General features: G+C 43.9%; 5 protein-coding genes across 13 annotated transcripts in view; 4 read left to right on the forward strand and 1 right to left on the reverse strand.

Annotated features, from left to right (window-relative positions):
• Positions 1–2385: 2385 nt before the first annotated feature.
• On the reverse strand, positions 2386–32293 carry si:ch211-183d21.3 (serine/threonine-protein kinase SBK1). Of its 2 annotated transcripts, XM_036946484.1 has the most exons (5): positions 31787–32293; positions 31503–31640; positions 6386–6633; positions 5552–5754; positions 2386–5114 (listed from the first exon to the last, which is right to left on the reverse strand). In XM_036946484.1, the coding sequence occupies exons 2-5, from the start codon at positions 31538–31540 to the stop codon at positions 4272–4274; spliced, it is 1332 nt and encodes a 443-aa protein (XP_036802379.1). In that variant the 5' UTR covers positions 31541–31640; positions 31787–32293; the 3' UTR covers positions 2386–4271. The 2 variants fall into 2 exon arrangements, with proteins under 2 accessions (XP_036802379.1, XP_021420861.2); XM_021565186.2 differs by having other exon boundaries at positions 31503–32291.
• A 5181-nt stretch (positions 32294–37474) lies between these two features.
• Positions 37475–43938, forward strand: LOC110491616 (retinol dehydrogenase 13). 2 transcript variants are annotated; one of them, XM_036946485.1, is made up of 8 exons: positions 37475–37681; positions 37921–38039; positions 40347–40502; positions 40666–40770; positions 40924–41136; positions 41295–41396; positions 41584–41594; positions 41637–43938. In XM_036946485.1, exons 1-8 carry the CDS (start codon positions 37584–37586, stop codon positions 41913–41915), a joined length of 1083 nt encoding a protein of 360 aa, XP_036802380.1. In that variant the 5' UTR covers positions 37475–37583; the 3' UTR covers positions 41916–43938. The 2 variants fall into 2 exon arrangements, with proteins under 2 accessions (XP_036802380.1, XP_021420862.1); XM_021565187.2 differs by having other exon boundaries at positions 37479–37681; positions 41584–43938.
• Positions 43939–44905: 967 nt separating this feature from the next.
• Positions 44906–50064, forward strand: decr2 (2,4-dienoyl CoA reductase 2, peroxisomal). Of its 5 annotated transcripts, none has more exons than XM_021565188.2 (10): positions 44906–45123; positions 45732–45852; positions 46035–46103; positions 46512–46563; positions 46671–46806; positions 47552–47676; positions 47867–47960; positions 48163–48267; positions 48985–49173; positions 49581–50064. In XM_021565188.2, the coding sequence occupies exons 2-10, from the start codon at positions 45755–45757 to the stop codon at positions 49613–49615; spliced, it is 903 nt and encodes a 300-aa protein (XP_021420863.2). In that variant the 5' UTR covers positions 44906–45123; positions 45732–45754; the 3' UTR covers positions 49616–50064. The 5 variants fall into 5 exon arrangements, with proteins under 5 accessions (XP_021420863.2, XP_021420864.2, XP_036802382.1 ...); XM_021565189.2 differs by having other exon boundaries at positions 45736–45852; XM_036946487.1 differs by lacking the exon at positions 44906–45123 and adding an exon at positions 45253–45406.
• Positions 50065–51696: 1632 nt separating this feature from the next.
• rab11fip3 (RAB11 family interacting protein 3 (class II)) lies at positions 51697–95701 on the forward strand. 3 transcript variants are annotated; one of them, XM_021565192.2, is made up of 13 exons: positions 51697–55083; positions 67581–67674; positions 70309–70385; positions 76056–76228; positions 81823–82026; positions 85399–85536; positions 86718–86753; positions 86963–87056; positions 87739–87983; positions 89493–89574; positions 89865–90002; positions 90332–90628; positions 91510–95701. In XM_021565192.2, exons 1-13 carry the CDS (start codon positions 53410–53412, stop codon positions 91621–91623), a joined length of 3366 nt encoding a protein of 1121 aa, XP_021420867.2. In that variant the 5' UTR covers positions 51697–53409; the 3' UTR covers positions 91624–95701. The 3 variants fall into 3 exon arrangements, with proteins under 3 accessions (XP_021420867.2, XP_021420868.2, XP_021420869.1); XM_021565193.2 differs by lacking the exon at positions 85399–85536; XM_021565194.2 differs by lacking the exons at positions 51697–55083; positions 67581–67674; positions 70309–70385 and adding an exon at positions 73004–73377.
• Positions 95702–119048: 23347 nt separating this feature from the next.
• ift140 (intraflagellar transport 140 homolog (Chlamydomonas)) overlaps positions 119049–144179 on the forward strand; it is a 55244-nt gene continuing 30113 nt past the window's right edge. Inside the window, exons 1-18 of the mRNA XM_021565195.2 lie at positions 119049–119234; positions 119779–119944; positions 120226–120447; positions 123869–123990; positions 124993–125135; positions 128106–128281; positions 129593–129684; positions 130038–130144; positions 130468–130607; positions 130927–131130; positions 132158–132230; positions 132412–132503; positions 132969–133096; positions 133367–133484; positions 133669–133790; positions 133936–134059; positions 135862–135993; positions 137569–137813. Coding sequence (XP_021420870.2) covers positions 119798–119944; positions 120226–120447; positions 123869–123990; positions 124993–125135; positions 128106–128281; positions 129593–129684; positions 130038–130144; positions 130468–130607; positions 130927–131130; positions 132158–132230; positions 132412–132503; positions 132969–133096; positions 133367–133484; positions 133669–133790; positions 133936–134059; positions 135862–135993; positions 137569–137813 — 2387 coding nt within the window. The 5' untranslated portion in view covers positions 119049–119234; positions 119779–119797. The remainder of the gene's footprint in view (positions 119235–119778; positions 119945–120225; positions 120448–123868; positions 123991–124992; positions 125136–128105; positions 128282–129592; positions 129685–130037; positions 130145–130467; positions 130608–130926; positions 131131–132157; positions 132231–132411; positions 132504–132968; positions 133097–133366; positions 133485–133668; positions 133791–133935; positions 134060–135861; positions 135994–137568; positions 137814–144179) is intronic.

Here is a 144179-nt window from a genome sequence, read left to right on the forward strand (position 1 = left end):
GGAACATTTCAAGAACTTTTAAAGTTTTTTCAAGTGCAGTGCAAAAACCATCTAGCGCTATGATGAAACTGTCTCTCACGAGGACCGCCAGAGGAAAGGAAGAACCAGAGCTACCTCTGCTGTAAAGGATAATTTCATTACCAGCCTCAGAAATTGCAGCACAGATAAATGCTTCACAGAGTTCAAGTAACAGACACATCTCAACATCAACTGTTCAGAGGAGACTGCGTGAATCAGGCTTTCATGGTCAAATTGCTGCAAAGAAACCACTACTAAAAGGACACCAATAAGAAGAAGAGACTTCCTTGGGCCAAGAAACACGAGCAATGCACATCAGACCGGTGGAAATTTGTTCTTTGGTCTGATGAGTCCAAATTTGAGATTTTTAGTTCCAACCGCCATGTCTTTGTGAGAGTATGTGAACGGATGATCGCCGCATGTGTGGTTCCCACAGTGAAGCATGAGGAGGTGTGATGGTGTGGGGGTGCTTTGCTGGTGACACTGTCTGTGATTTATTTAGAATTCAAGGCACACTTAACCAGCATGGCTACCACAGCATTCTGCAGTGATACGCCATCCCATCTGGCTTGCACTTCGTGGGACTATCATTTGTTTTTCAAAAGGACAATGACCCAACACACCTCCAGGCTGTGTAAGGGCTATTTGACCAAGAAGGAGAGTGATGGAGTGCTGCATCAGATTACCTGGCCTCTACTATCACCCAACCTCAACCCAATTGAGCTGGTTTGGGATGAGTTGGACCGAAGAGTGAAGGAAAAGCAGCCAACAAGTGCTCAGCATATGTTGGAACTCCTTTAAGACTGTTGGAAAAGCATTCCAGGTGAAGCTGGTTGAGAGAATTCCAAGAGTGTGCAAAGCTGTCATCAAGGCAAAGGGTGGCTACTTTGAAGAATCTAAACACTTTTTCAAATGTAACACTTTTTTGGTTACTACATGATTCCATATGTGTTATTTCATAGTTTTGATGTCTTCACTACATAGTTTTGATGTCTTCACTAATAGTATAAATAAAGAAAAACCCTTGAAAGAGCAGGTGTGGCTAGCAGGGTGGTGTTGTTATTCATACTAGGGAGGTGTTGTTGCAGAACAACCAGACAAGTCAAATATGTTTGATGTTTTGGGAGTGGACAGGAGCTGAGAAACTAACCAGAAAAACACTGACTGTCACTATAGCAACAGGGATGATGGTCTGTCATCATTGAAAGGAAGGGAAGGGAAGGGTGAGACTCACTAACAAACAAACACATACAGACACAAACACACACCTGTAAGACATGACAGTAGCGGCAGCTTAGCAGATAAATAGAGACGAACGCTCGATAAAGCAGCATACAGAGTGTTTTTTAGATGCTTATCTAGCACATGTGGATGTGTGAAACTTACACGGAACCCAAACCGGCTGCGTGCGTGCGTGCTCCATCCTCCACCCCCCCCCCCCCCCCCCCCCCCCCCACACCAGACTTGCAGCGCTATCTGCGTAACAAATAGAACTGACTTCTATTTTAGCCCTTGGCAACGCAGATGCTTGTTGGCGCGCGCGAGCAATGTTTGAATAATATAGATTTCAAAATGTATTTTGCAACACTTGTGCACGTGAACGCGAGCGGTGTAGTCAGGGTATTACTCCTCAGCCTGTAGTGTCCCCACTTGCGCCAGCAAATAGCTAGCTTTTTGCGTGGCGCCGACGGGTAAGACGCTCCAGGAGAGCGGTCACGTGTGCAGAGGTCCTGGGTTTCAGGAGGAAGTTGTACTCACTAAGCAAGCAGCGTGACATCCTTTGCCCTTATGTAACTAATTTTCTTTTTTTTCCTGTGAGATGAGACTCTCGCCATGCAACGGCCTCTATTGATCATCAGCCCACAGCATGCCAAAGGGGAGAGAGAGATCATTCCACCAGACAACACAACATGGCTCAGAGACTCATTCGCAGGAGAAAGACAGGCAGATGAGAGGGAGGAATGAGCGAGTGAGAGAGAAAGGAGAAAAAGGTGAAGGACAGAGAGTGGGAAAATTGGCTGGCTTGGGGTTTGAGGAGCCTGGAGTGAACATGGGATCTTTGAACACTTGTGTTGGAATTGCTTTGGTAATGTTATGCAGTATGTATGTGTGCAGTAATACAGAAAAGCAGTAATTCAGTGAAGTACTTGATTGAATTGAGTTGTGAGTAAGGCGAAGGGGACTATTGATGGTCAAGATGTGCTCAGGTCATGATGGGGTCACGGTGTTCAGAATGTGCTCGGGGAGAGACATTACCAGTGTTAAACAGTACTATTCCAATGGGCCCTGGTCCGATCCCTCCCACACTCTAAAGGCTGCTACTGTCCACCAAATATCGTCCCGGGTTTCTGCACCATGATTCACCACTACAGAGCATTATCTTTTTATAGCTTTCCTATACTGTACATACTTTGCCATATTCCTTTGCTACATACAGTGCATTGCTCTAAAAAGAACATAAAATCCTGTATCCCCTCCCAGTAGTAAAACTAAATTAGTAAAGCTACATGGTTGAACTACCTGACGCTAATACAGTGTACCACTTCACATATGAAATATTTACAGTATAAAGTCTATTTTTCCTCTTAACATTTCTCCCCCATTACAAAGAGCGTGTGATTTAGTTGTTCAAACACACACATATGCACCCATATACATACACACCCACAGTCCCACACACACACAAATAGCGGGTATAAAATAAGCAATCGCTGGACTCTATTCTATAACAGCTTCCAAGCATTTGAATGTCAATATAATAAATCATTTATTTTCACACCTGAAGATACCTGTGCCTGTATGAACCAATGAGCACACTGTTACTGTATGAAATGTGTCCTTTTAAACTGTTTGTCTACCAGAGGAAATCACTTGTAACCCTAATAAGGAAGTCATTGTGAGACAGGAAGTGACCCGCTAAGATGTCCTGAGATAATGGGGGAATCTCATTTGGATTTGCTCAACTCCTGTGTCCTCTCTCCTGCGTCCTCCCTCTCTCGCTTACTATATATGAAACAATATTAGGAAAATTATGTTTACAAGGGTGGAATCATATGTTATATATCCATGGGTGGAATCCCCAAAATAAATGTTTGAAGTGATAAAAAATGAATTTAGATAGTTGTGCAAGACATTTTATAGATACAAGGATAAGTAGCATGTCGTTTTTAAATGTTTGCATGCTTTTCACCTTCAAGAAAACAACAGCTGATTCAAAGGGGCAGGTATTAAAATACTTTGGCGCTTGCCACCACGAGGATACTCCTGTGCTTCCTCTGCAGAAGTAGGTAATCGAGGAGGTGAGCAGGCTCCTTCGTTCGCCTACTAACGAATTGACACTCTCCTCCACCACTCGAACACTTATCGGTTTTCGGATCATGGAGAGAGGACGGAGGAGTCGAGGAGAGGACGAACTTTTACCCAAATTAGAATCTCCCAATGTCTGACAGCAAGGTCCTATCTCAGTTCAGACAGTCTAGATGAGCAATGTCCTGTCGTCATAGTAACTGCTCCATTAGAGAGTCACTTTCACATATTTTCTTCTTTTGAAAAACGATCCTTCTCCCCTATTGTCCATAGCCATTTTCACATTTTATGTTCATAAATGTTCATAAAATCTGTGAGATCCCATTGGTTCAGCGATATGTCAGCTAGAAGATCAGTTTTCCCTATTGGATTACTGGCCCTCAGATCAGCTAGTTTTCTAAAGAAAGTCACCTGACCAGCTAACGTTTTGGCCTCCCCAGGTTAAATGTATTCATTGAGAGACAGAAGTGGAGGAAGAAAGAAAAAACATTGAGAAAGGAGGGAGAAAGGAGAGAATAGATGTGACATCAGAGCATTGCGTGTTTTTACCAAACTCCTTGTTTAGAAACGGCTAGCGTTGTTTCTTTCGTTAGCATCATTAGCAGTCTTACTGTGTGGGCTCAGAAGCAAAATGGCTGAACAGCAGAACGAGTTGCTGTGAGAAACGGTGACAGTCAGTGGACTCTTGAATGTTGCTTCTCCAACTCTTAGGTCACAAATCAAAATGACAAACGCATGCTCTAGTGATGACTCGTCCTATAGTACGCTGTTGTGAGTGATGATACCAATTTCTGTGGCACAGTCAGGATTTTGACATTGGGGTTCTTCTCAGCAGCGTTGTAATGCGTCATCCTTTCACTCCAGTCTCAATGGCAGTCTCTATTACTTTGCACAGCTTCCGATCGCTGTGGCAACAGCCACAAACACTGCTGCTCATCCCCTCATTCTCAGACACAGATCTCTATGGCAGTAGCCATCACCATCTGGCTCTTGGTCTTCTCCCGGCCCGGAGAAGAGTGGTGCTGGCCAGGAGACTCCTCCAGAGGGGAATGGGTGTCAGAGAGGACACTCCTCTTCAGGGGCGCTGGGCGCAGGAGTGAGGTCGTCCCAGGGGGGGTGGAGGGCTCTGGGTGTCTGTGGGAGCGTGATGAGGAGGAAGACGAAGAGGAGTTGGAGGTACAGCTTGCGGAGCATACGCCAGACGAACTGGACCTCTCGCCTCTCTTGGCCCGGCAGGAGGCGCGGCGTCGGAGCTCGCTGACCAGTTCGTACTTGACAAAGCAGAAGACGTCCTTCACGCCGCAGCGCTTCTCTGGCTCGGCGGCGAGCAGCCGCTGGAACATGCGTAGGGCGTCATCAGTGAAGCGGCGCCACTGGGACGGGTAGGCCACCGTGGGGCACCCTGCTCGCTGCCAGCGGCGGAATTCCTCGTAGAAGGCATCGGCGGGCAGCGCTGCCTCCCAAGGGAAGTTACCCGTCAGCATGCAGAAGACGAGCACACCGAAGGCCCACACGTCTAGACTGGTGGTCACCAGGAAGCCTTCGGCACGACTGGCACAGCACACCTCTGGCGCCGTGTACGGGATGGTGCCGCTCACACGCTTCACGCGACAGCCCACGCGCCGTGTCATGCCGAAGTCAGCCAGCTTGATGCGTCTGCACTCACGGTCGAAGAGGAGCACGTTCTCGGGCTTGACGTCACGGTGCACCAGATTCTTGCTGTGCATGAAGTCCAGAGCCAGACCCAGCTGCTGCATACAGCGCTTCACCATCTCCTCCGGAAGACCAACCTACAGGGAGGAGGATAGGAAAGGAGGAAGGAGGGAAGAAAAAGAAAGGGGTGAACAGATTTGTTTTAGTGTACAGTGGAGGGGAGGAAAACCAAGTGCAATAAATTAAATGAGATAGAAACAGAATAGAGGTGTAGAGGGAGTAAAGTGGGACCAAATAGGTTTTGTTAAGCATTATATTTGCACTCATATTTAACAACCTAGAGTAAGAACCTTTGAGTCAAAGGTAGCCCTCCACTGAAAAGCACTGGAATGGAAGCCTTACGGTACACACTAAAAGGAGCATGCAGCTCAAATCTGAGTAGGGACTTAGACAAGGCGCCAATCCCAGAAGGGCTTGTTAAAACCACATTGCTTTGAAACACTGTACTTGATTGGCTAAGGTGGGGGAGAACAGGGATTGGTGGGCAGATGATAAGCATGATCCAGTACAGTACCTGGGGGGGAATGATGTCGAACAGGTCTCCCGCGGGGGCATACTCCTGTCCGAAGACGTAGCTATCCTCAGTCTCGAAGAGTACATCCAGGACTTTGATGATGAAGGGGCTGCAGCTCAGTGTGCCCGTCAGGCTGTACTCCCTCAGGAAGCTCTTCAGCTTCGTCTTGCTCTTTGTCACAAACTTCAGAGCCATTTTGGTGCCTGATATGTTCACACAGAGAAGAACAGAATGAATGAATGAATGAATGAATACTTTAATGTCCCATGGGAAAAGTTGTTTGGCAACACTTCAGAAGACAGACAGACTGTATCAAAATACTGTACAGTATCAGAGCGATATTTTAGAGTCAAGGCAAACGTATAAACTAAACTGACATTTATTAAGTGAACTTAACTAAATATGCCTGTGCAATCTGATTCTGTGTATCTGAAACCTCCTCCACTCCCCTCTCTGTACCAGCTGCCTCTGTGCTCTGAAACACACCCTCAGCTGTTGACTAAGCACACAGCTGTGCAATCAGAGCATCTTAGAAAGCTCCCACTGCACTTTTACCCAGTCTAGTGCCCTCTTCACCTTAATGGCATGTAACCTTTTAATGAACTCTCAACCTAAAGAGCCTTTTCACCCTGAAGTCTTACACTATTGTGACCTTTGACCTCACAAACACCCTGTCACTGTAGTGCCCCGTTTAATTGAACTCTTGATTTAGCCTACATTCTATTGCACCATCTGGCTCTCTGGTTCTGTTGTGGTATGACCTTGTAAACTCTATTGAAACCTTTGCTCCCAACAAAGTCCCTTCACCACACCCATGCATGCCCTCTGACTCACCCTGTGTGCGGTGTGCCACCAGGTCCACCTTGCCGTAGGTGCCCTTGCCCAGCTTGCGAATGTGCTCGTAGTGTTTGGCCACATCTGCAGCCGACAGGGAGGTTATGGCCAGAGCCTGCATGTCCTCCACAGGCACACCGCCACCACCGCAGTAGCCCACCTTGGAGGTGGGAGAGCCCCTGCCGCTGCCCACCTGGCCCGGCCCCGACGGAGACAGAGACAGGCTCGCCTTGACGCTGTGGGGCACACTGGGGACAGAAGAGAACACACAAACATAACATTATGTAACATTATGTCATGTCTGAGACAGTAAAGACTAGGAGAGTTTAATGCTAAATACAGCAAGCTTATTGGCGATCAAACACACACACGTGACAACTTTGACTTAGTGTGTGTGTATGTGTGTGTGTGTGTGTGTGTGTGTGTGTGTGTGTGTGTGTGTGTGTGTGTGTGTGTGTGTGTGTGTGTGTGTGTATGCGTGTTTGCCTATGTGCAAGTGAATGAATGACTACACTGAGGTGAGAGCTATGATCCCTTATTGATGTCACATGTTAAATCCACTTGAATCAGTGTAGATGAAGGGGAGGAGACATGGATTGAGACATGGATTGTGTATGTGTGCTATTCAGAGTGTGAATGAGTAAGACAAATTATTTAAGTGCCTTTGAACAGGGTATGCTAGTAGGTGCCAGACGCACCTGTTTGAGTCTGTCAAGAACTGCAACGCTGCTGGGTTTTTCACGCTCAACAGATTTCCGTGTGTATCAAGAAAGGTCCACCACCCAAACGACATACAGCCAACTTGATACTGTAGGAAACATTGGAGTCAACATGGGGCAGCATCCCTGTGGATGCTTTCGACACCTTGCAAAATCCAAATTGAGGCTGTTCTGAGGACAAAAGGGGTGCAACTCAATATTGGGAAGGTGTTCCTAATGTTTTGTCCACTCAGTGCACAACCGACAGGTTTGAGTACATCTTCATTTGCATACAATTAATGCAGTGGCAGGGGAGTAGAAGGGGATTGGGTTGTGTGCCTGGTAATGGAGGCTGGTGGGAGGAGCTATAGGAAGACAGGCTCTGTGTAATGGCTGAAATGGAATTCATAGAATGGAATCAAACATGGTTTCTATATGTTTGATGTGTTTGATACTGTTCCATTGATTCCATTCCAGCCATTACAATGAGCCCGTCCTCCTATAGCTCCTCCCACCAGCCTCCTTTGGTGCCTGGTAAACATATTTGACATAGAGTCCCTCTGGGAAGTTAGCCATGTGTCTTAGACTGGGTTTAAGGGTCGCCGATCTTCTAGGAACTCATGCAGACAATATTGACCTTGACAGTACACGAGTTGGATGTAGGGATAGACACAGAAATGGTAAAGACAGTGGTGGATATAATATAATGATAATAATATAATCCAGATTATATTCAAGTGCCTTTTCCAATAGAAATGCATTTCCATACAATCGATAGCGTGAAGGAAGAAAAAGGGATTACTTTAGTTGTGCCCAGTAAATATATCTGGCTTGTAGTGGCTCTGGGCTAGCTGTTGGAATGTTGGTTGTCGTCTCCAGTTGCTGAACCCTGAAAAATGTGTCACCGAGATGTTTGGTAGGACTTTGCAATAGGGCGGACTGACCATTGGAGGACATTGTGGTCGTATAATGCATCAACACTTCATTACACTCTTTGACACAATAGATAAGCTTATTCGGAATGCAAGGCTGACCTAAAAAACTAACAAATGTATACATCTCTACCATTGTCATTATGTGTGACTGTTTGTACGTGCTGTGTGTTTACTTGTACTGTACACACAGATAGGGTTATTGATAAGGCAAGGCTGATCTCACATGGAGATGTCGTCTATTGTGCATGAGTATCAACACACACACAAACCTCAACAGTGTGTACTTCACACAGAGATGGACCATTGGGCCTCCCGGGTGGCGCAGTGGTTAAGGGCGCTGTACTGCAGCGCCAGCTGTGCCATCAGAGACTCTGGGTTCGCGCCCAGGCTCTGTCGTAACCGGCCGCGACCGGAAGGTGGCCTACCCCGGCCTCCCCTAACCCAGACGATGCTGGGCCAATTGTGCGCCGCCCTATGGGACTCCCGATCACAGCCGATTGTGATACAGTCAAGGATCAAACCAGGGTCTGACGCCTCTCAGGAGCCATGCTGGGACTAAACAAGGCCAAATGATAAAAGTGCGCCTCGCTAAGTATCTTCCATAAGAAGATACTAATTTATCAGTCACGATTAGAGAGATATATAGACATACTGTAAGTCGCAGCATGTCTTCTGCCTAGGAGTGAAAACTGTACAGTGCAGTGTATATCTATGTTGCTCATTTGTTGATATAAAAAAAACTGCTTTGAACAAGTTTGGTTCAATTGCCCAAATAGCCTTTGAAAGTTAGAAACAGATTGACTAGACCGGATCCCCGCTCCTGATCCATCAATCATAATGAATGTTTGTTCTCCTTCAGCTCTAGCATGCTAGTTGCAGCCACCTAGGGCTCCACGGGGAACATCAAGTCTAATCGCATTACTCAGCCTCTACTAAGACAAAAACATCCCGAACCAAAGACGCTGCTCATTTCCTTTGCAGAGCATGATTAAGAGGCCCAGAATGTGATGAGGGGAAGAGATGCATCAGCTGCAGTTCTAAATGAGAACCAGGAAATGGGAACCTGCAAAGTGCTTTGTGAGTGTGTTGATGGAGGGTTATGTGTGAGTCTGGGTTTGGATGAATGTGTGTGTGCATAAGTGTGTGACCGAGCTACGTTTGCATGTGTATAGGTTTTTGTGTGAGCGTCTGTCTATGTGTGTCTGTGCACTCATTTGCGTATGTGTGTGTGCCCCCGTACACACAGTCCGGCAGTGACACTATAAAAGATCTGTAAAAGTGTTTTCTATCTCTCCCAGAGAGCAGCTGCGGCGCTGCATGAGGGAGGCAGAGCGTCTCCACCGGGTCTCTTTCCTCACGACTCAGCGTAAATGTTAAGGCCACATGCCATACTGTGCTCCCATACTGCTCTCTGATCCCACTCTGTCTTCGGCAGCTATAAAAGAGTGGCACCGTGGATATATACGGATTTCACTGGTGTGAGATCCTTATGTCCCTTGCTTTATTGAGCCAGTGTAGATCATTAAAATAACTGAATAGAGTCTGCACACTCAAATGATCCATACACACATGTACATTTGAAGTCGGAAGTCTACATACACCTTAGCCAAATACAAATACAAAAACTCAGTTTTCCACAATTTCTGACATTTAATCCAAGTAACAATTCCTCTGTCTTTGGTCAGCTAGGATCACCAATTTATTTTAAGAATGTGAAATGTCAGAATAATACGAGAGAGAATGATTTATTTCAGCTTTAATTTCTTTCATCACATTCCCAGTGGGTCAGAAGTTTACATACACTCAATTAGTATTTGGTAGCATTGCCTTTAAATGGTTTGACTTGGGTATCCTTCCACAAGCTTTCCACAATAAGTTGGGTGAATTTTGGTTCATTCCTCCTGACAGAGCTGGTGTAACTGAGTCAAGTTTCAGATCTGCCCACAAATTTTTGATAGGATGGAGGTCAGGGCTTTGTGATGGCCACTCCAATACCTTGACTTTGTTGTCCTTAAGCCATTTTGCCACAACTTTGAAAGTATGCTTGGGGTTATTGTCCATTTGGAAGACCCATTTGCGACCAAGCGTTAACTTCCTGACTGATGTCTTGAGATGTTGCTTCAATATCCACATAATTTTACTCGCTTGTTGCCATCTATTTGGTGAAGTGCGCCAGTCCCTCCTGCAGCAAAGCACCCCCACAACATGATGCTGCCACCCCCATGCTTCACGATTAGGATGGTGTTTTTCGGCTTGCAAGCCTCCCCCCTTTTCCTCCAAACATAACGATGGTCATTATGGCCAAACAGTTCTATTTTTGTTTCATCAGACCAGAGGACATTTCTCCAAAGTGTACGATCTTTGTGCCCATGTGCAGTTGCAAACTGTAGTCTGGCTTTTTTATTGCGGTTTTGGAGCAGTGGCTTCTTCCTTGCTGAGCGGCCTTATAGGTTATGTCGATATATGACTCGTTTTACTGTGGATATAGATACTTTTGTGCCTGTTTCCTCCAGCATCTTCACAAGGTCCTTTGCTGTTGTTCTGGGATTGATTTGCACTTTTCGCACCAAAGTACATTCATCTCTAGGAGACAGAACGCATCTCCTTCCTGAGCGGTATGACGGCTGCGTGGTCCCATGGTGTTTATACTTGCGTACTATTGTTCGTACAGATGAACGTAGTACCTTCAGGCATTTGGAAATTGCTCCCAAGGATTAACCAGACTTTTTTTTTATTTTTATTTTCCCATGATGTCAAGCAAAGAGGCACTGAGTTTGAAGGTAGACCTTGAAATACATCCACAGGTACACCTCCAATTGACTCAAAATATGTCAATTAGCCTATCAGAAGCTTCTAAAGCCATGACATTTTCTGGAATTTTCCAAGCTGTTTAAAGGCACAGTCAACTTAGTGTACGTAAACTTCTGACCCACTGGAAATGTGATACAGTGAATTATAAGTGAAATAATCTGTCTGTGAACAATTGTTTAAAAAATGACTTGTGTCATGCGCAAAGTAGATGTCCTAACCGACTTGCCAAAACTATAGTTTGTTAACAAGAAATTTGTGGAGTGGTTTTATTATTTTATTTATCTGTTATAAACTTGAAAAACAAGTTTTAAATGACTCCAACCTCATTGTATGTAAATTTCCGACTTCAACTGTATCGACTACGATCAAAACACTTAAATAAAGGTATGTTAGTTAAATAATACAGTATGACTGCCATTAAAATGGGTGAGCGGATTGCAGTGAGAGATCTATTCCAGTTTATCATTCCCAATTCATGTCATTCTTAGCACCTCGCAAGCCCTTAATTTGCTGCTCGCAGTGATTTTCCTATTTTCCATTCATAGTACATAACAATGGTACAATTTCAATTCAATGTGTTTAATGCAGGCCTGAATCACTTCATTGAATATATCTATTGTTCCCTGGACGGCAGACAGATGGCGGTATAGCACAGCTGTTGAACAGTAAGGCCGAACTGGAACGTTTGCCAAAATAAAACGCAACTGCTCAGCTACAGGGACCGACACATATCAGTTTGCTACTAGCTAATTTTGCAGTCTGGCGACATGGATCGATTTATTGTAAAAAAGAAAACAAGTAAATCTATTGACAATGAAAATGAGGGGGAAGAGCTGGAAAACAACATGACAGCTATGAACGAACAACCACCGGAGAACCAGGAAAATGAGGAAGATGGCGGCAGGTAGCTAACGTAGCTAACATAGCTAATGTGGCTTCGATGGCTAAGAGAAGGAAATCGACCGAAAGTTCCAAGAGAAATGGACAGACAAGTATTTTTTTTAACTGCATGATGGGACCAGCTCACTTTGTCTTATTTTCCAGAAGGCAGTCAATAGTTTTAAACGAGCAAATGTAGAGTGACATTTCCAGTCACATCATGCCCACTTTGACAAAACATATCCGCCACAAAGCAACATCAGAAACAACAAAATAGCGCAGCTCAAAGGACAGCGACAAATGATGGACAGATCTAGCACTGTTGCAGAGATTGCTTGGATATTCGCGAGAAACAAGGCCTTCACAGACGCAGAGATTGTCAAAGAATGTTTTTTTGGCCTCAGCCCTAAATATTGCATGCTGATTTCACAAACAATGAAGCTATTTTAAAGTAAATTAAGGGACTGCAACTCTCAGACTCGGCAATAACAAGACGGATAGAAGACATTGACGAGGACATCGGTAAGCAACTGATTACTGACATGTCCGTGGCGCTGTGTTTTAGTATTGCGCTTGACGAAGGCACTGATGTAAGTGACATTGCCCAATTATGGGGTTTGGGTCCGATTCCCTCATGTAGAGGTCATTCAGAGAGGAACTTCTATGCCTCTTTAGGGACAAAAATGAGGAGAGGGTATTCTGAAAGTCCTTGTTACATTGTTTGCTGATAATATTGACTGGTCCAATCTGGCATCTGTGTGCGCTTACGGTGCCCCAAACATGCGAGGAAAGGAGAAAGGACTCATAGGCCTGATGAGAAAGATTGAGGATATTCCCGAATTTGTTACGTTTCACTGTATCATTCATCAGGAAACACTCAAAGACTGTGACTTACAGAATGTGATGCAGCAAGTCGTGTGCGTGGGTGAACATTATTATTGCGAGGGCACTAAATCACCGGCAATTCCGCGAGTTGCCGGAGGAATACCAGACAGAATACGAAGACTTGATAATTCACAACGAGGAGAGATGGCTGTCTCGTGGCAGAGTTTTTGGAAAGATTTCTCTCCTCCTTTAAATCTGCGAATTTGTTGCAAGCAAGGGGAGAGACGAGCCAGAGCTGGATGATCCACAGTGGATACTGAAGCTTTCTTTTCTAACTGACATCACCTGCCACCTGAACACGGTGACTCTCCAGCTCCAAGGGAAAGCTAAAACTCCAGGCAAAATGCTGTGTGTGGTCACAGCATTTCAAAATAAAATCACCACACTGTTTGTTTGACAGTTTGTTCATTTCCCAAAGTTGAGCAGTCACCACATCCAACCCAGACATACTGCAACATTTTAGCTATGATGTATTTGTGCATGTGTTGGAAGAGTTGAAGCTGGAGTTTGAGTCAAGATTCAAGAATATCATGGAGTACAAGGAGTTTTTTCAACTTCATTGAGAACCCCTTTCATGTGCCAGTGTCATCTCTGACCCCAGTCATCACCGCCCTCTGTCCTGACCGTGCTGGAATAGAGAGTGAGATAGTGTCATCTCTGACCCCAGTCATCACAGCCCTCTGTCCTGACCGTGCTGGAATAGAGAGTGAGATAGTGGAGCTGCAGGCACATGACACATTGCAAGGTGAACTAAGATCAGGTGTTACCCATCTCTGGAGCCTTGTGTCAGACACAGAGTATCCACTTCTGAAGCAGTGTGTGCACTTATTCATGTGAAGCAACATTTTCAACAATGAACATTGTGAAACAAAAACAGAGAAACAGACTGACCAATGCACACATGGATTGCCTCACAAGGATAACAACAACAGACTATACATTTAGAATGAATTCAGTCAAGGAGCAGAAGGGACATTTTCGCTCATCCAACTACTGAGGTAACCCTTAATATGGGTCTTATACATGTGATGTAGCCTATTTGATGTGTGTACAGTGGGGAGAACAAGTATTTGATACACTGTTGGTATGTTTTCCTACTTACAAAGCATGTAGAGGTCTGTAATTTTTATCATAGGTACACTTCAACTGTGAGAGACAGAATCTATAACAAAAATCCAGAAAATCACATTGTATGATTTTTAAGTAATTAATTTGCATTTTATTGCATGACATAAGTATTTGATCACATACCAACCAGTAAGAATTCCGGCTCTCACAGACCTGTTAGTTTTTCTTTAAGAAGCCCTCCTGTTCTCCACTCATTAACTGTATTAACTGCACCTGTTTGAACTCGTTACCTGTATAAAAGACACCTGTCCACACACTCAATCAAACAGACTCCAACCTCTCCACAATGGCCAAGACCAGAGAGCTGTGTAAGGACATCAGCGATAAATTGTAGACCTGCACAAGGCTGGGATGGGCTACAGGACAATAGGCAAGCAGCTCGATGAGAAGGCAACAACTGTTGGTGCAATTATTAGAAAATGGAAGAAGTTCAAGATGACGGTCAATCACCCTCGGTCTGGGGCTCCATGCAAGATCTCCCTTCGTGGGGCATCAATGATCATGAGGAAGGTGAGGGATCAGCCCAGAAGTACACGGCAGGACCTGGTCAATGACCTGAAGAGAGCTGGGCCCACAGTCTCAAAGAAAACCATTAGTAACACACTACGCCATCATGGATTAAAATCCTGAAGCGTACGCAAGGTCCCCCTGCTCAAGCCAGCGCATGTCCAGGCCCGTCTGAAGTTTGCCAATGACCATCTGGATGATCCAGAGGAGGAATGGGAGAAGGTCATGTGGTCTGACAAGACGAAAATAGAGCTTTTTGGTCTAAACTCCATTCGCCGTGTTTGGAGGAAGAAGAAGGATGAGTACAACCCCAAGAAAACCATCCCAACCGTGAAGCATGGAAGTGGAAACATCATTCTTTAGGGATGCTTTTCTGCAAAGGGGACAGGATGACTGTACCGTATTGAGGGAAGGATGGATGGGGCCATGTATCGTGAGATCTTGGCCAACAACCTCCTTCCCTCAGTAAGAGCATTGAAACACACAGCCAGGGCAACTAAGGAGTGGCTCCGTAAGAAGCATCTCAAGGTCCTGGAGTGGCCTAGCCAGTCTCCAGACCTGAACCCAATAGAAAATCTTTGGAGGGAGCTGAAAGTCCGTATTGCCCAGCGACAGCCCCGAAACCTGAAGGATCTGGAGAAGGTCTGTATGGAGGAGTGGGCCAAAATCCCTGCTGCAGTGTGTGCAAACCTGGTCAAGAACTACAGGAAACGTATGATCTCTGTAATTGCAAACAAAAGTTTCGGTACCAAATATTAAGTTTTGCTTTTCTGATGTATCAAATACTTACAGTGGGGCAAAAAAGTATCTAGCCAGCCACCAATTGTGCAAGTTCTCCCACTTAAAAAGATGAGAGGCCTGTAATTTTCATCATAGGTACACTTCAACTATGACAGACAAAATGAGAAAGAAAAAATCCAGAAAATCACATTGTAGGATTTTTTATGAATTTATTTGCAAATTAGGGTGGGAAATAAGTATTTGGTCACCTACAAACAAGCAAGATTTCTGGCTCTCACAGACCTGTAACTTATTCTTTAAGAGGCTCCTCTGTCCTCCACTCGTTACCTGTATTAATGGCACCTGTTTGAACTTGTTATCAGTATAAAAGACACCTGTCCCCAACCTCAAACAGTCACACTCCAAACTCCACTATGGCCAAGACCAAAGAGCTGTCAAAGGACACCAGAAACAAAATTGTAGACCTGCACCAGGCTGGGAAGACTGAATCTGCAATAGGTAAGCAGCTTGGTTTGAAGAAATCAACTGTGGGAGCAATTATTAGGAAATGGAAGACATACAAGACCACTGATAATCTCCCTCTATCTGGGGCTCCACGCAAGATCTCACCCCGTGGGGTCAAAATGATCACAAGAACGGTGAGCAAAAATCCCAGAACCACACAGGGGGACCTAGTGAATGACCTGCAGAGAGCTGGGACCAAAGTAACAAAGCCTACCATCAGTAACACACTACGCCGCCAGGGACTCAAAACCTGCAGTGCCAGACGTGTCCCCCTGCTTAAGCCAGTACATGTCCAGGCCCATCTGAAGTTTGCTAGAGAGTATTTGGATGATCCAGAAGAAGATTGGGAGAATGTCATGTGGTCAGATGAAACCAAAATATAACTTTTTGGTAAAAACTCAACTTGTCGTGTTGGGAGGACAAAGAATGCTGAGTTGCATCCAAAGAACACCATACCTACTGTGAAGCATGGGGGTGGAAACATCATGCTTTGGGGCTGTTTTTCTGCAAAGGGACCAGGACAACTGATCCGTGTAAAGGAAAGAATGAATGGGGCCATGTATCGTGAGATTTTGAGTGAAAACTTCCTTCCATCAGCAAGGGCATTGAAGATGAAACGTGGCTGGGTCTTTCAGCATGACAATGACCCCAAACACACCGCCCGGGCAACGAAGGACTGGCTTCGTAAGAAGCATTTCAAGGTCCTGTAGTGGCCTAGCCAGTCTCCAGATCTCAACCCCATAGAAAATCTTTGGAGGGAGTTGAAAGTCCATGTAGCCCAGCAACAGCCCCAAAACATCACTGATCTAGAGGAGATCTGCATGGAGGAATGGGCCAAAATACCAGCAACAGTGTGTGAAAACCTTGTGAAGACTTACAGAAACGTTTGACCTCTGTCATTGCCAACAGAGGGTACATAACAAAGTATTGAGATAAACTTTTGTTATTGACCAAATACTTATTTTCCACCATAATTTGCAAATAAATTCATTAAAAATCCTACAATGTGATTTTCTAGAGAAAAAAATCGCATTTTGTCTGTCATAGTTGAAATGTACCTATGATGAAAATTACAGGCCTCTCTCATCTTTTTAAGTGGGAGAACTTGCACAATTGGTGGCTGACTAAATACTTTTTTGCCCCACTGTATGTCATGCAATAAAATGCAAATTAATTACTTAAAAATCATACAATGTGACAAATTAAAGATCTGTGCGGCCCTCTGAATGATTATCTCAACCCAAAAGTGGCCCCCTTATAAGAAATAGCGAGTAACACTGTTCTAGACTCTAGAGATCACCACACGCAGCCATTTGGTATTTTCTGCAATGTTTCCTTTGCTGTGAACTGAAAAATGACCTCTAGCAGCAATCAGCGCAGAGGTCGTCTACTTCGCTAACCCTTACAGATAAGACATCCCCTTTAAAGCCCAGAATGCCCTAACAGACAAAAGCATACCATTTAAGGTCCAGAATAGTCCACACTAACAGACAGAAGAAACTGCGTGAACCACACACACACACCAACATTTCTGCTAAATTGCAAAAACTGTATTATTATATTAAAATGGTCTACAGTAACAGCCTGGACCTCCATATGCCCAGACACGAGATGGCTAGTGAAATAGCCAGATGACCTTTACTGAACAAACTCTTGGCTTGAGATGAGAATAGAGATGAACCCTGCGAGACTAATGCAGAATTTTTTTAATTTTTTGTCTCAGTTTGATTGGCTGGGCCACTCAAGGACTTTCACATTCTTGTTCTGATGCCAATCCAGCATTGCTTTGGCTGTATGCTTGGGGGTCATTGTCCTGTTGGAACATAAATATTTTTCCCAGTCTAAGGTCGTTTGGACTCTGAAGCAGGTTCTCATCAAGGATTTCCCTGTATTTGGCATCCATTGTTCCCTCTATCCTTACCAGTCTCCCAGTCCATGCCGCTGAATAATCCCAATAGCATGATGCTGCCACCTCCATGCTTCACAGTAGGGATGGTGTTAGACGGGTGATGAGCTGTGCCTTGTTTTCTCCAGACACAGCGCTTTGCATTCAGGCCAAAATGTTCAATAGTATCATCAGACCACAGAATATTTTGTCTTATCTCAGAGTCTTTCACGTGTCTTTTTGGAAACTCCAGGCGTGCTGTCATGTGCCTTTTTCTCTGGAGTGGCTTCCGTCTGGCCACTCTCCCATAAAGCCCAGATTGGTGGAGTGCTGTAGAGACTGTTATCCTAGCCAATAAACTCTGTGGTTCTGTTAGAGTGGTCATTGGGTTCCAGCTCACTTTGTCTTATTTTCCAGAAGGCAGTCAATAGTTTTAAACGAGCAAATGTAGAGTGACATTTCCAGTCACATCATGCCCACTTTGACAAAACATATCCGCCACAAAGCAACATCAGAAACAACAAAATAGCGCAGCTCAAAGGACAGCGACAAATGATGGACAGATCTAGAACTGTTGCAGAGATTGCTTGGATATTCGCGAGAAACAAGGCCTTCACAGACGCAGAGATTGTCAAAGAATGTTTTTTTGGCCTCAGCCCTAAATATTGCATGCTGATTTCACAAACAATGAAGCTATTTTAAAGTAAATTAAGGGACTGCAACTCTCAGACTCGGCAATAACAAGACGGATAGAAGACATTGACGAGGACATCGGTAAGCAACTGATTACTGACATGTCCGTGGCGCTGTGTTTTAGTATTGCGCTTGACGAAGGCACTGATGTAAGTGACATTGCCCAATTATGGGGTTTGGGTCCGATTCCCTCATGTAGAGGTCATTCAGAGAGGAACTTCTATGCCTCTTTAGGGACAAAAATGAGGAGAGGGTATTCTGAAAGTCCTTGTTACATTGTTTGCTGATAATATTGACTGGTCCAATCTGGCATCTGTGTGCGCTTACGGTGCCCCAAACATGCGAGGAAAGGAGAAAGGACTCATAGGCCTGATGAGAAAGATTGAGGATATTCCCGAATTTGTTACGTTTCACTGTATCATTCATCAGGAAACACTCAAAGACTGTGACTTACAGAATGTGATGCAGCAAGTCGTGTGCGTGGGTGAACATTATTATTGCGAGGGCACTAAATCACCGGCAATTCCGCGAGTTGCCGGAGGAATACCAGACAGAATACGAAGACTTGATAATTCACAACGAGGAGAGATGGCTGTCTCGTGGCAGAGTTTTTGGAAAGATTTCTCTCCTCCTTTAAATCTGCGAATTTGTTGCAAGCAAGGGGAGAGACGAGCCAGAGCTGGATGATCCACAGTGGATACTGAAGCTTTCTTTTCTAACTGACATCACCTGCCACCTGAACACGGTGACTCTCCAGCTCCAAGGGAAAGCTAAAACTCCAGGCAAAATGCTGTGTGTGGTCACAGCATTTCAAAATAAAATCACCACACTGTTTGTTTGACAGTTTGTTCATTTCCCAAAGCTGAGCAGTCACCACATCCAACCCAGACATACTGCAACATTTTAGCTATGATGTATTTGTGCATGTGTTGGAAGAGTTGAAGCTGGAGTTTGAGTCAAGATTCAAGAATATCATGGAGTACAAGGAGTTTTTTCAACTTCATTGAGAACCCCTTTCATGTGCCAGTGTCATCTCTGACCCCAGTCATCACCGCCCTCTGTCCTGACCGTGCTGGAATAGAGAGTGAGATAGTGTCATCTCTGACCCCAGTCATCACAGCCCTCTGTCCTGACCGTGCTGGAATAGAGAGTGAGATAGTGGAGCTGCAGGCACATGACACATTGCAAGGTGAACTAAGATCAGGTGTTACCCATCTCTGGAGCCTTGTGTCAGACACAGAGTATCCACTTCTGAAGCAGTGTGTGCACTTATTCATGTGAAGCAACATTTTCAACAATGAACATTGTGAAACAAAAACAGAGAAACAGACTGACCAATGCACACATGGATTGCCTCACAAGGATAACAACAACAGACTATACATTTAGAATGAATTCAGTCAAGGAGCAGAAGGGACATTTTCGCTCATCCAACTACTGAGGTAACCCTTAATATGGGTCTTATACATGTGATGTAGCCTATTTGATGTGTGTACAGTGGGGAGAACAAGTATTTGATACACTGTTGGTATGTTTTCCTACTTACAAAGCATGTAGAGGTCTGTAATTTTTATCATAGGTACACTTCAACTGTGAGAGACAGAATCTATAACAAAAATCCAGAAAATCACATTGTATGATTTTTAAGTAATTAATTTGCATTTTATTGCATGACATAAGTATTTGATCACATACCAACCAGTAAGAATTCCGGCTCTCACAGACCTGTTAGTTTTTCTTTAAGAAGCCCTCCTGTTCTCCACTCATTAACTGTATTAACTGCACCTGTTTGAACTCGTTACCTGTATAAAAGACACCTGTCCACACACTCAATCAAACAGACTCCAACCTCTCCACAATGGCCAAGACCAGAGAGCTGTGTAAGGACATCAGCGATAAATTGTAGACCTGCACAAGGCTGGGATGGGCTACAGGACAATAGGCAAGCAGCTCGATGAGAAGGCAACAACTGTTGGTGCAATTATTAGAAAATGGAAGAAGTTCAAGATGACGGTCAATCACCCTCGGTCTGGGGCTCCATGCAAGATCTCCCTTCGTGGGGCATCAATGATCATGAGGAAGGTGAGGGATCAGCCCAGAAGTACACGGCAGGACCTGGTCAATGACCTGAAGAGAGCTGGGCCCACAGTCTCAAAGAAAACCATTAGTAACACACTACGCCATCATGGATTAAAATCCTGAAGCGTACGCAAGGTCCCCCTGCTCAAGCCAGCGCATGTCCAGGCCCGTCTGAAGTTTGCCAATGACCATCTGGATGATCCAGAGGAGGAATGGGAGAAGGTCATGTGGTCTGACAAGACGAAAATAGAGCTTTTTGGTCTAAACTCCATTCGCCGTGTTTGGAGGAAGAAGAAGGATGAGTACAACCCCAAGAAAACCATCCCAACCGTGAAGCATGGAAGTGGAAACATCATTCTTTAGGGATGCTTTTCTGCAAAGGGGACAGGATGACTGTACCGTATTGAGGGAAGGATGGATGGGGCCATGTATCGTGAGATCTTGGCCAACAACCTCCTTCCCTCAGTAAGAGCATTGAAACACACAGCCAGGGCAACTAAGGAGTGGCTCCGTAAGAAGCATCTCAAGGTCCTGGAGTGGCCTAGCCAGTCTCCAGACCTGAACCCAATAGAAAATCTTTGGAGGGAGCTGAAAGTCCGTATTGCCCAGCGACAGCCCCGAAACCTGAAGGATCTGGAGAAGGTCTGTATGGAGGAGTGGGCCAAAATCCCTGCTGCAGTGTGTGCAAACCTGGTCAAGAACTACAGGAAACGTATGATCTCTGTAATTGCAAACAAAAGTTTCGGTACCAAATATTAAGTTTTGCTTTTCTGATGTATCAAATACTTACAGTGGGGCAAAAAAGTATCTAGCCAGCCACCAATTGTGCAAGTTCTCCCACTTAAAAAGATGAGAGGCCTGTAATTTTCATCATAGGTACACTTCAACTATGACAGACAAAATGAGAAAGAAAAAATCCAGAAAATCACATTGTAGGATTTTTTATGAATTTATTTGCAAATTAGGGTGGGAAATAAGTATTTGGTCACCTACAAACAAGCAAGATTTCTGGCTCTCACAGACCTGTAACTTATTCTTTAAGAGGCTCCTCTGTCCTCCACTCGTTACCTGTATTAATGGCACCTGTTTGAACTTGTTATCAGTATAAAAGACACCTGTCCCCAACCTCAAACAGTCACACTCCAAACTCCACTATGGCCAAGACCAAAGAGCTGTCAAAGGACACCAGAAACAAAATTGTAGACCTGCACCAGGCTGGGAAGACTGAATCTGCAATAGGTAAGCAGCTTGGTTTGAAGAAATCAACTGTGGGAGCAATTATTAGGAAATGGAAGACATACAAGACCACTGATAATCTCCCTCTATCTGGGGCTCCACGCAAGATCTCACCCCGTGGGGTCAAAATGATCACAAGAACGGTGAGCAAAAATCCCAGAACCACACAGGGGGACCTAGTGAATGACCTGCAGAGAGCTGGGACCAAAGTAACAAAGCCTACCATCAGTAACACACTACGCCGCCAGGGACTCAAAACCTGCAGTGCCAGACGTGTCCCCCTGCTTAAGCCAGTACATGTCCAGGCCCATCTGAAGTTTGCTAGAGAGTATTTGGATGATCCAGAAGAAGATTGGGAGAATGTCATGTGGTCAGATGAAACCAAAATATAACTTTTTGGTAAAAACTCAACTTGTCGTGTTGGGAGGACAAAGAATGCTGAGTTGCATCCAAAGAACACCATACCTACTGTGAAGCATGGGGGTGGAAACATCATGCTTTGGGGCTGTTTTTCTGCAAAGGGACCAGGACAACTGATCCGTGTAAAGGAAAGAATGAATGGGGCCATGTATCGTGAGATTTTGAGTGAAAACTTCCTTCCATCAGCAAGGGCATTGAAGATGAAACGTGGCTGGGTCTTTCAGCATGACAATGACCCCAAACACACCGCCCGGGCAACGAAGGACTGGCTTCGTAAGAAGCATTTCAAGGTCCTGTAGTGGCCTAGCCAGTCTCCAGATCTCAACCCCATAGAAAATCTTTGGAGGGAGTTGAAAGTCCATGTAGCCCAGCAACAGCCCCAAAACATCACTGATCTAGAGGAGATCTGCATGGAGGAATGGGCCAAAATACCAGCAACAGTGTGTGAAAACCTTGTGAAGACTTACAGAAACGTTTGACCTCTGTCATTGCCAACAGAGGGTACATAACAAAGTATTGAGATAAACTTTTGTTATTGACCAAATACTTATTTTCCACCATAATTTGCAAATAAATTCATTAAAAATCCTACAATGTGATTTTCTAGAGAAAAAAATCGCATTTTGTCTGTCATAGTTGAAATGTACCTATGATGAAAATTACAGGCCTCTCTCATCTTTTTAAGTGGGAGAACTTGCACAATTGGTGGCTGACTAAATACTTTTTTGCCCCACTGTATGTCATGCAATAAAATGCAAATTAATTACTTAAAAATCATACAATGTGACAAATTAAAGATCTGTGCGGCCCTCTGAATGATTGTCTCAACCCAAAAGTGGCCCCCTTATAAGAAATAGCGAGTAACACTGTTCTAGACTCTAGAGATCACCACACGCAGCCATTTGGTATTTTCTGCAATGTTTCCTTTGCTGTGAACTGAAAAATGACCTCTAGCAGCAATCAGCGCAGAGGTCGTCTACTTCGCTAACCCTTACAGATAAGACATCCCCTTTAAAGCCCAGAATGCCCTAACAGACAAAAGCATACCATTTAAGGTCCAGAATAGTCCACACTAACAGACAGAAGAAACTGCGTGAACCACACACACACACCAACATTTCTGCTAAATTGCAAAAACTGTATTATTATATTAAAATGGTCTACAGTAACAGCCTGGACCTCCATATGCCCAGACACGAGATGGCTAGTGAAATAGCCAGATGACCTTTACTGAACAAACTCTTGGCTTGAGATGAGAATAGAGATGAACCCTGCGAGACTAATGCAGAATTTTTTTAATTTTTTGTCTCAGTTTGATTGGCTGGGCCACTCAAGGACTTTCACATTCTTGTTCTGATGCGAATCCAGCATTGCTTTGGCTGTATGCTTGGGGGTCATTGTCCTGTTGGAACATAAATATTTTTCCCAGTCTAAGGTCGTTTGGACTCTGAAGCAGGTTCTCATCAAGGATTTCCCTGTATTTGGCATCCATTGTTCCCTCTATCCTTACCAGTCTCCCAGTCCATGCCGCTGAATAATCCCAATAGCATGATGCTGCCACCTCCATGCTTCACAGTAGGGATGGTGTTAGACGGGTGATGAGCTGTGCCTTGTTTTCTCCAGACACAGCGCTTTGCATTCAGGCCAAAATGTTCAATAGTATCATCAGACCACAGAATATTTTGTCTTATCTCAGAGTCTTTCACGTGTCTTTTTGGAAACTCCAGGCGTGCTGTCATGTGCCTTTTTCTCTGGAGTGGCTTCCGTCTGGCCACTCTCCCATAAAGCCCAGATTGGTGGAGTGCTGTAGAGACTGTTATCCTAGCCAATAAACTCTGTGGTTCTGTTAGAGTGGTCATTGGGTTCCTGGTCAACTCTCTGACCAAGGTCCTTCTTGCCCGGTTTCTCAGTTTGGGCGGGCAGCCCAAGGCAGAGTCTGCATAGTTCAATTTTTTTGTTGTTGATATGATGGAGACCACTGTGCTCTTGGAAACTTTGAACACTCTAGAAATGGTTTAATAGCCGTCCCTAGATTTATGCCTCATCCCAATTATATCTTGGAGATCTACGGAGAGTTCCTTGGACTTTATGGGGGTATATTTTCTGCTCTGACATGCACTGTCAACTGTGGGACCTTATATAGACAGGTCATGTCCAAACAATTTAATTTACCACAGGTGGACTCCAATCAAGTTGTAGTGAGTGACATCTCAAGCATGATCAAAGAAATTGGATGCACCTGAGCTTAATTTGTGGTGTCATAGCAAAGAGTCTGAATACTTATGTAAAGAAGGTATTTCTGTTTTTAATTTGTATTAAATGTGCAAACATTTCTAAAAACATGTTTCCACTTTATCATTATACGGTATTGTCTATAGATGGATGATACGTTTTTTTAATCTATTTAACCCATTTTGAATTCAGGCTGTAACAGAACAAAGTGGGGAAGAAGTCCAAGGGTGTGAATTCTTTCTGAAGGTGCTGTATGTCTCCTTTGTTCTTTACTAAACTTAGCGTTGTTTTGTGTAAAGATTGTTTGGTCTTGAATCTATAATTGATCCCTCGTGCCTCATCTCATCCTTTTCCCATATTCACTGAAATGTTCTATCTGTACAATATTGGCCTCGTGTTTGAGTGCCTATTCATCTCCATTCATCTCAACATGAGAACACATCAATAATTAGGCTCTTTTGTCTTTCATATTGGTGTTAAATTAAAGGCCCAGTGCAGTCAAAAATATGATTTTCTGTGTTTTATATATATTTCCACACTATGAGGTTGGAATAATACTGTGCAATTGTGAAAATGGATGATGCCATCTTAGTGTAAGAACTGTTTGAAAAGACCGCCTGAATTTTAGCCTATTTTAACAGTACATTAGTTAATAGAACAATGGGAAAGAGAGTTTCAAACCTCTCTGCCAATAACAGCTAGTTTTTCGTTTTACCCTCCCCACGCAGACCACCCACTGGGCACAGATGTCAGTTCAACGTCTAGTTTTGATTTACATTTGGTTGAGTTGTCAACTAATGTGAATTCAATGTGAAATCAACCAAAAAAATAGGAAATTCCCTTACGTTGATGCGTTTTTGAAAACTCAATCAGTTTTCCACATCATCACCAAAGACATCATGCCCATAGGGGGCACAGGGGCACATGCCCACTCAGATTTGTCCTGTTTAAAAAATATACTTTTATTTGTATTTTTGGTTGTTGTTTCTCTGTAATATTACTTGCCACCTAGCAATTTTATGAAGTTTCCTTTAGGTAGCCCAGATAGGTTCCAAATCTCACAACCTCATAACTAGCTACCAAGAAGCCATTTCAGGCTATCAATCAAGTTAGAGTAGCTGGCTTGTCGAACTATCTTAGCTGGCATGCCTGCTGACAAGGTTGGTAGACTTTAGAAAAGCAATTACTAAATGTAATGAATAGGATTCACATTCCTTTCAATCATTTACAGATTTTGCAAAGATGCAGAGAAACATATTTAGTTTCTAAAAATAAAAATAAACACCAGTCAGGAGGATACAGACAGCTCAAGAGGTATGCTTAGATATGCAGAAAAATACTTGTTTTTTTTTACATGGAATTAAGAATAACGGTTTTGTCTCTAGATAGCAGGAAAAAGCTGTTTCAGATGTTTGAAAAAGAATGCCCCTGGTCATCACAATGAATTTTGGGTTGAAATGACTGGCAACAATGTTGATTCAACCAGTTTTTGTCAAGTGGGCACTCCCAGACAGTCCTAGCAAAATTCTTGCTTGAGAAATTGCTCTTTATTTTTGACCATTTTAATTGAAAACAATCACAGTAAGGTACTTAATTGTTACATAGAAATCATTTGATATTGAGATAAAAACGGCTGCATTGGACCTTTAACATTGCATTTCCATGGGAACCGTTTCCCCTGATAATAGACGCAGCTTGGCAACTTCAAGTGGACATCTCTCTCTTACACTTTAATACTGCAGTAGGGATCTCATCTACACAGTAGCATTCTATACTCTGAGTCTGGCCATTTAATTAAAACTGTATGAATAACGCAATCAGAGTTAATTGTAGCCTGTGAGAAAAAAGTTCTGTGATGAATGTCATGTCATAAGCTTGAGTTGAGGCGAATCAGCCGATATAAAGAATATTTAAAAAAAGCCTTGGTTAGGCCAGGGTTTGACTAGGGTGGGCATTCTATGTTCATTTTCTATGTTGTTTGGCCTGTGATTCTCAATCAGAGGCAGCTGTCTATCGTTGTCTCTGATTGAGAACCATACTTAGGTAGCCTTTTCCCCGCCAGTGTGGTGTGGGTAGTTATTTTCTGTTTAGTGTGTTTTGCACCTGACGGAGCTGTTACGGTTGTTCTTTTGTTACTTGTTGTGTTCAGTTTAATAAATAACATGAACACGTGCTGCGCTTTGGTCCTCCCCTTCTTCCACCAACAGCCGTTACAGAACTACCCACCACCAAAGGACCAAGCAGCATGGTAAGGAGGAGCAGCGCTATCTGGAGAAATGGACATGGGAGGAGATACTGGAAGGCAAGGGACCCTGGGCACAGTCTGGGGAGTATTGCCGTCCACAGGAGGAACTAGAGGCAGCTAAGGCTGAGCGGCAACGCTACGAGGAGTTGGCACGGCTGGCAATGAAGCCCGAGAGGCAGCCCCCCCCAAAAAAACATTTTGGGGGCTACATCTCAGCTCCCCGCATCTGCCGGGCTAGGGTGAGGATCCAGCCAGGACAGATGGTGCCAGCCCTGCTCTCCAGTGAGTCTCCTCGGGCCAGGATATCCTGTGTCGGCGCTGCGCACTGTCTCCCATGTGTCTGCACAGCCCAGTGCGTCCTGCGCCCCACATGTGCCGGGCTAAAATGACCGACCAGCCAGGACGGGTTGTGCAGGCCCATAGTTCGAGACTGCCAGTGTGCCTCCACAGCCCGGTCTATCCTGTGCCTCCTCCAAGGACCAGGCTGTCTCTCCGTCTCCTCACTCCAGAGCCTCCCGCCTGTCCGGCGCTGCCAGAGCCTCCCGCCTGTCCGGCGCTGCCAGAGCCTCCCGCCTGTCCGGCGCTGCCAGAGCCTCCCACCTGTCCGGGGCCCGCTGCGAGGGTCCCCGCTCCAGAGGCGCCACCTAAGTGGGTCAAGCCTAAGGTGGAGCAGGGTCCACGTCCCGCACCAGAGCCTCCGCCATAAAGAGGCGCCTGGACCCTCCCCTTTAGAGTCCACACCTTTTGGGGGGGGGGGGGGGGGGTGTACTGTCACGCCCTGGCCATTGGCTTTTATTCTCTATTTTGGTTAGTCCAGGGTGTGACTAGGGTGGGCTTTCTATGTTCATTTTCTATGTTTTGGATTTCTGTGTTTGGCCGGGTGTGGTTCTCAATCAGAGGCAGCTGTCTATCGTTGTCTCTGATTGAGAACCATACTTAGGTAGCCTTTTCCCATCTGTGTGGTGTGGGTAGTTATTTTCTGTTTAGTGTGTTTTGCACCTGACAGAGCTGTTTCAGTTCTTTTGTTACTGGTTGTGTTTAGTGTTCAGCTTAATAAATAACATGACCATGTACCACGCTGCGCTTTGGTCCTCACCTTCTTCCACCAACAGCCGTTAGACTACTTTAGCTGCTGTGTTAGAGGGGTCAAAAACCTTCAATGAAATGAAACATGGCCGCTCTTTACATTCCATTCTGAGGAATTGGCCTACTGATTCTAAAAAGTGGGGGCGTGGGTGTCTGACACAGCAACTCAATATGGAGAGTTTGTGTTCTTCATAGCTTCTAAAGTCCACCTCCTCAATTCCCTCTTCTCTATTCTTGAGAAATGTAAACAGGAGACTAATGAAAGAAATAATTTGATTGCGTAGTCTGACTCACTTCTCTCTCCCAGGCCCTACAGGACTCTACATTTTGTCTCAGCTGAAAATTCATAATCTCTCACGCGTGGGTAGGTTAGTTTTCTATTACAGCATATTGGATGACCATCATTCATATGACATTGGTAGGTTTAGGCTACTCACATTTGCCATCTACCCATCATGCGGTTTCTACAACCTAGCCTACAAATTAAAGTTCATAATGTAGTTGCACAAGTCGAGAGACAAATAGAGTAATCAAGGTGAGACAGTGACGTGTTCAATACCGTTTTGCACACTCTTGCCTGTATCTAGCTGATCTGAGGGGTAATCAATAGTCCAAATAGTTGCATTCCGTTTTGCAACTAAAACGAGTTTCTATTGGACAAATTCAGGTAGGTTCATCCAAAGTTTTGTTCCGCTTGCTTCGTTTATAAGAAATATTTTGCAACCGACTCGGCAGAATGAATAAACCCCAGATAACCCTCTCACACCTTTCACTTTCATAGGATCCACATACAGCATCACTTTTCTCGTATAATTCTTTCTCACATCTACGCTCTCTCCTCCTCTCAGCTTTTCCCTTCACTTGTGGATTTCAGTGCACAACAACGAAATATAGCTAGCTCTCTCCCTCTGCATCTCCTTAATTTTGAAAGATCAACAATTTTGAGCAAATTAATTTAACTATTGTCCTCTCTCTTTGAGTCAACAACTCGCCATACTGCAGTGCTAGCTAGCTGTAGTTTATGCAGCTTATGCTTCCGGTAATAGAGTAATTCTCTGAACCTTTGATTGGGTGGACAACATTTCAGTTCATGCTGCAAGAGCTTTGATAGGTTGGAGGACATCCTCTGGATGTAGTCATAATTACTGTGTAAGTCTATGGAAGTTGGTGAGAACCAAGAGCCTCCTAGGTTTTGTATTGAAGTTACCTACCCAGAGGAGGACGGAAAATAGCTGTCCTCCGGCTACACCATTGGTCTACCCTAGAGGGTGCTGTTGAGGCTACTGTAGACCTTCATTGCAAAACAGTGTTTTAACCAGTTATTTGGTGACGTGAATATGTTTAGTATAGTTTCAACTTTATATTTAAAAAAATGAAATTCACTGAGTAGGATGGTCCTTCCCTTCCTTCTCTGAGGGGCCTCCACTGTCACACACACACGCACTGTATCACAGTTTGTGAGCACCGAGGACATGCTTGAGAGGAACAACAAAACACTTTATTCAATATAACCTCAATAAACAACTTGTTCAATAGGAGCGCCCTGTGAGTGTTATCTAGCTCCGTGGTCCACCACTCAGTAGTAAATAACTGAATCATCTACCTTAACAGCACGAGTGCCAGTAGAGCCAGGTAGGAGGAGAGCTAGCTACAGTAGCACTCCTCAGTGTTCCTCACACACGCCCATAACATTGGAGACTTCCTGCTGGCCGGTGATTGGACAGACCAGCAGCCGGGGCCACATCCACTCATTTTGACAAATCACCTTCACTCTGCTGATCCGGCTCTCTCTTCTCTGTCCTCCACCCCCCCCCCCCCCCCCCACCCACCCACCCACCCACCCCCACTGAGCCTCTGAGCCGTGCGGGTGCCACTTGACTCCCTCTCTCTTTCTCTCTCTCATGCCCGCCTCAACACCTGCTGCTTCTGCTGAGAGCTGTCAGGGACGGTCAGGGACAGTCAGGCACAGTAAGGCATCACCTCGCCACCACGCCGAGAGGGACTGGACATCACGGACCGCAGCACAGAGCGGTAACCCTACCCGAGGGTAAACACCCAGAGAGCAGTCAACTGTCCACCTATTATTGCTCTATTGTGAGCAGAGCAGCTAGATTCAAAGAAACTAGACCGTGTGCTACTGCTAACTACAATGGATTGAACTATAAGGATGTAGAGCACCATTCAACATGAAATAGCTAGTACACCATTCCACATGAAATGTCTAGTCTACATCATGCAAAAGCAATTATCAAAACAGTAGAGCCACACAAAACCACTCAACAGTCAAAAAGCTGTGCTCAGCCAGCCAATAGGAAAATATACCGTATGCCCCCACACCCTGTATGCACACTACAGTGTAGGAATGTTTCCTGTCATGACTGACACTATAGGATTGAGGACATGAAATGGGAGCGAAACACAGCAGCCTTCCCCAAGGCAGGGAGGATAATTAATCTCTTTGATATGAAATGGATGGGTAACCGTGACTCCACAGCTGTACTGACAACAACTGTAGCAGACTAGAGTCTAGAAGAGTCTACAACAGGCTGGGAGAGACACAGTTTGGCTGTATTATGATGAGGATCTAAAGAGAAACTTGGCCATTGGCTGGAGGGGACCACTGTAACCAGAGAATCAGGCCTTGATGTATTACCATGACGATGGGGGGATCCTACCGCCAAACGCCAACCCTGTGGTGACATCAGGCTGGATTGATTGCTGAGGCTGCTGAGATCACTGAACCAGATGGGCTGAAATCCAATCAAGTCCAATCCTCTCACTTGTTCCTTCCCCTTTCCTCTGGCCTCATTGACTTCGGATGGAATGTCTCCGCTGTAGATGCCGCTGATCTAACATCACGCCTATCCATTCAGTTAAGCACATCAATTTACCTGCCACTGAAGCGTGTCATGATTTACCAGCCCACCAGGTCTGTCGTGTCCAACCTGCCCCCTGTCTACACGCTACACATGACACAGGCTATACAGTAGGTGTACTGCTCAGTGCACTGTGTTAATTGCAAAACAGGGCAGAGTGGTGTGCATACTGTCGACAGTACAGCGTGTTCTATTACATATATGGTACGTGTGTGGTACAGTGTATGGCTACCATAGGCTACCATGAATTATACAGTATGGGATTTAACCATTTTCCAGTATATAGAGTGAAACTGTACTGTGATTTATTCATATAGTACAGTAACGTACTGGCTTCACGAAGTTGTTAATGAACACTTTGCAACGCTGTTAGTGAACAATGGTCCTGTGATTGCCCTGCAAGGTCAAGGAAGTAACGCTGTTTCATCAAGCAATAAATAGTGAATAAAATGAATGTCCAACTCTTCACTGTCATCATGTTTCATTTAGAGTCCATTACACCCCAGAAGGCCTGCTGCTTTTATTGATTTTTGTTCAATACATGCCATTATCAGTGAGATATTTACGCCACTGACCAGAGTGTACATTCGCTTTATGGTGCTTCCGAGTGCCCATTGTGTTACTCTATTAGTGCATAATGGTGCTAAATAACAAATGCAAAGTGCTGGCTGGGAAAGGAAATCCTGCCTGATTTAAAATGTACATGCACTATGGAAATGTGTGGAGGAAAAGTCAATCACATCCACCTAGAGAGAGAAACACACATTCAAGTTCACCTGGAGAATATACTGAATAGCCCGTCTACCTTGAAGGTATGTCTGTGCTCATCAAATCGTTTAATTGTAAAAAAAAAAAAAAAAAGTTTAAAAAAAAGACATAGGTACAATAGAGACAATTTTGAAGATGTCACCTTTTCCTCAAAGAAAACATATTGCATAGGTGAATAGTGAAGGCCTAGTGAATATGGCTCTTAAAATCTGTGAAATATTGATCACAATTTGTTGAATGAATAGTCCACAATCCACTTGCAAATAAATAAAGACCACTGAAAACCTTTAGAGACTAGGCTACACTAAAAATGATGCACATAGCCTAAATCACAATACATAGAAACAAACAAGCAAACACAGACTGACCAATAAACAACGGTTCATTGCGTTTATGATTCAAGTTGCCATTGCATCATATTTCCCCAGGTGTATGCATATGCTAATGAGGTAACTTTCACACGATCTGTGTGATAATGAAGACCGATCAGAGGTTGTAACTTAACTCACCTGCTGGCGACCTGTCTGTCTCCTCCATGGTCCTGCATTTGCGCAGCGCGAGGAGCCCCTGCGCTCTTCAACTGACCGGTTGATTCACCGGGGTTTGGTGGCAATAAACCGACGAGATCTCCTGTTTTTTAAACTATTCTATTTGAAATGAAATGAATCATATTTCAACATCAACGAATGAGTCCATATATGAAAGTTGTATTTTTAAACTGCAGTTGTGTTTTTGTTTCAACTATGCAGGGTTCTCTTGTCTGAAAAATGAATAGCCTATAGTGTGAACTGACTTCAGGTCCGTCTTTGTGTCTTGTTTTCTCCTCTGTGTTGGTAGTAATTCTCTGTTTGGTTCCGTGCGTAAAGGCGCTCTTCTATTTAGGGTTATTCGGTGCCAATGGAGAGTTGACTCCGTTATCTTCTATGGTTTGGCGAATTTCGGTAAGATTGCCCGTTTGCCTCTCGAAAGCGCACATCCACCGTCAACCTGCGAGGCAACTAGAGGCGGGTGTGTGTTTATCTTTCGCTCTTCTTGGGGTCTGCATGACCCAATTCAACACCACACCAAATCCATTCATTTGCAGCATACTTTTCAGCCTGCGTGGAAAATGACCCGACTCTCTATCTGCACCTATTCACCGTTTCTCCATTTGTCCTCTTTGAATCAGAGTGCTATTGTTGCTTTTCGCTCTCCTTTTCATAGCTGTTCCAATCTCTCTGCTGCTTAGCACTACCAGCCAGCTCTTTCATTGTTCCCTCCCGTCTCGTCGTCTCCACCACTCCACCTTCTGGCAGCAGAAGCGCGCTCTCACGTGCACTGGGTCCTAGTGCCTGGGGTTTGTTCCCAATATGTCTTTGACTTACCACACCAATGACTGTTGAGTAATTCAGTAGTTTATGGCCTCAAGTACTGTCAATGAATTTACTGGTTGGTGGTTCCCTGGCCTTGTTTAACAACAGGCAGGCATGCAGGCATCTTTGTCATCCTGAATAAATTGGATTGGTGGAATGGGATTAGAATAACAGGGATAACCTTATCAACCTTAGCGCATAGTCGCCCACTAATCCTTCGTGAGCGTCATCAGAAATCACGGATCAGAAAGGTTGACGAGTAGAGGAGTTGAACGGTTGGGAACTCGTCATCGCCATATCCCCCTCAGGCTGGCCATTTGTTCCACTCAAGACCCACTGCTCCAGAACTAAGACAGCCTAGGCCTACAGGGTGCGGAAGATAAGCTGGTTACACACATAACCAGGACTGGATCAGCCCACGGAAGAGGAAAGAAAAAGGAGCTTCAGCCTCTGTAACAACTACACGGACAGTTTATTAGGTACACCACTCCGTTCACGAAAATGGATCGCTCCTACAGACAGTGACTCGCCTGGCCATGGCTTGCTATATAAAGCAGGTAGACAGGCATTGAGGCATTCAGTTACTGTTCGATTGAACATTAGAAGGGGGAAAAAGAGTGGCCTAAGTAACTTTGATCGTGGTATGATTGTCGGTGCCAGGCTCGCCGGACCCAGTATCTCAGAAACGTCCGCCTTCCTGGGATTTTTTTACGCACGACAGTGTCAAGGTGTTACCGAGAATTTTGCCACAAACATAAAACAACCAGTCAGATGAGGCCCTGTGGGCGAAAACAGTTTGTTGATGACATAGGTCTAAGGAGAATTGGAAAGAATCGTGCAAGCTAACTGGCGGGCCATAAACAGACAAATAACGGCGCAGTACAACAGTGGTGTGCAGAATGGCATCTCGGAATGCACAACTCCTCAGTCATGGATGGGCTAACGCAGTAGATGACCACCCCGGGTTCCACTCCTATCAGCTAAAAACAAGAAGAAGCAGCTCCAGCGATCACCAACACTGGACAATTGAGGAGTGAAAAAACATGGCCTGGAACATGACAGCAAGTTCAGTTAACTTGAGTGGCCTGAGCAGTCCCCAGATCTCAACCCAATAGAGCATCTTTCGGATGAAATGGAACGGGCTGTTCGCAGCATGAATGTGCTGTCGTCCAATCTGCAGCAACTGTGTGATGCCATCGCGTCAGCAAGGACCAAGGTCCCTGGGGAACGATTCTGACACCTTGTAGAATGCCCCAAAGAATCCAGGCTGTTCTGGTGGCAAACTGCTGCTCCAGTTTCAACTGTTCTGCCTTATTATTATTCGACCATGCTGGTCATTTATGAACATTTGAACATCTTGGCCATGTTCTGTTATAATCTCCACCCGGCACAGCCAGAAGAGGACTGGCCACCCCACATAGCCTGGTTCCTCACTAGGTTTCTTCCTAGGTTTTGGCCTTTCTAGGAAGTTTTTCCTAGCCAACGTGCTTCTACACCTGCATTGCTTGCTGTTTGGGGTTTTAGGCTGGGTTTCTGTACAGCACTTTGAGATATCAGCTGATGTACGAAGGGCTATATAAATACATTTGATTTGATTTGACCCGGTACTAGATGGGCGTACCTAATAAAACTGTTCGGTGAGTGTATGTCAGTACTGAGAGTATGTCTGCCTCTACCTATGTCTTGAAACAATATCAGTGACCTCAGAGTATTCTATTGCAGTCTTTTCCTGTTCAAGTAACATGTATTGAAAAGACAGTTATTTGATAAAGTATCATCAGTTCGATGATCTCACCTTTTGAGAGGTTCAAGACTTCGCACACTCTTTGGGAATTGGGCAAGAAGCAGTGAGGCAGAGAGTGAGAACTAGGCTGTCATAAATCATGTTGAAGGTCAAGTACTGTGGACTGACAAAAGGGAGCGGTGTGGGTCAAGTAAGTCCAGGGGGGCTTGAGCCGTGAACAAATAGAGCAACACTACTTGTCTGCTCTCCCCTCTCTCCCTCTCTCTCTCTCACTCTTTCTCTCTCCAGAGAAGTTGCTCTGTATCCTTCCTTCCTTCCTCCATCTCTCTCTCTCCTCTTTTTTCAGACACCAGACCTTCATTGCTCTTGTCCTAGTTTTCACTTTTGTGTGTCACCTCTTCCTCTCATTTACAGGGGTGGCCTCCTTTCTCTCTGTTCTCAAACTTGTTTTCTTGTTCCCCAACGTGAACTATAAAACAGTGGACTGTTTCACTGCACTGTTTTTCTTTCTAAAAGGATATAATAACATCAGTGGCCTGTCATGCTTACATTTGTTCTCTAATTCCTCTGAAAATAAATCAAAGCTTGGCAAAAAATGTCATCATGAAATGTAATCTTCCTAACCTTTATTGTCTCTCTCTATTTCCTATTGCCAGTGCAAGAAGGTCTGTGGATATCCATCCTTACCCCATACATTGTTTGTAATGTCCCAGTGTTATATAACAAGAGGAGAGTGTTCAAGGGGAGGGTGGTCTAGATATGGAGAGCTTAGATGTGTGTTATAAACAGGGGTGCAACTTTGGTTTTAGAAGTGGTGGGGGACATCATTTTTTAAATATATATTTTTATCCAGTCGGATAAACACTCCAAACAGCCTATTCGACCGCCCGGGGGTTTCCGCATGGTCCTAAAACACACCGTTGACTCGTTTTGTATCACATTCCAATGATAAAACTGGGGGGGACGAAAATGCAATTTCAGAATGTGGGGGGGACATTTCCCCCCTGTCCCCTGTGAAAGTTGCGCCCCTGGTTATAAATGTGGCTCAGACACTGAGCTGTTCTGACAGCATAGGAGACTTGTTTACTCCACTGATGTTGGGTCAGCTTGAGAGGACGTGTCTGGGATCATCAGCATCTCTTTAGAGAACATCAATAAGACATGTCCTAATGTACAATGCAGACAGGGGGTCACCCTGTAGCAGAGAGAGAGAGAGAGAGAGAGAGAGAGAGAGAGAGAGAGAGAGCAAGAGAGAGCGAGAGAGAGAGAGAGGGAGAGGGTGAGAGAGAGAGAGAGAGAGAGATCATAATAATGGCGTTAGAGCCATAATAAGGAAAGAATAATAAAAGCCAAAAATGTATTTTGTTTGCACTGGACCAAAGCCCTGTGTGGGTGTGACTGTTAAAGTTTTTTTTAAAGGCACTTACCAGAGAAAGTGTATCACCTACAGTAGAGGTTAGTACAATAACCACCTATTCAAATCAAATGTTATTTGGCACATGCTTCGTAAACAACAGGTGTAGACTAAGAGTGAATGTCTTATTTACGGATCCTTTTCAAATAATGCAGTTAAAGATAAAAAATATAAATAGTGACATGAGGAATAAATACACAGTGAATAACGAAAAACAATAACGAGTAAAAAAATAACATGGCTTTATACAGGGAGTACGAGTACCGAGTTGATGTGCAGGGGTAGGAGGTAATTGAGTTAGTTATGTACATATAGTAGTGCTAAAGTGACTAGGGGACAGGAACGATAATAAACAGCAGCAGCAGTGTGTGGTGAGTATGAAAAGTGTGTGTGTATGAGTGTGCGTGTTTGTGTGGCGTCAGTATGCATTTGTGCGTGTTATATGTGTGTGGGCATATGTAGTGTGTGTGTTTATCACAGGAGGTTGGTGGCACCTTAATTGGTGGAGGACGGGCTCGTGGTACATGCTCGAACAGAATAGGTGGAATGGTGTCAAATACATTAAACACATCGTTTCCATGTGTTTGATGCCATTCCATTTCCTCCATTGCAGCACATTATTATGAACCGTCCTCCCCTCAACAGCCTCCAGCGGTGTGTATGTATGTGTTGGTGTGTCAGTGTAAGTATGTGTGAGTGTGTAGGTGGAGTCCAGTGTGTGTGCATAGAGTCAATGCAAGAGAGTTAATGCAAAAAATGGTCAATACAGGTATTCTGGGTAGCCATTTGATAATTTATTTAGCAGTCTTGTTTAGCGGTCTTATGGCTTGGGGGTAGAAGCTGTTCTGTTGGTTCCAGACTTGGTGCACTGTTACCGCTTGCCGTGCGGTAGCAGAGAGAAAATTATTGGGTGGTTTGCTGGAACCTTTGACAATAGTTTGGGCCTTCCTCTGACACCTCCTGGTATAGAGGTTCTGGATGGCAGGGAGCTTGGCCCCAGTGATGTACTGGGCGGTACTCACCACCCTGTGTAGCACTTGGGGTTGGGTGCCTTGCAGTTGCCGTACCAAGCGGTGATGCAGCCAGTCAAGATGCTCTCAATGGTGCAGCTGTAGAGCTAGTGCTACACTTTCACAAAGACTTAATTGATGGTTGTTCTTAAAAAGCACAAAAAAACTGACATCGATACAAAAAATGAACAGTTGGGAAACATGTACAGACACGGGTTTATAACCCATCACAAGAGTGGGAATATCAAAATGTCACACCGCACTTCAGGCTTCTGCAGGGGTATTCGTCAGTTGGGACACCTACACCAAAGACTTTGATTTAATACCAAGTAAGCCTAGTTCTTCTTAATTTGCTGAATTAGAATGTTAACATCATAGAGATCCTATTAAGTAGTCTAATGACTAATTCTGTGTTAAAAGCTGCAATATGTATATTTTGGACACAAGTGAGTTATAAATCTGTCATTCTCATTGAAAGCAAGTCTAAGAAGAAGTAGATCTGTTCTATATGTGGTATTTTTATACTTCTGGTTCTTAAGTTTCGTTTTTGGCCCTAATAATTGGAGTCATTGTCCACAAGGCAGCACTATGGTCTGTCTAGTTCCTGCCTAGCCTTTCTTTGGATTGGTGGATGCATCTCGGCTGAATTGGGCCTCGCTCTTCCTCTTCCTCTCTAGCTGATGAAGATTATGTCATAGAACAAAATGTATAAGATCTCCTAAGCCTGTGTTGACCACAGACCTTAATTTCGGTGGTTTATCCTACAAAACGCCATTAAATTCCCTATAAGCTTTGTCCAACTGACCATTGTGGAGTTAGTGCCTACAAAAATACGTAATTACTATTTCTCTCCATAGCACTTTCAACATTTTGTCGTACAAGATAGTAACGCAGTAATAATTTTTAAAAAGTATTACACTATAAGTCCCATAATGCTATTGGCGAATGTTTTCGTTGTGATTGGTCAGACGCCTGTGAACTGGTTGACGTGTATTACCGTGCGCCTCTAACCTTGTCCATGAGGATATTATGAAAGTCTCCTGTTTGTTCGCAGTTTTATAACCTGTCTTATGTTATTTGTGTGTGTAAACCTTCGAAAAACGATGAGCAAATATATTCTGCCCGTCTCGGTCTTTGGAACAGTGTTTGGGTCCGCTGTTTTATTGAAGTGAGTCGCCAAAGAAATTCCGTCTCAAAAAGCTAGAAGAATCCTAACAACTATACCTTTTGCCATCCGCTGATGCTTCTGTAGTCTTATGACAAAGCTCCCCAATCCATCAGGGGTTTGATGTAATGAAACTGCCAGTGTCAAAGTTAAAGATATATAATGCACAGTGCTATTTAACATTGCATGTTGTAATGTGTAGCCAAAACCATCTCTTACAGCTTGTGTCATTCTCCCCATAGGAACCATGTTACTGGAGGCCCTTGTCCCAGTAAGGCTAAAATTCCAGGGAAGACCGTGGTCATAACAGGAGCCAACACTGGGATTGGGAAAGAGACAGCCAAAGAACTGGCCAAGAGAGGTACAGAGAATTTGGCTACATCATAGCGACAACTAACCACTTATTTTAAGCAAGGGCTTATTAGTAGGCTACAGAGCACATATTTAGACAATGCAATTATATTCCATTTTGGTCACTGTAAGGGATCTCGTCCTCCTCTTCTGAGGAGGAGTAGCGAGAAGGATCGGAGGATCAATTTGCAGCGTGGTAATTGTTCATGATGTAATATTTAATTAAGCAAACTGAACACTGAAATACAAAAAAACAATAAAGTGAACGAACGAAAACCGAAACAGTCCTGTCTGGCTACATACACAAAGACAGAAAATAAACACCCACGAAACACAGGTGGAAAAAGGCTACCTAAGTATGATTCTCAATCAGAGGCAACTAACGACACCTGCCTCTGATTGAGAACACAGAAACCAACATAGAAAAACACTGCCCACCCCAACTCACGCCCTGACCATACTAAAACAAAGACAAAACAAAGGAACTAAGGTCAGAACGTTACACACTGGCTATTATTATAGTTTTACTATTATTAATGTTTGTCTTTACTATTGTGTGATTGGCTAGTTGTTACAAGTAATTCAAGCAACCATAATTGCTTGAGAAAACAGCCAGAACGACCTTAGTATTAATTATGAGTTACCTACAGTTGAATTCTGAAGTTTACATACACCTTGGCCAAATACATTTAAACTCAGTTTTTCACAATTTCTGACATTTAATCTAAGTGACAATTCCCTGTCTTAGGTCAGTTAGGATCACCACTTTATTTTAAGAATGTGAAATTTCAGAATAATAGTAGTGATTTACTTCAGCTTTTATTTCTTTCATCACATTCCCAGTGGGTCAGAAGTTTACATGCACTCAATTAGTATTTGGTAGCATTGCCTTTAAATTGTTTAACTTGGGTCAAACGTTTTGGGTATCCTTTCACAAGCGTCCCACAATAAGTTGGGTGAGTTTTGGCCCATTCCTCCTGACAGAGATGGTGTAACTGAGTCAGGTTTGTAGGTCTCCTTGCTCGCACACGCTTTTTCAGTTCTGCCCACAAATTGTATATGGGATTGAGGTCAGGGCTTTGTGTTGGCCACTCCAATACTTTGACTTTTTTGTCCTTAAGCCATTTTGCCACAACTTTGGAAGTATGCTTGAGGTCATTGTCCATTTGGAAGACCCATTTGCGACCAAGCTTTAACTTCCTTACTGATGTCTTGAGATGTTGCTTCAATATATCCACATAATTTCCCTACCTCATGATGCCATCTATTTTGTGAAGTGCACCAGTCCCTCCTGCAGCAAAGCACCCCCACAACATGATGCTGCCACCCCCGTGCTTCACAGTTGGGATGCTGTTCTTCGGCTTGCAAGCTTCCCCCTTTTTCCTCCAAACATAACGATGGTCATTATGGCCAAACAGTTATATTTTTGTTTCCTCAGACCAGAGGACATTTCTCCAAAAAGTACGATCTTTGTCCCCATGTGCAGTTGCTACCGTAGTCTGGCTCTTTTATTGCAGTTTTGGAGCAGTTGCTTCTTCCTTGCTGAGCGGCCTTTCAGGTTATGTCGATATATGACTCGTTTTACTGTGGATATAGATACTTTTGTACCCGTTTCCTCCAGCATCTTCACAAGATCCTTTGCTGTTGTTCTGGGATTGATTTGCACTTTTGGCACCAAAGTACGTTCATCTCTAGGAGACAGAACGCGTCTCCTTCCTGAGCGGTATGACGGCTGCGTGGTCCCATGGTGTTTATACTTGCGTACTATTGTTTGTACAGATGAACGTGGTACCTTCAGGCATTTGGAAATTGCTCCCAAGGATGAACCAGACTTGTGGAGGTCTACAATTTTTTTTCTATAGTCTTGGCTGATTTCTTCTAATTTTCCCATGATGTCAAGCAAAGAGGCACTGAGTTTGAAGGTAGGCCTTGAATACATCCACAGGTACACCGCTAATTGACTCAAATTATGTCGATTAGCCTATCAGAAGCTTCTAAAGCATGACATAATTTTCTGGAATTTTCCAAGCTGTTTAAAGGCACAGTCATCTTAGTGTATGTAAACTTCTGACCCACCGGAATTGTGATACAGTGAATTATAAGTGAAATAATCTGTCTGTAAACAATTGTTGGAAAAATGACTTGTCATGCACAAAGTAGATGTCCTAACCGACTTGCTAAAACTATAGTTTGTTGACAAGAAATTTGTGGAGTGGTTGAAAAATGAGTTTTAATGAATCCAACCTAAGTGTATGTAAACTTCTGACTTAAACCGTAGCTACTCTTTCCCATTTTCTATCCTTTTCCATCCAATCAGGTGGTCGAATCATTATGGGGTGCAGGGATATGGAGAAATGTGAGGCGGCTGCCAAAGAGATCCGGGGGCAGACACTGAATCCTCATGTTTACGCACGCCACATAGACCTGGCCTCCATCAAATCCATCCGCCAGTTTGCAGAGAGAGTCAACCAAGGTCAGTTAAAATACGCACTGGAGAGACATCAACTCAAATGAGACCCATTGGAAGTAACGGCCACTTTATGAGTTGAGCTACACCCTATTCTCAGACAATGGTGTGTGTGTGTCTCTCTCTTTCTCTCTGTGTTTCTCTCTGTGTTTTCTTCATGTCATTGCAGAGGAAAAGCATGTGGATGTGCTGATAAACAATGCAGGCGTAATGAGATGTCCAGCAGGGAAGACAGAGGATGGGTTTGACATACAGTTTGGAGTGAACCATTTAGGTATGTTCCTGAATACTCCCAAGTAGTGTGCACTTTCTGCATGGTTTTATTTCGTACTGTTGCTTAACATTGTATTATAAATACATAGCTATAATATAGGAGAACATGGGCATTGTCATATGTTCATGTTACTGTGTTCCTCTGTTTCTTCAGGTCACTTCTTGCTGACCAATCTGCTGCTGGAAAAGCTGAAGGACTCTGCCCCTAGCAGAGTGGTCAACCTGACCTCTCTCGCCCACATCGTCGGGGAGATCGATTTCAACGACCTCAACTGGGACAATAAGAAGTTTGACACCAAACGGGCCTACTGCCAAAGCAAACTCGCCAACGTTCTATTCACAAGAGAACTGGCCCAAAGGCTAGAAGGTAAGTCCAGTAGCTCTGTGTATGTGTGTGTGTGTTCTCTGTGTGGGTGGATAGGTTTGTCCTCTGTTAGGGTAGGTTTGTTATTTTTGTGTTGTTGGGTTTGTATTTTCCATTGATTACAGTATTGATTACTGTGTTGTTAATCTTTGTTGTGACAGGTACTGGGGTCACTGTGAATTGCCTACACCCCGGGGTTGTTGCCACAGAGCTGGGGAGACACACTGGCCTCCACCAATCGCAGTTCTCCAGCTCAGTGCTCAGTGAGTCCGCCGCCTTCTCATTGTCTATTACACTTGGAGATCCACTCACGTGAAAATGTTTGCTAAACCATCATATCAGTTTAGATTAATAGGCTCAGTAGGTCATAGTTCAAGCTCCCAATCTCTCAGGAAAAGTTATTCACAAAAGGCTTCAAATGACCCCTAATGTCTCTGCCTCTCCCTGCAGGTCCGTTCTTCACCCTCCTGGTGAAGGGGCCAGAGCTGGGGGCACAGCCTAGTGTCTATCTGGCCGTGGCCGAGGAGTTGGAGGGGGTTACGGGCTGCTACTACGACGTCATGATAGAGAAGGAGCCAGCACCCAAGGCCCTCGACCAGGAGGTGTCCCGGAGGCTGTGGGAGGCCAGTGCCAGGCTGATGGGGCTGGAGCAGGCAGCATCAGCAGCAGTGCCAGCTTCAAATAGGGCCCAAGAGAAGCCCAGCACAGACCCAGACACAAAGATCATAGCCAAGCACTCACTGTCAGCGCTTGAGCAAACAGGAATGAACCCTGGAGTATGAGCCCTGATATGGAAAGAAGTCACAGTGAACGGTTGACTTTGCATAGGCGCCATTTTCTCTTGACAAGAGCATGTACAATATGAAATCGGAGCTAGCTGGAGATTTCGATTATGGCTCGTGAGACATATACATATGCTACAGACTAATGCTTGATTTCACCTGCTTGTCCAATGTCCATACATCTGGAGATGTTATCGAGGCAATGATACAGGAGTGACTTGTCCAACAGCACAGTGAGTGTTGGCTTACAGTAGGTTCCAGAGGGAGCAGGTTTTCATTCCAACCAATGAATGTCAAGTTATATTTTAATGAATAATTATGGAAACCTTTCATGCCCAGATACTCTGAGACAGAAGGAGATGGAAATCACTGTTATTAAAACAGTTGTAATGTGTTATGAACTGAACACAAAGGCTCAAGTTCATTGCATGTATTGTAATGAGTAAAGTATAATGTTGCCTCATCTGGCCATGACGAGGCTCAAGGGAAATGGTTCCCTTGTCATATTATTTTTTACATTTTTAACATTTATTTAACTAGGCAAGTCGGTTAAGAAAAAATTATTATTTACAGTGACGGCCTTCTCCGGACAACCATGGGTCAATTGAGTGCCGTCCAATGGGACTCCCAATCACAGCTAGATGTGATACAGCCTGGATTCGACCCTGGGACTGTAGTGACGCCTCTTGCACTGAGATGCAGTGCCTTAGACCACTGCGCCACTCGGGAGAAGCAGTTGCTTATCATTGATTATACTATTATTCACTGAGCTGATCTAACAATACTAGAGTGAAAGTCGGAATCAGAAAAGTGGAAACGCAATAATGAGATACCTAGAGTCGTATTATAGATCCCAAATTTAAAAAATATATATATTCTCTGATTTCTCCCACAAGACATGATTAAGATAAGCACATACTGTGGAATCTGGAGCTGTATTTATGCTTTAATCCTGTCATGTTTATTTGGGCTGGTTTATGTATTATTAATCGTTTGTGAGGAAGAGGGTTAGCATTCTACAGGCTTTGCTAGTGTTTTAAAAACTGTAATCTGTCAATTACCACCACCTGGTGGTGAGCTATCAAACTATGAGGGCAACACATTTTGACCACTTATGTAATGAAGAAAATGGAGACCAAAGAAAACATTTCTTAACCCCCCCCCCCCACAGAGCTTCTGCAAGCTTTGACTCTGTCTCACCAAAAATATGTTACTTACATGTCTTGATGTTTTCCTGTAGCTAAATTGTTGCTTTATAACAACACATCACCTCACTAGCTGGAGTCAAAATACTGTTGATAAAACTGTCCAGGCTGGCCTGCATTAATGGATACTGCTGGCATACACACAGCCTAAGTGCTTTGGATATATTAGCCCTGAACTATCTGAGGGATCCATTTCACAGGGCTCTTCCTGTCAATAAAATCCCTAAATTCAGATTGAGAGAAAGACATCCACCATCTGAATGTACTCTGATGAGCATCGATCCCTGGAAACTAATACCGTTCACCAGCCAAATCTGGTGTCAGTTTACCAACAATGACACTCCCTGGTGCCACCCTAAAAAGCTGAGGGTAATAGGAGATCAAGGGTTTTTCCACATCCCTCTGATTTGGAAAAGCAGGTCATGTTTTGTAAAGTGGAATACCAGAAAGACTTTAACATATGGTTGTGAAGGGCCATAAAAGAGACACTGTTATTGCTCTCCCTAAACATGCACAGATACATTTAGATTATAAAAAACAAAATTATATTATTTAATGGCCACCTAGAATATGGTGTTATGGAAACACTTTTGACAATGAAAACATTGACCTTTTTGTTTCTGTATCTTATCTGAAGGTTCTGCAGTGATTTATTCATTCTTGCCTTGAGGTAGAATTTAGAAACATGTCTATCATGTCTGTGAGCCTTGAGGCATTTGTATACTGAACAAAAAATGTAAACGCTACATGTAAAGATTTGATCCTATGTTTCATGACCTGAAATAAAAGATTACAGAAATGTTCCATATGCACAAAAAGCTTGTTTCTCTCAAATTTTGTGCACAAATTTGTTTACATCCCTGTTAGTGAGCATTTCCTTGCCAAGATAATTCATCCACCTGGCAGGTGTGGCATATCAAGAAGCTGATTAAACAGCGTGGTCGTTACAGGTGCACCTTGTGCTGGGGACAATAAAAGGCCACTCTAAAATATGCAGTTTTGTCACACAACACAATGCCACAGATGTCTCAAGTTTTGAGGGAGTGTGCAATTGGCATGCTGACTGCAAGAATGTCCCCCAGAGCTGCCAGAGAATGCAATGTTAATTTCTCTACCATAAACCTCTTCTAACATAGTTTTAGAGAATTTGGCAGTACATCTAACCGGCCTCACAACCGCAGATCAAGTGTAACCACCTCAGCCAAGGACCTCCACATCCGTCTTCACCTGCGGGATCGTCTGACACCAGTCATCCAAATTAAACTGAGGAGTATTTCTGTTTGTGATAAAGCCATATTGTGGAGAAAAACTAACACCCATGGCTGTGTCCCTGTCCAGTCATGGGAAATGTGTTTAGTAGACTTTAATTTTTGCCAAAGTTTTATTTTTTTTATGGTGTTTAGTAGTGCAAGGGCACTTCACAGACTTGCACACGAGCACTTCAGACTGCCCACCCATGGCTGCACCACTGTCCAGTCATGGGAAACTGATAAATTAGAACCTAATGAATTAATTTCAATTGGCTGATTTCCCTATATGAAATGTAACTCAGTAAAATTGTTGAAATTATTGCATGTTGCATATATATATATATATATATATATATATATATATATATATATTGTATAGTTTAAGCGTCTCAACAGAAAAAACAACACTAGATATTCTATCCCAGTATTTTTATGAATAAGCAAAGAACACATTTTCTATCCTCTGCATGTATGACAGCATGAGAATGACGTTTGCGCTCTTGAACAGACCCTCTTGAACTACATATCCCAAAATGCACTTGTCGTTTCACAAAAAAATGGGTTCAAGGTACAGTATTTTCATGACCAGAGAGCAAATTTTCTGTTTGACAATTTAGTGAATTTGTAATCGTCTTGGGTCGCAATTTGTGAAGTTAATCTGCAACAGAGTGCATTTGGTCGTCAAGAGACGTTTGTGAGGCGGTGTCATTACAGAGGAGAAGCTACAACAGGAAAAGCACAAGAACACTGTCGGTGAGTGCAACTTTACCATAGAGAGAACAATGAGCCAGATGTTTTAAAATAGAATAGGATGTAGAAATCTGAAGCATCCGGTTGGCGTTTCCACTCAACACCAAATATGGTGATGAGAGGAAGCCCAGTGGCCGGCAGTGGGAGAAGACGGAGCGAGAAGAATTTTGGACGAGATTCTGCAAATTTCCTCATCGATGAAACGTTTGATCTCAATACAGTTTTCTGTTCCCAAAACTAAAATATGTTACGAACATAGTACTTTTTGCCAAACGTTCAAAAAAAAGTGCGTTGTTTTGTAAGTGCAAGGGCGATTTGAGATTCAGGCTAAGCGTTCCCTAACTGAAATATGCAAATACATGCTAGAACGCGCCAATAGGATCTCGTTAGTTCGTGCTTGTTCTGCCGACTATGATTAATTTTCTACCATTGGAAACGATTGGCTGTGGTCTATCTTTGGGTTATAAAAAAAATCTTTGACTTTACTTTGTCAACTTTAAATTCTTCCATGCATCTTCCGCTGCAGTCTGCAATGCAGCATATGTCCCAGCGATTGCTACATAGCGCAAAGTGTGCCTTAGAAGTGTAATAAATGTATATTTTTGTTCCAGCCAGGCACCTTTGGAACATCAGTATGGCAGAGCCACAGAGGGTGAGAGATTTGCCTGAGGATGTAGACACAGATGACTGCATGACTTCATACACTCACATTTACAGTCCAGATTTACTCAAGTAAGTGCAAATACAACCTTAACGTACCAACTGTACTTGAGCTGTGCATTGTCATTTGGAACAAAAGCAATGGCCAGTAGATTTTATAGGGAAATGTTATTACCTAAATAGGAAAAGATGACATAGGGCACTCTGTATAATACTGGTACTGTACATACTTTTTTAACAATATCTTTTCACAGAGACCAAGTGGCGTTCATAACTGGAGGGGGAACTGGAATTGGACTGCGCATAGCTGAAGTGCTCATGAGGTACTGTACCTGGAGTCTCTTGACGTACTACTCCATGCTCCCTGAGACTGTACTTTAACCCTCTGGTTGGGTTATCACTGCCTATCTTCTTTTACCTATAGAGCATGTTACTCTTCACCTAAGACCTTGTCACGCTTGGCTTCTCAGTACATCACATGATCTCAGCCTTAACCTTGCACTTTTCACTTGACACGTCCCTGCACCCCTCACCCCTCATCTATCACATTCCCTTGGCCTTTACCCTGCCTACACCTGGGACTGCTCACCTTATGCCACTGTGTTCTACCTATAGCTTACTTGTGTCATCCGCAAACCACCATTAGAGGTACTAAAACCTTATGCCGCATGTCATCACACACGGAACACCTTGCACCTCACCCCTAACCTCTCACCTTTCGTCTCTTTCAGGCACGGCTGTGACACAGTGATTGCCAGCAGAAACTTGGAAAAGCTGACAGAGGTCTGCTACCCTTATATCGTGTAGTAGACCAAACAAAAATGATGTTGATTAAATGTTGAATAAATGTTGATTTATCATGCTGATGTCTAGTCTATGTTTTCTTCCAGGCTGCTAAGAAGCTGATGGCAGCAACTGGACGCCGCTGTCTCCCTCTGCCCATTGACGTGCGACAGCCCCAGACCATCTCCGCTGCCGTGGACGAGACGCTGAAAGAGCTGGGCAGGATTGATATCCTCATTAATAGTATGTAGAACACACACGTGTGCACAGAAAGACATGCACATGCACCCATACAATAACATTGTAGGTATGGGGGGGAAATTAAATTGGCTCTGCTGTGAAATTGTGTGCGACATTGATTTTAATGAAGCCATGTTGCGGTGAAAGCAGTGTGATTTTGTTTAAATTATGACATTTTCTCAAGCAATGTCAATCTCTCTTTATCAACTGTTATCATATAGGCCTGTTTCAGATCACAAAGTCATCATCTGTTCTGGCTTTTATCGTTTTTGTTACGTTTATAACTTGATTTGCATTTCACAACATTTCAATCTCAGTCTTTCTTTACATTTGTACATTTTCTTTTTAATACCCAATTTTGAATGGAAACGTGTTAACGTTGGTTGTTTGAAATAGGTATATCTCTCTGGTCACCCCCAAAACCAATTCTTCCTTTGGCCGCCTCTCCTTCCAGTTCTCTGCTGCCAATGACTGGAACAAACTACAAAAGTCTCTGAAACTGGAAACACTTATCTCCCTCACTAGCTTTAAGCAAGCAGACTTTTTTTCTACTGTATTATTGACTGTATGTTTGTTTTACTCTGTGTTGTTGTATATGTCAAACTGCTCTGCTTTATCTTGGCCAGGTCGCAGTTGTAAATGAGAACTTGTTCTCAACTTGCCTACCTGGTTAAATAAAGGTGAAATAAATAAATGAATGTAAATAAAATATGTAAGGAACTGTCTAGCGATCTATTTTATTTTATAGATGCTGCTGGAAACTTCCTGTGCCCTGCAATCTCCCTCTCCTTCAATGCCTTCAAGACAGTCCTGGAGATTGACACCATGGGTACATTTAACACCAGCAAGGTGGTCTATGAGAAGTGGTTCAAGGTACGGTACACTCTCAGTATGCACTGAGATTTTTCAATCAATTTCCTTCAATCTAACTACCTACCTTTTCCCATGACTTGCATGGATATTCCTGTTTGTTTTTCATTGTTGTGCTATTACCTCAGATAGTCATACTTCTGGTAAAATGTATGGATAGATAGACTTGATCATGTCTGATGTTTGTGTTCAGGACCACGGGGGTGCCATTGTAAACATCTCTGCCACCCTCGGCTACAGGGGTCAGGCTCTCCAGGTGCATGCTGGCTCTGCCAAGGCTGCCAACGGTAAGAAACATTACAGTGTTATAACTCTATGATTGTAACTATATTGTTGTGTTTTTATGTGGTTCTATGTATTTGGTAGAAGTAGCTGTAGTCTTTTGGTGAGTCAGCACTATTTCTCAGATATAACAGCAAGCCCACTAACAACTTCCCCTCTCTTTATTCATCCCACTACTCTTTTTCTTTTCACGTCTCTCTCCCTCAGATGCCATGACCAAGCACCTGGCTGTTGAATGGGGACCAAGTGGGGTAAGGGTTAACACCCTGGCACCAGGTCCTATTTCTGGGACAGAGGGCTTCCATAGACTGGGTAAGGATCTGTGGCTGCCTGGCTGTGATTTGATAAACATGTTTGGATTGATTAAGCCGTGAGCCAAACTCACACATGGCCACACATACTTTTTAGTGATAAGTCTTGCCACTCCTCTCTACCTTTTAATGAAGTATGTATTATTATACACTTAAGTAGATCTGGGTAATTCTGTGTTATTTCTATGCTAGTGAGGTCAAAGTTATCAACAGCAGAGCCTTAGGGGCTTCCCGGGTGGCGCAGTGGTCTAGGGCACTGCATCGCTGTGCTACCAGAGACTCTGGGTTCGTGCCCAGGTCAGCCGCGACAATTGGCCTAGCATCGTCCGGGTTAGGGAGGGTTTGGCCGGTAGGGATATCATTGTCTCATCGCGCACCAGCGACTCCTGTGGTGGGCCGGGTGCAGTGTGCGCCAACCAAGGTAGCCAGGTGCACGGTGTTTCCTCCGACACATTGGTGCAGCTGGCTTCTAGGTTGGATGCTCGCTGTGCAGCTTGGTTGGGTTGTGTTTCGGAGGACGCATGACTTTCGACCTTCGTCTCTCCCGAGCCTGTACGGGAGTTGTAGCAATGAGACAAGATATAGTAATTACTAACAATTGGATACCACGATACCATATATAAAAAAAAAAGAGGTAAACTAAATTAAGTCCTCTTCAGTCTCATTTTTCTTTGCCCCAAATACTTGTTCTCACCCTCCCCTCCCCTCTTGTCTTCAGGTGGCAACAGAGCAGACAGCATGGGCGCCTTCTCATCCATTCCGCTGCAGCGGGCAGGCAACAAGACTGAGATGGCCCACAGCGTGCTGTTCCTGGCCAGCCGCGCCTCCTCCTATGTGACGGGCCACATCATGGTGGCTGACGGCGGGAGCTGGCTCACCTCAGCCAATGATGTTTCCATGCTGCTCGGTATAGCTTCCTCTCAGTCTGCTAAACTCTGACACGGCCCCTCTCCCCGTCCCAGGTGTGTAGTACAGGGAAGGAGGTGCAGCTGTAGGTGTAGGGGAAGAGGACGTTGTGAAGTGTGTTGTGGATAAGTAGAGTGCATTTATCTTTAATCTAGAAAAAATATTCTTCTGCACTTTGTGACATCGGCTGATGTCAAATTTGATTGATTGATTGGAGTAAAGTGGCATAGTTATAGGGGTAGTGTTTTGCCCTGAGTTGGGCATAACTGATTGCTTAATTTGTCTGGCTTGTGTTTCATTTTCTTCTGTGGCCTTTCGCCTAAGGATACTTTAGATAGAGAAGCATCAACTTATTATTTGATATGCAGATACTGTCTTCAAATTAAATGGTGTTTATTTTGCTTTCAGGCTATTGGTCAGCTGAACTGAAGAGAGACAAGTAGATGGTGAAGAAGAAGTGGCAGATTTTGAATAATCTGCTAAATATAAATCAATGGATTTGCCATGTATGATCTTTGAGACTGGAAAGCTACCATAGCTGATAGTGGTTAAGTGGACAATAGGAGTTAAACACAAATATTGACTGGAAATGATTGACCTAAAAAGACACATCACAGCCACATGTTGAAAACGGGATAGATTGGCCCAATCATGTTTCAAGCGTTGGATAATGAGTTAATCCACACCATTTAAAAAAAATGTAATTACTATATACAATAACTACTTTGGATTAAGAATCAATATGTTGATGAACGTGATTAGTAAAATCGCCTTCTGTAGTTGTTGAATCATGTAGGCTAGTTGTTGAAATTACATTGTAAAGCACTTACAATTTCCATACACAATGTCCAGAAATGTTCCTAATAAACCTTGACATAATGACATTTAAAAACTCTGCCTCCATTTCAAACATCACAACACTTTTCTAACCTCATCATACATGTACTGAACTTGAGTATTCAAAATGACTCCTCCAAGCAAACACTGAGTTTTCACATAGCATGCCCTACTGTATGACCATATTGTTCTAGATAAATGGCGAATGAAACAGTAACACCAATAGTATAGCCAGAAAGATAATACATTATTAATATGCATTGACTAAAATCTGCCAGAGGGGGGCGCCAACGTACAATGCAGTAGAAATTGGGACCTTTGCTTTGGATTCAATGTGTGTTGTGTTGCTAAAATGTTAAACTTGCCAATATACCCTTTACATTATTCGTTCACCATTATTATGCTAAACAAAGCCAAAGAAAACCAAGAACATTTAATCTATTGCCTACATGAGAAAGGCTGGGTACCACTCACAATCACTGTTGGTGCTAGTTGAAGTCTTTTGGAGAATGTGCATGGCCATGGATGTAAAAATACACTACATTACCAAAGGTATGTGGACACCTGCTCGTGGAACATCTCATTCCAAAATCATGGGAATTAATATGGAGTTGGTCATCCCTTTGCTGCTATAACAGCCTCCACTCTTCTGGGAAGGCTTTCCACTAAACGTTGGAACATTGCTGTGGAGACTTGCTTCCATTCAGAGCTTTAGTGAGGTCGGGCACTGACGTTGGGCGATTAGGCCTGACTCGCAGTCAGTGTTACAATTCATCCCAAAGGTGTTCGATGGGGTTGAGGTCAGGGCTCTGCAGGCCAGTCAAGTTCTTCTACACCAATCTCAAAAAAAAATTCTGTATGGACCTCCCTTTGTGCATGGGGGCATTGTCATTCTGAAACAGGAAAGGGCCTTCCCCAAACTGTTGCCACAATGTTAGAAGCACAGAATTGTCCAGAATGTCATTGTGTGCTTTAGCGTTAAGAGATCCCTTCACTGGAAGTATGGGGCCTAACCCGAACCATGAAAAACAACCCCAGACCATTATCCCTCCTCCTCCAAACTTTAAAGTTGGCACCATACATTGGGGCAGGTAGCATCCACCAAACCCAGATTTGTCAGTCGGACTGTCAGATGGTGAAGCGTGATACTCCAGAGAATGCATTTCCACTGCTCCAGAGTCCAATGGCAGTGAGCTATACACCACTCCAGCCAATGCTTGGCATTGCGCATGGTGATCTTAGGCTTGTGTATGGCTGCTCGGCCATGGAAGTCCATTTCATGAAGCTCCTGATGAACAGTTATTGTACTGACGTTGCTTCTAGAGACAGTTTGGAACTCTTTAGTGAGTGTTGCAACCGAGGACAGACAGATTTTTTACAAGCTAAGTGCTTCAGCACACAGCCGTTGTGTGACAGCTCTTAAGTAAGGCCATTCTACTGCCAATGTTTGGCTATGGAGATTGCATGGCTGAGTGCTCGAGTTCATACACCTGTCAGCAATGGGTATGGCTGAAATAGTTGAATCCACTCACTTTAAGGGTTGTCCACATACTTTTGTATATATAGTATATGAAATAAACAATGGTTAAACAATGCAATTAAAAGCCTACACAGGTATTTTGCATCGTATTTTGGACTGCGGTTCGTTCTGTGCGCGTGCGTGAAACGTCACCGCTGTATGCGGCTGAGGGATGGCAAGGGCCGGGTATTTGCTGCTGATGCTGATGACAGTGTGAACGGCCTCTGCGCTCCTTTATATCGTTATACCTCAGTGCTGTAATCACGGTTTAGAAATGTGGCAACATATTTTGTATGTTTGACACATACAGAAGCATCTTCAGACGGAGAATCATGTCTTTGGAGAGCGTTAGGATGGTAAATACATTTCGGGAGGCCGGGAGAAGCTGAAGAAATTTTAAGCAAGCGGACTGAATTTGTTCCTGACACAGGTGGATGATTGTTGGATTCGAAACGTCTGGATAAAAACACAAAACGCGGATGTAAATGAAAATTATCGTCAGAACGAATAAACTGACTTAAATGGGAAAAGGAAATTAGCTGAAGGTCTTCATATTCAGTCTAATTTTGCTTCAGAATCAAGGGCTGACGAATTGGCTCGTTAGCTAGCTAGTTAACAAGCTAACTAGCTCGAGCTTCCTTCAGGATATTATAGGGATGCTCGGACGCCTTCGCGTTAAATCAATGTTAATATTGCCAAACATGTTATTGTCAGTCTGCAAGCATTGGCATGCTTTACATGGAGTTCAACGTTGCTAGCTAACTAAGTTAGCAAGCTAGCTATTTATTTACTCGAAGGTTGGCGTATTATAATCCATTGTCAAGTTAAAACATCTCGCATTGGCTAAAAGCTAGCGAGCTAGCTGGTTAACCAGTTGACGTTAGCTACAGTCACACTTTGAAACCAAATTGTCGATAACCCAGTGGCAGTGCCACATATTAGTACATGTTAAAAGTAGTTAAACGTTGGTGATATTATTGCATCCTATTTATAGCATGAATTCAATGTTCTGCTTATTTTCAGACTGAATTTTTTTGGCAGTCAGCTGTATTAGCAAGACGATGCTTGACAACAACCGGGGCAACTGACAGCTAAAATTAGTCCGTCCCAATGATGCTGGAGATGGGGACAGTGAATTTATATAGCACGCCGTGTTTATCATTTGCTTCCTTATTCCCTTGATCAGGTTTGACCATTTTCTATCAAACTAAACTGATCAATTCCCTTACTATCACAGGAACTCATCTTTTTGTGTGTTATGTCACTTCATAATGTCTTGTAATATCATAGTCACTGTATGACATTGGCATAGAATTAGAATACTAACTATTAGAATATAGTAATTTAATAGGATCGATATGGACATTAGCATGTTGCCCCAGTAATAGTTTGGTTCTTAGAACATTTCTATTTAGCCTGTGCTATTTTGCTAAGACACATGTCACCAATTAATGTTGCATTCTAAAGTATACATCAAAGTTCATAATTCTATGGAATGAATTAAACATTTTTCTGAAAATGCACATTGGATTAGTTGACAACATTTTTTAAAAAATGCAGGGTTAGTCACTGTAAATGCATGAGTAGTGGATAATTTAAGGCAACATCAACAATTATGGCAAGTAGACAAATCAATGAATATAGGGAATAGACTGGTTATAAGCACTAAGGTGTTTACACAGTGCTGAGATGTCATAAATTCAGAGCCAGTCAGGCAGGTTTTTATTTACCATCATGCAAAATTTGCCTATGGATCTAATCAAGGATATCAACTACCATGTGTAGAATAACAATATTGAAATTGAGAAAGAATTGGATTTTGACTTTAATGTAAGAGGAATTATAAGCTTTCTCAAATTTGCTCAGGAATTATCTATTTAAATGGAACAGACTCTGATATCTAGCCCTCTGGGGCATTCTGAGTGGGATCCAGAAGGCACAAGCTCCCATGGATTCATCCTCTTGGATTCAGACAAAGGAGCCATAATGCCTCAGAGAAAAGGTGGTCAGACAGCTTTGGATTTCCAGAAAGTTGACCAGGATGTATCTCTATGCCTGGAAGAGCTTTTCCAGGAGAACGCCTTAAATTTAGACAGTCTTTTCAGGACCTCCAGTTACTCTGGTGGAGACAAGATTTTGCCATGGGAGGGAGATCAATCTAATCATTCTCAAGATGTTCCCCTGGACAAACCTCTAGAGTTATCGCCTCTTAAAGACAAAATTGAGGAACATAACAATGTAAGTGACAGTCCTCTACCTTGGCTGTTATTCTCCAAAACCACTGATTTGCTCAGGGACAACTCAGTGTGTGAGGAACTAAATTCCCTGCAAGATCCACCTGTGAGTTACACAGACTCTGTTAACAGTCACAAGGAGCTGATAACCCTCAGTGAACCTCCTTCTCCTGTGAAGGTTTCAGATAGGACTCCAGATACCAACACAGAGGCTTCCTCTTTGTTGGTAGATCACCTCTCATCTGAAAACTTCACCTTCTCCCCCAGCCCTGCCCCTTCAGGTGAGGTGAACCCACAGGGTGTCAGTAAGGAGCTTTTACTCCTGTCACTGGATGAGGACAGTGGCTTCCCTCCTCCCTTACAGGGCGGGGAGACTGTGTCACCTGAAACCGGGGACAAAGGTTTATTCCTGGAACCTGTGACTGATCTACCCACAGTCAGTAACAGTACCCCTGAAGGTTTACCTGAGAGCAGCTTCTCACACAACAACATCCATACTGACTGCGCTAGAAAATCTCCAGGGGTTCAGGTGGGATCTGTGCCTTTGCTGGATCTGGAGGTTCCTGACTGTGACAACAGCCTCAGCCTCTGCCCTACTCCTCTTGAGTCACCTACCTGCACGGGTGCATCACCTGCAGAGGATTCAGAGCAGGAACACACTTTGGCTACTTCAATCCTGACTCTATCAGAGCACATAGGTGAGGGGGACTCGTCCGTCCTTCTGAACTCTTCACCATCGATTGAACCCCCGTCGCCAAAGTTCCTCTCCAACAGAGATGCTTCGGTCCTTGGTCAACTGCCCAGTGGCTGCAGCTCCGAGGAGAATGGCCCCCAAGATTTGATGGAAGACAAAATTATCTTTGATTTTACCAAACATGAGGGAGAGGAGGAAATGGCTCTGGATCAGTGCTTGACCTTAGACGTGCTGCCCGATGAGGAAACGTGGGACTTGAAACCACCTGAGGCTATACAGGGTGACAGTGTTCCTGCCTTACAAACTGAACAGCGCGATGGGGAAAGGTTGGCAAACTTGGACCTGTTTGCCGGAACCACGGGTTGTCACAAACGTGATAGTTTTGATTGCCCAGTTCTGGAGTTGAATGGTTTGTCTTCTGACTCTGGATGGACTAGTGAACAAACAGTAGAGACGCTGTCACTCTCTAAAATGGTGGGGTCTGACTCCATGGTCCCCATAGTGAATCAGAGAGAGGAAGACCCATCACCTCTGAAGGCAGTGTTTGACGCTCTGGACCAGGATGGGGATGGATTTGTACGCATTGAGGAGTTTATGGAGTTTGCTGCTGCCTATGGGGCTGACCAGGTGAGATGCATCTCTTTTTAAATTTGTGTCTATGCATTGTTTTTGCTATTCAGTTCGCAGTCAGTGCATGAGGGAGTGTAAGGTCATGGTGAATTGGTCATCTGAAAGGGTTCTGCATGCGTGTTAACCTAGAGATCATAAGCCTCATTCTGTTTAAATGATTTACTATTGATTTTCCGCTTTACTGTAGAGCTTCCTGTAAAATCTTAGTTAATTCCATCAACTGCAATCCATCCCTCAGTGTTTCCTCAAAGGGCGAGAGGCTTTAATTTGTAGGCTATTTTGTAACAGAGACTAGGCAGCCAAGCTAACTGGTAGGCCTCTGTTAATGGCCATTATTACAACTAGTTTCAGATTGAGTAAGAGGAGCCTAGCTTATAAACGTCAGGTAACATGTTCTCACATGGGATAGGCATACACTCTTATTTGTTATTTTCCATGAAGAGGGAACGCACTGGGGGGATTTATGTTACCCCAAAATGCAATAGAACCCAGGAAACCTGAGCACTTGGACTTTGGTGTACGATACTGAAGAACACCGGGCAATGTTTTTATAATTTAAACCCTAAACGTAGCGTTTGCCGGCAGAGGTGCGATATTGAGTCATGTCCTTTTACCGTCCAAACTCATTGTATGCAGCCTGCAATACATTCGTATCCCTCGTAGACCGTACCTAAAACATTCTCTATTGGCTTAGATTTCCTACTTAACTTTATTTAATGGCGAGGAGGCTGGTAAAAAAGGGAAATATGCAAACTTTCCATGTGAATCACCATTTTTCACCACCATGGTGGCTAAATGCCAATCCTGGTTGTGTATCGTGTTCAGCCAATCAAGTTGCAGCAGTCTTTTTTTCACCGTTAACCTAACGCAGCGCTGTATCGCGGAAAACTAAGACTGTTCTCAGGGCGGGTCTGCCGGTTTTGACTAGCAGAAGTGACTTTTCGTAGCAGGTTAGGAGAATTAGGTTAGGGTTAGCTAAAATGCTAAAAATTGTCTCTGGCGTGACTCAAACATATCTAGCAACAACCAGGTCTGCCCTGAGAACAGTCTTGGTTTCCACTAATGCGATGAAACCCTTGGTCTGATAGTTTCAACCGTATTGTCTGAACGCGATACAACACATCCGGGATTAACATTTAGCCACTCTAGCAATGGTGATGGAAATGGTGTTTCATAAGTAAAGTACTTATTTCCCCTGTTTTTTTCCCGCCTTATCGCCATTAAGAAAGGTTAAGGAGGAAATCGAAGCCCATGCAGCCTGAATGGAGAATGTTTTTTTTGTTTTTTTTTGTTGCACAAATTGGTTCACGAGGGATACAACTGTATTGCTGGCTGCATATGCATTTGGACGGTAAAATTACTTGACTCAATATCGCCATCTGCCGGCCGTTGGGCTACCCTAAACACAAACCTTCAGCTTTGCATTTATCAGCAATAACAGTAAAGTAGGCTACAATAGGTCACAAATGGTTTGTGAACACACTATTGAAACATGATCAGACAAAGCTTGAGAGTAATTTCATGCTCTATAGCTTGGGTTTGAAATGAATTATGAGAGGATGAACTCGGGTCACTTATTCCCGTTAAACCCAGAGAATGCTTTTTGGCCAATGGATTTGAGAATAGATTTGGCCAACACTGCCACTCATTCTTAACCTTGTTTTGATTAATATTTTGCCTAATCTCTCATTGGTCAGTGTTCAATAGCTGGGATTTGGCATGAAAATCGTGATAAATCTGAAGGAAAATATACAGGCTGAAATTAATTCTGACAGGACAGGCCTGGTACCTCCTGCTCTCTTATTCTACAAAACAAGCCACGAAGATGGTCAAATCTGCCCATAGGCAACATACCTCACTCCATTGTACTGCATAATCTCATGTGTATTGGCTGGCCTGTATATCATAGCTGGCCTGCCCCAGCTATGACTTTCACCCATTCTCCATCCCAGGCATCTTGCTTTACACCCTGTGGTTTTTCTTCGCTAGGAAGTGAGGCCAATTAAAGAAAAACATTAAAATGCCTTCCACAGCTGTTGGGAGGTGAAAGGTGTAAAATAAATAATTTGATTGGCATCCATCCCTTTTTGTGAAAATAATTGTATGTGGGTATAGGCTAGAGTTTCCCCCTTAGCTTTTTTTCATAGTCCTTTGGTTTTACTCCGAATCCACCCTGCTTTATTTCTCTGTAAGGCCATGGAGTTAATTTTATTATTTGTCTACGAGGACATGGCTGGGCCTAGGTGTTGGATGTGGTTATATGTACACAAACTCAGTACATAAACAATAAAGTTTAAAGGGTGTCAGGTTCATTCCTCTGTTGTCCAACATTCTTGCCTTTTGTGCCAGTCACAAAAGTATGTTTATAACAAGTAGTCCTTACTTCCTGAAAGCACCCAACCTTTCAGTTGCAAATAATGGGCGAAAGGTTGGATGCAAATACCATTGTAACTGGTGACACACACATTCGCAATTTAATTATCTTTTCAATGATTACCATTCCATATAGGCCTACTTCAGCACATTTAGCCTATCTTGCCAATTGTAGGCTAGAACAGAATTTTAGGACTGACCCTGAATGTGGTTGCTGAAAGGAAGATCTTGGAATGTGTGGTGGTGGTGGGGGTTTAGGCAATTAAAGAACTTCCATTATAGCTTTATCCACAATTCTTTCAGAGGAGACATTCTATTTTGTTAACCTCATTTCCCTGATTTGAGATTTTACCATGGCATTTTAAGCACAGATGCACTCTACATTATACAAGTTAGTGCGTAGTGGTTGGTGAACACAAGTCACTCGAGTCAAACCACCATTTAGGCCTAGTCAAAACATTTGACAGTGATTTCTTTGTAACAGGAACAGGATAGATTAGCAGGCTCTATTGCTGGCTGACTAATCGTCTTTTTAAATCCTCTTCCCCCAGTTCATAACACCATTGTCAGCCCTGTTTTTTTTCTGTACACCCCATAGGTATCTCTGGCTCCCCAGACTGAGTGGTTAGTGAGGCTTAAGTAGAATGTTGTATTTCCCCAGAGTCAGAGGGGCTGAAATGTGTAGGGTACCATCACCTCCCTACGACCCTGTTTTCTGAGAGGGAGGGGGGACTGCTTCACTCTGGACCATCACCACAAAGTACCATATCTTGTTTTTTATGGCGTGAGATAAATTAACATGACATTTGGGAAACCCTCCCAGATCGCTGGTGTAGTCTAACTCTGTGTTATTCCATGGTGTTTGGTTTCTGGTGGCCTCTTCCACGAGTAGCTCCATAGTATCCTTGTGGTTTTCCTGACATCCATGTTTATCAAGGATTTGTTTTGGATCGCAAACCAGGTTGTGCAGATTTGATTACCTCAGTGTCTCTCGTTGAGCTGAGGTATTGCATGTCTGGTTTCCATGAGCTGTGGGAAAGCTTGCACCCTTTACAGCTTAGCTTATTCAATTGCTTCTCAGATGTCCGCCTGGCCTATCATGACTAGAGAGAGAAAGATAGGCTTAGACTGGTTTGCGTTCTTCATTAAGGAAAGTAAGCAAGCAGTAGACAGACTTATCTCTAGAATTTGAAGAATGTTATTTAATGACCTTATGAGTGGGTTTTGTATTTGTCGATTCAAGGACAGTTTGGCATAGTCCTAGTTAGTGACACAAATTTTCCACCCAGTAGGATAGACAGACCTATAAAACCCATAGAAGCCCACCTAACTTTCCATTTGGTTTCGGGTGAAAGGACCATGTGACTAGGCCTAGCTATATACAGATCAAACTTAGGCCTAGTTATTCCCTCCTTGCTCGGTGGTAGTACAAGCTTCTGAGTAACTAGGTTGCAGAAATGCAATGGCCTTTCTGGCATCTGCATCACTATTCATGTGAAGGATGCCATTTCACAAACAAAATATACCTATGAAAAATCAATAGAAAGTGGTGTTCAGCATGACAGTGTGGGCAATGGGCATATAAAATTTGTTTACAGCAACTTATTTTATATGGTACATTTAGTCTGTCCTTGTGGATTTTTATTGTGCCTGTAAGCTTCACAAATCATTTTATTTTCCTTGTTGTGGTGGAAGCGCTTGGCAAATCTCTCATGTACCTAAAAACGTTTCACAGGTAGGTCTGAGCAGAGGATAATTCATATCTAACCTAGCTAACTTTACACTGATAGGTCTGCATAGGACATTCCCTGCGTTGATAGTTGCAGATGAGGGAAGCTATTGCATGTACAGTGTGATATCAGATATCTGATATTTGCATGGATGTCCTAATCCGTTAATGGGGCCTCAGAGTTGAATGCAAATCCCATCCCGGAAACATTCCAGGAAGAGGTGTGTATGTGTGTGTGTGACAGTCAGGCAACCGTGTGGATCGGAGGAGAGAAAATGGAACAAGAAGAGTTTGTAGAACATAGCGCTTGCAATGCCGATTCCCATGGGGGACCAGTACGAAAAAAGTATGAATGTATGAACTCACTACTCTGGATAAGAGCGTCTGGTAAATTACTTGAATGTAAATGTATATACTCCATCACGGAATGACCTTTGACAGTGGCTAAGCCCCTATACTGGGGTACTGATGTAAAAAGTATTTCTGTCTGTAATAAAGCACTTTTGTGGGGAAAAAATCATTCTGATTGGCTGGGCATGGCTCCCCAGTGGTTGGGCCTAGGCCCTCTCAGGCCCACCCATGGCTGTGCCCCTGCCCAGTCATGTGAAATCTGTAGATTAGGGACTAATTAATTTATTTCAATATACTGATTTCCTTCTATGAACTGTAACTCAGTAAAGTCTTTGAAATGGATGCATGTTGCGTTTTATATTTTTGTTCAGTGTAGAACAGGATTATCTATTTTGGATGCAGTTTAAATGGAGTTGATAGAGAGAGAGACTGTGAGATTGTGCTCACGTTAGTGATAGGCTGTTTTTAAAACTCTACAGCTGCAATTAAAAAAATTATAATAATCTTTACAATTAAAAAACAAGGTGACCCCCGAAACCAGATGGAGATGGATAAATTAGACATACATTTGTTCTTTGTATTACTGTAGCATAGACTATGCTGCAGCAAATGTAGGCATACCTGTTCCAAGAAAAACCATGAGATGATAGGTCTACATGCATTGTGAGCATCGCTCCATACTGAGATGGGCTGTCTGTCCCCACCCTGAGCGTTGGTGATTCATCATGCAGAGGCCATAGAGAAGCCAGATTTAGACTTTGCATATAATTTAACAGTTCCATTTCACGCCTTGCTGTTCATATAAATAATTTATTATAATTTACTGGTTTCTCGCAGTTATTTATCCCGGGAAAAGGAGTGGTTTTGGGCAGTAAATCTCGGTAACCGGGTTCCCGCCATTCAACCCTAGATCTGAAGGGTTAGACAAGTTAGTGGCAAGGGATAAAATGTAACTGGGCTGAGAAAAGAAGACGGAGAAGACAACGGAGATGAAGGAAGAGCCTGAATGTGATGTGGTGGAGTCAATGAGAATGAGAGGGAAGAGCGGAGCAAATTAAAGAGATGAGACTGCAGGCGGTATGATGTAGCCAGTCTAGCCACCTCAGCCTTTTAGTCTGTCTCACAGTTGTTTTGATTTCCCTGAGGTCTGATGATCAGAAAATGTTACAGTAAATAAGTAACTTATGTGTATTGTACAGGAAGCCCTGTTGCATATCTCACAGCCATAATCCTAACCCTCCGTTATCGCACATTGATCACCCTCAAAATAAGGTCACCCCAGGAGTGAAGACATGGCAGTATCAGGGAATTGGAAGATCACAAATTGGACAAGGTTTTTTTCAACCAACACTCCAGTGGGTTTTGACCTAGTTTCCACACAAAGCTCTTGGCCCTGCATTGTGATAGTGGCAGGCAGCTCTTGTCCATCCACCTCCCTCTCCCCTCTACAGACAACTAGCCAGTCAGCCTCCCCTGTCCTGCTTTTATGTACATTCCCACTAATCCTCAGCGGAATGTCCGAAGCCCTGTCCCAAACCCCCATCCTGTTTCTGTGTGTGTGTTCCATTGTTGTTCACAGAGAGAATATCCCATTAGCTCCATCTCCCTATCCATCTAGGCTATTGCTAGTGAAGTGTCAGGAATAGTTATTCAGCACAGTAATACTCCGTTGAAGACAAGCTGTTGTGAAACCCCCATAGGAATAAGCATCTCACTCCCGGCATGTTACTTCGTCTTACTGCACAACTGTGGCCTGTGTGGAGCACTGATTAGACACAAATAGAGGAAACGCAGAAAAACCACCATCCATCCAGGCTCTCACTGCCATGTAAATGGAAGGACATGCCCGTTTTGGCCCGTGAAGTATTCTGACTAGTGCTTTCCTCAGACTGTCCCCTCAGGGCCGTTCTCTTTGGGCTACTGTACATATGGTGGGGTCTTTCTTTCCTGCCTTTTTTGCTGTCAGGACTACAAAAGCATAGCACTGACAGTAGTGAACCCCCCCACCTACGTGTGCTGGTCTCACCAATTCTCTAACTGGAGGTGTGAAGAGAGGTGTTTCCTGTGCTGTGGTGACCCGGCGCTCCGGTTGTCTGTGGCCTGTTCTGAGGAGGATCGAAAGCTCAAGTGCAGGGAGACACCCACTCACTCTCACCTCTCAAATGTCAATCTCCATCTCATTTACTGCTGTTTATAAACTTCCAACCGCTTTAAACGACCCATCTATTCACCGCCATCCACTTCCTGACCAACCTAATTTATGAAATATTTGCATAGCAGCGAGCACTTGGCTATCAAATTTAACCTGAAATCTTATATCAACATTTCAGTGTTAACCCACCAATAAGGCAAACTAGTCTGATTTTGCCTTTCAAACTTCAGTTGTGTTTAAAGACATGCTCCAGAACTTTGGCAACTAGTAATTATTTTTTTTAAACCTCCCGCTTTGGGCTGGATGTGTCAATGTGTAGTTCGTACATGCATAATCTATGAGCAGAATTACTGTTTTACCTCAATTAGCCTCGAAATCCCTGATTTGAAAGCAACTGTTTACTGGAAGTTGTTCAGTGCCATTTTACCCCACCTGGGCCAGCCCCCTAGCAATTTGAGTTTCAGCCAATGAGTTCAGCCCCTCTTCATTTGAGTTACAGCTAGCAAGATGCACACACAGCAGAGCGTGAGAGCGCAATGACATGGTGCACATATCTGCACGTGGCTCGTGAACGCTACTTTCAGAACTGCTGGCTAAAAAGTATACAAAAGTACTGGAGAATCTCTTTAAAATTCAAGCAGGTAAAGTGAATCGGTCTATCACCATGAGGGCTGTAGTTCTCAGGCTAATTCAAGAGTTTCAGCTGCTACCTCTCTAGGTGTAGCTTATGTTTGCTAAGCAGATTGACTGTTTGGGTGTGTGTAACTGATACAAAAGTGCAGAACAGGAAAGTCTATTCACAAAGTTAAAGCCTCTGTTGAATGGTCATGTTAAGCCCAGTCAGATTTGTACTTGTGGTACTATGTCATCTATTGTCTCGGTTTACTCTCATGTTGATGTTGAAAGTTTTCCCAAGGCTTGTGTTATGCCCACAAACTTCCGTAACCTCACAGCTTATTGTAAATGATACATGTATGTAATGACAGCACAATGAGTATGGGATGTGTAATTGCAACATACTGTATTTGTATCTAAAACATTATAAAAATTGAGTCACAACTAGGAGTGATATTATTTTTCGTGGCCTATTCTTAAAAGAGAACTGCCTCCTAGAACCAATTTCTCTGGTTATAAATGTGGTATCGATATGAGTCAGAAACATTACAAAATGTAAATAGGATCATTTTGGTCATGAAGTCAGTCTGCCTTCACTTGTAGCCTGTGAGAAAGACCCGATCACTTGACAGAGAGCCATGTGAGTGAGAGGTGCTTCAGCACACAGCCAGGAGAAGGTCATTCTAATTATTATATTCAGCCCAAGGGCACAATGGCCACTGGCCACAAAATGCATGGATTTTAGGGGGCATTACAGCCACACAAACGGGATGGAGGTGGAAATTTGAGGCATTATGAAATGCTTGTCAAATTGTGAATGAGAGTGTGTATAGCCTGCGCAAAAAACAAAGCAGAGCTCATGCCTTTCATGCAACTTTTTCAAATCATTATTAGTCTCATCAAAACATATAGCCCAACATTTGTATCACATCTAAAATTACATAACTCTAAATTAAGCGTATATAGGAGGACATGTTTCTATGTTAACCACTCAACACAGAGCGCACTCCCCCAAATCGTTTGGAGAAAATATCCTTTCTATTTTATTCAGCTATGTTCAATTGTATTCTTCATACTATAAAATAATGCCATGAAATTCTAAGCAAATCTTGTTTGATGCATGAGTGGAAGAAGTAGCACAGACCCTCTGCTGGTGCAAAACACTGAACAGTCAATAATGTATGTACAGTGGCAAGAAAAAGTATGTGAACCCTTTGGAATTACCTGGATTTCTGCATAAATTAGTCATAACATTTGATCTAATCTTCATCTTAGTCACAACAATAGACAATTACAGTGTGCTTAAACTAATAACACACAAATTATTGTATTATTCTTGTCTATATTGAATACATAATTTAAACATTCACAGTGTAGGTTGGGAAAAAGTATATGAATCCCTAGGCTAATGACTTTTCCAAAAGCTAATTGGATTCAGGAGTCAGCTAACCTGGAGTCCAATCAATGTGATGAGATTGGAGATGTTGGTTAGAGCTGCCCTGCCCTATAAAAAATACTCACAAAATGTGAGTTTGCTATTCACAAGAAGCATTGCCTGATGTGAACCATGCCTCGAACAAAAGAGATATCAGAAGACCTAAGATTAAGAATTGTTGACTGGAAAGGGTTACAAAAGTATCTCTAAAAGCCTTGATGTTCATAAGTCCATGGTAAGACAAATTGTCTATAAATGGAGAAAGTTCAGCACTGTTGCTACTCTCCCTAGGAGTGGCCGTCCTGCAAAGATGACTGCAAGAGAACAGTGCAGAATGCTCAATGAAGCTAAGAAGAATCCTGGAGTGTCAGCTAAAGACTTACAGAAATCTCTGGAACATGCTAACATCTCTGTTGACCAGTCTAGGATACTTAAAACACTAAACAAGAATGATGTTCATGGGAGGACAAGACGTGAGAAGCCACTGCTGTCCAAAAAAACATTGCTGCACATCTGATGTTTGCAAAAGAACACCTGGATGTTCCACAGCGTTTCTGGCAAAAAAAAGTAATTCTCACCAGAGAAAGTCTCAGAGCAAACGAAACAGCACCCCTCTGTTCATTTAAATAAATAAATTAGGCCCTAATCTATGGATTTCACATGACTGGGAAGAGGCACAGCCATGGGTGGGCCTGGGAGGACAAAGGCCCACCCACTCAGGAGCCAGGCCCAGCCAATCAGAATTAGTTTTCCCCACAAAATGGCTTTATTACAGACACAAATACTCTTCAGTTTCATCAGCTGTCCGGTTGGCTGGTGTCAGATGATCCTGCAGGTGAAGAAGCCAGATGTGGAGGTCCTGGGCTTGTGTGGTTACACATGGTCTGTGGTTGTGCGGCCGGTTGGACGTACCGCCAAATTTTCTAAAACAACATTGGAGGTGGCTTATGGTAGAGAAATTAAATTCTCTGGCAACAGCTCTGTTGGACATTCCTCCAGTCAGCATGCCAATTGCGTGCGCTCCCTCGACTTAAGTGTTGTGTTGTTGCATCCTGTTTGCAATAAGACACTGAAGTAATACTTCAAAAAATGTGGCAAATTAACTTTTTGTCCAGAATACAAAGCATTATGTTACAAAGGTATTAGCAAATCCAACACAACACATCACTGAGTACCAAGTTTCATATTTTCAAGCATGGTGGTGGCTGCATCATGTTATGGATTTCCTCGTCATCGGCAAGGACTAGGGAGTGGTTTTAGGATAAAAATAAATGGAATAAAGCTAAGCAACAGACACTAGGAGACATTCACCTTTCAGCAAGACAATAACCTAAAACTCAAGGCCAAATATACACTGGAGTTGCTTACCAAGACAACATTGAATGTTCCTAAGTGGTCTAGTTACAGTTTTCACTTAAATCTGCTTTAAAACATATGGAAAGCCTTGGCTGTCTAGACAGAGCTTGAAGAATGTTTTTTTAAAGGCAAATATTATACAATCCAGGTTTGCAAAGCTTTTAGACTGCAATCGCTGCCAAAGGTGACTGTATTGACTCAAGGGGTTGAATACTTATCTAATCAAGATACAGTCTATTATTGTTTTATTTTTCATTAAACTTAAAAAAAAAATGTCACAGCAGCAATTGATAAAACAGGACCATGTTTGCAAAACAAGTGTTTCTGAGCTTATGTCAATATTACACAGGTAAGCTAGCGATTACGGAAATCAGGAATGCAGACAGGCTCAATAGACCTTTAATAAACGAGGGACTGTGTGTTATGTTGGGCACCTACTGACCCCAAAAAGATTTTATGATTTTTTTCTTCTCAATGACATGTATTGCTAAATAAAATGTTTGTAAGGAAATACAGTTAGGCACCACATTACAACAAGACAAAACAGCTTGCTGAATCAAGTCTTATGAGTATAAAAGCATAGCTTGTTTTCACATAATAAAAAATGCTTGAAAAGGTAATGGAATGGGATTAGTGTGGTGTGTAAAAGAATCCAATACTTTAACTTGTATGCGGTACAATTCACATTATTGTCGGAGCACCTCCTCTAAGAGTATGAATGAGGCGATTTGAGAAGCATTCACGTTGTTTGAAGTACAATAGCCCAACATCGCTACTGTAGTAGGTCAAAGCTGTGTGCTGGAAAACCTTAGTAGAGCATGGGTAGGGTAGGCATTGTGGTGCTCATGTGAATATCCTTTATTTTTCAGACCAATGCCTTTTTCTCACTTAAAACCATATTTTTGTTTGTTTTTAATAGAAATTTGTGTTGACAGCTGAGCTGACTGAAGACCGGGAATTCAACTCGCAGTTATCATTTCCACTGTAACATGTCTTTAGATGACGTGATAAAACTTCAAGTTGCAAGCTACTCTAGTAGCAAGGTGTTGTCGAATGAGTGTCTCATGAAACACATTCCAGACACTGGTACTTCTTGCTATGTTGATATAATTGGGATTTGACAGATAAATATTGCTATGCTAGCTAGCTGCTCCCAGGTTGGCTAAACATAAGGTCAGCGCGGGCTTTAGCCTACACCTAGAACTGAATCAGCAGATCATCTTGAGATGGCGAGTCAGTCAGTAGGGGAGAAGTCTTCAACATCAACTTCTCTCCTTCTCTATCTTAGCTTACCTCGCTGTCACTGAGTTACTCACTACTGCTTTTGTTTGTTTGTTGTGATTTGAATGGCAAAGACACACCCAAGATACACCCACATTAAGCCACACCCCAAAGACGACTCTCGTTTGGGATTCAGTAATGGCCGCTGAATTTCTTAATGAGCACCGGAAGAAACACATGCGGAATCAGTGAGTGCAGTTCACCTTTTGGAAAACAAAACAACAAAGTGCATTCCATATTCCCCAATTCCATATTTCAGCCCCACAACAATGTTTATGTTGGCTGTTCAGTCTAGTTCTTATGCATTAGGGTGTAAAGAGCACAAACACTAGTCTCCTTGGATACCACCTCTTGTTGCCAGGTTACCTGGGGAATGGATACAGGGACATCACGTAACTGATTGTATCTTGTCATTTGAGTGCCAGGTTAGGTGCACTCTGTCTCGTTGTGTATAGAAATCTTTATTTAAGTTGTAAAATGCAAGTGGTAGCAAGGTTTTGCGTTGTGTGAGAGAGAGTGCATGCGTGTGTGTGTGTGTGTGTGTCTTTTGGTTTAAGTAGGCTTATAGAGACGTGTTGGGCTTGTGTTGAGGGAGGTGAGACACTTGGAGCTCAACCCATAAGCTCACCTTGTCTGAGGACACTGCAGTCCTGTAAAATTGAAGCGCATTCCCATGTACCTTTTATGAAAGAGTTATGAAATCAGAAATATGTCTACGTGTGCAGAAACGTATGATTCTGTGGAGGTCAGAGCACTTTGTTATTGGTTCTCATTGTCTTGTCTTGAAAAGAAACATCATACCGGTTGAAGGAGCCTAACCACAGAAGGCTCAGTGAGACAGTTCAGTCATTTTGCAGATTTTCAATTATGTTTTTGCCGTCCCTGACAAATTTCCATTACGTGACCGAGCTCAATGAAATCAGTCATTTTAGGTTGTCCATTTGTTTTAATGTCCTTAGTGTTCGCAAAGCTACAACCTTTCAATTTGAATGCATTCCCCTGTTCCTTAATTCTATTCGCTAATTTTTACCACGTGTAAGCATTGCCCGTACATCACGTTAATTTGGACAGAGATGAAATGTGATTTATTCACAAAGCACTCGGGGCAACACAGCTGATTTGATTATATGATGATGTTAGCTTTTTGATTGCTGTGTCTAAGTGTGTTTGAAAGGTCCATCATGGCTGTCTCATTATTACAGGTAAAGGATCTGACCAAGTTCCTGGATCCAAGTGGGCTGGGGGTGATCAGCTTCGAGGACTTCCATAGAGGAATCTCGGCCATCAGCAATGGAGGTGAGTCAGAGGATCTTCCTTACAAAGCTGTGATTAACATGACTGCCGTTATAGCTTGGACCTTTATTTGGAAACGCCTTTGAAAGCTCGAAAATGAGGCCTATGCGCTCTCACTGACATGCCAAGAAAATCGGACAAAATGGGGGGTCTTTTGTTAATCAGTTGGTATCGCTATCCACTAGATGGACTCCAATACATCATCATTTGAACTATTTGAAATTGCTATCATTTCATTAAGTCTGCTACTTCTGACAATATGGAGAGCTGTTCAGTTTTAAGATCAGGACCTCCATTGATCAGTACCATATGTCGGTCCTATTAGGCTCTATCTATCCCAGCTTCTTCCTGATGGCAGCGGCCATTGTTCATCTGCTCACATTTAGCTAAGGTGAAAGGTTTCGAGGAGGGGAGAGAAAAAAAACAGTGACCCAATTTCATTCAGACTGCACTCAAATCACATTGTTTTTCTTTCACGGAACATTTTCCTCTTCAGCTCATTTCATGAGTTGAGAAAAAGTGGGAAGGTATACAAAGGCCTAGCCTACTATAAACCTTCCTTTTCTAAACAATGGAAGCAATGTATCATGTGCCTGACTACTGAGTCATCAGGTTTTTCTCATCCACTTCAAGGACGGGTGAGAGATGTGTCCTGAAAAGTATGTGTAGGCCGTAGACTGCTTGTTTACACAATGTCCATTTTTCAGCCCACCCATGAAAATCATAGGTTGCTGCAAACGAAACCAGTGGAATACTAAAAACAAATATTCCACTGCAATCCTGTTATGAGTCACAATATTGCCATTATGGTAAAGAATGTCACCCTGGGGCTATGCGGACATCATCATCATCAACACAGAGACAGTGTTGACATCACACACTAGCTGTGTTAGCGTGCTGCAGAGGTTTGTGTTGATGTCATCGCAACAGTGTTGTTGCCCTGGCTGCCACCACAGCTCTTTGCTTTGATGTTAGTCTGTGTTGGAGTTTTTCCCTGTGCTTTCTGGGTTACAAACGCTCCAGTTACCCGGACCGTTAATAAGTAATATTCTGGAAAGCATGAGACACGAGGCACATGGACTTCTGCTAGGCCAGGTTTCAGCTAGAGAATGAAGGAGGGGGGAGAGGGACTGGGCTGTCCTAATCACCTGAATAATTCAGTGTCTCCTCTCTCTCTCTCTCTCTCTCACCCCCCCCCCCCCCCCCCCCCCCCCCACACACTCGTTTCTGATCGTCTCTCTGTCTTTATTCTCATGTCAGCTCCTTATCCGTTTCATGAGACCTCACAAAGGACAGGAGAAAGAGTCACCCTTAACTTCCCAGGCCTCTCACACTTGGTTGTCAGAATTCCAGTCCATCTGTCTGTATAGCTAACCTAGCTCAGGGCTACAAGTGTTCTGCACTGGTCACCCCCATCTCGTTTCTCTGGAGTCACATCAGAAAACCTGCTATTCCAGCTCCAACTGGAATCCCAGTTCATTTAGAATGTTTACTTATTTTAATTTTAACTTGGTTTTTCCTTGTCATTTCTCTGTCGGTTACTGGCTGGATGTGTTTTTAATAAAGAAAGCCTGTTGGCAGTGGAAATACCTTACCCCCTGTGGTGTCTATGGCATGTCTGGTATAGCTAAGCCTGTGTAGCACAGGGAGACAAGTTGAATAAAGTCTGTCAACTCTTAGAAAATACAATGTCTCTGTCCATTGTGACCCTTTTTGAGTCGGTGCCAAGCGACCGTCTTATACAGAGGGACAGGCAACCCTCTCAAGCGAACCTCCTCCCAGCACAAAATGAGACTTTATGTTCTAGTTAACTGGCCAGTCATTTGTATCAGTCCTGAACAGCAGCGGCTGTTACGTAAGACCGAGGTACAACCTGCATGTGGTCCAGCGACCGCTGCTGTCAAGAGCACTGTTTGTGTTCTTAGCTCAGCAGCAGGGTGTTATTCAGAGCTTTGTTAACTAGATACAGGAGCCTGCCCCAGTGGCTGCTGGGAGTCTGGCCCGACACCCTACTGTCCACTCCCGATTGGTTGGTCTCGGGTTTCACAGCACTTATCTGCAGGTGCTTTCATTGGAGTCTCTAAATCTGAATTTGATAGGGGTCATTTCGTGTTCTTTTTATTGGTTGATTTAGCTGACACACACTTCACACACTCACATTGTGTACACGGCAGCCCTTGAAATGTGACTGTTACATAATGTTGATTGTTACTCCAAGCATAAAGACTGTTTTTCTAAATAGGGCAGTGAAGATATGTACAGTAAAAGAAGCACTGTATTTGACCATAGTACATTTGACTTTTTTCCCAACATTTACTCCCCCCTCCCCCTTCTGTATACTTTCAAGTTTTGCACTTTTAATAAAAAATCTGAAATCCTTTTTTGATTTGCTTCACTTATACAGTGCAGCCTATTATTAGTTCTCTAACGTGCAGTTAAATCTTGAACTCCCAGAGTGGACCTTACAGTATTTCCTCTGTTTACTGCATTACACCTGTGTAGTGGCGCTGTTCTGCCATGTTTTCGTTGGCACATTGGCTCGGTGTTTACCATCGCATTGTGTTGACTTTGCTCTGTATGTGTTTGCTGTGTGTTATTGGCCTGCGTGTGTTGACCTTGTCCTGTCTGTGTCTGCAGGGACAGAGCCCCAGCTCTACGATGTGCACTTCAGCCCAGGGGACGGAGCCGTGGGCTGCTCAGAGGAGTACGATGAGGTGGGTGATGTCATTGGATATCGTCATCGCAGTTCTTGGTTACTACCAGCGATATGACCACTCACACAGACTTAAGTACATCAGGAAAGCAGTGTGACTGACTGCACCACAGTATATGAACCCCCAACATAAAGCAGCATAATATGGGCCAGGGTGGTGAATGAGCAGCCCTGTATAGCATGGTACACCACTGTGACAGTCCATTGTAATTTATTTTGGTCTTGTGTGGTCCGGTTGTGCTGTCCACATTCTCCCTTTGCATACAGCTCCCAGGCTGAAGTCTCTGTGCACTCACACATCCCACAGTATTTTCAGCAAGTGGCCAGAAAAGCTATCATTACCCCACTGGGAATATTCCGCATGCTGAACACTACGGTTTGGCACCCGTCGTATTTTTCTTTTGACTAAATATTGAATGGTTGGAGTCTGGTCGTACTTTACACACGCATGCTGTTATGTTTTTTCAGCTGCGGTGGACATATCTGAAATTCCTGGCTCCTCTTGTGTGTGGACTTGTAAATTCAAAAATGTCCTACTTCATATTCATCCTCACCAGCACCACCCCAACATCAACATGTTGAAAATGGTGGGTTTCTATGTTTGTAGTAAAAAATATATATTTGGAAGGTAAGTGTTTTCCAATGACATCGGTGGGCATTGTGTGATTTTGACCAATTGTGAGTAGGTGTTGCCTACTAATTGGTTGTTGATGTCATTGGAAATACTTATCTTTTTCTATCTTTTTTACTACGAAACATAAACGCGCCATTTTCACATAGGTTGACGTTGGGGTGGTGCTGGTTGATGATGAATATGAAGATTAGACCTTTTCTTTCGACTTTTTTTACATTTATTTCACCTTTATTTAACCAGGTAGGCCAGTTGAGAACATGTTCTCATTTACGACTGCGACCTGGCCAAGATTTAGCAAAGCAGTGCGACAAAAACTACAACACAGAGTTACACATAAACAAACATACAGTCAATAACACAATATAAAAACCTATGTACGGTGTGTGCAAATGTAGAAGAGTAGGGAGGTAAGGCAAAATATTATTCAGTCAGTTTGCTTCCAACACTGTAGTATGTGCACACTGTGTAGTTTCAGCGCCCCCTATTGGTATGGGTAATTAGTGCAGTCTGTCATCTCAGTATAGTATACAGCAGTGGTCTGGCCAGGCAAGCTTTGGCTCTTTGGCTCTAACCTAGCACTTAAACCTTAGCGTTTACTTGACAGGTTGAATCAAGTCCAACACTGTTTTTCAATGGACTTTCATTTGTATTAGCCCTCCAATAATACCTATCTGGTTTGGGTACCTTTTAAATTGACATTTTAGTCCCCTGGGGGAATTGAACCTACAACCCTGGAGTTGCAAGCACCATGCTTTACCAGCTGAGCTACATGGGAGAGGAAAATTACAACTAATAGCCTTTAGTTATTGCACACACCTCCAAAAACACAGTGAAGATAGTTGCAGAAACGGTTTGCTTAAAATCAGTGTTGGGTGTCCTCTCCATGACATTGAATTAAACATTACCTGCTGTATCACTACAGTATACATTTCTAACAAATGTCCTGCCCTAAGAAATAGCGGTAGCTGTATTGGATGGAGTTTGGGGAGAGTTGGTGGTTGGTGCTTTTAATGTCAATGCCACACCTGTGTCCCTGAACTCGTTGTTTTCCCCCTGGGGTCCTGGCAGTAAGGTTCCTCACTCAATGGCCACACTGTTCTAACTAACCCTGTTTGCTCTCAAAACAGGAGAGGTGAGGTAGCTGGGCGGAGGGCCTGCTTGCCTTGAGAAAACCAAACACTCCACCCTCCTCCTCCTACTTTTCCTCTTCCTTGTCCTTCCCGCTCTCAGCTGGCTTGTTTACGTCCCCACAAATACCCAACCAGTGTGTTGTTACCCCTTGTTATTGTGAGAGTATCTCTCCCTGTCAATACTTAGCCATTGTGGCCTAACCTCTTCTTATAAGGAAGAGATGCATTAACACAGCCAATACCAGACCCCTCTCCTCCAATGGCTCGATCTCTGGGTTTACAACGTGCTGGTTTTGCCTCCTTAAAGGTCCAATGCAGCCGTTTATATCTCAGTATCAAATCATTTCTGTGTTAACAATTTAGTACCTGTTTTTAATTCAAATGGTCCAAAAAATAAATAAATGCTTTTTTAGAGACATTTCTCAAGCAAGAATTTTGCTAAGACTGTCTGGGAGTGGTCTGAATGGGTAGGGGGAAAGTAAAAAATAGCTGTTATTGGCAGAGCGGTTTGGAACTCTCTCTCTCATTGTTTTAACTAATTTACGGCCAAAACTCCGTCCCACCAAAACAGGCTGACGTTTCAGACAGTCTTTTCAAACAGCCCTTACTCTCTTTTTCACAGTATCCAACCTCATAGTTTGGAAATATATATATATATATATATATATATAAATAAAACACATGAAAATCAAATGTTTTACTGCACTGGGCCTTTAAGGTAAACAACTAGTCAGTTTATGGCTATGCACATAGAGTTTATATGGCCCTCTTCATCCAATCATACAAGCCTGTAAAGACTGGTAGAACAGGCGGTGGCTTAATGATTCACCCTGTCACATTGGTCCAGGAGCTAGAGACATTGAAGTAGAAAACGTTAAAGGGAACATTGCTCCCTTTCTTTCATATGACATTTTGATCATCAAATTCCATGAGAGGGGTAGTTGGGGTGGTAATGGCAGTACGGGCTGTACCCTTGCCTTCGGACTCTTTCAGTCTCCAGACTCCACCCCTTTTGAGAACCCACTGGAGCTGAACTAGGTGTTGGGCATTCTATGTTTTACACTTTTGCTTTCTGAGATTGAAAAGAAGGAAGCGCTAGGAGGGGAAATTACTGGGGGGTTTCATTACAGGCCAGTCTTCCTGCCCGTGAGCCCCAGGCAGACAGCATGGTTTTGGGCATGGTGGACAGCCTTCTGGGCCCGGTTCCTCCTGGAACTCAACACAGACAGGTATGGGAGGGTCTCCCATGATGGCTCTCTTGCTCTGGACTCATTGAGACTCACCTGGCAGGCTCTTGTTATAGCTAAATGTCTTATGAAGTTCTATTGAGTGTCTATTTGAACATTTTGATGTGTTTTTGTGCTTTGAGCTTTAGGAAGTGAAATCTCTGTGTTAGTCCATGTTGACTCAAGGTGTTGACACAGTAGGCTTTGCTTGGCACGGACATCTGAAACCTGACAGGTTGGATCTGAAATGTGTTTATGCCGCATCAGTTGTTTGGACGCGGCTCTAATTGGCTTTTCACTGCCATTGGCAACAGTTGAATTGCGACTACGCTCTCCTATGAGAATACTGTTTCTTTGTTTGTTTTCTTTGATGAACCGTCTATGATTGGTGATGTGAATTTTTTTAGCAGACTTATCTCAAGATTTACACATTTTGGCCTATACAATCTACGACGATCATAATTAATCTGTTCTGCTTGGTTTCATGATATACGTAACAGCTTGTTAATCATTACCATCGTTTGTTTCTTTCCATATCTGCTCAGGATGCGTCACAGATAAACATCTTTCCTCTGGAGTCATAATTGATATCAATGAATGCTGTCAGCAAAATTATAGCTCGGAAAAAAGTAGGCCGTAAGAGTCAACCGTATCCAGTACAGCCTCTAGTCATCGGCTCTGAACTGGGTGTTTTTAATGTTGATTTGCTTATACAGTCCACCCACACATTAGCTACTGTATGTACAGTGCATTCGAAAAGAATTCAGACCCCTTGACTTTTTCCACATTTTGTTAGGTTTCAACCTTATTCAAAAAGGGATTCAATTGTTTTTGTTCCTCATCAATCTACACACAATGTCCCATAATGACAAATCAAAAGCAGGTTTTTAGAATTTTGGGCACATTTATTAAAAATAAAAAGCGGATATATCACATTTACATAAGTATTCAGACCCTTTAGTCAGTACTTTGTTGAAGCACCTTTGGCAGCGATTACAGCCTTGAGTCTTTTTAGGTATGACGCAACAAGCTTGGCACATATGTATTTGGGGAATTTCTCCCATTCTTAGGTTGGATGGGGAGTGTCGCTGCACAGCTATTTTCCGGTCTCTCCAGAGATGTTCGATTGGGTTCAAGCCTGGGCTCTGACCCTGCCACTCAATGACATTCAGAGACTTGTCCCGAAGCCACTCCTGCGTTGTCTTGGCTGTGTGTTTAAGGTCGTTGTCCTGTTGGAAGGTGAACCTTTGCCCCAGTCTGAGGTCCTGAGCGCTCTGGAGCAGGTTTTCATCAAGGATCTCTCTGTACTTTGCTCCGTTCATATTTCCCTCGATCCACACTAGTCTCTCAGTCCCTGCCGCTGAAAAAAACATCCCCACAGCATGATGCTTCTACCACCATGCTTCACCGTAGGGATGGTGCCAGGTTTCCTCCAGATGTGACGCTTGGCATTCAGGCCAAAGAGTTCAATCTTTGCTTCATCAGAGCAGAGAATCTTGTTTCTAATGGTCTGAGAATCCTTTAGGGGCCTTTTGGCAAACTTCAAGTTGGCTGTCGTGCCTTTTACTGAGGAGTGGCTTCCGTCTGGCCACTCTACCATAAAGGCTTGATTGGTGCCTGATTGGTGGAGTCCTGCAGAAATGTTTGTCCTCCTGGAAGGTTCTCCCATCTCCACAGAGAAACTGTTGACCTCTGTCAGAGTGACCATCAGGTTCTTGGTCACCTCTCTGACCAAGGCCCTTCTCTCCCAAATGTTCCGTTTGGCCGGGCGGCCAGCTCTAGGAAGAGTCTCGGTGGTTCCAAACTTCTTCTATGTAAGGATGATAGAGCCCACTGCGTTCTTGGGGATCTTCAATGCTGCAGACATGCTTTGGTACCCTTCCCCAGATCTGTGCCTTGACACAATCCTGTCTCGGAGCTCTACGGACAATTCCTTCGACCTCATGGCTTGGTTTTTGCCTTGACATGCACTGTCAACTGTGGGACCTTATATAGACAGGTGTGTGCCTTCCCAAAACTTGTCAAATCAATTGAACTTACCACAGGTGGACTCCAATCAAGTTGTAGAAACATCTCAAGGATGATCAATGAAAACAGGATGCACCTGAACTCAATTTCAAGTCTCATAGCAAAGGGTCTGAATACTTATGTAAATACGTTTTTATTTTTTTTATAAATTAGCAAACCTAAAAAACTGTTTTCACTTATTCATTATGGGGTATTCTGTGTAGATTGATGAGGATTTTTATTTTTTAAATACTTTTTAAAATAGCACTGTAACATAACAAATTGTGGAAAAGGTCAAGGGGTCTGAATACTTTCCGAATGCACTGTACCTACCAGACATCATACTGCTGTTTTTAGTCACCTGTTAATGATTTCTCAATTCAAACGATGTCCACTTAACTCTCTTTGTGTACCAGGGCGGCAGGTAGCCTAGTGGTTTAGAGAGTTCAGATAGTAAATTAAATGTCGTTGGTTCAAATCCGGGAGCTAGGTAAAACATCTGTCGATGTGCCCTTGAGAAGAGCACTTAACCCTAATTGCTATGTAAAGTCGCTCTGGATAAGAGCGTCTTGCTAAATAACAAAACATGTACGTACTTTAGACCACAATTGTGACATATGATTACTAACTTTGTCTTAAAGAATAACTATAAATGTCCTATTTCCCTCCTGTAGCAAAACGAGGTGACGGACAGTGCATACCTGGGCTCGGAGAGCACTTACAGCGAGTGTGAGACGTTTACCGACGAGGACACGGGAGCCCTGGTCCAGCCCGAGATGCACGAGGATGTGGAGACGGACAGCGGCATCGAGGCCACGCTCCACGACCCAGAGGACAGTAGCAACAGGTCAGTTCTGGCTTACTTTTGCCTCTGCACAGTTTTCTCAGTACAGGCCCCTGGCCCAATAGTTAGTCCTGATCATCACCTCTAACCTTGGCCCCTTAACTCGACCCACATACGGTTGGCCAAAATCAAACCCTAACTATACCCCTTCACCTCGTACTTAGAACTACCATAATCATTAAAGGTAGACTCAGCGAAATGGCGTTGCTACGAGCAGCACAGCGGTTATTGCGATGTGCGAAATGCAAGACAATCGCACACAGTATCTGCGCATGTGCACGGGTACGCTTCATGATTTTACCACGTGCTAGCCACGGGACCAAAACAGCGACGAAGTTGAGCCTCTCGCTTCAACACTCTTTGTTGCTGCGGAAATTGATCCACCGTGCTGTTTACTTTCTGCATCTACGTCATCTCGCTGAGTCTACCTTTAACCTTGCGCTAAAGTTGTAATTTCGTATGTAGCTAAATCGAGGTGAGGCAAAGGTAGGTCGAAGCTGTCCTGAATACCACCCACGTTGAGTCACTGCTAATCACTCAGACACCAGGGTTTGACTGTAACATTATGGTACATATAGGTCGAAATAGTAATGGTAATTAACTAGGATAAGTCAAACTAACGCTAGCTCCAGTCATCACAGCCTCGGTAGCATCAAGCCTCTGTATCCCGTCTTAGTTTCTAGAGACGACTTGGAGTCTTATGTGGGTCACCAGACAGATTAGAGGCAATAATAGCCACCATTGTAATGGCCCTGGGCTTAAAATACCTTTCGTCTACCGAGAACAAAACGTCTTATCATATCAATCTAACTGAAGACGCCTTTTGTTTATGGTTGCTCCAGGGTGGTTGGTCCTGGCTGCTCCTCAAGTGCATGCAGGCTCTAATGTGCCTCTAGTCTAATTACCATGGTTTGTTTTGATCAGTTAACAAATTACATAGATCATGTTATTGTCTTACTATTGGACGATTACTGTTGGCCAGATGTGTTTTGAACTCTTAGATTTGCAGTGGGACCTGTCTTCAACACACGGCAGATAACTTGCAAGATAAAGCATTATAAAGTGATGATTGTGATGAAATGCAGTACCTGGTTATTTGAGGAACAAAGCCTGGAGATCGTAGTTATTTTGAGTGACGATTGTTTTTATTTGCTAAGGACCAGATGGTAGAGAATCGAGATCTTAGGTCATCAACATAATTTTCAAAGGCGTAATAGATCACAGACAGTTTGAAATGAACTTGCTTACCCCGTTATTAAACTACACTTTGGTTGTTGAACATTCTGCCCTCGTTTTTTGCTGCACGATATTCGAGGTGACCTCACACTCAGACACAATGTAAAATGCAGAGACCTTGAAGAGACAGCTACGTGTGCCCTGATCTATCCACTGTATGTTTGAGTTTGTCTTTTGGTTGACTGTGAGCTTTGAGACAAGTTGATCTTCAGTGGCCAAGAGTTATGTGTTGCTGCAATGATTACAGTAAGTTAATCTTCTATGTTGACTTTTACCTGCACTTCTACCTCAACTTTTCTGGTTAGCGGAAATCAGGCAATAGCATGACACCTCTTGCCTTTTGAGCTCTATTTGTGTAGTATTATCAATGCCCAACGAGTTTGTTTCGAGTCAGTGCTACTTTATTTGTCCCCTTAGGGCAAAAACTAGACATATTGTCCCTTCGGGGCAAATACTGATAACATATACCATTGTCTTGTGCTCTTTGTCTAAGGATTTGTTTTGGTAGGGTTCTTCCACCCCTAAGGATTTAATTGAGTCAATGGTTAGAATTAAGCAAAGATTATCAGCTGTGGTCACTCTGTAGTGCGTACCCCCAACACCCTGTTCCTAAGATGTCAGATTAGTGCCCGCCACCTGTTTGGAACAGCCACTTGACAACGTCCTTTTCACAGGCAGTTCCAGATATCTCTGTCAAGAGCTTATGCGTTTAAGTGTTTGATACCTAATTGTAGAAGTTTACATTGACTAATTGTTGATGTAGGCAAATTTGTGCCGAATTTGGCCGCGAGGGATTTTATATGCCCCCCCCCCAAGTAAAAACAGCTCCAAGTGATTTTATATGCCCCCCCCCCCCCCCCCCCCCCCCAGGTAAAAACAGCTCCAAGTGATTTTAAATTTACAAATCTGTTCCAAAGTATTCCCACGCATAATAGAGATATACATTTGATCGGACACAAATGTAAGTAAGGATTGAAATGATTATGTATTAGTCATCTTATACCTGTTTGGGCTTCTTGCGGTCAATATGCAGTCTACAAATTATTTGGAATTATGTTCTGGCCATCCGCTCAAAAAAGTAAATCCTCTCAAGAAAGTAGCTACTGTTTGGGGTCTGTATTCGGACTATTAATGAGTTGTTTTTGCCTGTAGTGCTGGGGTCAGTCACGAGGGAGGAGGAAGTGTAGGGGAATGAGGTCTTATCTGCTGACTGTGTAACCTGTCTGTCCGGGTAGATGACGGATCTGGGGGGGTGGACCAGTTAACAGGGATGTGTTTGGACTTCCTGTCAACAGCTGTGCCTTGAATTCCAGGAAGTGTGGAGTTTGCTCTTTTTTTTTTGCTCTTTTCCTTCTTTTTTTTTGGAAGGGGCCCTATCTTTCCTTCGTGCTGATGGGGGCCAAAGCGCGGCCGGCAGGCACTTCCACTTTCTCCTGTTTCAGCAGTCCTGCACTATCAGCGGTTTGGCAGGAATCATGGAAGGTCGTCCCCTGACTCACCAGGGCTGAACTTCCCAAGAAATAAAGGACTTTCAGTGTATTTTGACCTTTCGCTGGGCTGAATCGTGTTGACACATTTTGAATAGAAATGTATTCCACTGCCAAACTGCAAAGTCTATCCAACATCCATTTTCTACTCTGCTATGTCAGATCATGCCCCTGTTACTCTTGCCATACAGGTGTTTTCTTATACAACTTTCTAGATTTCGCTTGTTGTGGCTATCTCAGGCCTCGCCTATCAATTCGTCCTTGAGGCAGATTCCTCTCCGTTTCAGCTCAGTTCCTTCTTTGAGTTCCATATTTCCTGTGTTGAATTGCCCTGTCTGTCACCGAGTCAGAAGATCACTGCAGGTGAGTTACACAAACCAACCACAACCATTTTGAGTTGACGTCACGGTGAAAAGGTTTACAATGGGTGTCAGCGGTGGGATCATACCGCTGACAGCAATCAGATGTGCTACTCTAAAATTATAAATTGGCTTCATGAAAGACGCTGCAATTGTTATACAGCAGCCCTGTGAGTGTATCTCACATCATATCCCACTGGAGTCCACTGGAAACATGTGATGAGTCCCATGATGATCCTGCCCCATTAAAAAAAAAAAAAAATTAAGTGAATAAGAACAATAACAACACACTCCCACCTCCCTGTCATGTGCTCTTGCATGAAGACCTAGACACATTTCCATTCCTACACATGATGACTCAACACTGTCAGTAACATTTAACAAAATGTTTAAGCTTTGGTTTTTCAACTCCTCCTAGTAGTTTCTGTGCCCTGGGAGACGGCCCTTACATGAATGAGTCTATGCTCTTGGCTGGGGATTAGGAGTTTAACAGGATTACCCAGCCCCAGCCCGTCCGCCCCTCGTGTCCTACCCCAGCACTACCTCACTCGGCTGGGCCCGGGCCGGTCACCGCACCTGCCTGGTGCCTCTGCTTAACCCTTAATCGTATTAACCCTCAGCCACTCACAGCCTGCCTCCCTGTCTTGCCACATGTCTACGGGGACGAGCCCATGGTAACAGGGGACAATCCGGCTGGTCACTTGTGAGGACTGATCATTTGTGGTTACAGACTGTGAGGAAGACTTTCTAGTCGACCAAGTTGGCGGTAACCTATAAAACGTGCAAAGAAAGACGAGTGTGCGACTCTCAGTAACATGTTCTGGGTACCATGGACTAATCCCTTGAGTGGACAAGGTCTTTGGGATCGTCTCCTTAACTGAAGAACTGAGCAGCACTCCTCTTGGGTTGGTGTGACCAGTGAGCATTCAGGATTCCACTCTGGTTGACTGGAGGTCGTCTGTCTCCAGTTGCTCCGAGGTTGAGACGCGGGGGCAGCGGGCGGCGTTTAAAGATGCGGTCTCTCTCCTCACCTGCCCTCCATGTGCGGGACCTTACTAGGGACCTCAGTGTCGGGCTGAGTAGTGGGTAAGTGGGCCCGAATGTTGGGCTGCGAGTCAAATGTATTGAGGTTGAGGTTTTGAGTGCTATGCTAGAGTGTTCAAGTGTTAGGGTGTCGCAAGTTTTGTGCTGAGTCAGTGTTAATTGTTTTTTAATGTTGGGTTGAGAGAGGCTGAAGTGTATCTGAAGTTGATCAGTGTTTAAGTTCAGGCTACCCTGTCGGTGGTTAGCGTACAGTGAATTTGAAGGTAGGATTGAGTGGGTTAAAAGTCTGTTGACTCTGTATGTGTAAACACAAGAAATATAACTAGGCTTTGTCATTAGATTGACAGCAACCCTTGGAATGGTGCTGAGGTGTATATCCTGTGTGTATGTAGCTACAATCCAGCCACCCTTCATGTCCTGTTGGGGTACAAAGGAAAGTCTGGCTATCTAATACCCTTTCTTGTCACAGAAAGCAGGGCCACTGTATTATATATCATCTGAACTCAGGTGAACCTACCAATTTGGCCATCGCAGACCAGCCAAGCATGTCTATTTTGGTGGCTAAACATGACTAACTTTAACTTTCCATGTATTTGTGTGAAGATTTGCCTGCTAATTTTAAACTTGACGAGAAGCTTCGCCCAGTCTCTTTTCAATTAAGGTCACCCCTTAAGCTTACACTACATAGAACCTAGTGAAAGCGCCACTCTCATGCAGCGAGTGTAGCTAGACATCAGATGTATATTGCCGGTGGACCATGAACATTAAATGTGCTTGACCAACGAGTCTGTGGGATTAATGAATTATCAGATTACCCTTAAAGACAATTGATTTTAAACTTGTCCAGATTGCCGGGCGCTTTGTAGGGCTGTCTTAATCTGGGATGCCAAATATTCTATTTGTTGGATTTAGGCTAGTTGCTTTCAATGCATCACAGTTCAACACAAACAGTGTGCTAAAGTCTGCATATAGAACTTGGAACATATCCACACTCGTACTGTGATAGTTGAGCGCTTCTAATTTGGTTAAAGCCGTGTTAAAATAGATCATCCGTGTTACGGAAGCGATGCCTCCGTGGTCTGTTGGTGAAGGAAACCCAGACCTGTTTTTTTACAGTGAAGTGATAAACAGAGATAGTCAGGTATAAAAACTAAGCTCTAGCCCTAGCCTTAGCCCGTAAATAAGTTTGTACACAATCTAAGGAACAAACGCACATACAGGCATAGAACCACAAACCATGAGTAGGTCAATTCAAGATTTTTCTGGCATTTCCACCCCTGAGACACCATTGATACAGACACCAATACAGTCACAAATTTGGGTAAATGTAGAAAAATACCTCCGTGAACGTGGCTATATGCAATTCCTGTGTGTGTACCTGAAGGGGTATTCTTCCTCCTATGTTTCTCTCTCTCTCTCTCTCTCTCACTCTCTTTTATACACAATCATCCCTCTTTTCTCTCTCCCTCAGGTTCTCCCTGAGCTCTGAGTTGCACAGCCACACCCTGGTGACAGTGATTGGCGGGGATGAGGAACATTTTGAGGACTTTGGGGAGAGCAACACCTCGGAGCTGCTGCTGGACACCACTGAGGAGGGAACCGAGGGAGAGGGGGACTCATCCCACCTCCAGACCCCCGACCAGAGCAACTGCTCCTCCCTGCTACTCTCTCCCAGGTACGGGCCACCCTAAAGAACAGCAGCCAGGGTCATACTGAGCACTCAGAGTAAGACTGTGACAGCCTACACATTCATATACGACACAACTGCTATGTTTTTAAGTGCCACGAATCAGTTCAAAACTCTGGCGTGTCGGATGAAGGTCACCCACAGTAGCTGCCACATTGTTACCAACAATAGCATTACTTTATCCTAGGGCATCGTCTCTAAAGTCAAACACACAGCGCAGTTGTTGGCTCCTGTCAGGGAACAGGGAACGTGTTGTCTTGCTGGATAGAGGAGCACGGTGGATTTAGTCTCTGGAAATGGTGGTGGCACATTCCCAGCTACATTCTCAGGCCTAGCCACAACCTTCCCTGGTGCTGTTATAACAAGACAGACTGGCTGTATGTTTGGAAAGACTGGAGGTCAAACATGGATAAGAACTCTCTGGAGACCTCATTTCAGGTCCACTCCCACTGACTCCTGCTCCTGAAGGGCGAGGTAAAAAGGGAACAAGGGCAAAGTTCACTTACTTAGAACTCTTCCTGTTGCTGCTTACTCTTTAGAGCTACTGCACACCATACACTTACACATATCCAGTCATCAAGGGTGGACATAACCAAGCGTGTTTATTAACGGAGAGTTACAGGCTTTCCAAAGGCTCGCTAACAAAGCTGCGTTTGAGCCAGCCAGTATGGACTGTGTTAAGTCTGTCTCACCTGACCACATATGATCACTCACTCCCCTCTCTCTTTCTTCTGACACAGTACTGCTCTGCCTGAACACTCCTGAGCACTTCCCCTCCTCTTTTTCTGTAGCCGCTCCACCCCCTCCTTCTCCCACACTCTGTTTTCATCAGAGACCCTAAGCCGGATAATGCGTAATTCCCATTTGGGTGATATTTTTCCCTATCTTTCATGCCTGCAAATTCTTAGCCAGCTAACTGCCTGGGTTTTTCTCGGTCACAATATGGAAATAAACCGGCCCAAGTGGATTGGCTTTAATGATTCCTTCCGAGTTACCAGTAATTCTAAACCTTTCCCTCCCTCTGTAAGTCACCCTTACAACCGTAAATTCCTTCCAACCAGAATGAGTGGGCACTAAGGCAATTTGAATGAGGCCATTGTGATTCAGGAGCATTGTGGTTAGTGCAGTAGTGTATGCGGTGATGCCGAAAATTTCTCTGACCCTCTCCACACTGCTGTGTGTAAACACACTCCTCTGTACGCACAGGACGCTAACCACTCTCCTCATCTTACTACACACACACACACACACACACACACACACACACACACACACACACACCTAGATGTTACACTGCTGCTTCACTGCCACTCTGTCTACAATCCCACACTTCTGCATCACTACTACTGCTACACACAAACCCTACTGCAGCTGTTACTTCACATAAGTGTCCTTCACTACAGGCCAGCCAGCAGAACATGCCTGAGACAGCACAGCAGTGATTCTCAGGAACCTATGACCACCTCGAGACACACACGCCACACATACAGGAATCGAGGCACACGCCACACTTACAGGAATCGAGGCACACGCCACACTTACAGGAATCGAGGCACACGCCACACATACAGGAATCGAGGCACACGCCACACTTACAGGAATCGAGGCACACGCCACACATACAGGAATCGAGGCACACGCCACACTTACAGGAATCGAGGCACACGCCACACATACAGGAATCGAGGCACACGCCACACTTACAGGAATCGAGGCACACGCCACACTTACAGGAATCGAGGCACACGCCACACATACAGAAATCGAGTCACACGCCACACATACAGGAATCGAGGCACACGCAACACATACAGGAATCGAGGCACACCCCACGCATACAGGAATCGAGGCACACGCCACACATACAGGAATCAAGGCACACGCCACACTTACAGGAATCGAGGCACACGCCACACTTACAGGAATCGAGGCACACGCCACACTTACAGGAATCGAGGCACACGCCACACATACAGGAATCGAGGCACACGCCACACATACAGAAATCGAGTCACACGCCACACATACAGGAATCGAGGCACACGCAACACATACAGGAATCGAGGCACACGCCACACTTACAGGAATCGAGGCACACGCCACACATACAGGAATCGAGGCACACGCCACACTTACAGGAATCGAGGCACACGCCACACATACAGGAATCGAGGCACACGCCACACTTACAGGAATCGAGGCACACGCCACACTTACAGGAATCGAGGCACACGCCACACATACAGGAATCGAGGCACACGCCACACATACAGAAATCGAGTCACACGCCACACATACAGAAATCGAGGCACACGCCACACTTACAGGAATCGAGGCACACGCCACACATACAGGAATCGAGGCACACGCCACACTTACAGGAATCGAGGCACACGCCACACATACAGGAATCGAGGCACACGCCACACTTACAGGAATCGAGGCACACGCCACACTTACAGGAATCGAGGCACACGCCACACATACAGGAATCGAGGCACACGCCACACATACAGGAATCGAGGCACACGCCACACATACAGAAATCGAGTCACACGCCACACATACAGGAATCGAGGCACACGCAACACATACAGGAATCGAGGCACACCCCACGCATACAGGAATCGAGGCACACGCAACACATACAGGAATTGAGGCACACGCCACGCATACAGGAATCGAGGCACACGCCACGCATACATGAATCGAGGCACACGCCACACATACAGGAATCGAGGCACACGCCACACATACAGGAATCGAGGCACACGCAACACATACAGGAATCAAGGCATACGCCACACATACAGGAATCGAGGCACACGCCACGCATACAGGAATCGAGGCACACGCCACACATACAGGATTCGAGGCACACGCCACGCATGCAGGAATCGAGGCACACCCCACGCATACAGAGGCGCACTCTTCTGAATAAATGATCAGCCAGAAAAGGTGACGTGAGGAGAGGCTGCGGCGACCACACAAACTCCAGTTAGCTATTGATGTTTGTTTGTGTGCTAGTTATCGTGAGCTGAATATGAACCTCACTGCAGCTCCTTGGGGCCAAGTCACTAAAGTAATACATGAATGTACAGATAAAAGTGTTCTCCGTGACAGTAGCCCTTCTGTTGAAGGGGCGGGAAGAACCCTTGGTTGGAACAGCGCTCTTAGAAGGAGTCCATCCTTTCAGTTTACCCCCACACAGCTCAATTACTCACAAAGTTTAACTTTTCACAAACTCTCCTGATCCTGCACTCTTGATCCCCGACGCTTCCTCTTCTCCATCACGGTGCACCTCCCTTCTCTGTCACTCACTCCCCTTCTCCTCCTTTCCTCCTCTCTTTTTCTCCCCAGCACCCCCACTACTCTCCCTGCCAGCTTTCAGAGCTTCCTCAGGGAGGAAGCGCTGGACTTTTTCTGTAACCAATGTCACAAACAAATCTCTCGCCTGGAGGACCTCTCCACTCGCCTCAATTTCCTAGAGATGAATAGGTAACATTCCCCACCACCACTAAGGTTATCCCGTGTGTGTGTGTGTGTGTGTGTATTGCCGTGTTGACTAGGTAACACACACTGCTCTCGTTCTCTGTGCGTGTGCTGTCCTGTTGTGTTCCGTTTGTAAGATGCACACAGGTGTGTTGTGTTTAATACTGTCAAACAGGCGGACACATGCACAGAGTTTGACAGCGTTTGTGTGTATGTTTTTGAATAGGTCGTCACACACATCTCCACTCCACTCATCTTGACTCTTCAGTGCACGTTTGTGTGTGAGTTGCGGTGTGTTGACAGCGTTAGTGCTTGGTTCGACTCGGCTTTGGGGAGAACCTCTCACTCAAACTCAAGCTTGCTCGTGGTGTCTGTACTGTGGTGTTATAAATAAGGTTTCTAAGGTTCATAATCGATGTTGGTAAAGGTGAGTTTGGTGGACCGCCACTCTTTGCTCTAGCTGTTGGTGCCAGGTGGCCAACAGAAGGTTTGCCCAGAGTTCCCATTGCTCATATCATTGCATGCCCTATGAGTTCCATGCATACATATCTCTCATCCTGTCAAGGTCATGGAAACAATTCCATGTGTGCAGTGACAAACGTTGCAAAAAAAATAAAAATATGCTAAACCTGAATTTACTTCCAGGTAATTGACATCATTGGCAGTGGTGCATGGCTTATATCATTGCTCTCATATTCCATTTAAAGTACTCACTCTATTACAGCCTTACAAATGGATTGAATCATCTTGTACCTGTTCAAGCATGAATGCTGATGGAAAAACCAACCTTTTTAACTGATACACATGCTTTTGTGTCTGGGTTGTGTTCATTAGGCACCAAACAGATGAAAATGGACTGAAACAGGGAGTGACTAGGCCTACCTCCTAGACCAGTCCAATAAAAAACATGCATTTTTGTTTTCGGGTTGCATTTCAAATGCGGGCGTGTGTGTGTTTTATTGCTGTGGCGTATCTGCAGACGTGCATATGAACATGTACCTTACATTAGGATCCTGTGCTCCCCGTATGACAACCTCTTTATCCCTCTGCTTTTTGGAGCGAGGGATGAGGGGGTGGGGAGGAAGGACACCAAGAGACAGACGCTGTCTCTTTCATCTGTCTTTTCTCTCTTCTGACTGGTCTTCTGTTGTTCTACCCCCCCCCCCCCCCCCCCCCCCCCATTTCAGCTCCAGCAAGAGGCTGTCCAGCAAGAAAGTAGCGCGGTAGGTCAAAATGAGTTATTTTAATCAATTCAGTAGAAAATTATTTTAGATTGAACGTGAAAATATGGTGGATTTTGATGAACACAAACAACTAGCTATCTTGACTTATCGTGAAGTTCCAAAGTGAAAGTTTTCCAGGACGGAACAGTTTGGAGCTGCTTTTTTTTATTTTTATCACAAACATTTATTTCTTCTCCCTGGCGTTTCAGACACCTCCTCCAGAACAGCTCCATGACGCTGGACAGCATGAGTGAGCTGTCCCGGGACATACTGGACCTGGCTGACACCGACATCACTGACAAGGTCAGAGTTCAACATCATAAGATTATACCGCATCATACCGAGTTTATCAACCGTGTCAAACAGCATTGACATACAGTGCTGTATAATGTAAAGAAAGAGTTCAGCGTCAAACAACACATGCAGTGTATCATACACAGTATCATACACAGTATCATACACAGTATTATACTCAGTATCATACACAGTATTATACACAGTATTATACACAGTATCATACACAGTATCATACACAGTATTATACACAGTATCATACACAGTATTATACACAGTATCATACACAGTATTATACACAGTATCATACACAGTATCATACACAGTATTATACACAGTATCATACACAGTATCATACACAGTATTATACACGGTATCATACACAGTATCATACACAGTATCATACACAGTATCATACACAGTATTATACTTGCATTGTTGGGTTTAGAGCTTGCAATAAAGGCATTTCACTACCTGTGCATTTTACATTAAAACTTGAAACCACTGAACATAAAATAAAAATATCATCCAGTTCTCAATAGCATAATTTAAATGCAACAAATCACCGGTCAATTCTACACAGTGTAGTGCCACTTGTAGTCCCCCCCCCCCCCCCCATTGTGGGCTTAAAGAGATCGTAATAAACAAACAACACTGTTCTGGGCTAACCCTCACCCCGTCCTCCTCCCAGGTGCTCCTGCTGGAGCGTCGCGTGGCGGAGCTGGAGAAGGACTCGGAGGCTAGCGGGGAGCAGCACGCACGCCTCCGCCAGGAGAACCTGCAGCTGGTGCACCGGGCCAACGCCCTGGAGGAGCAGCTCAAGGAGCAAGAGCTCCGCGCTGAGGACCACCTGCACCAGGAGACCCGCCGCCACAAGGACGCTCTCACCAAGCTGGAGCGGGAGAGGGGCCTGGAGCTGGAGAACCTGCAGGCTAGGTATGTGGGGGGTGGGTGTGTGGTGTGCGTGTCCATAAAGACGAGGAGAGAGGTTAGCAACCTGTGCATAGCATCCTCAGCTCTGCCCAGGTGTGTGTGTGACTGTGTGTGTGTGTGACTGTGTGTGAGTGAGTGTGTGTGTGACTGTGTGTCTGTGTGTGTGTGTGTGTGTGTGTGTGTGTGTGTGTGTGTGTGTGTGTGTGTGTGTGTGTGACTGTGACTGTGACTGTTGCAAGGCTGGCCAGCAGGTTGCCTGGTACATAGGCCTTTAGAGGCTGTGATTGTCAACACTGCTCCAATGATTGCGTCGGTCAGTGACATTGTGGGGCTTCACTGACACCTACTGGTTTACAGCTGTGTAGTGCCAGGGCAAAAACTGTGCACCCAGGAGGGGCCCCAGGGCCACCCTCCCAAAGCCCTTGAACCCAAAGCTGCTTCTCAGTAGAGTAGACTTGTAGCAGGTAGCTGCCAAAATAAAGGAAACACTTGAGTAAATACACTGCCATTCTGAGTGATCACCTTCAACCTATGGTGAATCATGTCTATCCTGATGGGAGTGGTCTCTTCCAGGATGGCAATTCCCCAGTTCCCCAATTCCCCCATCCACAGGCACCGAGTGGTCAGTGAATGGTTTGATGAGCATGAAAACGATGTAAACCATATGCCATGGCCGTCTCAGTCACCAGATCTCAACCCAATTGAACACTTATGGGAGATTCTGGAGCAGCACCCGAGACAGCATTTTCCACCACCATCAACAAAAACCAAATTATATAATTTTCCATGGAAGAATGGTGTTGCATCCCTCCAATAGAGTTCCATACACTTGTAGAATCTATGCCAAGGCTCAATGAAGCTCTTCTGGTGGCTCGTGGTGGCCCAACTCCTTAAGATACTTTATGTTGGTGTTTCCTTTATTTTGACAGTTACCTGTAGGTGTCACAGCAGGTCAGTTGTTGCCTGACTACCCAGACTCCTTGCTTTGGCCAAAGGCCACGCCCACGGACATTAGTTTCTTCTCCGCAATGAATCTGGATGTGAGTACTTCCCTGACCCTTCACCAAATGCGAACGCATTCGGGGCCGTCTGATTGGTCCAGAAACTGATGGGTTGGGCCAGAGCAAGAACACATGCGGGTAAAGCGGTGGTTTGAAAATGTGTCATTGGCTTTGATACTTGATTGGTTAGAGACGATCCAATCTCTGATGACTTTGTTTTGTACAACACCCCTCGTGCCCCTCGTCACCACAAACGGCTTCAATGATGGCAGTCTCAGACTAAAGCATGTCGCGAACGACAGAGCAGAGGAAGAATGGAGTGTGAGTCGTCAGGCTAGGTCAGTTGTACTGTATCTGCTCAGCTGTGAATGTGCCAGTGTGTGGAACAGAATGTTAATTTAATTTGTTGAATGAATGATTTGAATAGATTGAATTGGTTTTGTCAAATGTGTTGTGTACCGCGGCTCTAACATTGGTGAATGTAATTTAACTGCGCAGTTTTCTGCCCTAGGCTGCAGCAGCTGGATGAGGAGAACAGTGAGCTGAAATCCTGTGTGCCCTGTTACCGCGCCAACATCGAGAGACTAGAGGAGGTAAGAGCACTGTCTTCTCTCCTCCTCCTCGTCTTTCTTCCCCTCTTCCTACTCCTCCCTTTCTTCTTCATTCACTTCCCTATCACCTCCAGTTTCCTTCTCTTCCCCCATCTCCTTTCTGTTCCCTCCAATCCCTTGTCTATTTACCTCTCATCCACCTCTTCTTTCCATCTACCTCAACCCCCATTTCCCAAGTTTCCTTGGGAAGTTTCCTTCTCTTCCCTCCCATACCTTGTCTGTGTATTTCTCCTATTATCTCTCATTCCTCCTCCTTCTCGTTCGCCCATCAGGAGAAGAGGAAGCTGGAAGATGAGGTGGAGGACGTGACGGAGCGGATGAACGAGGAGCTGGAAACCCGGAGGAAGACGACCGACAAGCTGACCCACGAGCGCCACCAGAACCAGAAGGAAAAGGAGCACACGCAGGAGGTGAGAGGTCACGAGGTGACACCTGTACATCGCAAACTGTACGTCAGTCTGACTCAGAAGGCACGTCAAATGTGGAGGGTTGTCCTGTCTGTTGTTTAGTTTTGGTCTGTCGATGAGTAGGGTTTGTTTTTGCTTTTCGTTATTTCTCTGCTGCTGGGTAGAACTTATGTAAAAAATAAATACAAAAGTTTTTTTTTTTTTACGTTTTCTATTTTTCAACCTACCCCTCCAACGGTTGGTGACTAGTTGCTCTTGCAGAATAGACTATTGCTGTATCTCTCTCTAACAGCGGTCTTTCTCTCTCTCTCTCCTATCCCCCCCTCCACCAGCTGATTGAGGACCTGCGGAAGCAGTTGGAGCACCTGCAGTTGTACAAGCTGGAGGCAGAGGCTAGGAGAGGACGCTCTCCCAGTGCCGGGCTGCAGGAGTACCAGAGCCGCACCCGCGAGGCCGAGTTGGAGCAGGAGATCCGACGCCTCAAGCAAGACAACCGCAGTCTGAAGGAGCAGAACGATGAGCTGAACGGCCAGATCATCAACCTGAGCATCCAGGGAGCCAAGAACCTGGTGACGGCCTCCTTCTCCGAGTCACTGGCTGCCGAGATCAACTCTGTGTCCCGGGGAGAGGTGAGTCACAATATAGATAGATACATGTAAACAGTAGATACACATAGATGTACATGCCATAGATATACAGAGAAGGCTAAGCATAGATACAAGGCCATAGATATGCAGAGAAGGCCAAAAATGTACAGGCCATAAATATACAGTACCAGTCAAAAGTTTGTACACACATCTGGCAGATGCAGTGCAGGTATAGCCTACATGATGAGATTATTATAGGCAAAAGGACAGAGCGAGATTATTTAAATTTGTCAAACGGCAGCCGAGCATCAATCATCACGTCACCAGAATAAGACCCTCGATATTTATTGGAAAGCAGCATCAAGCTCATCGCTGTGCACTTTCACCACCCTGTGAAGTTCATCATAACTTATTTCATCTATAGCCTAATAAACTGCATGATTTCCCGTGTCGTAGTGGGAGGACCACACGTCATCGCGTGACTCCAAGTTTGCTTCGATATTATGGTTATTATATCAATGTTTGTGCAGAAAAGTGTTTCTACTGCCATTGGATAGAAACGTGGTTAGTGAGACTAACAGTTAAGGCAGCCCCCTCCGCACCTCTCTGATTCAGAAGGTTGTGTTAAATGCGGAAGACACATTTCAGTTGAAGGCATTCAGTTGTACAACTGACTAGGTATTCCCCTTTCCCCCTTTTAACCTTGATGATTAAAGGTGGAATAAAATACATTTCTTAAGACTCCTGGTGCCCAGATGGCGGCCTCATCACAATTCTGAATCTTTCACGTTTATTGCTGAACTCTGTATTGTATATCTTGTTGTGCCGTTTTACCATCTTGAATCATTTTTCAGTGCAAATGAAAATGTATTTTCCTTAAATCCTTGTAAACATTAGATCTTTTTTTTTTTTTTTTTTTGCAGTTGATGGAGGCCATCCGCAAGCAGGAGGACGTCAACTTCCGACTACAGGACTACATCGACCGCATCATCGTGGCCATCATGGAGTCCAACCCCTCCATGCTGGAAGTCAAGTAGAGGTGGCCGTCTTGAAGTAGGGCAGCCTGGCGGCCTCTCCGCCTCGCTGGACTGCCATACTAGGAGAGACTGGCTAAACACTTAAAGACTGGCTACTGAGACTGACCACAGAGAGAGCAATACCTATTGAACTATACTAGGTGGGGGAAAAGTACTCCAATTATCATTAAAGAAGATGTATTTTTTTGTCACTGTTGGTGGCTGTTGTCTATGAGAAAATAAGCTACATGGTTTAACGTCCCTGGGATTTGAGCTTTGCTTTGTGTGTGTGTCTGTTCCCCCTGTATACAGTAGGCTTTGGTTCTAATGACTTCCCTGCATTTGGGTAGAGGGACCTGAGTTTTCCTTGTGTGTCTGAGGTTGTGTGTGCAAATGTGTTTTCTCTGAGGAACTCTTGGAATCCATGGAAGACCTGGTTAACGGGTCACTGTCCCCTTAAATATCTTCTTGGCAATGAAATCTTGTGAGCCCCAATGCTAGCATGATTCTAAAATGTTTTGTCCTTGCACTACATATCAGCCGATACCATCTTTCACCATGAGCTCAGTAAATGAACTCCTGGGGTGTTTTGGGAGCGTTCTCCTGTATCGGACTGAACCATGTTTAATCCACGTTTAAACCGGATGTAGCACTGGTCAGGGGACGAGGTCAGATGAAGTTGACCCTGGCTGCTCTCTTGAACACAGACTACATAAACCGTGTCACGTTTGCAGTGTAAGTCTTTATCCTGGTTTGACTTTTGACTTGGATTATATTCCCAGTGTGAGTTAACCCAACCCAGGTGAGGGACATTTCCTGGGGTAGAGGACAAGAAATGCCCTGAGGGTTAGTGTGTGTGTGTGTGTGAGTGCATGCATGCATTTGTGTATGTGTGTGTTACGTTTTTTTTGTTGTGTTGCTTGCAATACTTTGTTTTGAAAAAAGGTTAAAAAGGTTTGGTGACTACAATGGTAGTAACACGAATGACATGTTCATTCTTGTGAGCCTCAATGTCTCCACAGTGAAGCTGAGTGGCTCATTGTTTGCTGTACCTCCGTTTGTTTTTACAATGAAACAGAGTCCTAGGGGGTCAGGCGGGCTAAATACTCCAATACAAGAACACTTCTCCATCACATCAATTCCTTTTAATGTAAGCTCTGACTTTGAGGTAGTTAAAAACGGACAAATACTGACATAAATGTTGGTCATACTGACAGGAAATAATTGGATTGTCTAACTTGGACACTAAATCAAATGGAGAGAAAATGTTGCTGTGTTGTTTTTATTTGAGCTGAGTGCGCTGGGAAGTGTTGTTCTTTTATAGTGTGACTGACCCACCTGATCCTTAGTGGAGCCTTGCTGAGTGAAAGTGAAAGGGAGCCAGTTTATCCAGTGTGAAGGACATGTCTGGTCTGCTTGTAACCAAAAACATTTACTGGATAAGTGACTTTCCGTAAAGAAAGAAAATGCTGAATAATTTGACTAATGAATAATGTCTTATTGAAGGAATAGAATCAGTTCATTTTTTGGGGGGGTTTAGACAAAAAAGTATTATTTGTATAAAAAAATATATAAAAAAATGTAAAGTTTATTGTGAAGGGATGTAATCCTAATATGACGATATATTGTTTTAAAACAATATGAATGAATTAAGAATGCTGAATTGATTTGAAAACTGACCTTTTTTGAAGAGGTTACATGTCGTTACTCTCCCGCAGCTTTTTGATTTAAAGGAGCAGAACATGTTCAACACTTAGATGAAGCAATAATGTTTTGAAGAACAGTGGAGAACGAAGAAGAACAGACTTCGTGGACAAACGGACTTCAGCAAACCAACAAAACTCCCTTCTTTTACTGTATGAGCCTCAGTTGACTAAGCACCAATCTGAATTTCCGGGAACTTTTCGCCACATTTCTGGACGTAAGCAAGAGGAAATGAGAATGGCAGACTTTTAATACACGTCATCAGTGCTACCTATTCACTAATGCACTCCCTGAGACTGAGATACTGGACATATTGAAGGATATCACTGTTGCTGACTCTTACTTGCTGGAACTGCTGACAGCTTGTGGTTTGTCCCTGGGTGAAAGGGATGAACAGCAACGTATACTGTACCAACCATCGCAGCTATACTAAAAACAAAAATACCGCAGCCACCTCCACCACCTATCAAACTCTTGCTACAGTATGCCACCACGCTTTTCTCCTCTTCAGCGCTCCATGGAAAATGGCCTTGTGTGTAAACGACTTGTACATGTCATTTTTTCCCCAAACCTTTAGATTCTAGGTATTTTTATAGTTGGGGGGGGGGGGGGGGGAATTGCATTTTTCATCATTTTCTTTTTGGTCTTCTGCTGAAAAATAATATGATCCTCCCCCAAGGGAGGGTCTTGTGTATGCCGCTCTCGCATGTAGCCCGTACACGTCAATTTCTCCCGTCTGTGAATCACATCCAGATATTTATTCTGCATTTCACTTCACAGTCCCTGCCCTGTTGTTTCTCTCTAATAGTAGTTGTTTTTGAGGGAAAAGTTTGTAAATAGTTTTGGAATCTATGGATTCTCAAGGGAAACTGGCATTCAGCGGATTTAATGGTTGAATGCTACTCGAGGGGAAATTGTTGATTTTGAGAAAAATAGTTGATTATTTTAGATTGAAATGTATATCTTGTACTCAATGTAGCATACAGTACATTTCAAAAGTGTTGCATTGAGCACCCATTGAATTGGCAACACTGGCGTGCTTCAGTCTCGTCTGACCAATTAAAAATGTCTGTTTATGGTTAGGTCTTTCCACTTCAACCCAACTGAGGTGTGATCCACTGTAATGCTGAGGTTGCAGACAGTGGCCTCATGAAGGGCATTGTCATTGTAGTCAACGTCAGTGACACATGCCAACTCTGTTATTGCCCCAGCTGAGAACAGGCACTGCACAGAACTACTGATCACTATTGTATATCACTTTCTGAATCTTTAAAACCGATCATTAGGTTCACCGAACCATATCATGTGGAGGTCAGTGGAGTTGCACTGCGCCTGATGCCTCGGGACAGATAGTGAGGCCTCAGAAAGCCAGCCCACAGAGGGCTGAACTGTCTGAGTGGTTCAAGTCATTCTGCCTTTGAGTGTAATAGGTTGCTTTCCCCAGCAGATATGAGGCTCAAGAGGATTCAGCCAATCATTTACTACTACAGTACCCAGCAGCCAGTGGTGCAATCCTAGGAGGAAACCATAAGACATATCTTCCCCTATCTTACATGGAGACAGCAGCAGGATTACCCTATTTTCTGTTTATTCCTTGTTTATTTTTCATTTCAGACTGTCTACTGTAGTTTAGACAGCTAGTTGTGAGACTTACACTAGCATGATTGCTAGCTGACTGATTAGACTAAGACCAGAGTCCTGTCCAGACATTACACTTGATTGAATGGGATTCTCTAATGCACTTTAAACACGTTCCAATTTATTTTTAACCACATAATTTTAAAACTGACCAAAGAACAGAAGTTTTACTTCTCACTGACCATTTTAACTATCGGTTCACACTCTCTTCCTTACTGAAATTTGAAAACGTTATCATCAGAAGAGTAATTCATTATCATTGCTGAGTCCAACTCTGCCCTGAAAAACTGGCCTGCTAGTCTTAACACTGTGCCTCTCTCTCATAATTGTCCCTCTTACTAACCTGATGACGAGCCCTTGGAAAGCACTGACCGTATGTGACTGTCAGTTTGTTAAATTATACTTAAATGTGTATATAAAATGGTTTGTGATTTTTTTTTTGCTCTCACACTAGCTTCCAATGTCCAAAGAAAGTTTTGCTCAAGGCACAAACATCACTACTATAGTAGTGCATGGCTTGCCATTTAAAATGAATGGGAAGGGAAAAAGAGAACATTGTAGAAACAAGAATTGTACAACTGAAGTTTATTCTTATTCTGAAGGATAATGTATTGTTTACTGCTCTATGTTTTTCTTTGAAGGTCATCTGAATGATGTAACCCTTGTTGTTCTTGGGGAATGATAATTTCAAGTCAATGTAAAAAGGTAAAAGAAAACAATGAAGTAAGATTAGAAAATAAATCAAATAATAAAATGATATTTTGTCTGATCTCGTTATTTCGTATGATATTGCTCATCACATTTCCATACAAGAGACTGCGTACATGAAGACATAGTGGTATCTTGTAACCATGATAAGAATGTGGTTTCCGTGGAGAGAGAATGCAGTGTACTTTGAACTTTCTTGACCAATAGTATTTGTGATGTAGACAATTATATTTCCTGGATTGCTGCTCATTGAAGGATTGTACCACTAATCTATTTTCTCACATTTTACTGCAAGTGATTAAGAAAATGATGTCCCTCTATATGACAAGGGAGAACTGAAATTGAAAGTTCCATAGTAAATTGTTCAGGCATTCTAAAATTTGCCAAGGTTATTTATAGCAGCCTAAACACTGAGTGTACAAAATATTAAGAACACCTGCTCTTTCAATGACATAGACTGATCAGGTGAAGGCTATGGTCCCTTACTGATGTCACTTGTTAAATCCACTTCCATCAGTGTAGATGAAGGGGAGGGGACAGGTTAAAGAAGGATTTTTAAGTCTTGAGACAATTGAGACATGGATTGTGTATGTGTGCCATTCAGAGGATGAACAAAATATTTAAGTGCCTTTGAACGGGGTATGGTAGTAGGTGCCAGGCTCACTGGTTTGTGTCAAGAACCTCAACGCTGCTGGGTTTTTCATGCTCCAAAGTTTCCCATGTGTATCAAGAATGGTCCACCACCCACAGGACATCCAGCCAAGTATTCAGACCCCTTGACTTTTTCCACATTTTGTTACATTACAGCCTTATTATAAAATTGATCACATTGTTTTTTTCCCCTCATCAATCTTCACACAATATCCCATAATGACAAAGCAAAAACTGTTTTTTAGATATTTTTGCAAATATATATAAAATATAACACTGGTATCACCTTTACATAAGTATTCAGACCCTTTACTCAGTACTTTGTTGAAGTACCTTTGGCAGTGATTCTTCTTGGGTATGACGCTACAAGCTTGGCACACCTGTATTTGGGAAGTTTCTCCCATTCTTCTCTGCAGATCCTCTCAAGCTCTGTCAGGTTGGATGGGGAGTGTCGCTGCACAGCTATTTTTAGATCTCTCCAGAGATGTTAGATTGGGTTCAAGTCCGGGCTCTGGTTTGGCCACTCAAGGACATTCAGAGACTTGTCCCGAAGCCACTCCTGCATTGTCTTGGCTGTGTGGTTAGGGTTGTTGTCCTGTTGGAAGGTGAACTTTTTTCCCAGCCTGAGGTCCTGAGCACTCTGGAGCAGGTTTTCATGAAGGATCTCACTGTACTTTGCTCCGTTCATTTTTCCCTTGATCCTGACTAGTCTCCCAGTCCCTGCCGCTGAAAAACATACCCACATCATGATGTTGCCACCACCGTGCTTCACCATAGGGATGGTGCCAGGTGTCCTCCAGACGTGACGCTCGGCATTCAGGCCAAAGATTTCAATCTTGTTTCTCATGGTCTGATAGTCCTTTAGGTGCCTTTTAGCAAACTCCAATCGGGCTGTCATGTGCCTTTTACTGAGGAGTGGCTTCCATCTGGCAACTCTACCATGCCTGATTGGTGGAGTGCTAGATTGTTGTCCTTCTGGAGGGTTGTCCCATCTCTACAGAAGAACTCTGGAGCTCTGTCAGAGTGACCATCGTGTTCTTGGTGACCTCCCTGACCAAGGCCCTTCTCCCTCGATTACTCAGTTTAGCTGGGCGGCCATCTCTAGGAAGAGTTTTGGTGATTCCAAACTTCTTCCATTTAAGAATGATGGAGGCCACTGTGTTCTTGAGGACCTTCAATGGTGCAGACATTTTTTGGTACCCTTCTCCCGAACTGTGCCTCGACACAATTCTGTCTCGGAGCTCTACGACAATTCCTTCTACCTCATGGCTTGGTTTTTGCTCTGACATTCACTGTCAACTGTGGGACCTGATATAGACAGGTGTGTGCCTTTTACAAATCATATACAATCAATTGAATTTACCACAGGTGGACTCCAATCAAGTTGCAGAAACATCTCAAGGATGATCAATGGAAACAGGATGCACCTGAGCTTAATTTCGAGTCTCATAGCAAAGGATCTGAATACTTATGTAAATAAGGTATTTCTGTTTATTATTTTTTATAAATGTGCTAAAATGTTGCTTTGTCATTATGGGGTATTGTGTGTAGACTGATGAGGAATAACAACGTAACAAAATGTGGTAAAAGGTAAGGGATCTGAATACTTTCCGAAAGCACTGTGTCTAAGTTTTGAATATAAAACAACTTTGTCTAATACAATGGCTTGGCCTTAGCTCTCTCTTGTGTTGCCCATTCATTCCAGAGGAAGCCTTTCCTTCTTTATCACCCACTCCCCTGACCTATGGATACCCTCTCCATCCCAAGAACCAGAACCTCCTAAGCCAGGTCCCTGCCTTTTCACACTATGGGGAGGCAGGTAGCCTAGTGGTTAGAGTGTTGGGTCAGTAACTGAAAGGTTGCTAGCTCGAATCCCCGGGCTGACAAGGTACAAATCTGTCATTCTGCCCCTGAACACGGCCGTTAACCCACTGTTTCTAGGCCATCATTGTAAATAAGAATTGGTTCTTAACTGATTTGCCTAGTTAAATGAAGGTTCAATTTAAAACGATCAGCCTTTTCAATACTGGCCCCCTCCATCTCCAACCCATCATCCCCACCTGCAGGCTTTGGACATGTACTACCAGAGTCCACAGTCTTAGCTTTACTGACTACACACCATCCTCTCATACTGAGCAACAGTAGGGCAATTTCTACAATTGTACTCTGTCCCATGGAGATCACTACCGTATAGTATCAGGGGGCTTCATTCTCACCACCACCGATAAAGGTACCACAGACCACCACCTACAGTATGACGAGCATGTGTTGGAACAGATGGGGCCTGTGTGTCCTCTGATGGAAGTCATGATGGTGGGAAGTATACCAGTATACCAGTGGTCCCTGTGGATGGTATAGGCTTGGGAAGTGTGCGGTTAACAGTCCAAGAATGGATTTTTTTATTTCACCTTTATTTAACCAGGTAGGCCAGTTGAGAACAAGTTCTCATTTACAATTGCGACCTGGCCAAGATAAAGCATAGCAGTGCGACACAAACAACAACACAGTTACACATAAACAAACGTACAGTCAATAACACAATAGAAAATAAAAATAGAAAAATCTATGTACAGTGTGCAAATGTAGAAGAGTAGGGAGGTAGACAATAAATAGGCCCTAGTGGTGAAAATTAATTACAATTTAGCATTAATACTGGAGTGACAGATCTGCAGATGATTTTGTTCAGGTAGGGATACTGGGGTGCAAAAGAGCAAGAGGGTATGTAATAATATGGGGATGAGGTAGTTGGTGTGCTATTTACAGATTGGCTGTGTACAAGTATAGTGATCTGTAAGCTGCTCAGGCAGCTGATGCTTAAAATTAGAGAGGGAGATATAAGACTCCAGCTTCAGAGATTTTTGCAATTCATTCCAGTCATTGGCAGCAAAGAAGGGAGAGAAAGGCGGCCAAAGAAAGTGTTGGCTTTGGGGGTGACCAGTGCAATATACCTGCTGAACCGCGTGCTACGGGTGGGTGTTGCTATGGTAACCAGTGAGCTGAGATAAGGCTGGGCTTTACCTAGCAAAGACTTATAGATGACCTGGAGCCAGTGGGTTTGGCGACGGATAGTGAGGGCCAGCCAATGAGAGCATACAGGTCGCAGTGGTGGGTAGTACATGGGGCTTTGGTGATAAAACAGATGGCATCCAGTTTGCTGAGTAGAGTGTTGGAGGCTAATTTGTAAATGACATTGCCGAAATCAAGGATCGGTAGGATAGTCAGTTTTACGAGGGTATGTTTTGTGGCATGAGTGAAGAAGCCGTTGTTGCAAAATAGGAAGCCGAATCTAGATTTCATTTTGGATTGGATACGCTTAATGTTAGTCTGGAAGGAGAGTTTACAGTCTAACCAGACACCTAGGTATTTGTAGTTGTCCACATATTCTAAGTCAGAACCGTCCAGAGTAGTGATGCTAGTCAGGCGGGAGGGTGCGGGCAGCAATCGGTTGAAGAGCATGCACTTAGTTTTACTAGCATTTGAAAGCAGTTGGAGGCCACGGAAGGAGTGATGTATTGCGTTGAAGCTCGTTTGGAGGTTTGTTAACACAGTGTCCAAAGAAGGGCCAGATGTATACAGAATGGTGTTTTCTGCATATAGGTGGATCAGAGAATCACCAGCTGCAAGAATAACATGTGCAACCAGAGGGGAAAATAATCAAATGGCTACCCGGATTATTTGCATTGTGTGCCCCCCCAACCCCTCTTTTTACGCTGCTGCTACTCTCTGTTTATCATATATGCATAGTCACATTAACTATCCATTAATGTACATACTACCTCAATTGGGCCGACCAACCAGTGCTCCCACACATTGGCTAACCGGTCTATCTCCATTGTGTCCCGCCACCTACCACCCGCCAACCCCTCTTTTATGCTACTGCTACTCTCTGTTCATCATATATGCATAGTCACTTTAACCATATCTACATGTACATACTACCTCATTTAGCCTGACTGATGTCTGTATGTAGCCTCGCTACTGTATATAGCCTGTCTTTTTACTGTTGTTTTATTTCTTTACTTACCTATTGTTCACCGAACACCTTTTTTTCCACTATTGGTTAGAGCCTGTAAGTAAGCATTTCACTGTAAGGTAAAACCTGTTGTATTCAGCGCACATGACAAATAAACTTTGATTTGATTTGACATCATTGATATTTACAGAGAAAAGAGTCGGCCCGTGAATTGAACCCTGTGGCAACCCCATGGAGACTGCCAGAGGTCCGGACAACAGGCCCTCCGATTTGACACACTGAACTCGGTCTGAGAAGTTGGTGAACCAGGAGAGGCAGTCATTTGAGGATTGTACAATAAAAAATCATTAGTACAATATTGAGGTTTCTATATGACCAGTACAATATTATCATATAATTGTATGTGTATTTTTATATCGTTCAAAATAGCTATATCGTTTATATCGTGAAAAATAGCTAGCTATTACTAGCTAGTTAGAGTAATAAATAATTCATTTTTCAAGCAATTTGAACCTTAGCTTGTTTTCAGCTGTAGTATTTGTTCATTTCTGTTCATTCACTGCTTCAAACAATTTAAAATGTGTCGTTTATCACCCACGGTGTGGAAATCCAACCTGTCAGGCTGCCTAATGGTGGCTACTGGCTAGCTAGCTAAACATTCAGGTGAGTGCCTATCAAGTGTCTATCACTAGTATCTCCACGTGGGACCTCTTCTGTTGATGTATGTTTGAATGTCAATAGCAATTGGTCCAATAATAGCTATTATGGGATTGGGCTGTCAGTAGTTACTTAAATAAAATCTCATTATGCTGTTACCAAATGTATGTGTACTGAACAAAAATATAAATGCAACAATTTCAACGATTTTACTGAGTTACAGTTCATATAAGGAAATCTGTCAATTGAAATAAATTCAGTAGGCCCTAATCTATGTATTTCACATGACTGGGTAGGTGCATAGTCATGGGTGGACCTGGGAGCCAGGCCCAGCCAATCAGAATGAGTTTTCCCCCACAAAAGGGCGTTATTACAGACAGAAATATTTATCAGTTTCATCAGCTGTCCTGATGGCTGGTATCAGACGATCCCCCAGGTGAAGAAGCCGGGTGTGGAGGTCCTGGGCTGGCATACTTACACGTGGTCTGCAGTTGTGAGGCCTGTTGGACCTACTGCCAAATTCTCTGAAATTATGTTGGAGGCGGCTTATGGTAGATAAATTAACTCTGGTCGACATTCCTGCTGTCAGCTTGCCAATTGCACGCTCCCTCAAATCTTGAGACATCTGTGGCATTGTGTTGTGTGAACAAACGGAACATTTTAGAGTGGACTTTTATTGTCCGCAGCACAAGGTGCACCTGTGTAATTATCATGCTGTTTAATCCGTTTTTTGATATGCCACACTTGTCAGGTGGATGGATTATCTTGGCAAAGGAGAAATGCTCACTATCAAGGATTTAAACAAATTTGTGCACAAAAGTTGAGCGAAATAAGCTTTTTGTGCATATGGAACATTTTTGGGATGTTTAATTTCAGTTCATGAAACATGGGACCAACACTTTACATGTTGCGTTTATATTTTTGCTAGATATATGTAATGTGTAGCTAGGTAACGAGCTAGCTAAGTTATTTGAATGTAGTGATAGAAGTTAGAACACATGATCTATTATCTAACTGTCACGTTCTGACCATCGTTCGTGTGTGTTTTCCTTGTTTTAGTGTTGGTCAGGACGTGAACTGGGTGGGCATTCTATGTTGGATGTCTTGTTTGTCTATTTCTATGTCCGGCCTGATATGGTTCTCAATCAGAGGCAGGTGTTAGTCATTGTCTCTGATTGGGAACCATATTTAGGTAGCCTGGGTTTCACTGTGTGTTTGTGGGTGATTGTCCTTAGTGTTAGTTTGCACCAGTTTAGGCTGTTTCGGTTTTCATTACGTTTATTATTTTGCACTGTTTGTATTTGGATTCATGTTGCTATAGTCACAATAAACATGGATCGCAATCTACACGCCGCATTTTGGTCCGACTCTCCTTCACACCTAGAAGACCGTTACAGAATCACCCACCACAACAGGACCAAGCGGTGTGGTAATGGGCAAAGGAAAAAGCAGCAGCAGGAGCAGCGCGAGGAGGTATGGACATGGGAGGACGAATTAGACGGTAAAGGACCTTGGGCTCAGCCAGGAGAGTATCGCCGCCCCAAGGAAGAACGGGAGGCGGCGAAAGCGGAGAGGCGTTGGTACGAGGAGGCAGCGCGGCGTCGTGGATGGAAGCCCGGGAGTCAGCCCCAAACATTTCTTGGGGGGGGGCTAACAGGGAGTATGGCTACGCCAGGTAGGAGACCTGAGCCAACTTCCTGTGGTTACCGGGGGGCTAGAGAGACCGGGCAGGCACCGTGTTATGCTGTGGAGCGCACGGTGTCCCCAGTGCGGGTGCACAGCCCGGTGCGGTACATTCCAGCTCCGCGTATCGGCCGGGCTAGAGTGGGCATCGAGCCAAGTGCCATGAAGCCGGCTCTACGCATCTGGTCTCCAGTGCGTCTCCTTGGGCCGGCTTACATGGCACCAGCCTTGCGCACGGTGTCCCCGGTTCGCCTGCATAGCCCAGTGCGGGCTATTCCACCTCGCCGCACTGGCAGGGCGACCGGGACCATTCAACCGGGTAAGGTTGGACAGGCTCGGTGCTCAAGAGCTCCAGTGCGCCTGCACGGCCCGGTCTATCCGTCACCACCTCCACACCCCAGCCCTCCGGTGGCAGCTCCCCGTACCAGGCTGTCTCTCCGGCCCATCCGTCCAGAGCCTTCCTCCTCTCCAGCGCTGCCGGAGCCTCCCGCCTGTCCGGCGCCTCTGCCGGAGCCTCCCGCCTGTCCGGCGCCTCTGCCGGAGCCTCCCGCCTGTCCGGCGCCTCTGCCGGAGCCTCCCGCCTGTCCGGCGCCTCTGCCGGAGCCTCCCGCCTGTCCGGCGCCTCTGCCGGAGCTTCCCGTCTGCCCGGCGCCATCGGAGCTTCCCGTCTGCCCAACGCCGCCAGTGCCGCCCGTCTGCCCAGCGCCGCCAGTGCCGCCCGTCTGCCCAGCGCCGCCAGTGCCGCCCGTCTGCCCAGCGCCGCCAGTGCCGCCCGTCTGCCCAGCGCCGCCAGCGCCGCCCGTCTGCCCAGCGCCGCCAGCGCCGCCCGTCTGCCCAGCGCCGCCAGCGCCGCCCGTCTGCCCAGCGCCGCCAGCGCCGCCCGTCTGCCCAGCGCCGCCAGCGCCGCCCGTCTGCCCAGCGCCGCCAGCGCCGCCCGTCTGCCCAGCGCCGCCAGCGCCGCCCGTCTGCCAGGAGCCGCCAGCGCCGCCCGTCTGCCAGGAGCCGCCAGTGCCGCCCGTCTGCCAGGGGCCGCCAGTGCCGCCCGTCTGCCAGGGGCCGCCAGTGCCGCCCGTCAGCCAGGGGCCGCCAGTGCCGCCAGTCAGCCAGGGGCCGCCAGTGCCGCCAGTCAGCCAGGGGCCGCCAGTGCCGCCAGTCAGCCAGGGGCCGCCAGTGCCGCCAGTCAGCCAGGGGCCGCCAGTGCCGTCAGTCAGCCCAGCGCCAGCGCCGCCAGTCAACCAGGGGCCGCCAGAGCTGCCAGTCTGCAAGGAGCTACCAGTCTGCAAGGAGCCGCCAGAGCTGCCTGTCTGCAGGATGCCGCCAAAGCTGCTAGTCTGCAAGGAGCCGCCAGAGCTGCTAGTCTGCAAGGAGCCGCCAGAGCTGCCAGTTAGCATGGAGCAGCCAGGGCCGCCAGTCAGCATGGAGCAGCCAGGGCCGCCAGTCAGCATGGAGCAGCCAGGGCCGCCAGTCAGCATGGAGCAGCCAGGGCCGCCAGTCAGCATGGAGCAGCCAGTGCTGCCAGTCAGCATGGAGCAGCCAGATCTGCCAGTCGACCAGACTCTTCCAGATCTGCCAGTCGACCAGACTCTTCCAGATCTGCCAGTCGACCAGACTCTTCCAGATCTGCCAGTCGACCAGACTCTTCCAGATCTGCCAGTCGACCAGACTCTTCCAGATCTGCCAGTCGACCAGACTCTTCCAGATCTGCCAGTCGGCCAGGATCTGCCAGAACCGCCAGCCGGCCAGGATCTGCCGGATCTAACTACCTGCCTGAGCTTCCTCTCAGTGCTGTGCTACCCATCAGTCCCGAGCTACTTCTGTCCCGAGCTGCCCCTCTGTCTCGAGCTGACCCTCTGTCCCGAGCTGTCATTAAGAAGGGTCACCTATCTAGGGACGCTAAGGAGGTGGACTAAAACTGTTATGGAGTGGGGTCCACGTCCAGCGCCAGAGCCGCCACCGCGGACAGATGCCCACCCACACCCTCCCCCATAGGTTTAAGTTGTGCGTCCGGAGTCCGCACCTTGGAGGGGGGGTACTGTCACGTTCTGACCATCGTTCGTGTGTGTTTTCCTTGTTTTAGTGTTGGTCAGGATGTGAACTGGGTGGGCATTCTATGTTGGATGTCTTGTTTGTCTATTTCTATGTCCGGCCTGATATGGTTCTCAATCAGAGGCAGGTGTTAGTCATTGTCTCTGATTGGGAACCATATTTAGGTAGCCTGGGTTTCACTGTGTGTTTGTGGGTGATTGTCCTTAGTGTTAGTTTGCACCAGTTTAGGCTGTTTCGGTTTTCATTACGTTTATTATTTTGCACTGTTTGTATTTGGATTCATGTTGCTATAGTCACAATAAACATGGATCGCAATCTACACGCCGCATTTTGGTCCGATTCTCCTTCACACCTAGAAGACCGTTACACTAACATAGATAATGTATGCATTGAAGCTCATCTTGTCCCGACCAGGTGCAGTTGAGGGATGCAGTCCCTAATCCCGGATGTTGTCCAACTCTCAGTGGGCCACTGTGTCTGAACTCTCAATACCTCCAAAGAAAAGGAGGTGACCAAAGCTCTACACACACTAACCAGTACCTGGACAGTGAGTCTCAGAGTACAATCCCCTCAGCTCAGCGAGCAGAGTTCAGTCGAGCCCACTACACCCAGGCCCTACAGTTTCTCATCATTGACATCAATGCTTATTGGTTCCAGCTTCTTTCCACTGCCCAGCGCACAGAATTGTGTTAGTGCTGATGGATGTTATCGCCGTAGTGAGGTGAGAAATATGTTGGGAGATGTTGATAGTGTATACTTGGTCCTACCAGCCCTCTCTGATTCTTATTAGAGCCATGGACCTCAGCGCGGCCAATGTGTATAACAGACCCAACGCTATGTCTTAATGTTAATCCTCGCTTGCAAGACGGTTTTGGAAACATTTGGAACTTCATATCATCAAGAAAGAATTTTACAAATACAAAAGATACACTTCATACACTCTCAGTGGAATTAAAGTTCCAAAGGTTTGCTAAACCCTATTGAAAGCGATGATTGTTAACGTTTAAACAAAACGTCTGGGCTGTTTACACATTCCCCGTTACAGCGAGACAGGAAGGAAAATTGCATTACAATGCATTGACAGTCAATACAATGGGGCTATTGGATACTATAAAGAACTTTGTCTTAACTGGTGGGGACCTGTGTGATAATGATACTGGTGGGGACCTGTGTGATGATGATATACTCATCTCGTGTGTGTGTGTGTGTGTGGTGTGTGTGTGTGTGTGAGAGAGAGAGTGAGTGATCTTCTATCTCCAGCAGGTCTGGACCGTTTGGTTAGCACCCTAGAGCGGGTTCCTTCAGAGCGGTCCTCTGACAGTCCTACTGTGGTCCCGCTGTCAGGTGACTGGTCCGCGACTGGTGGCTCTGCCTGACCTGACTGCCAACCAGTTGCATCACCACAACAAGACCCTCTTCCTCCCCCAGCTGTACTACCTACTACTGGCCAGAGGAATGCTCACCACGCTGGAGAGAACCTGCCAGGCTCTGAGAGGTTTGTATGTCTACTTGATATATTGCAGAAGATAGTACATTCTGTTTTAACTTTAACTGTCCTATGGGAAATGTATGTTATTATGTGTGTCACTCACTGTCAATACACTGTTGTTCCCAGATGGAAAATACTGCTCCCTGACGTTTTTCAGCCAAGGCACTGGGCAAGGCCTTTGTTCAGGGACATGGTATTTGGGGTTATGGCCCCTCGCCTCTCCTCCTGTACGCGTTCAGACATGGTGTGGCAGAGGCTGTGCTAAAAGCCGGCTAGCTAGAGTGTGCTCACTGGGCTAGTGCAGGCTGTCAAACGTTGAGAGAAAGGGTGATGGCTAGAGGTTATCGAAAGGTGTCAAAAAAGTATTTATCTTTCTCTTGCAATTTAAGTCTTCTTTTCCCACTAGGCCTGATGCTCTGTCCAGGATCATGGAGAACCTGGTGTTGAAGAACAAAAAGGCCCAGTTTGTCGTCACCTGTAAACTGCTGCTGCTCCAATACAAGTATGAGGTGAGAAAGTGAACTAGACTATGAGTCTAGTCAATCTGTCATTGTTGGGATTGGAAAAGCCTCTGTAATAGCAGAAGTCTTCATCTTATTTTCTTCCAGACTCATGTGTTAAGGATTCTTCTCGGCTACCTGGCACAGGATAGGGAGAGAAGGTAATTACTTATATAGGTGAGTGTTCAACAAGTAAGTATCAGGATAAGGTAAGACCCAGATGCAGACCGTGTCGAAGTAACAATGTTTATTACAGCTAGAGAGGCAAAGGTACAGGACAGCAGGCAGGCTCAGGGTCAGGGTCAGGTCAGGCAGAGGTCTGAAATCCAGATAGGGACAAAGGTACAGGACGGCAGTCAGGCAGGCTCAGGGTCAGGGTCAGGGTTAGGACAGGCAAGGGTCAAAATCCAGAAGGGCGAGAAAAAGAGAGGCTGTGAAAGAACAGGAGCTGACAGAATAAACGGTGGTAAGCTTGACAAACAAGACGAACTGGCAACAGATAAACAGAAAACACAGGTATAAGTACACAGGGATAATGGGGAAGATGGGCGACACTTGGAGGGGGGTGGAGACAAGCACAAAGACAGGTGAAACAGATCAGGGCGTGACACAGTACCCTAGTATGTGACACTAGTATGTGACTGAGTGAGGTGTCTTAAGCATGTCCATCGTTCCCTGCTGCGTATTCTGGTGTCGCCTCAGACAATGTCCCCATTGCTGGGACTTGACTATGTGATTCAATGGGGTGTCTGGTGTTTTGCAGGTGGCCACTTAGATGGGCAGAGCTCTGTTGGACTTTGTCTGGGCTGTACGCTACCGCGTTGACCAGTGAGTATATCTGAACACAGGTCATAAATAGGAAACTGTTTTCGTCTTTCGTCCAATTGGATGGTGCGACAAGGAGTCCTATTTGCTGTCTGCTCTGTCTTTCTGAGCATGCCAAGTCAGAGTTTGCTGGTGGAGCTCCGTGATCAGCTATTTGAGACCAGAGCATGGCTGGCAGGTGAGACATAATATAGCTACTACATGCAGTAGTAGAGACCAGCCTACTGAATCGCAACGTATTGGGCGGAGTTGGAGTTAATTTACCCAGCCAATTCAGGAAGTACGTATATCGACCGTAGTAGTAGTTTATTATGAATATTAAATGTAGGCCATATTTGGCAGCTAAGAGCTGAATTGCAGTGAATGATGATCATTCAGTTGGCTGCTGGTATGATGTACCGGGAGAGGTTAGTTCGGGTACCAGCCTGAGTGATGTTAAATTGCTCTCTGGTCCCCAGGTGATCTTCAGTCCTCTTCAGCTTCTCTGCATCCACACGGGACTTTGTAGGCGTACTCCTCTACTAATGGGCAGCACCCACTAGGGTGATGCTTAAGCCGCCACTGGCGCTAAAAAGCTTGAAGCAGTGGTCATCTAAGTGTCCTTTGCCATTTCCACACTGCACTCTGCAATCTTTGGGAACAATGTGGTTAAAAAGAGCACAGTCCACATGTTCATGCAGCTGCTCAGTGTGCGTCAGTCAGGGAATCCAGGAAATCCTGTCCTGCAAAGTTTTGTCGGTGACATCGTTCACTTATCAATGGGAATTTAAATTCTCCCAAGGATATTACCAATAGTCCAGAAGACTCTACATGTATGCTAGAAATGTTCCAATTGCAGGATCATGGAAACTTTAATTGAATGTACACGTTTTCAATGTGAATCAACTGTGTTAAATGTAGCCTTGCTTTTAAATGGCCACACCAGTAGAATTCCACTTTTTTGTGCTGGAAAATGATGGCCAGAGCTTACCCATGATATTGCACAACGATGTAAGTCATTAAGTCATCATTTTAGTCAAAGTATGATATTTCAGGCTTGAAGTGACTAAACCGAACTCCCCGCTTCATGCAAATTCGTGCCAATGATGTGTCTTTTTCCTATGAAATGATGTGTAAATTCTTTGAGAGTCAGCGTTTAGTTTCAGGGCTAGGTTTTATTTGAATGATACCACCCACCATCACGGCATTGTTTAGTAATCAGAAACATCTGCGAAGTTTGTGAGTTACGACTGAGCTGAGCAATATAATAGATCATCTTGGGCTACTGCAAAGATGGTGGATAAATGAAGAGAGTTCCCTCAGGCCATTCAACATTGAAAATAATTGTCAATTCCAGTCTACTTAATGGAATGGGTCTCCCATAGACACCAATGCAATAGCAACTGGGTCTGATCTACTTAGTTCATTGACTTTCATTGAACCAGAAAAAAACAACAGCAAGTGGGACTGTCTTGCTTTCTTCTCCGTCTCTAGCTACAGCTTTTCGCTGTACCCTACACTTGGCTGCCTGGGCCAATGAGCAAATTTGATATGCCATGCTGATCCTCAACACTGGGGCCCCTCAGGGGTGTGTACTTAGTGTGTACTTAGTCCCCTCCTGTACTCCCTGTTCACACACAACTGCGTGGCCAAAAACGACTCCAACACCATCATTAAGTTTGTTTACGACACAACAAATCATTAAAATCCAGACAGAAAATATTTACACAAGAAGCAATCTAATATCACACAGTCAAACTCTCAGTCGTTTAGTAAGTTCTACATTCTGGGTTTCTCACTGTTAATAAACATCGCACAGCGTTTCAAAACAACGGTCACCAACAACGATGAAACAGCTTAGAGGGAGGAGGTCAGAGAACTGCCAGGACAACAACCTCTCCCTCAATGTGAGCAAGACAAAGGAGCTGATCGTGGACTACAGGTAAAGGAAGGGTCGAATAGGCCTGCATTAACATCTACGTGGCTGTAGTGGAGCAGGTTGAGAGTTTCAAGTTCCTTGGTGTCCACATAACCAACAAACTATCATGATCCAAACACACCAAGACAGTCGTGAAGAGGGCACAACAAAACCTTTTCCCCCTCAGGAGACTGAAAAGATTTGTTTACAGAAAGATTATTTCATTTATCACATTTCCAGTGGGTCAGAAGTTTACATACACTAAGTTGACTGTGCCTTTAAACAACTTGAAAATTCCAGAAAATTATGTCATGGCTTTAGAAGATTCTGATAGGCTAATTGACATAATTTGAGTCAATTGGAGGTGTACCTGTGGATGTATTTCAAGGCTTACCTTCAAACTCAGTACCTATTTGCTTTACATCATGGGAAAATCAAAATAAATCAGCCAAGACCTCAGAAGAAAAATTGTAGACCTCAACAAGTCTGGTTCATTCTTGGGAGCAATTTCCAAACGCCTGAAGGTACCACGTTTATCTGTACAAACAATAGTACGTAAGTATAAACACCATGGGACCATGCAGCCGTCATACTGCTCAGGAAGGAGACGTGTTCTGTCTCCTAGAGATGAACGTACTTTGGTGCGAAAGTGCAAATCAATCCCTGAACAACAGCAAAGGACCTTGTGAAAACGCTGGAGGAAACAGGTACAAAAGTATCTATATCCACAGTAAAATGCATCCTATATCGACATAACCTGAAAGGCCGCTCAGCAAGGAACAAGCCACTGCTCCAAACCGCCATATAAAAGCCAGACTACGGTTTGGAACTCCACATGGGGACAAATATCACACTTTTTGAAGAAATGTCATCTGATCTGATGAAACAAAAATGTATCTGTTTGGCCATAATAACCATTGTTACGTTTGGAGGACAAAGGGGGAGGCTTGCAAGCCAAAAACACCATCCCAACTGTGAAGCACGGGGGGTTGCAGCATCATGTTGTGGGGGTGGTTTGCTGCAGGAGGGACTGGTGCACTTCACAAAAAGATGGCATCATGAGGGAGGAGAATTATGTGGATATATTGAAGCAACATGTCAAGACATCAGTCAGGAAGTTGAAGCTTGGTCACAAATGGGTCTTCCAAATGAACAATGACCACAAGCATACTTCCAAAGTTGTGGCAAAATGGCTTAATGACAACAAAGTCAAGGTATTGGAGTGGCCATCACAAAGCGCTGACCTCAATCCTATAGATTTATATACATATATACATTTGTGGGCAGAACTGAAAAAGCGTGTTGTGAGCAAGGAGGCCTATACAAACCTGACTCAGTTACATCAGCTCTGTCAGGAGGAATAGGCCAAAATTCACCCAATTTATTGTGGGAATCTTGTGGAAGGCTACCCGAAACGTTTGACCCAAGTTAAACAATTTAAAGGCAATGCACCAAATACTAATTGAGTGTATGTAAACTTCTGACCCACTGGGAATGTGATGAAAGAAATAAAAGCTGAAATAAATTATTCTCTCTACTATTATTCTGACATTTCACATTCTTAAAATAAAGTGGAGATCCTAATTGACCTAAGACAGCAAATTTTTACTAGGATTAAATGTCAGGAATTGTGAAACTATTATTAAATGTATTTGACTAAGGTGTATGTAAACTTCCGACTTCAACTCTATATAGTAGGCAGTGTCAGAGGAAAGCCCATAAAATTGTCAGACTCCGGTCACCCGAGTCAAAGACTGTTTTCTCTGCTACGGCGCAGCAAGCGGTACCTGAGCGCCAAGTCTAGGACCAAAAGGCTTGGTCCAAAAGGCAAAACAGCTTCTACCCCCAAGCCATTAGACTGCTGAACAATTAATAAAATGGCCACCGGACCATTTACATTGACACCATTTACATTGACACGGACAGCTGTCAGTGCACTACTTGTTGTTATTTCTCCACTCCACGTGGAAATCACCCATGTGTATTAGCAGCCTGCGTCATTCTTCGCAGGTGGAACCTAAAGGACAATTTCTGCTATTGGACAGGAATTACGTCAAATTGCCCTCTGGTAGGGGCCTTTAAAAAAATATATTGCTTGAACAGCCTCATTGCTCCTTATGTTTTATGTCTACCTGTTTATGATAATGACGATTGTAATGGTCCAACCTGTGGTGCTGTTGACAGATGTAGCTGAAGGGGACCCTGATGGAGACTGCGGGAACCTGGCCGTGCAGAGCCTGGTGCTGCTGGAGAATAGTCTGAAGAATGGATTGGACCCTGCTCCACTGGGCCTGCCGTCACGATCACGACATGATGATACACAGTGGACCTTGATGTCCTACCCCTCTGGTGCATAAAGGGCAACAGCCAGCGTTTTGGTTGCCACTGCCGGTGTACTGGTAGTGACTGCCTTGGGACACTGGTTGTGAGAGGATTACAAATGATGCTTGCCACTAGGAACTGGCTGGCAGAGGGGCCGTGGATGTTACGGATCCTGGATCCTGGACACTGAAGGACGTCCTTTCAGTTAGAGCTGCAGGTGCGGCTGGCCCAGCATATCCTGGAACGAATGAATGCATGCCAAGCCAAAGGAAAGAGAGATGAATGACATGTATTAAAACGTTTGTGTGGAGGATGACTTTTTGCTCTCTTTTCTGCGCAGGAATATCCATGTAATGTAGGCGTTTGTTTACACAGAAAGTCTCGTCAATGGTGTTACGCACACAAATACACACGTGTGCAATATGCATCCTTATCCCGGAGAAAGACCATGCGTGATGTGGACATATTTGTGTACCTCAACAAGATATTTTTTGGAAGATTATTTTCTGCTGCCTGAAAAGGAGGTGTCATGTATATAAAAAAAAAAAAGAGAAAGCACTAGCTCAGTTGCACGGGTGCCACTGTGTTTCTGTTCTCATGTTTGCTGTGACAATGAGTGTCAAGTAGTTGGCAAGACGGCACCAACAGATCTGGGACCAGGCTAGGTAAATTGCTCCGGGCTTCTTTATGTTTCAGGACCATTTAGGGGGCCAAACACTTACAAAGCCTTGCCCTCCTGAGTAGAATGAAGAATATTGTATTTTTCTGACAAGCAAAGGTACACAATCCGCAACACTTCATGTCGCATACAGTGCCTTGCGAAAGTATTCGGCCCCCTTGAACTTTGCAACCTTTTGCCACATTTCAGGCTTCAAACATAAAGATATAAAACTGTATTTTTTTGTGAAGAATCAACAACAACTGGGACACAATCATGAAGTGGAACGACGTTTATTGGATATTTCAAACTTTTTTAACAAATTCAAAAACTGAAAAATTGGGCGTGCAAAATTATTCAGCTCCCTTAAGTTAATACATTGTAGCGCCACCTTTTGCTGCGATTACAGCTGTAAGTCGCTTGGGGTATGTCTCTATCAGTTTTGCACATCGAGAGACTAAAATTTTATCCCATTCCTCCTTGCAAAACAGCTCGAGCTCAGTGAGGTTGGATGGAGAGCATTTGTGAACAGCAGTTTTCAGGTCTTTCCACAGATTCTCGATTGGATTCAGGTCTGGACTTTGACTTGGCCATTCTAACACCTGGATATGTTTATTTTTGAACCATTCCATTGTAGATTTTGCTTTATGTTTTGGATCATTGTCTTGTTGGAAGACAAATCTCCGTCCCAGTCTCAGGTCTTTTGCAGACTCCATCAGGTTCTTCCAGAATGGTCCTGCATTTGGCTCCATCCATCTTCCCATCAATTTTAACCATCTTCCCTGTCCCTGCTGAAGAAAAGCAGGCCCAAACCATGATGCTGCCACCACCATATTTGACAGTGGGGATGGTGTGTTCAGCTGTGTTGCTTTTACGCCAAACATAACGTTTTGCATTGTTGCCAAAAAGTTCAATTTTGGTTTCATCTGACCAGAGCACCTTCTTCCACATGTTTGGTGTGTCTCCCAGGTGGCTTGTGGCAAACTTTAAACAACACTTTTTATGGATATCTTTAATGAATGGCTTTTTTGCCACTCTTCCATAAAGGCCAGATTTGTGCAATATACGACTGATTGTTGTCCTATGGACAGAGTCTCCCACCTCAGCTGTAGATCTATGCAGTTCATCCAGAGTGATCATGGGCCTCTTGGCTGCATCTCTGATCAGTCTCCTCCTTGTATGAGCTGAAAGTTTAGAGGGACGGCCAGGTCTTGGTAGATTTGAGGTGGTCTGATACTCCTTCCATTTCAATATTATCGCTTGCACAGTGCTCCTTGGGATGTTTAAAGCTTGGGAAATCTTTTTGTATCCAAATCCGGCTTTAAACTTCTTCACAACAGTATCTCGGACCTGCCTGGTGTGTTCCTTGTTCTTCATGATGCTCTTTGCGCTTTTAACAGACCTCTGAGACTATCACAGTGCAGGTGCATTTATACGGAGACTTGATTACACACAGGTGGATTGTATTTATCATCATTAGTCATTTAGGTCAACATTGGATCATTCAGAGATCCTCACTGAACTTCTGGAGAGAGTTTGCTGCACTGAAAGTAAAGGGGCTGAATAATTTTGCACGCCCAATTTTTCAGTTTTTGATTTGTTAAAAAAGTTTGAAATATCCAATAAATGTTGTTGTTGATAAAAATAAATCAACTTGTTGTTGATTCTTCACAAAAAAATACAGTTTTATGTCTTTATGTTTGAAGCCTGAAATGTGACAAAAGGTCGCAAAGTTCAAGGGGGCCGAATACTTTCGCAAGGCACTGTATGTGATGGACTGAATGTTAATCTCATACATTTTATGGTGTCCTCAAATCAAATGTACAGAATTCAAACAGAATCTTCAATATGAATATAAAGTGCACAACATTTTGTTACTTTACAGCTTTATTCTAAAATGGATGAAATAATTTTTTCCCCCGATTCAATCTACACATAATACCCCATAATGACAAAGCACAAATAGGTTTTTAGAAGTTTTTGCAAATGTATTACAAATAAAAAATGTACATAAGTATTACGACCTTTGCTCTGAGAGTCGAAATTGAGCTCAGGTGCATCCTGTTCCCATTGATCATCCTTGAGATGTTTCTACAACTTATTTGGAGCCCACATGTCATAAATTAAATTGATTGGACATGTTTTGGAAAGGCACACACCTGTCACTCGGGAGCTCCCGAGTGGTGCAGCGGTCTAAGGCACTGCATCTCAGTGCTAGAGTAGTCAACTGGACGTGATCGAGAGTCCCATAGGGCGGCGCACAATTGGCCCATCATCGTCTTGGTTAGGGTTTGGCAGGGGTAGGCTGTCATTGTAAATAAGAATTTGTTCTTAACTGACTTGCCTATTTTAAAAAAAAAGTGTAATTCAATTAAATTAAAATATATATAAGGTCCCACAATTGACAGAGCAAAAACCAAGCCATGAGGTCGAAGGAATTGTCCGTCGAGCTCCGAGACAGGATTGTGTCGATGCACAGATCTGGGAAAAGGTACCAAAACATTTCTGCAGCATTTAAGGTCCCCAAGAACACAGTGGCCTTGTTAAATGGAATGCGTTTTGACCAGCAAGACTCTTCCTAGTGCTGGCCACCCGGGCAAACTGAGCAATCGGAGGAGAAGGGCCTTGGTCAGGGAGGTGACTAAGAACCTGATGGTCACTCTGACAGAACTCCAGAGTCCCTCTCTGGAGATGGTAGAACCTTCCAGAAGGACAACCATCTCTGCAGCACTCCACCAATCAGGCCTTTATGGTAGGGTGGCCAGACAGAAGCCATTCCTCTGTAAAAAGGCACATGACAGCCCGCTTGGAGTTTGCCAAAAGGCACCTAAAAAACTCAGACCATGAGAAACAAGATTCCCTGAATTAACCAAGATTGAACTCTGGCCTGAATGCCAAGTGTCACGTCTGAAGGAAACCTGACACCATCCCTACAGTGAAGCATGGTGCTGACAGCATCATGCTGTGGGGATTTCTTTAAGCGAAAAGGACTGGGAGACTAGTCAGGATTGAGGGAAAGATGAAAAGAGCAAAGTACAGAGATCCTTCATGAAAACCTGCTCCAGAGCGCTCAGGACCTCAGATTGGGGTGAAGGTTCACCTTATAACAGGACAACGACCCTAAGCACACAGCCAAGACAACGCAGGAGTGGCTTCGAGACCAGTCTCTGAATGTCTTTGAGTGGCCCAGCCAGAGCCCGGACTCGAACCCGATCAAACATCTCTGGAGAGTCCTGAAAATAGCTGTGCAGTGATGGTCCCCATCCAACCTGACAGGGCTTGATAGGATCTGCAGAGAAGAATGGGAGAAACTCCCCAAATACAGGTGTGTCAAGCTTTTAGCTTCATACCCAATGAAGACTCAAGGCTGTAATTGCTGCCAAAGGTGCTTCAACAAAGTAGTGATTAAAGGGTCTGAAAACTTATGGAAATATGTTATTTCAGTTTTTACATTTTATACATTTGCAAACATTTCTAAAAAACGTTTTTTGCTTTGTCATTATAGAGTGTTGTGTGTAGATAGATGAGGAGAAAAAAACGATTTTATACATTTTAGAATAAAGCTGTAACGTAACAAAATGTGGAAAAGTTAAGGGATCTGAATGCTTTCTGAATGCACTTTATGTCTCCACATCTGCACAGGTTCTGAGAATCTGTATCTTGAAGGAGAGAGCTATTTTTGTATTCAAGTTCGTTTTATTTACAAATTAGATGTATTTATAAAGCACTTTTTACATTTCAAAGTGCTTATACAGAAACCCAACCTAAAACCCCAATCAGCAAGCAATGCAGATGTAGAAGCACAGTGGCTAGGAAAAACTCCTTAGAAAGGCAGGAACCTAGAAAGAAACCTAGAGAGGAACCAGGCTCTGAGGGGTGGCCAGTCCTCTTCTGGTTGTGCCGGGTGGACATTATAAGAGTACATGGCCATTAAGGCCAGAACATACTTCAAGATGTTCAAATGTTTATAGATGACCAGCAGGGTCAAATAATAATAATAATAATCAAATAATAATAATATCAGTGCAACAGGTCAGCACCTCAGAAGTAAATGTTAGTTGGGTTTTCATAGCCAAGCATTCAGAGGTCGAGACAGCAAGTGCTGTAGAGAGGGTCGATAACAGCAGGTCCGGGACAAGGTAGCACATCTGGTGAACAGGTCAGGGTTCCATTGCCACAAGAAAAACAGCAGAAACTGAATCAGCAGCACGACCAGGTGGACTGGGGAGAACCAGGAGTCATCAGGCTAGGTAGTCATTAACTATGATCCTAGGACAGGTCCTTCGAGAGAGAGATGGGAGAATTAGAGGGAGCATACTGAAGTTCACACAGGACACCAGATAAGACAAGATCATTTATTTCACTTCCCCTAGCCCCCTGGCACATAAACTATTGCTATTACTGGGGGCTGAGACAGGGGGGTCGGGGGACACTGTGGCCCTGTCCAATACCCCCGGACAGGGCCAACGAGGCAGGTATAACCCCACCCACAAAGCACAGCCCCTACACCACTAGAGGGATATCAACAGACCACAAACTTACTACCCTGAGACCAGACTGAATATAGTCCTTGAAGATCTCCACAGAGGGGGTGCAAAACCGGACAGGAAGATTACGTCAGTGACTCAACCCACTCAAGTCGAGTACAGCGAAAATAGCCTGGCATGACATGACGCACCACCCCTCTTAGAGATGGCATGGAAGAGCACTAGTTAGCCAGTGACTCAGCCCCTGTAATAGGGTCAGAGGCAGAGAATCCCAGTGGAGAGAGGGAAGCCGGCCAGACAGAAACAGCTAGGGCGGTTCATCACTCCAGTGCCTTGCCGTTTAACTTCGCACCCCTGGGTCAAACTACACTCAATCATTAAGACCTACTGAAGAGATGAGTCTTCAGTAAAGACTTAAAAGGTCGAGACCGGGTCTACGTCTCTCACATGGGTAGGCAGACCATTCCATAAAAATGGAGCTCTATAGGAGAAAGCCCTGCCTACAGCTGTTCATTTAGAAATTCTAGGAACAATAAGGAGGCCTGAGTCTTGTGGTCGTAGGGTACGTGTAGGTATGTACAGCAGAGCAAAATTGGAGAGATAGGTAGGAGCAAGTCCATGAAATGCTTTGTAGGTTAACCTTGAAATCAGCCCTAGCCAATGAAACCAGTGTAGAGAGGCTAACACTGGAATATCAAATGATCAAATGTTTTGGTTCTAGTCAAGATTATTTATCCGGGTAGCCGGAGAGTAGAACACTGCAATAGTCTAATCTAGAAGTGACAAAACCATGGATTAGTTTTTCTGCGTCATTTTTGGATGAACATTTTCAGATTTTTGCAATGTTACGAAGAGCTGCCCTTGAAATATTATTGATATATTTGTCAAGAGATATCAGTGTCCTGAGTAAGTCCGAGTTCCTTCACAGTTTTATTTGAGACGACTACAACCATCAAGATGAATTGTCAGATCAAACAGCAGATCTCTTTGTTTCTTGGGATCTAGAACTAGCATTTCTGTTTTGTCAAAGTTTAAAAGTAAAACATTTGCTGCCATCCACTTCCTTATGCCTGGGACACAGGTTTCCAGGTTAGGCAATTTTGGGGCTTCACCATGTTTCTTCGAAATGCACAGCTGTGTGTCCTCCGCATAGCAGTGAAAGTTGACATTCACCAAGAGGTAAAATATATAGTGAACAAAATATTTGTCCTAAAACGGACCATTGAGGAACACCGAAACGTACAATTGATTTGTCAGAGGACAAACCATCAACAAAGACAAACTGACATCTTTCTGACAGATAAGATCTAAACCAGGCAAGAACCTTGTCCGTGTAGTCCGGGTTTCTAATCTCTCCAAAAGAGTGTGGTGATCCATGGTGTCAAAAGTGGCACTAAGGTCTAGGAGCACGAGGACAGATGCAGAGCCTTGGTTTGACTCCATTAAAAGGTCATTTACCACATTCATGAGTGCAGTCTCAGTACTATTTGGACAAAGCTTATAGCAACTAAAGTTATATAAAGGTTAGATAAATAAAACTAAAACTAAACTATGATGGGGTCTAAAACCAGACTGGAGCGTTTCTTATACATTTTTCATTTTTAGGAAGCCAGTGAGTTGCTGCGCAACAGATTTTTCAAAAAATGTTGAGAGGAATGGGTAATTTGATATAAGCTGATTGTTTTTTGTTTTTTGGGGGGGCTTTTTCAGGATTTATTACTACAAATTTTAGTGAGTTTGGTATACATCCGGAGGATAGGGAGCCATTTATTATGTTCAACATAGGATTGCCAAGCACAGGAAGTAGCTTGTTCAGTAGGTTAGTTGGAATAGGGTCCAGTAGGCAGCTGGACCCTATTCCACAGAGCTGTAAGCAAACCTGTAAAAATGTAACGGTTGTGAGCAACATTCGATAACTGCGATTTGCTCTCTCTAATTTCCGTAACTCCTCCTTGAACTGTATGGCGTAGATGGGGAGTGATTTGGGAAAGGGTTAGAAAGGCTGGACAGGGTTTGGGTTTGGGTGGTGTAGTGGGAGGAAAAACGGGAGGGAATTGGTGTCTATGGCTCTATTTCACTTTCTGAGAGGAACATGACTATTGAAGAAAATGTAATGTAGGTAGGCCGTGACTGGCCTCATACTCCAGTACAGTAGGTGGCAGTAAATGCTCCTTAAAGTTTGGATACGATCTGCCAATCCAATATCAAAGAAGAAGAAGAAGAACTCATCCTTGCCCACCCTTTCCGATGAGGTTGTCGGGGTAACTAGAAAGGACGCTTTTATCCCTCACACCGCAGCAGAGCAAAACCACAACAGTGGACAGTTGCCATTTATGTTGTTACGACTATTGACCATTTTTTTGGACTGCACATAGCTAGAAGAAAGCTTTTCAGGTAACTTCTATATTCTCAGCATTTGGAACTCTAAATCCCTCGTAAATTGTAGCAAGCCGTTTTAATGCTAACGGGAGCTAACCATGGTATGCTATTTTTTGCAAAAGGCCCCAATGGATTAACGTTAGCTAACGGTAACTAGCTAATGCTAGCTAGCTGGTAGCCAATGTTTAGTTAGCATAGCGAAGATACCAAGTAAGCTAGCTTGTATTTTGTTGTAACTTTGTCCAATAAATATCCACATAAATCACAATTAACTAGGGGACCCAGTTGTACGGACATGTCCGTTTTAATTATCAGGTAGCTAACGCCAGCTGCCCAAATGTCAGTGTGATCATTCCAGCAGTTTCTAGCTAGCAAACGTTAGCTAGCTAACTTACTTGACAGCAGCAGTGGCTAATCTGTTGCTTGTTTATCTGATCAAGTCACTTGATGCAACACATACATCATATTTTACAATGTAAGTTTTCTTGGGACCCTTCTCCTCATCATCCTCCATTCCTCCTCCTAATGTTCCTCTTCCTCCTTTTCTTCCTCTCTACAGATAAGGCAGCACTGGGGACATGGCGGTGTACTTTGATCACCGTATCGAGGCCCCTGAGTCAAGCGGGGGCCCCTCTCAGGTGGCATGGCATCCCACTCAGCCTGTACTAGCAGTGGCCTCCAACAGCCCCACCACCGGGGGCAACATCGACCTTTACCTCCAACAGGTGAACCCCCCTCACCACACACTGCAGTTAGTCAGAGTTGCACCCATCCTGTCCTCAATCTGCAACTGACCAAATTATGCTATAGACTGACTGCATTGCCACATCAGACATCAGTCAATAGCTTCATGTTTATCAATTGCTGAGGGGAATTATAAACTCACTGCACTTTGCCTTTTGAAGACTGTTTAACCCCAGTAAACACTTGAAGAGTGGAGAAGATGTAGACAAGTATGAAACTGCTACTAATGGATTGACTGAACTGCTCTCCTGTCATCATGTAGGGGGAGCACGTAGGGAGCTGCCATGTGGACCGTCCCTTCCAGCCCACGGTGCTGTGTTGGCACCCCACCAAGCCTCTGCTGGCTCTGGGCTGGGAGACAGGCGAGGTGCTGCTGCTCACACACCCCTCTGGAGAGCAGACGCCGCTGCCCGCCACACATACTGCCTGCATCACCCTGCTGGAGTGGAGCAGCTCCGGCAGCCGCCTGATCACCGGGGATCAGGTGAGTGCGTGTGAACACAGACAAGTAGACACACACAAACAAACAAACCACACACACACACACAGACTACTAAGCATTTGAAATACATGCTAGAATATCAAAAGTAGTGAAGATATTTTCATAGTCCTCCGTCTTTGGGCTATTCCATGTAAAAGTCAACCTGAGCATGCACAAATAAAGTTAGTCATTTCCAAATAAAACCACATTCATAATTATCCTTAAAGTCTATACGTTGAAGTGCAGGCTTAATTTGACAAGTTTCGTGGCTCTTACAAAGCTCACAGAGTGTGTTTTTCCACCAACAGCTATTATAGTTGCACAGATGAGATGTTAATGAAGCAATACAGACCAAATTGAAATGTCTTGAGATTCCTTTGCGTGTTCTACAGTCTTGTAAAGATAGGAGGGTGACTGAGACATGCAATGTAACATCCATAACGATTTTTACTTTGGATCATCTTAACAGTCTCTGTAATGCTAACTTTCATCAAGGTTTTATATGGTCTATAATTGGTTTCTCTCTTCTCATTGTCAGTATCCTTTTTCAGTGGTATGATATCCTTAACATCCATAACGGTTGTGGATGTGATGGATATTGATGTATTTATCTTAGCTTCAGAAGCTTGTGCTTGTTCTGGCATTTATTCTTCAGACTTTCCCTGAAGCAATTGTTGCATTTTTGTGTTCTAGCTACGATTCTCTTGGAAAATATATGCTGAAATGCATTTCTCATACATGGTAGTACTGTTTTTTTTTAAGATAGAAAGATGAGAAGAGTGTTTTTCAACAATCTGTGAGTAGTCCTGGAGTGTCATTTTTAAATGAAGGCTCATCTATTTGTAGTATAGGCACATGTACATTTGAAGTCTGAAGTTTACATACACCTTAGCCAAATAAAATACATTTAAACTCAGTTTGTCACAATTCCTGACATTTAATCCTAGTAAAAATTCCCTGTCTTAGGTCAGTTAGGATCACCACTTTATTTTAAGAATGTGAAATGTCAGAATAATAGTAGAGTGATTTATTTCTGCTTTTATTTCTTTCATCAAATTCCCAGTGGGTCAGAAGTTTACATACACTCAATTAGTATTTGATAGCATTGCCTTGAAATTGTTTAACTTGGGTCAAACGTTTCGGGTAGCCTTCCACAAGCTTCCCACAATAAGTTGTGTGAATTTTGGTCCATTCCTCCTGACAGAGCTGGTGTAACTGAGTCAGGATTGTAGGCCTCCTTGCTCGCACACTCTTTTTCAGTTCTGCCCACATTTTCTATAGGATTGAGGTTAGGGCTTTGTGATGGCCACTCTAATACCTTGACTTTGTTGTCGTTAAGCCATTTTGCCACAACTTTGAAAGTATGCTTGGGGTCATTGTCCATTTGGAAGACCCATTTGCGATCAAGCTTTAACTTCCTGACTGATCTCTTGAGATGCTGCTTCAATATATCCACATAATTTTCCTACCTCATGATTCCATCTATTTTGTGAAGTGCACCAGTCCCTCCTGCAGCAAAGCACCCCCACAACATGATGCTGCCACCCCTGTGCTTCACGGTTGGGATGGTGTTCTTCAGCTTACAAGCCCCCTCCTTTTTCCTCTGAACATAAAGATGGTTATTATAGCCAAAGAGTTATATTTTTGTTTCATCAGACCAGAGTACATTTCTCCAAAAAATATAATCTTCGTCCCCATGTGCAGTTGTAAACCGTAGTCTAGTTTTTTTACTGGTGGGTTTGGAGCAGTGGCTTCTTCCTTACTAAGCGGCCTTTCATGTTATGTCGCTATAGGACTCGTTTTACTGTGGATATAGATACTTTTGTACCTGTTTCCTCCAGCATCTTCACAAGGTCCTTTGCTGTTGTTCTGGGATTGATTTGCACTTTTGGCACCAAAGTACGTTCGTCTCTAGGAGACAGAACGTGTTTCCTTCCTGAGCGGTATGACGGCTGCGTGGTCCCATGCTGTTTTATACTTGCGTGCTATTGTTTGTACAAATGAACGTGGTACCTTCAGGCGTTTGGAAATTGCTCCCAAGGATGAACCAGACTTGTGGAGGTCTACAATTTTTTTCTGAGGTCTTGGCTGATTTATTTTGATTTTCCCATGAAGTCAAGCACAGAGTTTGAAGGTAGGCCTCGAAATACATCCACAGGTACACTTCCAATTGACTCAAATGGTGTCAATTAGCCTATCAGAAGCTTCTAAAGCCATGACATCATTTTCTGGAATTTTCCAAGCTGTTTAAAGGCACAGTCAACTTAGTCTAAACTTCTGACCTACTGGAATTGTGATACAGTGGATAATAAGTGAAATAATCTGTCTGTAAACAATTGTTGGAAAAATATTTGTCATGCACACCGTAGATGTCCTAACCAACTTGCCAAAACTATAGTTTGTTTACAAGAAATTTGTGTAGTCCTTGAAAAACTAGTTTTAATGACTCCGACCTAAGTGTATGTAAACTTCCGACTTCAACTGTGTGTTGTCTCATTTGCATATTTTGTTACAATATTTCAGGAACATTTTAATACCAAAAAATCTGGTTTAAATTGAAATGGTAAAGGTTAATTTTGTTATATAAAGATATCAAAATAACTTATTAGGGTGTGGTGCCTGGTCTTGTATATTATTCAGGCTACCTGTAGTTATGCAATGATAAGACACTATGTCTTCTTCTGACATTTAAAAAGCCTTCCAAATGACAACAAATGTATTGTGATAGATTTTTCTCAAGATATCTTTAAGATTTTAATGTCTATTTCAGACTAACATCATAACGGAGGGGGGCGGAAGGTATCCTAGTGGTTAGAGCGTTGGGCCAGTAACCGAAAGGTTGCTGGATCGAATCCCCAAGCTGACAAGGTAAAAATCTGTCATTCTGCCCCTGAGCAAGGCAGTTAACCCACTATTCCCCGGGCCCAAAGACGTGGATGTCGATTAAGGCAGACCCCCGCACCTCTCTGATTCAGAGGGGTTGGGTTAAATGTGGAAGACACATTTCAGTTGAATAGATTCAGTTGGACAACTGACTATTCTTTCCCCCCTATAACATCCATAAAAGTCATTTTTCTTCTAAAGTAATAAAGGAAATTAGTATTTTCCCCCAAAAAATGTTTGTGTTCAGCCATGTGTTCAATCCATAAGACCTTTGCTAAGAATTCCAGTTTCCTCCATTTCATTTAACATCCATAAGGCTTCTTATTTGCTTCATTTTCACAACATGTCAATATATACAAGTCCATTTTTAGGGGTATACACCCCAAGGGACACACACACACATCAAAAGTTTCATTTATATTTTGTTTGTCCGTTCTGTGAGACATTAAAGTTGTGAATTTTCTTGCAAATGTAACATCCATAACGCTGGAATCGCCCATTTGGCATGTGTGTTCGAATGTGCTGTCGTTGATCTGTGTAGATGGGAGTTCTCGCGTTATGGAAGGTGGACGCCCGAGGAAGACTACAGGGAAGTCACATAGTGAAGCACGACTACACCAAGCCCTTAACCTACTGTATCTTCAGACCAGCACCCCCGGGAGAGTGAGTTACTAGAACCGTATAAGTACCCCAAAAGGTTCTGAGTCAGAGCAGGCTATTGTTCTGCATATGCTCTTGACAAAGAGATGCATCAATTGATATACAGCAATGGCCCCCAATTACATTAATCTGCTGGTAGATTTTTTTTCTTGAGCGGATGGACAGGAGACAGGAACATAGTTATCAATAATTTGTACACTGCAAATTGGCCTCAAGAAGCCCAAACAGAAATAGGATTTCACAAAAACAAACCTTGATTACATTGGGATACAATCACATATGCCTCTATATTTATGCGTAGGAATAGTTGGGAACAGATTTCCCTAAATTAAAATTACTTTGATCTGAGTTCCTGGTGATTTAACAGTCCTTTATGTCCAACAACAAAAATGATATATCAAGTTTTTATTTTATTGCTCAAAAAACTTGGATGGCCAAATAAAATCAGCATTTGGCCCGAGAGCCGCCTATTGGGGAACCCAGATATACTGTATGTGGATAAATATTTTAGAGCCCATGTGGTTTTATGCAACTAGTCAATATTATGTTTAGGTAAGACAACTAATTGTATCCATATTATCTTGGGTTGTCAATCAATGGCACTGACACTGTCTCGCCCTGCTATTAAGCATATAAATGCCAAGTGTACGTTAAGCCAGGCACTGTCTCCCAAATTGTTGGTCGGGACCCAAACCCACTGGTGCATTGCAGTTGTTTCTCTTGGGTGTTGCTCAAGACTGGGCCCTAGCTAGAAAAATGGTTTTGCTTATTCACTGGGTCAGAATGATTAACATTTGAAAGACCTTAGCTGTGCTATTTTGCCAACTCCTATGGCCATTGTCACATCATTGTTTGGCGTAACAATGGCCATAGTAGTTGGCAAGACTGCACAAACAGATCTGGGATTTAGGCAAGTGTCAGTGTCACAATGCATAGTTTGGAAACCATTCCACTAAGATCCTGTCCCAGTGTATGATGCTAACTGTGTTTGTGGTCGGTTCCAAGGGATGTGGCGATGCTGGCGCGGGCGGCAGTGGGCGGGGACGAGAGTGCCCTGGACATGTTCAACTGGAGGAAGGCTGGGAATGGACCGCCGCTCAAGATGGGTCCTCAGGAGGGTCTGGTGTTCTACGTCGGCACGGCAGACGGTTAGACGCTCTCAAACTCTGTGTTTTTACCTGCATTGTTCCCCTGCGTGTGAGTGTGAGTGTGTGGGAGACCTCTCGCCTCAGGTCCTGTAGAGCAATTCCTCCAAAACAGGCACTCAACAGTTGGAGTGTGTTTAGCTTTTGTGCACTGCCCACAGGGATGCAAAGTAGTCACATTTTGGCTAAATTCGCTGTTTTGAATCCAAAATATGTGACCTATGTGATTCATGTAGATCCGATGAGAAAAGCTTGGGCGGGGGGCTTTGGATGACTACTGGCTGTATGCGAACGCCTGATGCACGTTTGTAGCAATACTGACTGTATCCAGGGCTCAGCCAATCGTTCACATAACAACAGAATGCAGCACGTGACTGAAGAGACAACCCAGCAGAGAGTGAAAAGGCAGTTTGTGTCTATGCCTTTGCTGGTTAACTTACAGCAGCGCGTCCCCTGAACAATAGCGAAGAGGTAGGTGAGAAGCCTGACCACGGCAACGGGGTGAGAAGGTGATGAAGCATACTTCATGAGTTGTAACCGAAAACAACTGGCATTTGGAAAGTTTGAGGTGAGGGAGAAAGTGTGGTGGAACAAGTATTGTTAGCATTGTTAAGTTACTTATCTTGCTTGCTGGATCTAATTTTTATTTTTTTCATATTTTTTTATTTCACTTTTATTTAACCAGGTAGGCTAGTTGAGAACAAGTTCTCATTTGCAACTGCGAACTGGCCAAGATAAAACATAGCAGTGTGAACAGACAACACAGAGTTACACATGGAGTAAACAATTAACAAGTCAATAACACAGTAGAAAAAAAGAGAGTCTATATACATTGTGTGCAAAAGGCATGAGGAGGTAGGCGAATAATTACACTTTTTCAGATTAACACTGGAGTGATCAGATGGTCATGTACAGGTAGAGATATTGGTGTGCAAAAGAGGAGAAAAGTAAATAAATATAAACAGTATGGGGATGAGGTAGGTAAAATTGGGTGGGCTATTTACCGATAGACTATGTACAGCTGCAGCGATCGGTTAGCTGCTCAGATAGCAGATGTTTGAAGTTGGTGAGGGAGATAAAAGTCTCCAACTTCAGCGATTTTTGCAATTCGTTCCAGTCACAGGCAGTAGAGAACTGTAACGAAAGGCGGCCAAATGAGGTGTTGGTTTTAGGGATGATCAGTGAGATACACCTGCTGGAGCGCGTGCTACGGGTGGGTGTTGCCATCGTGACCAGTGAACTGAGATAAGGCGGAGCTTTACCTAGCATGGACTTGTAGATGACCTGGAGCCAGTGGGTCTGGCGACGAAAATGTAGTGAGGGCCAGCCGACTAGAGCATACAGGTCACAGTGGTGGGTGGTATAAGGTGCTTTAGTAACAAAATGTTAGCTAGCCAGAGAAATGTTGAGCAACATTAGCCAACTTAACTGATCAAATAATTGAGTTTATGGTGTGAAAATTAGCTGGCTAATAAAGTCAGACAGCTAACATACGTTAGTTAGCTAACGTTACAACATCAGATGAGCTAACGTTAGTCACCTAACCAATTCGCTATAGTATTAACTGGTAACGTAAACTCACCCCATTCCGTACAAATGTGCTCAACCGCAACATCCAAATGAGGCTACAAAGAAAACTAATGGGATTGTAGCGACTGTGTTGACATCACAATTGGGGTGTGTGAACTAGGTTTCTATTCAAGCGTTGATCGACATGGTAATGGCTTTATAGCCATTTAAAAATAGACCCGACGGGGCTTATTGCCAGCTTGAATTATGCAGAAATGGGCAGTGTTTAGGTCATGTAATTGATTGTGTTGGAAAGGGGAGAAATTGTGCTTTACAATGGTATTGACATTACAGTTGATCTGGAAGTATTACGTTTTTTGGGCGCTAAAATAAGGGCAATTGTACGGACCAAGTCGATGTACGAGTTTACGTGAGTTTACGTTGACGTTATACGACTCCTGGCTCTTCCTCAAGTTATAAGGCGTTAGTTGCTTACTGGACCATGGCAATCTGTGTGAAATGTTAACTAGTTAACGATCTAACTACTATCTGTGAACTAATGTTTTCCCTCTACAGTATGTGGTTAATTTTCAGAATGAGAGAATTAGGTAAAAATGAGTCATTGCTTGTTAAACAAGTGTAGCTGGAGCGTGGCCTGGCTTAAGCTGGGTGCCACTAGAGGTGAAAGGAACACCACACACTTTCTCTCTTTTTCAATACAGTGGATAAAAAGGGGTATGCGAGGTGTACTCTGCCTTAAAGAGATCAATTATGCCAACAAAAGATATCATGCTCTGCTGGAACATTGTAGAACAGATGTCCACAGGCGGAAAGTGTACAATGTAATAATGTGCAGTGTAGCCCAAAGATGTTGCTTTTCTTGTGTTGAACTTGACAGTAACACTTGTGAGTGAGGGAGTATTACATTTTTTACTCAGTGAACGTTATTTCTGCACACATGTAGCCTTGTGCTACATGCCTACTACAGTGGCCACAAAATAGAGCAAAAATAGAATGCCTTTTTGTTTCATTCTATTTCTGCGTAAGATGTTTTTTTCCCAAGTGCAATATTTAGATGTGTGTGTGGTCACAAGCGTTCTATTATAAAGGCGGTCAAATTAGTGTATTGTTTTCTCTCAAGACTTGAGTGTCATTTGCAGTAAATTCTAGGCAACAAATAACATTGGATTGCTTTCTTCACATTTTTAAGCTGTGAGTTAGGTTCACATTAACCACTTTTTATTTCACACACAGAGACTGATCATGTAGATCATATTCTTTGTTGTTTAATTAGTTAACATTTGCATTTCCCGCTAGCAGGGATTTTTTTTGCATGTGGTGAAACAAAGTGTCACCTTTTTGGGCCCTCAGCGGTTTGCATCCCTGTGCCCAGTGTAATTAAGTAAATTTGAAGCAGCACTGTCACTGTGTTAGTCTAAGTGTGTGTATTGACTCTGTGCCTAGGCAAGGTGCACTGTGTGGATGAGCATGGCAGGAGTAGCCCAGTGCTCAGTGTGGATGGCTCCATCCAGAAGCTTTTCTATCTGAAGAGGAGAGAAGTCCTGGCCGTTGTCACGGAAACCCTTTTGCTGTCACAGTACACTCTGGGACCTGAGGGGGGAGCCCAGGAGCTCATGAAGGTACATATCAAATTGTATTTTTCACATTTTTTATTTCACTAGGCAAGTCAGTTGAGAACACATTCTTATTTACAATGACAGCCTAGGAACAGTGGGTTAACTCCGTCGTTCAGTGGCAGAATGACAGATTTTTTCCTTGTCAGCTTGGGGATATGATCTAGCAACCTGTCGGTTACTGGCCCAACGCTCTAACGACTAGGCTACCTGCTGCCCCAATGCCATTGGATGAATCCCAGAACATATTCCAGTCTGTACTAGCAAAACAGTCCTGTAGCGTAGCATCCGCCTCATCTGACCACTTCCGTATTGAGCGTGTCACTGGTACTTCCTGCTTTAGTTTTTTATTGGAGAGCTTTGTATGCATCTCTGTGTGTGGAGTAAAGGTGGACTAGAGTTCTTTTCTTCTCTGGTTGCACATGTGACATGCTGAAAATAAATGAGGTCAAACGGATTTAAGCTTGCTTGCGTTAAAGTCCCTGGCCACTAGGAGTGCCACTTTTGGATGAGCATTTTCTTGTTTGCTTATGGCCTTATACAGCTCATTGAGTGCGGTCTTAGCATCGGTTTGTGGTGGTAAATAGGCGGCTAAAAATAATATAGATGAGAGCTCTCTTAGTAGATAGTGTGGTCTACAGCTTATCATGAGGTATTCTACCTCAGGCGAGCAATACCTCGAGACTTCTTTAATATTAGATATCGCACACCAGCAGTTGTTGACAAATACACACACTAACCAGACGTAGCTGCTCTGTCCTGCCGATGCACGGAGAAGCCAGCCAGGTCTATATTATCTGTGTCGTCGTTTAGCATATTAACATATTACAGTTTTTAATGTCCCGTTGGTAGGATAATCTTAATCATAGATCGTCCAATTTGTTTTCCAATGATTGCACGTTTGCCAATAATATGAAGGGTAGTGGTGGTTTACCTGCTCGTCGGCTAATTTTTACAAGGCACCCCGCCCTCCGCCCCCTTTTTCGCCGTCTTTTCTTCACTCGGATGACGGGGATTTGGGCCTTGTCTCGACAAAGCAGGATATCCTTCGCGTCGGACTCATTAAAGAAAAAATCTTTGTCCAAAAATCTTTGTCCATGTGAGTAATCACTGTTCTGATGTCCAGAAGCTCTTTTCGGTCTTAAGAGACGGTAGCAGGAACATTAAGTACAAAATGAGTAGCAAACATTGTGAAAAATCTAACAAAATAGCACATTTGGCTAGGAGCCTGTGAAACGGCAGCCATCCCCTCTGGTGCCATTACTTCAATTCAAGTTTGTGTGTGTGTGACTGTGTTTATGTGTTCTGTTGTCACAGGTGAAGCTGAGTGGAAAAAGTGGCCAAAGCGCAGACATCGTTTCAACAGAGACAGGCCTCCTCATCACAGCTACAGGGGAACAGGTCATCAGGTCAGACACACAAACACACACACCAACACCAACACAAGTAAGCATTTTATGGTAAGGTTGTATTCGGCGCATGTGAAAAATATACTATCCTTGTGGGGACCAAACAATTGATTCCCATTCAAAATACTATTTTCCTTAACCTCTAACCTCTAACCTTAACTCCTAAACCTAATTCTAACCCTAACCCATAAGTCTAAAATAACAATTTTCCTTGTGGGGACCAGCGAAATGTCCCCACTTGTCCAAATGTTCCTTGTTTTACTATCCTTGTGAGGACTTCTGGTCCCCACAAGGATAGGAAAACCAAACACACACACACTCTGACTGTGTAGCTAACATACAATGTGTTGTAGGCTCTGGGACTTGGAGAGGGATGACAACTATGTGCTTTCTCTGGATGAGAGCCTTGGCTTTGAGAAAGGAGAGGTGTTGAACTGTGTCTCCTACTGCACAGCCAAAGGTAGGAATGAACATTACTGGTGTTCTGAAAATTTGGGCTAATGGTGAGCTATGGTAGACTTATGTTAAATGGATTACAATTACACAGTATACATCCACTAGCCTAGTCTCAGATCTGTTTGTGTTAGCTTGCCAGCAACTCCTATGTCCGTTGTCTCTACTGCACACTGTTTATGACAATGGCCACCATAGGAGTTGGCAAGATTCTATGCTATGCATTTACCTCTCGAATAGGCAATTCTTTGTTTAATCATATTTAGGCATAGAATTGGGCATATTTGTATTGTTTCATGATGTCGCCCTCACTCCCCTGCGTCTTTCCAGAGATCCTAGCTGCAGGCACCAACAGGGGGCGTATAGCTCTGTGGAGAATGGTGAGCCAGCCCAACACCAGGACAGACACCAAGGCCCAGTGGAAACTACAGACACCCACGGAGATCGAGGGCAATGTCACCCAGCTCCAGGTACACTACTTTACTACAGTACCACATTATACTACAGTACTACATTATACTGTATTGAAACTTTGCGATGACTCAGGCACAGTGTGATATATCTTCGTCCATCACCTCTCCATCACCTTGTTTAGACAGATCCAATCAAGATTAGTTTCCAATGTGCTTTTTCGTTTGTCGACACCTGGTCTAAAATATTGAATTTCACTGATTGTGGCTACAATACGATCACCGGACTCATAGAGTGCGGTTAAATAAGTCAGTGACTATGTTATTACAGTTTTACATTCATGTGTTCTCTGATTGCAATTGTCTTGTTTGTTTCCAGTGGGGCTCCAACCTGAACCTGCTGGCTGCCAACAGTGTGACCACAGTGCTGATCCTCTGTGAGCACATCATGTCTGCCCACTTCGGCCAGCAGGTGGCAGCGGTACAGCTAACCCCATCTCAGCTCAGCCTCACAATGTTCAACACCAACTCCCACCTCACCCTGCGTTCCGACATGCACATCAAGGGTGTCTGCGTCACCAAGGTAACCAGTCCAAACATTTGTCCCGTTACCAAGTTAACCAGCCCCAAAATGTGTCCCGTGAGCCGTCACCAAGGTAACCAGACAAAAATGGGTCCCGCTACCAAGGAAACCAGCCAAAGATGTGCCCTGCTCACCAACTGTGTATGTATAGCTCAGCGTTTCCCAAACCAGGGGTCGGGACCCCACGTGGGGTCGCCTGATTTGAAAATGGGGTCGCGAGATGATTGTATAAAAATGATAATATAGCACTTGGTTCATAGAATAGCCTCTAGGTGCGGTTGTAATAAACATAGCCGTTTCTGATGTAAACAGAGCCGTTTCTGATGTAAACAGAGCCGTTTCTGATGTAAACAGAGCCGTTTCTGATGTAAACAGAGCCGTTTCTGATGTAAACAGAGCCGTTTCTTCCTACAAATGTGGCTCTATCTTTTATGACCCCGTCAATGAAAGAAAATACTCAGGAATATGTATGCGTCTTCTGTTTCCCTATACAATGCCCACAAGCCACGCAGGACTTATTAGAGTGGACAAGACCAGGCATTAAATCCGACTGGGTGGGAATGAAGATGTTCTTTTCTACACAGAAGAGCACACACAATTATTGCCTGATGATCTTCTGAACTTCCCAATACCTTTCTGATATGTTTCAGTCACTTCAAACCATTCTTCCTTCACATTGAAATAATGTCAAAAGTACTGTCAGACTGATTTGTAATAGACTGTCACAGCCCCAATTAAAGAAGGAAACATTGGTCGTTGATTACATCACCTTTTTTTTTCTTTACATTTTGGAGTCGCAATATTTTTAAAATCAAAATGGGGTCACGGGCCCAAAATGTTTGGGAACCCCTGGTCTAGCTTGACTTGGGAGGCTATCGAATAATTTGTTTTCTGCTCAATGTGAAACTTTTTTACTGTGCCTGGCTCACACAAGCAGGTGTGTTTATCTAAGGAGTATGTGAGGTGTGTTGAGTGGTCTTTTTGACTGAGATATTAGGCATCTGATGTTTACGTGGTGTGTGTTCAGGGCACAGTCACAGTGTGGAACGGGAAGCAGGTCACTGTGTACGAACCCTCGGGGGCAACTCTACGCAACACAGGTAAAGTGGCTGCACAGCTACATAGTGATAACATTGCACAACACCAGCATGGCACTGCATAACACGGTCATAAGCACTTATAACACGGTCGTAAGCACTGCGTTAAGACAGACGCTTAGTGTTGTTAAGCCCTGTGTGAATCCTCCCATTTCCCCTCCTCTCCCGTCCTGCTCGTCCCCAGGCTCTTTCCTGTGTGAGTCCCAGGTCTTAGCTGTGCATGATGAGAATATCTACACTGTGGAGCCCAATAGAGTCCAGGTTCGCACACCACAGGTCAGTCCCCTTACCTGGAACCCTCTGCCTATCCACAGTCACGCACACGCAGATACGTACAGACGCATGCACGCACGGATACACACACACACACACAAACACACACAGTATGCATACTGCCTCTTACGGCTTCGAGGCTCCCGTCAAATCTAGTTCAGTGTTCTTTTTGTTGTTATCTGTAGCTTAATTTTTAGCTAGTTTTCTACAGCAGGTAATTAATCCTGCAGCAACAGTAAACTTATTATGTGGATTATAATTACTGGATGTTTCTTTAGGGCAAGTTGGTGAACATTGCAAACTTTAGAAGCCTTTTTAAACCTGAAATACACTTCTGTGCAGGAAAATAATTTTCAGCAACAGAAGAGGGATCAAATTAAGATCCTTCTCTGTATATTATAGACGAGCATTGTGTGTCTTTGTCTATTGTAAATAAGCCGTGTGTATCTCTCTGACTCTGTCTCCCAGGGCACAGTGAAGCAGCTACTAGCCTTCTCTGAGGCCGAGGGCAACCCTGTGCTGCTCAGTGTGTGTCAGGGCTACCTGGTGGTGGGAACAGACACAGCTCACATCAAGGTCTTTGACCTCACTCGCAGGTATCCACAAAAACAGATAAAAACCTCTCAAATTACATGACTTGTAATGGCACAACCACTTTTTCAAATCAGTGTCATTAGCCAGTGTAGTAAGTGAATGAGCTTGGCCAAATTGATTTTGTTTTGCAGGTCTCCATTGTTTTGTGTTGCTATACATAGCTAGCAAAAGACTACTCCTTGTCATTGCATATTGCAGCACAATTTTCAGGGTTCATTGTGTACGTCATTGTATAGACTGTATATACGTCTGTACTGTATGTGTGTGTATAGAGAAGCCAAGGCCCACTGCAGTGCTAAGAACCTAGTGGACCTGACCCCTAATCTGGGAGCCCTGAAATCGGTCAAGTGTAACGCCAACGGCAACCAAGTCAGCATCCTGGTCACTCAGGTGAGTGGACACTTCGAGACATAGAACCTTGACTTTTTTTTCTTCCCCAAAGGATCTCATAGATAAACTTTGCTCTTGTAATTCGCAATGAAGTTATTTGAATTGCTACACTTTCAAGTCTGTTAAATTGTACTTCTACCAAGTTGTTGATTTATGTTGTTGCTGAATTATTTCTCCCTCTAAGGTGAATGGGAGACCTGACCACAGAATGTACTTCTATGACGTAGAGATGGACACACTCTCTCACTTTGACTTCTTCACTGGTAGACCGCCTAGTGGCATCTCACAGGCCGACGACACAGAAAGGTGTGTGAGTGTGTGTGTGTGTGCGTGCATTCTTTTGACCATGTGTGTTCTTTTGACTGTGTGTGTGTGTTCACTGAATATGTGTGTGTGTGTGTGTGTGTGTGTGTGTGTGTGTGTGTGTGTGGTGTGTGTGTGTGTGTTCCAGACGGCCACTGACAGAGCTGAGCGAGAGATGTCCTGTGTCTCATTTCTGGGACGAGAACGAGCCTCGTCTGTTTGTGTGTGAGACGGTACTGGTCAGCTCTCCCCAAATGGACCATCTGGACAGGGTAGGGGTGGCTTCATTGTACTACTTACCACCACACAAAAAATGTTACATACTGTAATGTACAATCACATTAACCAGATTTGACAACAAATAATCTATTATAGGCCTGTTTTCAGAATGTATTTCGAAAAATACAATACCATGCATACAATACCAGTGTTCCTCCTATATTTTTTCATTTTCCTTTGTCATTCCTCAATTTTTTTTATTTATATACCGTACCAGTCAAAAGTTTGGACACCTTCTCATTCAAGGGTTTTTCTTTATTTTACTATTTTCTACATTGTAGAATCAAAACTATGAAATAACATATGGAACCATGTAGTAACCAAAAAAAGTGTTAAACAAAATATATTTGATATTATAGATTCTTAAAAGTAGCCACCCTTTACCTTGATGACAGATTTGCACACTCTTGGCGTGCTGTCAACCAGTTTCACCTGGAATGCTTTTCCAACAGTCTTGAAGGAGTTCCCACATATGCTGAGCACTTGTTGGCTGCTTTTCCTTCACTCTGCTGTCCAACTCATCCCAAACCATTTCAATTGGGTTCAGATAAGGTAATTGTGGAGGCCAGGTCATCTGATGCAGCACTCCCATCACTCTCCTTCTTGGTAAAATAGCCCTTACACTGCCTGGAGGTGTGTTGTCCTGTTGAAAAACAAATGATAGTCCCACTATGCCCAAACAAGATGGGATGGCGTATCACTGCAGAATGCTGTGGTATCCATGCTGGTTAAGTGTGTCTTGAATTCTAAATAAATCACTGACAGTGTCACCTGCAAAGCACTAACACACCATCACACCTCCTGCTCCATGCTTCACGGTGGGAACCACAAATGCGGAGATCATCCGTTCATCTCAAATTTGGACTCATCAGACCAAAGGACAGATTTCCACCAGTCCATAATGTCCATTGCTCGTGTTTCTTGGCCCAAACAAGTCTCTTCTTCTTATTGACTGGTATTGTTTATTTCTGCAGAGACACACTTTTAAAGGGATAGGGTGAGATTTTAGCAATAAGACCTTTTTCTACCCAGAGTCAGATGAACTCATGGATACTATTTTTATGTGTCTTGAAGGAAGTGGCTAACTAGCGTTAGCGCACTTGCTAACTAGCGTTAGTATAATGACTGGAACTCATGGATACTATTTTTATGTGTCTTGAAGGAAGTGGCTAACTAGCGTTAGCGCACTTGGTAACTAGCGTTAGTATAATGACTGGAAGTCTATGGGAACAACATGCAAGCTGTTTCCATAGACTTCCAGTCATTGCGCTAACGCTAGTCAGCAAGGGCTCGCACAACTACCTTCAACTTCCTTCAAACTGCACGCAGAGACATAAAAATGGTATTCAATGAGTTTGATTGCCAAAATCTTGCACTATCCCTTTAAGAACACAGTGGCAAGTTACAGCATATATTCTAGCGAGCAGTGGCACGAATGAGATCCACAAGTGCACAGCCACCGCTTGCTCCTCATCATCTCAGTAGAGTGCAGTGGCACACATCAGTTCTATTTAAGATGGTGTCAACATAATTCAATTGTCATGCATTTTAGAATCTAATGTCCTATTAAAAAGTCACCAGAAGTGACCTTCTAACAATCATTCTACAAAATCTCCTGAGACCCCCCCCCCCCCCCCCCCCCCCCCCTTCCCACCTCTGCTGAAAAGAATCCTAGGGGAAACGCTGAATACATATCAAGTGTGGATGTGTTCGGTATGTACTGTATATGGTGTGTTCCGAGTCCTCTGTGCTATGAACTATGTAACATATAGCATGTATTTGCTGTCTCCTACAGGTGGATGTGCTCGTGGTGACGTTTTTCTGCACTCAGGAACATGGGCTCCTCCTGCAGGACTCCTACCCCAAACCAGCCGGCCTGCAGGCCCTACTGGCCCTGGACGTTCCCTACTACTACTTCACCTGTAAGGTAGGGACAATGACCAATGTACAGTACATTACCTGCAGAGTATTGAATGGTATCCCTTTACTTAAGGTGAGGCCATTATTTACTGTATGGCTACTCTTTTGTTTACTGATTTTCTAATTTACCAGGGACGTACTGTTCATATGATTTATTATGTTATCATGATTTTTAGTAGGCCTACAGATGTAGGATCTTAATTTGAGACAGTTTGCTACAGCAGGAAAAAAATAATGTAGCAACAGGAAATCAGAATTATTATGTGGATTATAATTCATGGACATTTTTTGTAGGAGTTGATACATTTTACATTACTGCAAATCAAGTCTGAAATTCTTAAGTGGAAATTGCACATTTTAGAAGCCTTTTTAAACCTGCTGTGCAGTCAAATTCTCATCAACAAAAGAGTGATCAAATTAAGATCCTACATCTGTAAATCACTTGTAAGGTAGGGTTGCTCTCTTGCTTCTCTTCCCCATCTTATCCCTCAGAGGTTATGCTCATAAAACTCGGTTAGTCTTTCTTTTCATTTTGCATAATCTTTGCTTGGGCTCTTCTTCCCTCTCTTTCTTGAGTGTATGTGAATTTGTCATTTCATGTGCATATGCATGTCTGTTTGTGCTTGGCTTCCATTCACACCAGCTGTTGTTTCGGAGGGGTGGTATCTCTTTACCAGAAGTAAGTATCTACTGCCCCTTCAGTTAGTCAGTGCTGCAAATTTCCTCGGCTTTTCCATAGTCCTACCCTCTTTTCCTAGGCTTGTGGCATTGTAAAACCTCCATTGTGTCATAATAATTAACAGGACAATGTAATCTAGACCATCCATAGTGACATTCGTTTTTACATAGGAAGAATGCACCACAGTATTCAGATGCATAAGCCAGAATTGTAGGGTCCATGTTTTGTAGCTTGTGGCATAGAATGACATATAACATTGGATCGGATATCTGTGGCTTACTCCACTGGTTGGATACGATCAATGTCTTCTTAGATGTCTATTTCCACTGTTTTTGATTCCTTTCTTGTCTGTGTCTCCCTACTAGCCCTAGATCTCATATCTGAGGATGTTTCCTTTCATTGAGCCTACTCTTCTATGATGAAGGACTGGGTGTTGCTACAATAGTGTGTGTGCGCGTGTGTCCGTGCGTGTCATTTTCCCTTCCTAATCAAGGAGCCAAATTCTTTCATCTTACCTGTGTGTAATCGAGTCGGCTGCCAGTATTGAAAGTTATCACGCTATAATAGAAAAAGGCTTCAAGAGCCTGATTATATCTCTGGAGAAAAGAAAGAGTTTCCTGAAAAAAAATCATGAAAAAAAAACAACTGTATCTTACCCCACTCCAACCATTATGTTGAATTTTTCGCTCTAAAGTGTTCATCAGTACAAACCACATGGTTTAGTTATACATTAGTATTGTTTGTGTGGGGAATTTTCATATTCGGGTGTGAAGTGTTTGAAACAGAGATGAGATTGGACATTCAATGCATTAAAGAACTAGACCCCATGGAAGCACAACACAAAATCTATATAGTCACATTGTATTGAAATAGCTAATTCTTGGTTATCTCATCAACACCCAGCCAGGTGAGAGGGATCCAGGGACGGAGGAGGCCCAAGCTCCAGACCCCACCCAATCTCCATCCCTGGCCCAGGCCTCAGCCCCGGCTGCCCAGTCCCCCCACATGGTATCCAGACGAGCCCTCCGGGACTTTCAGGGCCTGGAGAACTGTGAAAAGGCCACCCGCGATGCCATGCTCAACTTTAGCTTCTACCTGACCATCGGAAACATGGACGAGGCCTTCAAGTCCATCAAGCTCATCAAGAGGTAAGAGAACTTGGATAGGCCTAGTTTTAACACTCGCTGACTGATAACTCATCAAGAAGTTAAAAGCAAGATAAGTTTACTGTGCTCCGTCTGTGCGGAGAATACACTATTTAACAGCTGACAGCTTTCTTCAGTTATATGTATTACACCAACTCCAGTAGTGCGGTATGTGTGACGTCTGTGTGATTGTATCGGAGTGTGTCTGCACATATGTGTACGCCTTAGCTAACCCCCAACGCCTTCGCTTCGCCCAATCAGTGGGCAGTGGGGTAGACGTGCAGAATGGCCATGCCTGCAGCCGTGCACCATCCATTTGCCACCGCTTCCTATCATCACTTCCTGGTTCCTGCCCACACCAGGGCCCCATTAACAGCCAGTAATTGCTAAGCACGTCCCAGTTCAAAGGCTTCAGGAAAGGCTATGGGGATGGTATTGTTGGTATGGCCTTGATTCCTCTCAGGCCCTCTGTCTGAAGGTTTGCACTGTGAGACTTCATTGTGACAGGTTCTTTATACCAACACAAATCTTTCAAATGTAGAGGCCACACATGGATAGAAAGATCATGATCACTCCCTGACCTCAGGATTAAGATGTTTTATGTGGGCTGGTTGTATAACTATAACAAAACAGCTTTGGCATTGAACTGAGAGGAGCACTTATTTTGCTCACAATTAGAGCAATTAGAGCGATGGCCTTATCTGTAAAGCAGGGGTTCTTAAACGTTTTCAGCCCCAGACCAATATGAAAAATCTACCATCGCACCTCTCACATGCCCAGGGCCCAGTTTATGAAACCCCACTGTAAAGGAAATATTCTTGAGTAATGCTGTTAGAGTGGTAAAACAGACACAATTATTGCGTTGATATGACCAGCAGAGCAAATCCATTGGAAATGAGAGCTGGCTAGCGTACGTGTAGTCTAAGCAGAGGGGTTTGACGGAGACAGGAGTGTGTTTAAAGCAAGGATGCTGTGATATGATCCGACAAACCGTTTTCTGCTTATAGTAGCATAGTATGAAGGGGATTTTCAATCACAGGACATGATTTAGGATGGTGTGTGTGTGTGTGTGTGTGTGTGTGTGTGTGTGTGTGTGTGTGTGTGTGTGTGTGTGTGTGTGTGTGTGTACTGTACGTTATGGTGAGGGGATGTGCTTCTCTAAACACACTGTGACACACAAATCCCTTGTCCTTGTTTGGTTCTAAAAGAGCGCCCTTTCCAGTCATTCAGCCAACCAGAGAAATAGGTCAGAGAGGGGATGTGTGTGTGTGTGACAAAAGGTGCCACCTCAAAGTAGCCTGGACGTCATCTATAGACTAATACGTGACTGGACACAATTGGACACAATTCTAAATTCCCCAGAAGTACTGCTTTGAGCACGTACAAACTCACAAATATGTCTGAAAATACAAAAGGGGATAATAGCCTATCCTAGCTAGCCGGATATGACACTATGTTTAATAGGTTGATGACAACTTTAGGTTGTTCCGCAGTGACAGTTATTTTTTACTGCCAATTTCTTCTTCAAAGCAGTCACTGTAGCCAGTGTGTTCGATCTCCGCTTATCCCCACCAACAGGACGATGCCCTTCTTGTCCTGTGTGTGACCAATAACATGTGCTTCTCTTCCGTCTATCTGCTGGGGCTCATTGCCATGGAAATGGCCTTTTGAACTGCCAAAACATGATTCAACGGAGAGACCCGACCCGCGTACTGTACACGTGAACTCCCAGCAGAGCTTTACTGATAGGCCGATCTCTAAATATTAGATGTATGTGATTTGATACGACCAACTCTGGTCCTGGTCTAAATGCAAAGTGAGCCCTACTGCTGATGAAGTTGTTATAGCTAATGAGATCTGTTGTACAAGTCTTGCTCTAAGGCAGATGGAAAGTTGATAAGACGAAACCGCAACCTGATTTTTATAGTCTAAAACTTTAACTAATATCTCTGAACATGTTGCCGCTCTCTTTGAGACACGCTAAAGGAGACATACTGACGCAGGATGTTGGATACAGTATGTCGGATACAGTATGTCGGATACAGTGTGGAATGTCTCTGCTCAGTCCAGATCCCCCAGTGCAATTTCCTGTCATTCACGTTGTCCTTGACACCAGGTGACACGCTACAGGGCTATCGCTCCATGTGAAGACCAGCCTTCACTTACAAAATGTCCTTTGCCGTCGGCCATTTATTTACAGGGGTAATGCTTCGTCTTTGTCCATTTCCGAGTCAGACAAAGGAAGTCGCCAGAAGTACAGCTAGACTGTATTAATGCAATGGTCAACAGTGCAGTGATTGTTGTAGTGAAGTCCCTTCTGGCGAGTTTTCTACTGTATACTCTATATTCTCTATGAGAGAAAAGTACACTATTCTAACACTATTTAATAGGTCACACAATATGTCTTGGTATTTTGACAGTGCTTATCAGTGCTATCTATAGTTGTAGGCTATTTCTTAGTGACGCCTCCAAAGCATTTTACCCTACCTTTTTTATAAGTTGAATTTAGGGGCAACTGTCTCAGTATGTAGAAATGTCGCTAGATTATAGCAAACACGTTGTTATAGATCAGGAGGAACACTGCATAACATAGGCTCGTCATTTTGCTTTCACAATGGGATTTGTTCATCAATAAGCCTTGATTAACTTGTCAGCTGTTTTATATAACCCAGTAACTTTTAAGTATTTTCTAACCATAATCCTCCCTCATAGAATTTAGTCAAAGTATATGTCTGAAGAAAAGATGCAAGAACCACCGCAAACAGGTACAGGCGGCTTGTATGCTTTTAGTTAAACATAGTATTTATTTATTTGCGAACAATCAATGGCAAAGGAATATTGTGGCACTTCCTCTTCTCTTCTCATCACTTAATTTCTCTTCTCTTCAATTCTCTGCTCTTCTCTTCTTCACCTACTCAAAGTCATCCTCTTATGTTCTTCTGAGCAAGAACATCCCCTGAAGCAGCTGGATTTCTTCTTGATCTTCTTCTTCTCTTTGGTTGCCTCCTCCAAGATCACCTTCTTCTCCTCCTTGGTCTCCTCCTCCAAGACCACCTGAACCTTCTCATGCTCCAGGCTGGCATAGTGCTCCTGGTATCCCTGGATGAGCCGCTGCGCCTCTTCCTTGTGCCGCAGCTCCTCTGTCTTGTCAACGACGGTCGTCAGTGAGCCAGTGCATTGGTTCAACCTTAGCCAGGAGAATGTTCTCCAGCTTGGGCAGGTTGTCTTGGTTCTCGTGGACCCACTCCTCTGCCCTCTGAACAGCCCTCTCCTCCCTCAGCAACTCAGTGTGGAGCTGACAGCATCTTCAGCTCTGCCTTCTCCTGAGAGAACATGAAAACAGAGCAATAGAATGAGACCGATGATCCTTTTAAAGATGCTGGGAGACGTATTGCTGTAACTATATTAGTACATTAAGAAGACGCATCAGAATCACACTTCGGTCATATCCAACAAGTATCATGTGTTCTCACCTCGGCGCAGATCCTCAGGTGCATGTTGTACAGAATCATGACAAAAGGGTCAGCAAAGGCTGGTGGTCTTCTGCGAGTCATGCAGGGTTTGACCTTGGCAGGGGCAGCCACAGTGTCCACAGCCAGGGCAGTGAAGCCAGGGGGTGGGCAGCAAGGTATGGCAGGGGCAGCAGTCATTTTACATGTTTTCACTGACAGCTTTTGCTTTGACTCCTGACTGATTGACATCATATGTTGAACTAAAACAAACCAATCGAGCAGAAACAAATCAGAATTTCATTCCTTGACCAACATGCTCTGTCGTCATTGATAGTTGGCAGTGCTAGGCAACATGGAATTTTGATAAAAAGCTAGTGTTACCAGACTTAAGTTAGGGTCTTCTGACGTACATTGAAAAATCTAATCTCCCTACTGTCACAGCTAACACCAACTTCAATTTTGCATGGGTTTTTCACATGAAATATTGTTACCACAAATAAAACATAAAAAGAATATATATATATATATATATATATATATATATATATATATATATATATATATTCAGTTGAAGTCAGAAGTTTACATACACCTTTGGCCAAATAAATTTAAACTCAGTTTTCACAATTCCTGAAATTTAACCCGAGTAAAAAATCCCTGTCTTAAGACAGTTAGGATCACCACTGTATTTTAAGAATGTGAAATGTCAGAATAATAGTAGAGAGAGTGATTTATTTCTGCTTTTATTTATTTCATCACATTCCCAGTGGGTCAGAAGTTCACATACACTCAATTAGTATTTGGTAGCATTGCCTTGAAATTGTTTAACTTGGGTCAAACGTTTCGGGTAGCCTTCCACAAGCTTCCCACAATAAGTTGGGTGAATTTTGGCCCATTCCTCCTGACAGAGCACGTGTAACTGAGTCAGGTTTGTAGGCCTCCTTGCTCGCACACGGTTTTTCAGTTCTGCCCGCAAATCTTCTATAGGATTGAGGTCAGGGCTTTGTGATGCCCACTCCAATACCTTGACTTGTTCTTAAAACTTCTTATGGCTTGAATCCCGCTAACGGGATCGATATGACAACAGGGCACCAAATTCAAAACAACAGAAATCTCATAATTAAAATTCCTCAAACATAGAAGTATTTTACACAATTTTAAAGATAAGCTTGTTGTTAATCCCACCACAGTGGCCGATTTCAAGAAGGCTTTACGTCGAAAGCACACCAAACGATTATGTTAGGTCTGCACCTAGTGACAGAAAAACACAGCCATTTTTTCAGCCAAAGAGCGGAGTCGCATAAAGCAGAAATAGAGAGAAAATGAATCACTAAAATTTGATGATCTTCATCAGATGACACTTATAGGACTTCATGTTACACAATACATGTATGTTTTGTTCGATAAAGTTCATATTTATATACAAAAATCTGAGTACAGCGCTCAGACCACAAATCAAGCCATACAGATATCCGCCATGTTGTGGAGTCAACAGAAGTCAGAAATAACATTATAAATATTCACTTACCTTTGATGATCTTCATCAGAATGCATTCCCAGAACCCCAGTTCCACAATAAATGTTTGATTTGTTTGATAAAGTCCATCATTTATGTCCAAATACCTCCTTTTTGTTCACGCGTTTAGCCCAGTAATCCAAATGCTCAATGCGCGATTGCTTAGTTCAGACGAAAAGTAAAAACAGTTATTACAGTTCGTAGAAACATGTCAAATGATGTATAGAATCAATCTTTAGGATGTTTTTATCATGAATCTTCAATATTGTTCCAACCGGAGAATTCCTTTGTCTTCAGAAATGCAATGGAACTCAAGCTAACTCTCACGTGAACGCGCATGACCAGCTCATGCCACTCTGCCAGACCTCTGACTCAATCCCCTCTCATTCCCCCCTCCTTCACAGTAGAAGCATCAAACAAGGTTCTAAAGACGGTTGACATCTAGTGGAAGCCTTAGGAAGTGCAATTTGACCCCATAGACACTGTATATTTGATAGGCAAAGAGTTGAAAAACTACAAACCTCAGATTTCCCACTTCCTGGTTGGATTTTTTTCTCAGGTTTTTGCCTGCCATATGAGTTCTGTTATACTCACAGACGTCATTCAAACAGTTTTAGAAACGTCAGAGTGTTTTCTATCCAAATCTACTAATAATGTGCATATATTAGCAACTGGGCCTGAGTAGCATGCAGTTTACTCTGGGCACCTTATTCATCCAAGCTACTCAATACTGCCCCCAGCCATAACAAGTTAAGCCATTTTGCCACAACTTTGGAAGTATGCTTTGGGTTATTGTTCATTTGGAAGACCCATTTGCGACCAAGCTTCAACTTCCTGACTGATGTCTTGAGATGCTGCTTCAATATATCCACAACATTTTCCTCCCTTATAGTGCCGTCTATTTTGTGAAGTGCACCAGTCCCTCCTGCAGCAAAGCACCCCCACAACATGATGCTGCCACCCCCGTGCTTCACGGTTGGGATGGTGTTCTTCAGCTTGCAAGCATCCCCCCTGTTCCTCCAAACATAACGACGGTCATTATGGCCAAAAAGTAATATTTTGTTTCATCAGACCAGAGGACATTTCTCCAAAAAGTACGACCTTTGTCCCCATGTGCAGTTGTAAACCGTAGTCTGGCTTTTTTTATGGCGAGTTTAGAGCAGTGGCTTGTTCCTTGCTGGGCGGCCTTTCAGGTTATGTCGATATGGGACTCGTTTTACTGTGGATATAGATACTTTTGTACCTGTTTTCCTCCAGCATCTTCATAAGGTCCTTTGCTGCTGTTCTGGGATTTATTTGCACTTTTGGCACCAAAGTACGTTCATCTCTAGGAGACAGAACGTGTCTCCTTCCTGAGCGGTATGATGGCTGCGTGGTCCCATGCTATTTGTACAGATGAAC

Source organism: Oncorhynchus mykiss, chromosome 16, assembly GCF_013265735.2.
Source record: "Oncorhynchus mykiss isolate Arlee chromosome 16, USDA_OmykA_1.1, whole genome shotgun sequence".
Lineage (NCBI taxonomy): Eukaryota > Metazoa > Chordata > Actinopteri > Salmoniformes > Salmonidae > Oncorhynchus > Oncorhynchus mykiss.

What these genes read in the sequence shown, in the direction of transcription:
- si:ch211-183d21.3 (XM_036946484.1), bottom strand. Translation starts at nt 31,540, where the DNA reads ATGCAGGACCATGGAGGAGACAGACAGGTCGCCAGCAG. An exon ending in GGTGGCACACCGCACACAGG is followed by an intron (nt 5,755 to 6,385) that starts GTGAGTCAGAGG and finishes TGAACATATCAG; the next exon opens with GCACCAAAATGGCTCTGAAG. An exon ending in TCGACATCATTCCCCCCCAG is followed by an intron (nt 5,115 to 5,551) that starts GTACTGTACTGG and finishes TCCTCCCTGTAG; the next exon opens with GTTGGTCTTCCGGAGGAGAT.
- LOC110491616 (XM_021565187.2), top strand. Translation starts at nt 37,584, where the DNA reads ATGTTATTTGTGTGTGTAAACCTTCGAAAAACGATGAGCAAATATATT. An exon ending in TGCAGAGAGAGTCAACCAAG is followed by an intron (nt 40,503 to 40,665) that starts GTCAGTTAAAAT and finishes ATGTCATTGCAG; the next exon opens with AGGAAAAGCATGTGGATGTG. An exon ending in GTTCTCCAGCTCAGTGCTCA is followed by an intron (nt 41,397 to 41,583) that starts GTGAGTCCGCCG and finishes CTCTCCCTGCAG; the next exon opens with GTCCGTTCTTCACCCTCCTG.
- decr2 (XM_021565188.2), top strand. Translation starts at nt 45,755, where the DNA reads ATGGCAGAGCCACAGAGGGTGAGAGATTTGCCTGAGGATGTAGACACA. An exon ending in CTCTGCCAAGGCTGCCAACG is followed by an intron (nt 47,961 to 48,162) that starts GTAAGAAACATT and finishes TCTCTCCCTCAG; the next exon opens with ATGCCATGACCAAGCACCTG. An exon ending in TGATGTTTCCATGCTGCTCG is followed by an intron (nt 49,174 to 49,580) that starts GTATAGCTTCCT and finishes TTTTGCTTTCAG; the next exon opens with GCTATTGGTCAGCTGAACTG.
- rab11fip3 (XM_021565192.2), top strand. Translation starts at nt 53,410, where the DNA reads ATGGAACAGACTCTGATATCTAGCCCTCTGGGGCATTCTGAGTGGGAT. An exon ending in GCTCAGAGGAGTACGATGAG is followed by an intron (nt 70,386 to 76,055) that starts GTGGGTGATGTC and finishes TCCCTCCTGTAG; the next exon opens with CAAAACGAGGTGACGGACAG. An exon ending in ACTCTGTGTCCCGGGGAGAG is followed by an intron (nt 90,629 to 91,509) that starts GTGAGTCACAAT and finishes TTTTTTTTGCAG; the next exon opens with TTGATGGAGGCCATCCGCAA.